The sequence below is a fragment of the Cynocephalus volans genome, chromosome 2 (genome assembly GCF_027409185.1).
Source record: "Cynocephalus volans isolate mCynVol1 chromosome 2, mCynVol1.pri, whole genome shotgun sequence".
Taxonomy (NCBI): Eukaryota; Metazoa; Chordata; class Mammalia; order Dermoptera; family Cynocephalidae; genus Cynocephalus; species Cynocephalus volans.
Genome location: NC_084461.1, coordinates 196,543,506 through 196,652,783, shown reverse-complemented (window position 1 = coordinate 196,652,783; position 109,278 = coordinate 196,543,506). Strand labels below are relative to the sequence as shown.

The 109,278-nt window shown below is 44.9% G+C and overlaps 3 protein-coding genes, 1 long non-coding RNA gene and 2 other non-coding genes across 12 annotated transcripts; 5 read left to right on the top strand and 1 right to left on the bottom strand.

The window, feature by feature from the left end:
- The first annotated feature begins 31,733 nt into the window (after window positions 1–31,733).
- On the top strand, window positions 31,734–51,296 carry MSI1 (musashi RNA binding protein 1). 6 transcript variants are annotated; one of them, XM_063086147.1, is made up of 14 exons: window positions 31,734–31,792; window positions 31,962–32,002; window positions 32,568–32,646; window positions 32,744–32,828; window positions 35,747–35,788; window positions 37,349–37,441; window positions 41,006–41,054; window positions 42,261–42,343; window positions 42,764–42,881; window positions 45,594–45,674; window positions 46,865–46,921; window positions 49,753–49,821; window positions 50,587–50,774; window positions 51,255–51,296. In XM_063086147.1, exons 1-14 carry the CDS (start codon window positions 31,734–31,736, stop codon window positions 51,294–51,296), a joined length of 1,086 nt encoding a protein of 361 aa, XP_062942217.1. The 6 variants fall into 6 exon arrangements, with proteins under 6 accessions (XP_062942217.1, XP_062942218.1, XP_062942216.1 ...); XM_063086148.1 differs by having other exon boundaries at window positions 32,565–32,646; window positions 50,620–50,774; XM_063086146.1 differs by having other exon boundaries at window positions 32,565–32,646.
- Window positions 51,297–59,858: 8,562 nt separating this feature from the next.
- PLA2G1B (phospholipase A2 group IB) lies at window positions 59,859–68,375 on the top strand. The gene is made up of 4 exons (XM_063088091.1): window positions 59,859–59,892; window positions 64,243–64,393; window positions 65,176–65,303; window positions 68,257–68,375. Exons 1-4 carry the CDS (start codon window positions 59,859–59,861, stop codon window positions 68,373–68,375), a joined length of 432 nt encoding a protein of 143 aa, XP_062944161.1.
- An 8,798-nt stretch (window positions 68,376–77,173) lies between these two features.
- Window positions 77,174–79,261, top strand: LOC134367470 (uncharacterized). The gene is made up of 3 exons (XR_010022416.1): window positions 77,174–77,392; window positions 78,084–78,152; window positions 79,155–79,261. It is a non-coding gene; the product is annotated as an uncharacterized LOC134367470 (long non-coding RNA).
- A 4,317-nt stretch (window positions 79,262–83,578) lies between these two features.
- On the bottom strand, window positions 83,579–93,169 carry SIRT4 (sirtuin 4). Of its 2 annotated transcripts, XR_010022645.1 has the most exons (5): window positions 93,130–93,169; window positions 88,108–88,605; window positions 85,151–85,445; window positions 84,825–85,037; window positions 83,579–83,903 (listed from the first exon to the last, which is right to left on the bottom strand). XR_010022645.1 is itself a non-coding variant. In XM_063087111.1 (4 exons), the coding sequence occupies exons 2-4, from the start codon at window positions 88,602–88,604 to the stop codon at window positions 84,885–84,887; spliced, it is 945 nt and encodes a 314-aa protein (XP_062943181.1). In that variant the 5' UTR covers window position 88,605; window positions 93,130–93,169; the 3' UTR covers window positions 84,235–84,884. The 2 variants fall into 2 exon arrangements, 1 of the variants encoding a protein (XP_062943181.1); XM_063087111.1 differs by lacking the exon at window positions 83,579–83,903 and having other exon boundaries at window positions 84,235–85,037.
- Window positions 93,170–96,162: 2,993 nt separating this feature from the next.
- LOC134371268 (U4 spliceosomal RNA) lies at window positions 96,163–96,303 on the top strand. Its single transcript, XR_010022714.1, has one exon. It is a non-coding gene; the product is annotated as a U4 spliceosomal RNA (small nuclear RNA).
- A 902-nt stretch (window positions 96,304–97,205) lies between these two features.
- On the top strand, window positions 97,206–97,346 carry LOC134371267 (U4 spliceosomal RNA). Its single transcript, XR_010022713.1, has one exon. It is a non-coding gene; the product is annotated as a U4 spliceosomal RNA (small nuclear RNA).
- The last annotated feature ends 11,932 nt before the right edge of the window (window positions 97,347–109,278 follow it).

Genomic DNA, 109,278 nt, shown 5'->3' with positions numbered 1-109,278 from the left:
CAGTTCATCTCCGCACAGAGATTTTTCTGGTTCTGTCCCCTGGCCTGTTTCTGCTGCCTGGGACCCTCACCCAGCTACAGCCAACACCAGCATGATTCACTTTTGCACCTGAAACCAGAACTCATAAACGCATTAATTCATTAATTTATCAGACATTCCACCTGCTATGTGCCAGGTACTGCGGGTACAGAGATGAGCAAAACAGACACTGGCCCGACCGAGGAGAACTTGAATATTCACATAGAGAATACACAGCATTGGACAAATACTGTACAATATGATCAGTGCAGAGATGGGAACAGAGCCTGGCTCTGTGAGAGCCTGTAAGAGGCCCCTAACCCAGTTCAGGAGTGGGAGGAGATCCAGGAAGGCTTCCTGGAGAAAGTGACCTCTAAGCTGATTGGAAGCCTTTCACCTTAGTGTTTCTTTCTTTTTTTTTTTTCCCCAAAGATGACTGGTAAGAGGATCTTAACCCTTGACATGGTGTTGTCAGCACCACACTCACCCAGTGAGCAAACCAGCCATCCCTATGTGGGATCCGAACCCGTGGCCTTGGTGTTATCAGCACCATGCTCTCCTGAGTGAACCACGGGCAGGCCCACACCTTAGTGTTTCATCAATTTCTTATTTTATAGATGGAGAAATGAATCCAGAGGAATTATTTAGTCCATTTATTCATCTAAATAAGCAAACATTTCCCTCATATTTACATTCCCCAGTAACAGGCCCTGAACCTGAGGATACAGAGGCAAATAAGGTAACAGCTCTGCTAGAAGGGCCCCAAGCACCTGAGAAACTTACCACTTACTGCCCATTGGCATCTTTGTTTTTTGTGTGTATTTTGTTTTGTTTTATTTCACCTTTTTAAAAGTCAGGGTTATTGCCGTATACTTTACATGGAGAAAAATTCTCCCTTTGCGTTTGACACACATAAGGTCTTGCAAACACTATCATAATCAAGACATAGAACATCATTTGCATCTTACGTTCATCCCATTTCCTGAGTTCAGACTTTCCTCCTAATTGAATGTGTTATCTTGGGCAAATCTTCCCTCCCTGAACCTCAGTTTCTCCATCTGTGAGATAGGAACCATAAATGCCTCTCTAACAGGTTCGCTTTCAGGATGCCTGGCACACAGTAAGCACTCAATAAACACCAGCTATTATTAGGATGGTGTTTCTTTCACACTCCTTCCTTCTTCGAGCTCCTTCAAGCTCTCCTTCTCCTTCTGGGTCTCTGTCTCTCTCTCTCTCTCTCTCCCTCCTCCCTCCCCCTCCCTCTCTCTCTCTCTTACACACACACACACACACACACACACACACACACACACACACACACACACACACACACACACACACAAAGACATTTTTGAAGCCTCTTGTTTCTCAGAGAGGTTTTATTTATAGGCCGTGCCTCATTGTGAATGTGAAAAGGGGAAAGCCCAGGCCCTCCATAGACCTTTCATGTGTAAATCAGGCTGGGCCAGGAGCATGGGGTCACCAGGAGGAGGGTTTCACTCTTAATTACTCCTAGAGAAAGCGGGCGGGTGGGAGGCCTCGCTGGGCCCCTCATGTCCCCAGGCAGGAGGGCTGGCTCTCCTGGGCCTGGGTCAGGCAGGAGCTGGGGCTGCCGCTTCCTAGGCCTGGCCTTGATTTCTGCTGAACCTGGGCACAGGTGCCTCCAGGGAGCAGGGCCCCAAGTGGGTTTCTTTGAGGCAAGATGTGTGGATGTGGAAAGAGGGCAAACAGCTTGGCAGAATGGGAGGTAGAAGAGATGATCTACTAAAGGGCCAGGGAAAGGGGGATAATTAAAAAAAATTTTTTTTAAAGGTGTTTTACTCATTCTTTCTTTTCTGATATAAAATAACATGCTCTAGAAAGAAATGTGGAAAGATTCCCACCAGATCTTTAACATTGTTTATCTCGGGGTAAGTTTGGAGGTGAAGAGAGGGACATTATCAACATTTTCTTTATACATTTCTTTATTTCTGACTTATTACAATGATTGTGTATTGCCTTTTGTAATTTAAAAAATCAGGGTTGCTTTTCATAATATCTGTAGTATTTTTTTCTGATTAAAATAGGAATTCATTTTCAATGTAAAACAATGAGAAAATAAAAAGCACCCATAGTCCCACACCCAAAGAAAAATCACTTTTAATATTTAGGTATATGGCTTTTGATAATTTATTTCTATGCAAAGATTTTTTTGTTTTTATTTTTGTTTGTTTATTTTGCGTACTTATACTTCACAAACACTTTTGGTACCACTTAACGTATTGAGATTTTCTTCCATCCATCTTTATTCTTCATGTACTTTATATATATATTTATGTTACTGGAGGCCAATATCTTGAAATTTAAACTATAAAAACCCTGGGGCACCAGCAATTCCACATCTAAAATGCTATTCTACAGCTGTATTCAATGAGTAGGAAAAGGCAAATAGTAGAAACATTTGTTTGTTGCAGCAGTGTTTATAAAGGCAAAAGCTAGCAACAACCTTGATGGTCATTAGTAGGGGATTAATTAAATAAATTATCATGTAACATTACAGAAGAATGTTTTGTAGTCATTATTAGAGTATATCATACATGCAACAATACCCAAGAATCTATACTACATTGAGGAACAAAGCAAGTTCCAAAATCATTTATTTAAAAAAAATGGTTTTGGCAGCTGGCCAGTACAGGGATTGAACTCTGGACCTTGGTGTTATCTGCACCATGCTCCCCAAATCATTTATATTATATGACTCTATATTTCTTTTAATGAAAAATTATATCTAAATGTATACATACAAGAAATTTCTGGAAGAACACATATAACACTGATTAACAGTTACATATAAGGAAGGAGTCTAACGGATAAAGAGCCATCAAGTATTTTTATTTTTTCACCTTATACCTTTGTGTACTAATTGAATTTTTCTTTTAATGTGAGCATATGTTATATTTGTAATTTTTCAGAAAACTAGCTTATAAAAATGTGACTTAGCTATATATAATTCTAATATATTCATTAAAGGATATACAATGCTCATTAAATAAACACAAAGCTCATTAAAGAAATACTTTGTGGATTAAAGAAAATGTAATCCCCCTATACCATCCAGACAACCTCTATTAACATTTTGGTTTAGTCTCTTCTAGTTTTATCTCTAAATACATTTTTTTTTAAAGATGACCGGTAAGGGGATCTTAACCTTGACTTGGTGTTGTCAGCACCACACTCTCCCAAGTGAGCTAACCAGCCATCCCTATATAGGGATCCGAACTCATGGCCTTGGTGTTATCAGCACCACACTCTCCCGAGTGAGCCACGGCCGGCCCTTCTAAATACATTTTTTAACTTTAAAAAATATACCAATGAAAACATGCAACTGATACATTTGTAGAAAAATTAGAAAATAAATACCACTCAAACCCTACTATTCAAAAATAACCACCGTGTACATTTTAGTGTAGAAACTGAATCCTTCTCTGCAGAGTTTTCTTTGAAGAGTTGATTTTGGTCTTTTCTTTACCATTTCCCCTATATATGTAAATTTGTGTTTTACTTTTATTCATTCGATATTTTGTTTGTTTGTTTTTTGGCACCTGGCCAGTATGGGGGGATCTGAACCTATGATCTTAGTGTTATAAGGCGGTGCTCTAAACATTTGATATTTTTATATGCTTTTATCTTGTTTTTGTAAACAATTTGAAAATATATATTTTATTTTATTTTATTTTGATGGCTGGCCGGTACAGGGATCGCGATATGAATTCTTGACTTGGAGTTACAAGGCTGTGCTCCAACCAACTGAACTATCTGGCCAGCCCCTCCCCCCCAAATGATTTTAATAGTTACAAAATATCCCAGCAATAAACAAACAATCCTGGACTGGCCGGTTAGCTAAGTTGGTTAGAGCACAGCCTTGTAGCACCAAGGTCAGGGGTTTAGATCCCCATACTGGCTAGCTGCTCCTAAACAAAACAAAAACAAAAACAATCCTTTCCTTAAACATTCCCCTGTTAATAAACTGCTAAGCTGTTTCCAAATTTTCTGATTATAAACAACTCGGATGAACTTACATATTTTTCTTTATATGAAATAACGTCCTTATTTTCTCAGCAGTAAACTTATTAAGCTAAAGGGTATACCCATTTTCCAGGGTCTTAAAAAGCACTTTCTCAAAAGCCTTAACACCTTTTACATCTCCACGCACAATCTGTGAGATGTCCTGTCCATTTCTCTATGTATGCAGGGCACAGGCATTCTGGAGGGGGAGAAAAGATAGAAGGGGAGGAGGTTTAGCTTGGCAAGATGGGGTGGGAACACCTGGAATTTAAATATACATTTCTGCCTGTCTGCGGCCACCCCTTCCTTCATCTTCTCTAACATTGCAACAACTACCACCAATTACTGAGCGTTTACTTTGTGCCTGACACTGTGCTTTACATTTTAAGTGCACTGTCTTATTTATTTCTCACAGGTACCCTATGAGGTTGATGATCTTATCATCCTCATTTTACAGATAAGGAAACTGAGGCTTAGAAAGGTGTCTTTCCCAAGGTTACGTAGCTGGTAAAGGGTGCAATTGAGATTACAGCCGGGCAATCCAACTCCCTTTGCATGAATGTGCATGACCAAACTCTCATTTTACAGGTGGAAAAAGTGAAGCCCAGAAAAGGTATACGACTTGCTCAAAGTCAGGGAAACAGCCCAGCCCAGATCTCTGGACTTTTCCTACTACACTTCATTGTCTAGTCCCAGGGTACTGATCTAGGTAGTTGGGACTGTAGGAACTCCAGAACGCTGCCTTAGAAAATCTTCCCGTGGGGCTTTTGGGTTACAACAAGACTCAGCCTCTCTGAACCACAGCCCCAGCTGTGCGTCTCCCCTCCAGGGCTGGGTGCTGCCTGTCCATCATAAAAAAGGAAATAGCAGTTAAGCACCCACATGCCCAGACAGGGAGGAAATCGGGCAGCCCCAGTGCATGTTCAGCCACGGCCATTCCGTGGTTAGGACTATGGAACATTAAGACAAATAGAAAAGAGGTGACAGAAGGAAAATGCCTGAGGAAGGAGAGAATTTGGAGGGTAGGCTGCAAAAATAAGCAGCAGAGAAGGAGATGGTGCCTAGAAAAAGTGAACTGAGGATCAGCTAGTTCTTACAAGTGAATGAGGACTAAATGTCCTGGCCTGAGTTCCCACTTGTTGTATATCTGGCCTAGAAGCTCCAGGCACTACGTTTTACATATGAGCCCTCTGCAACATAGAGAAGAAGGCTCTCCCCGGACCACAGAGCTGGCAAGTCTGGGATTCTGCCATTGCCTCTGAGGTGTCCTTCAGTTATGCTGGCTTGTCATCTCTTGGCTGAAGGCTGGAGCCCCAGAAGGTGAAGATCTAGATCTGTTTTTCTTGCTAGGGGCTGAGCCCTGCTCTGAGCAGGTGTGGACCCAGATGATCTTATACCAAGGATGGAGGGGCAAGTAGTAGGGTGGAAAATTCTAAGAAGGCCAGGACACTAGGTATCCATCCATCCATCCATCCATCCATCTATCTGTCCATGCATTGATTCATGGATATTCATCATCTATGTTAACACTAACCACTAATCATAGGGGCATACTGGTTAAGACTGTGAGTTCTGAAACCGGATTCTCCAAGTTAGAATCCTGGCTCCACCACATACAAACTGTGTGGCCGTAGGCAAATTACCTAGCCTCTCTGTGCTTTAATCTCCTCATCTGAAAAGTGCAGATAACAACATTATATCCACCTTATAAAGTTGTTTTAAGCATTAAATGAGTTAATCCATTTAAGGTACTCAGAACTGGTTCATATCTATAGAGCAAATGCTCGTTAATGTTAGCATAATTTATTATTATTCAAGGATATGCTCAATGGGATCCTGAGCTTGGACAAGGTGCCCTGGAATACAGAGGCAAGAGCAAACAGCTTGGTCTGAGGCCCAAGACAGAGAAAGTTGAGGTTCCTGTTTCTTGATCACTGTTTTTAGGGGTCTTTGTTTGGAGTCCAGAGATGAGAGGAGTAGAGGTGGACCTCCCCTCCCAGCTGTGGTCTGTGGGGTCCAGCCCTGACCCTCTTTAGAACCGAGGCATGTATTTCCCCAGCTATAGAAGGTGTTGGTTGCTGACAGCTCACAGCTGAGTCCCCCTCTATGGCTTGCCCACAACTGAAGGGAACCATCGCACTAAGGTCATGCCCCCTTCTCAGTGCAGCTCAGACCCCAGGATTGGTCAACACAGGTATTCATACTCAGCCTCTCTTCTCAGCTTAGGACAACTTTGATGGGCTGCTTCAGCTTCAGATGTCTCCACGGGGCTGGCTGAGACCTCCACTGAGACTGCATCACAGACCACCTCTTCCCTCTACCCAGTCCTGCTTCCTTCCCTTCCTTCCCACAGATATTGATTCCCAAAGCACTTCCTCATGAAGTTCTGCATGCCAGTCTCCATCCCTGAGTCTGCTTGCAGAGAAGTTGACCTGTTTGATAAAGGATATGGCATCACTTAAAGGCTGTTTAGCATATTCTATATAGATGTGTATAACTCCTGACAAAAACCCAAGGTAGCAGATATTGTTATTACTCCCATTTGCAGATGGGGAAATCTGCAAAAAGAGAAGATTTGCCCAAAGACATAGCTGGTATGCAGCAGAGCTAGAATTCAAACCCAGCCGTCTAGAGCAGAGTCTGTGCACTTGACCACTACACTGACATTTCCTAATGGGATTCTGGTCAAGTCCAGGAATTCAGTGCAGGGTGGGTGGATGTGTGAGTGTTTGAGGGGGGATGCATGTATTTGTGGGGTCACATATATGCACACACGTACTCGTGTGTTCACTGTGAGCCTGACTGCATGGGTGCATGCACATGTTAGCCTGTGCTCTGCAGGCATGATGGTGACCAAGCAAGGCACATGGGCATGTATGTACACATGCATTCCCTTGTTCAGATTCCCACAGGACCATCTCCCTGGTTTCTCCTCCTTCCCCTTAGCACGCAGGAAGCATGGGACTACAAGAAGTGCCACAATTTGGATTCCAAAGCCAAACTGCCATTTCCTAATTTCACCATGTCTCCCAAGAGTAGGTAGGATTTGGACTCTTGGAACATCAAGCTCTCTGTTGTCAGAAGTAGAGTCATCTTGGGGGGGCAGGAAAGTCAGAGAACAATGTGGTTTTCCCCAGGAGGCAGCAACCCCAGCCTTTGGCTCTTTCTGGCCTCCAATGAGGGTGGCTAATATTTGCCACCACAGTGGAGAGCATATGCTTATGGTTAAGAAAAAGCTGTGGGGTGAAACTGTTGGTTTCAAATCCCAGCTTTGCCTCTTGGCTGTGTGATTTCAGCAACTTACTTGCCCTCTCTGATTCTCTACTTCCTCCCATGTAAAGTGAGAGTACTATAATAGCAAAAACTTTGAAGGGTTTGTTGAAAGGCTGCATACCACTTGAAATAATGCTGAGCCCATAGTAAGTACTCAATAAATGTTAGTTTTATTATTATTTTGAACCCATACCAGACAGGTAAAGGGCAGAGAAACATGCTCTTCCAGAGGAAATTGCTTTTATCAAGTAGTTACATTATCCAACCTTCTGAAGCAGGTGCTATCATGGCCATTTTATTGATGAGGAAACTGAGGCTCAGCAGGGTAAAGTAACTTGTTCCAGGTCACACAGCAAGTGAGTGACAAAACCAGATTTCAGACGTTAGCTGACTCCAATTCCAGTGTTCTTCCTGCCACCCCACAGCTGCCTTGTTTGGCCTAGAAGCTTCTGGGTTGTGACAACTTGTCCTGTAAACTCGGTTCTATGCAGGCATTTGCTGCCTACATCTTTTTCTCTCATGTTGCTTGCTCACAGGAGAATATGTAGGGATTTGCAGGTGGTCAGATTTTATAGAAAAAAATAGACATTTCTCTTTGCGCAGAAAGAAACAGAAGTGAGACAGTTGAGCAGGGAGCTCTTGGAAGAAAATGGGAGGTTCAAAAGGCAATTAATGCTTCTGTCTGAAACTGTAAACAGATAGTTACCAGCTCTGACACCACCAGCACGCAGACAAAAGGCAGACAGAAACAGCACACCACAAGGAAGCTGGGGATAGACTACGCCCAGGGTGGAAATTAAATGTTTTCCTGAAAGCAGAAAGGAAAACCATGGTTAAAACCAAGCCATGACTCTAAGTCTGTGACTCCATGACAGTATAAGTTTAGTGAGTAAAGGCCCTTAATTTGTACCTAGGTGTTGTGAATCTTAAAGTCTTACTCGACATTCTCTCTTGACCTAAGTTTGTAAAACAAAAGTAATAATTAGAAGTGTCTTCAACATGCACTGTCATTTTAATCAAAGATATATATATGTGTGTGTGTGTATATACATACACACACACACATATATTTATATCCAGAAAGAGAAAGAGAGAGTGTGTGCACATCATGGGCATGTTTAGTCAGAACTCTTGGGTGTAAGTGACAGAAAACTCAAACTGATGCAAACAAAAAGATTAATAGTAATAATGACTATTACTTATAGACCCATGACTGGATCAAGGAGTTAAAAGATTTCAATTATTATGTTACATGATAAAGGAGTAAATAAATTTTTAACGAAGACTTCAATTAGTGTCCTTGTCATGTCTTGGCTCTTCTTTCTTCTGTGGCTTCAATCTCAGACAGACAGTCTCCTCCCCACGGTGACAAAATAGCTTTCAGAAGCTCCATGCTTTTTCCTTCCAGTGAACAAGAGTGTCTTTCTCCAGAAAAAATCTCAGGGTTCCAATTGGCTCTCACTGGGTCATGTGCTCATCTGTCAACCAATCATGTGGCCAGACTGGATCACAGGTCCAGCCCTGAAGCCAAAAGGTGGAGTAAGCTCCAGCCAAGGTACAGGGACTGATGCTGGGGGAGGGAGAGTTCCCCAGGGAAAACTGGGGTGCTGTTTCCAGAAGAAGATACATGTTCACCAGATAGTTCCTGCTTCTCTGTTAACCATGCTTAAGGAGAGGCTGTCATCAGGAATAATAATAATATTTAATAATAACAATAATAACAACACGTACCACGCAATCACTATGCGCTAGGCATTATGTTAAATGCTTTATAGGCATTATCATTTACTCCTCACAACAGCGCATATTTATTCCTTATAATCATCTCATTCCATTGATGGGCAAACTGAAACTTAGAGAGTTTGAGGAACTGGCCCAAGTTCATACGGATTGTAAGAAATGGAACCAGCCAGTCCTTATCCAATTCTCTAGGAATGACACTTAGAGCTGGTCTGTCTCTCAGAATTGCTGGCTTCCTGCCAAAAAGGAAGCCCTGGGCCTCCTAAAGGGCTACCTTGCAAGGCTAAATGGTGTGGGATGGCAGACATCATCCGGATGCTCATGATTCTCAGAGGGCTTGTCCTAGAGCAGTGCCTGGACACTGAGAAGTTTGACAACAAGGGAAATCCAATCCAGGGATCACTGTGGATACAGGAGACTGGATATCCTGGTGCTCCTGCCTCCCCATGCACCAGGAGTGGTGGAGAAAGAGTGTGCTCTGGAGAGATGTGCTAGGATTGAGCCTCTGTTCTGCTACTAACCAGCTGTATGTGTCCTCAGATAAACTTCCTTAATGTCTCTGAGCCTCAGTTTGTGCATCCATAAAATGGGCATAATAACACCTTCCTCAGAGGTTTGTGAGGATTCTATTAAACACTGCAAGCAAAATAGTGCCTGCTTGTCATCTGGTTGCTAGTGCTGCATGAAGTGAGTTCTCTTCTTTCCACGTTATCCCCCTTCTCCCCTCCCCAGAGACTCAGCAAGGGCAAGGCGAGGAGAGACAGGAAAGTGCCTTTGCCTTTTCTCAGCCGTCCTGCCGGGCTCTCCTCCCTTTCTCCTGCTCTGTCCAGCACCAACAGCTGCACTAGCACAAATTGCACGCTGAATGTTGTGACCCTGGGTTCGAATCCCAGCTCAGCCGTCCTCTTCTTAGCCTTGTGACTTTGGGTAAGTCCCTGGTAACCCTCCTCAGCTGAAGAACACACCTCCTTCACAAGGTCTGATGAAAACCCCCTCTGTAAACATGCCTGGCTCATGGCTCACTTATTCTCTGGGCCTGAAACAGTGACAGAGACAGAGTTGGGTGAGTCGGACTGTTTAGGCAGAGGCTGAGACAGTCCGGGCAGCAGAGAGGCCGCTCCACTCCACTTCCCATCTCCTGAATAATTCATGACAAACAAAATGGCTGGGCCAGACCCGGGCCCTCCCTCCTCCTGTTGGGGAAGGGAGAAAAGTTTCTAATTACAGATCAGCCAGCCAGGCTCCCCGGGGCCCCTGGGCGCTACACACAGGGGGTATTTATGGGGAGACAGGGAGGGGAGGGGCTTGGTCCCAGCCCTTTTCCAGAAGGAACTCAACTCCTTTTGAAATTGTAGGCTTGGCTTGCTAGGTCCTGGAGAGAGAAACTTAGAACAGCAGGAAGTGAAAACCCTGCCGAGGGGTCAGAGAGAAGTGAAGTGCCAAGAAAAATGCCAGGTCAGGGAGGGGCTCTGGAGAAGGCCTGGTGAGCAGAACACAGGCCATGGAGGGAAGAGATGTGCCAAAGTCCCATGGAGAGCATGGCAAAGCTGGGCTTCAAAAGGAGGCTGTTCTGACTCTGAGGACCACGGCTTGTCAGCTACATTACAACTTCTTCATCTGTAAACTGGGGAGAAGCCAGTGCCTAACCTTACAGCATCCTGTGAGTTAATATATGTCAAGTGCTTAGAATACTGCCTGGCACATCCACTACTAATATATATATTAGTAGTAGTATGGTTGTTATTCTTTGCATTATGCTGCCTCCATGGAGTGGTGATGAGGGTGATGAGAACAGACGGTTCAGGGAGATTGTTGGAGAGGAGAAAAATGACTTGTTCTTAGTCATTTTAGTTTAGTATAGTGATTAAGAGTAAGGGTCTATTGGTAGTTCTCAAAAGAAAAAAAAGAGTGAAGACCCCATATATTATACCATACTACTGCTACTAATAACAGTAATAAAAGTGAGGACTCCAGGACTAGGCTGCCCAGGTTCAAATCCCAACTCTGCCTCTTACCAGCTGTGTGATCTTGGGCAAGTTGCTGTACCTCTCTGAGCCTCTGATTCACCACTCATAATAAACAGTAGCCATGGCAATCAGTGGAGAGTGGTGAACAAAATGGACAAAGTCCCTGTCCTCATGGACCTCATGGTCTAGCAGAAAAGTTATACTAATGAATAGCATTTATTGTGTGCTTCTTGTGTGAGGGTCCTGTGCATCCTGCAGACATTCCCTCAACTTAATCTCACAGCACCCACCTCCATTTTATAGATAAAAAGGCTGAAGCTCAAAGAGGTCAGGGGCAGAGAAAAGATTTGAAACTAAGAGGTTGCTCAACAGCACAGATGAACCTCCCAACTAGCATGCTAAGCGAAAAGAGCCAGACACAAATGAGTACACATTGTATGATTTCATTTATATGAAATTCTAGAAAATGCAAACTAACCTAAAATGACAGAAAGCAGATCAGGAGTTGCCTGGGAACAAGGGTGGGAGGGACATTGACTGCAAAGGGGCATGAGGGACCTTTTTGGGGAGATAAAAATGTTTTCATACTAATCACATGAGAATATGCATTTATCAATGCTCATCAAACTGGACACTTAAGATAGGTGCATTTTCTTGCATATAAATTATACCTCAATGTAGTTGATCTTTTTTTGCGGGAGGGGGGGACTGTGTTCCATACTCCAGAGCCCTGCAGCCCTTCTTATATTATTTGGGTGTCTGGTTTCAAGCTCATTTGTGGGCAGAAACTGTATCAGATTCTTCCTTAGGTCCTCCCCTTACTTCCAACCCCCAGGGCCTAGCAAAATTCTTAAGCCCAATAGTTCAGAAAAAATATATACCTTGGTCACCTTCTTTGTGCTGGGTGCTGAGGTCACAGAGCAATTATCCTGCTGGGTAAAACAGAGCAAAATAGCTAAGTAGACACAGTACAGTGTGGTAAATGTTCTGATGGGGTAAGTGATTCGTTACTTGAAATCCTGCACAGAACCTGGAAGTTGGGGTGGTGAAGATTCCAGGCTCTGAAATCTACTGCCTGGGTTCAAATCCCCACTCTGCCACTTGCTAGCTGTGTGACTTTGGGTGATCACTTTAGTATACCAATCCTCAGTTTCCACTTCTGGAAAATGGAGATCACAGTAGCCCCAACCTAGAGGGCTGTTGTGAGAATTAAAAGAGACAGCGAATGTCAAATGCTTGGCAGGGTAGACTTAGTAAGTGCTCAATAATCATTAGCTGTTTCTATCATGATTGAAGAGCAGGGAGCTGGGGAGGAACACGGGGGTCAGGGTGTGCTTCCCTGTCCAACCTGAGGTGGGAGAGGGGTCAGGGATGCTTTCCCAGAGAGGCGATACTTGGAGGAGGACTTGGCCAGTTTAAGTGGCCATGGGGGCAGGAGGGAATGGGAACAGCTTGGAGCAAAGGCTCAATAAATATTTGCTCAATAAATTAAAAAATAGGGACTGTGCAAGGCCTGCCTGTAACCAGGGGGACAAAGAAAGCCTGCTACGGCAGACCGGGGCGGGGGGGGGGGGGGGGGTCCTCAGGAGGTCGGGTCTGGGTGGCTGGTCCCCCTGGCAGGCTCCGGACCATCCGGGCCTGACCGCACCCTGTGCCCCGCCCAGTTCTCCTGATGGATTGTGGACACCCCCAGACCTGAGGCTGGAGCCCACGGGAGGTAGGGGGACCGGTGGGGAAGTCTGCCGGGACAGGGGTCCTCGCGGGCCGTCTCCCCCTAGTGAGAATGGGCCAAGTCCCTGCGAGGTGCCTCCCGCGCCCCCGTTGTCCGAGCCACAAAGGACCGGGATCAATGGGAGGCGGGAGCGGCCGAGGGGCCTCCTCTTTGTGCGGCTGTCTCGGGCCTGTTTGCGCCGCCGTCTCCGCGCCCCCATTGATCAGGCATGTGGAAAGATTCCGCCTCCCGGGCTCCCTTTGTGGCCGCGTTGCCAGGCTGCGCCCGGCGTGACTGCACCGCGCAGGGTGCTCCCGCCTGCGGTGGGCACCGGGCTGCGAGACAGGGCGGGGTCCCTGGAGAGTAGGGTTGCCAGATTTAGCAAATGAAAATACAAGATGCTAAATAACAAAAGCAAAACAAAATAAAACGTGTAAATATAACTATGTGCCAAATTGTGCATGGGACATACTTATCCTGAAAAAGCAATTGTTGTTTATCTGAAATTCAGGCTTAACTAGGAGTCCTGTATTTCATCTGGCACCCTATGAGAAAAGAAAGCAGAATAAAGCTCCACCGCCCAGCACGTATGCTTCCCCCAACTTAATCATTGGAGTTTTTTTGTTCGTTTGCTTTTTGGTTTTGTTTTTGGCCATGTCTGCATACCCCCTGAACTGCTGTTTAGGGATTATTTTCCTTTAAATGAATTTATTTTTAAAAACTTAACTTATTAACTGATTTATTGATGCATACCTTACATACATTAATTAGAACAAATATTAAATATTACCTCTTGATGCACTTTTACCTGTGGAGACACCCATGTGACCACACCCACATCAAGCTATAAAATATTCCCATCACCCTAGAAGGTGCCCTTTGATCCCTTGGCAGTCTCCTCCCCGGTCGGAAGCCACTATTCTAACTTCTGTCACCATAGACTTGCTGTCGCTGTTCTTCAATTTCACATAGATGGAATCGTGTAGTAGGTACTCTCTTAAGTCTGGTTTATTTTGCTCAACATTGTGTCTGTGAGATTTGTCCACGTTGTGGGTTGGATTAGTCGTCTGTTGCCTTTTGCTGCTGCTGAGGAGTATTCCATTGCATGGTCGTACCACGGTTTGTTCATCTATTCTCTGGTTGATGGATGTCTCAGCTGTTCCTGTTTTTGGCTACTATGAATAAAGCTGCTATGACCATACTTATACTAATCATGGACTTATATTTAACCTAAGTAATATTATTTGTGAATTCATAGGCTTAACATGCTACTTTTATTTTTTTCTCCTGCACATTAAATGTGTATTAAACTATTACGCATGTTTATGTGAGCATCTTTGTACCAATCAAGCTCACCTTCTGCACCTCAATGGTCATATGCTACACCGCAGCATAAGAATTAAGAGAACAGGCTGGCTTGGGGTAGATCCTGTGCAAGCGAGTTAGTTTCCCTGGGCCTCAGTTTCTTCATCTGTAAAATGGGAGTGATGATGCTAGTCATCTCACCGCGGTGATTGAAAAGGCAAGATAGGACAATACCTTGTAAAAATACACAACACAGAGCTGGCACGTGATGGATGCTCTGCAGGAGAGCTCCTATCAAGTGCTCGATCAACAATAGTAATTGATGATTGACAGTAGCAATTAGATGCCTGCTCTCATTCCATCCTCTCTCAATCCTTTAAGGTAAGTACTGTTATTATCAACTTATTTTATAGATGAGGAAAACTGAAGCTTTGGGAGGCAAAGTCACGTTCCTAGGAAGGCATAGTGAGTAAGTGGCAAAGACACCACCCAGTGTGGTTTCCAAAGCCAGTGCAGGAGGGATCAACGAGGAGATTCCGTGCCTGGAGGTGAGAGTGGGTTAGAAGGAAGGGCTGGGTACCTTCTCCCTCCTGCCTCTGTGTCCCTCATTAGCACCCAACCCGAAAGCAAGTAGGTTTCTTTTTGGAGGGTGGGAGGTTCTGGGCTGGATGTTTCTAGGAAAGGCCAAGCCTCCTAGCCTCCTAAGTGGAAGCACAGGCAGGGGGAGTCTAATGGGGTAATGTGAGGGCAGAGGAAGCAGGAAGCAGGAGGAAAAGCCCGGCTCTCCTGCAGCCTGCAACCACAGCCACAGCCGCTGAGCAGAACCCTTCATCGCTACCTGCCATCTGAAGGGCACGGGAACTGCTGATCTCAGGCGATTAGCATAACAATCCCCGATCTAGAGTCCTCGGGGCCCAAAGCTGGGTCCGCACAATCCCATTTCAAGCCAGCTCTTTCTTTAGATGGCTAATTAGGGGGGGCGGGAGCAGAGGAGGAACACAACCTTCTTAAAGGGCCCCTGCACCCAGGGCCCAGGGTGGAGCTGGGAGCAGGAGATGGCCTAACAGTACCTTCAGCCCTAACGAAGTGTACCACAGTGACTTACTGAAGGCTGGAGCAAAAACACCTGCTCCCACCACAGATTTCACTGGGCTTCCTGTTTCCATCCTCCCCAGCCCCAATAGTGCACAACTGTAGGATAGATATGTACTGGTCCCAGTTGTATCCCAGTGCTTGGCAGAGTAGGTGCTCAAATAGAACTTTTTTTTTTTTTTTTTTTTTTGGTGGCTGGCTGGTGCAGGGATCGAATCAAAAATAATTATTTTATTTTATTCAAATGTAATTTTAAAAATAAGTAACTGAAGCACAGAGCCCATAGTCCAGAATTCAGAATTCCACAACCTACTAATATAAGGCCCACAGCTTAGTGTTAATGAAGAGCACAGAGGCAGGCTCAGGATCCTAATTCCCCTCCTTGCCCCTCCAGTTCCCAGGCACCAGAAGCCAAAGAGGGCACATGGGTGAGAGTGGGCAGAGCACAGTCTTTGGGATGAGATACAGCTCAGTTTGAATCCTGACCCTGCTGCTTATCACGTGTGTGATCTTGGGCAGGTCTCTTAAACTCTTTGTGGCTCAGTTTTCTCATCTGTGAATGGGGGCAATCAAAACCTGCTTCAAAAGTTGTTCTAGGCTGGCCTGTTAGCTCAGTTGGTTAGAGCACAGCCTTATAACACCAAGGTCATGATCTCCATACTGGTTAGCTCAGTTGGTTAGAAAATGGTGCTGATAGCACCAAGGTCCAGGGTTCAATCCCTATACTGGCCAGCCTCCCCCCCCCCCCCCAAAAAAAACAGTTGTTCTCAAGCAAATGTTAAAACACCACACGAGAGTGCCTGCCACATGGTTGGGGCTTGGCAAATGGTAGTCCTCTCTCCCATTTCTATAGAAACATCTATGGCCTTAGCATCAATGAGGCTTCTGTTTATCAGGTGCCCATTGTATGCCGGTCCCTGCCCAGTGCTTAAATTCTCTCTTCAATATTCCTAACACCCCTGCAAAGTGCGTTCTGTACTTTTTGAAGAAAAGGAAAATGAAGCTAGAGAGGCAAAGTGACTTGCCCAAGGCCACACAGCTAGAAAGTTTCAAAGGGAGACAGGAGCCCTAAAAACAATGGCTCCAGGGCCAGGCAGGGATGGGAGTTATGCAGCTGCTGCCCCTTGCCCACTCAGCCGGCCGGGCAGACTCAGGTATCTTTTGATCATCTACTGTTTGCTGAGCGCTGGGGTTAGAGCTGAGCACAAGACAGCCATAATCCTCATCCTGCTCCCCTGGCTTTGGAGTCTGACAATCATCAGGTAATTTCAGTGTGTGATAAAGGGCTTTGAAGACAGTAAAACAGGATGATGGGCTAGAGTCCTGGGGGTCCAAGAAGTCTTCTCTTGAGGAGGCGACACTTGAACTGCAGGATCATGGTGGGAAGAGGGGGTATGTGGGCATGAAGCATGCCAGCTGAAGGAAGAGCAAGTGCAAAGGCCCTGGGGTAGGACTGAAAGCGATGAGTCCGAGGAGCTAGAAGGCAGCCGGTGTGGCTGGAACCCTGGGTGAGAGAGGGCGAGTGGGGCTGGAGGGAGGAAGGGCCTTAACCACGCAGGGCCTTATGGATCATGGTAAGGACTCCTTCCTTCTCTCTTCCTCCTTCCTTCCTGCCTTCCCCCTTCCTTCCTTCCCTCCATCCCTCTCTCCCTTCTTTCCATGACAACTATTTTCCAGCCACTGGCCCAGGGCTGAGGGCCTCTGAATTTCTCCCTGCTTCTCCCTCTCTTGCCATCTCTCCTCCTCTCCCCTCCCCCTCCTCTTCTGAACAGCTGCCCCACCTCCACTGGTCCAGCTCTTCTCTCTCCCCTCACCCCACCCCCTCTCCCTGACAATGAAGACGAACCCTGAGCTCAGGTCCCTACAGTATTGTCCCTTTAAGGAATCCCTAAATCCGGACACCCCTCTCCTCCCCCACCTGAGAACCAATTAGGGTTCCCGAATTCAAGTAGAGGCTTTTGTGTGTCACGTGTTTGGGGAACAAAGCCCTCTCCCGCAGGAATAAAAGCTTCTATTCAGGAGCCAGTTTGTTCTCATTCTAATCGTTTCCACTCCAGCCTCGCCTCCTTCCCGGGTTCCCGGGCCTCCCAGCTCCGCCTCACCTTCCTACCTCAGCACCCCGCATTAGTGCCCTACCCAAAAGCAGGTGGCCACAGACTCAGGGCTCTGCCACCTTTTCTTCCCAAGAGATCATATGATGCCAACTGGCTCTGAGCAGGGCCCTGTGCTTGGGGCTCTGCTTGCATTCTTCTGTAAGACTATTAATATCCTCAATGCAACTGAAGAAACTGAGGCTCCGAGAGGTTAGGGCACTTGCCTGAGACCATGCGGTTAGTAAGAGGGAGAGTCTACACTCTTGAGCATCATTCTAAGGTATCCCAGCTGGTTCTAGAATAGCACAGGGTGCAGGAGAAGGGAGCTGCCTTTCCATAAAGCCCGTGGGGCAAGGCACCTGCTGGGTTTAGAGACTCCTCACAATGCCATGTGAAAGAGCAACAATTGAGGTCAAAGTCACAGACAAGTCCGAGGCAGCATAGGCGTTGGAACTCAGGACTTCCAGGGAGATGGTGGAACTCTTAGGTCTGAGGATGGAAAGACAGGGAGAGTCTGGGACATTCATATAATGGAGCCATTAAGAAGAATGTAACTGATATATCACCAAGAGAAATAGACAATATTCTGAGCATAATATAATCCTATTTGCATAAGAAAAAAAGGAAATAGTTACACACAAAGACACATATATACATATTGCACATTTCTCTATGTAGAGAAAAAAATTGGAGAATACATCATAAATTGTATCTGTGTTTATTTCCTTTGAAGAGTAGAAGTGGGGAGTGGCAAATGTCACTTAGTATCATTCTGTGCTGCTTGAAAAGATATTTCTTACCATCATTATGTATTTATTTTATAATAATTATTTTTGTTTTATTGACATTAACCATTGAAACGTGTACAATTCAGTTGCATTTAGGGCATTCACAGTGTCGTGCAACCATGAGTTCTATCCAGTTCTACAACATTTTCATCAGCCTAAAGGCAAACTCTGTACCCATTAAGCCGCATTCCCCTTTCTGAATCTCTTCCCCAGCCCTGGCAACCACTAACCTGCTTTCTGTCTGTATAGGTTTACCTATTTTGGATATTTCATATAAATATGTGATATTTTGTGTCTGGTTTCTTTCACTCAGCATAATGTTTTTGAGGTTCATCCATGTTGTAGCATGTGTCTGTACATTATTCCTTTTAATGGCTGGATTATATTCTATTACATGGATATACTACATTTTGTTTATCCATTCTACACTTGATGGACATTCAGGTTGTTTCAATCTTTTGGTGATTGTGAATGGTGCTGCTATGATCGTGCATATACAAGTTCTTGTCTGAATACCTGTTTTCAATTCTTTGGAGTATATACCTAGAAGCTGGGCCATAGGGTAATTCTATGTTTTACTTTTTGAGGAACCACCAAATTGTTTTTCACAGTGCCACACCATTTTACAATCTCACCAGCAATGTATAGAAGGCTCCACTTTACTCACATTCTTGCCAATATTTATTATTTTGCCTTTATTTACTTATTTATTGATTTATAGCCATGCTAGTGGATATGAAGTAGTACTTCCTAGTTTTCATTTGCATTTCCCTGATGGCTACTGATGTTGAACATCTTTTCATATGCTTATTGGCCATTTGTGTAATTTTGGAGAAATATCTATTCAAGTCCTTTGCCTATTTTTAATTGGGTTGTTTGTCTTATTATTGAGTTGTAAGAGTTCTGAATTTTTAATTTTGATGAAGTTCAATTTATCTATTTACCTATTTTTTCTTTTATTATTTGTGCTTTTAGTGACATAACCAAGAATCCATTGCCAAATTCAAGGTCATGAAGACTTACCCTAAGAGTTTTATAGTTTAAGTCTTTGATCCATTTTGAGTTAATTTTTGTATATGGTATAAGGCCTAACTTCATTCTTTTGCATGCAGATATCCTACAATCATGTTTTTTAATCCTTGCCCTTGCAGTCTTAACCAATGATTTCCAAATTTTTGTGATCATACATCCCTAAGAGGAAACAACCTTGGAGTCCATATCTCTAGTATACATAGATTTACTTATTAACAGAGTATATACGTATACGCTCCACCGTTATAATATCTACATTACAAAATATATGAGGAGTCTTCAAAAAAAGACTCATATTATCTTTTCATTCAATTCTTCCATGAACTTTTTTTTTTTTTTTTTTTTGGCGGCTGTTGCAAGGTGGCACTCTAACCAACTGACCTAACCAGCTAGCCTCCATGAACTTTTTGAAGTACCCTCATATACGCAATAGAAATTTTAAAGAGATGAAATAGAAAAAATACCTATAGAAGACCTGGGCTTTTCTTGGTGGATCATCTCGAGTGTTCCCAGGGGCTGTTTCCCCTCTCTGAAGCCTGCTGTTGCTGATAACAGAGCAAGGTCAGCACGCCTTCTAAAGGGACAGCAGGGCCTGCTGCAGTAAGGCATGGGAGTGAACCCTCCAGATTGGGTTTCCCCTTCTCGGTCACAAAGTCTGATGTTAGAAGAATGGGTGTTTGAATCCTGGTTCCATCTATTTCCTGATTGTATGTTACTATATTAAGGAGCAGGGTCCTGACAGACCTTCTGATCCTCCTCTGCTGTCTAAAGAATTCAAGGCAGGAACCCTCTCATTGGAGGATCCAAAGGAAGACATAAGGGAGAGCAACAGGGAGAGACAGTCCTGGACGTGGCCTGCCCCACCCTTTGAGAGGCAGTATGGCCTGATGCATGAGAGGAGCCTGGGGTGGAGAGGCCTGGGTTGACGCCCTGCTCTTTCTCTTAACAGCCATGTGACCTTGGCCAAGTGGTGACACTTCTCTGAACCTCAGTGTTCTCATCTGTAGCATGGAGACAATAATAATTATACCTGCATTGTAGGGGCAATAATTACTCATTATCTGATGAGTAAATAAAATAGCACATGAAAGTGCTTACGCTGCACTAGAGCTTGATAAACAACAGTGATTATTGTTATTACTTAAGGCTTAAGAAGGACAATGTGTTTACCACATTATTTACCTATTCGTTCATTCAACCGAGATGTAGAGAGTGCCTACTGTGTGCCAGCCATACAATGGAGAACAAGAAGAAAATAGTCCTTACTTTCAGGAAGCATATGACCTAGGGATACACAGGCATTAGCCAAGTGAGACACACACACACACACACACACACACGCCAAGTGAGACACACACACACACACACACACATTAGCCAAGTGAGACACACACACACACACACACACACACACACACACACACACACACACACACACACACACACACACACACACTGTGGGCAAGTGCTGCAGGGAAATGAAATGGGGCAAAGGCAAAGGAATAAAGGATCAGAGAAGTGATCACGGAAGGTTTCTGTGGGGAATTGACATTTATGCCAAAAACTGAGAAGCAGAGAGGAATTAACCAGGCACAGAAAGGAGAGAGGAGAGGAGTGCTGCAGCCTGGGGGAAGCATGCTTAGGCTGGGGAAGGACGTCCAGGCTGAGGCTAAGGTGTTCCATGTTGGGGGATGGGTGCTCTGGGTTGAGGATGAATGCTCCAGGCAGAGGGAATAGTGCTCCAGTAGAGGAGAAGGGTAAGGGATGGGTGCCCCAGATTGGGAGAAGGTTGTTCAAAGGTCCTATGTTGAGAAAGAGTTTGGTGATTTCTTTTGGAAAGAAGGGAGGTGGGGTGTGGCTGAGGTGAGGGTGGAGAGGGTGGCACGGGCCAGATCATGCAGGGCTTCATAGGCCACTGTAAGGGTTTGAATTTTGTTCTACCAGTGTGTGGGAGCCACTGGAGAGCTTTCAGCTGGGGTAGCGGGCAACAGTGGCCACCAGAAGATCCTGTGTGCTACTCCAGACATTTTACTGAAGGAAGGTGGTCCCTGGACTTGCATGAGGAGGTGGATAGAAGTGATCAGGTTCAACAAGAGAGATTTAGAGCCTGTGTTAAGCCCAATCTCCCTATTTCTTTGCTGTGTGGCCTTAGGATGTTACCCATTCTCTCTGTGTTCGGGTTTCCTCTCCTGTCAAGTGAAAATAATAAATGTACCTATCTCAGTTTTGGGGATCAGACTAAATGAGTTGACGTAAGTTGCTTAGCAAAGCACCTGGCATGGTGTAAGCTTGTGATAAATGGTCATTGTGGCTACTACTAATACTGTTATTATTTTTCTATTGTGTCAGGTAGGGAGAGGTGGGCTTGGTGACGGTTAATATATTTAACTCAAGTCCCAGGTAAAGCACTTAGCATTACGCTTGGGACATAATAGACATTTAGCAAATATTTGTTGAGTGAATGAATGAATGAATGAATGAATGCACCTTTCTCTCTCTGTTTCTTTTTTCTTTCTTTCTTTTTTTTGACTAGCTGGTACAAGGATTGAACCCTGGCCCTTGGTGTTATCAGCACCACATTCTAACCAACTCAGCTAACCAGCCAGCCTCTCTCTCCATTTCCGATAAACAAGTTCTATCCTGCATCAGTCAATCAACATTGGTTGAGCCTTAACGTAGATCCAGACACATGCTGGACACTAGAGACAATAGGTGGGCAAATGGGAAATACACGATTGAGCCAACACAGGGTCTGCTGGCTCTCCCTCTGGGAGTGCCCATTCCTCTCTCTCCACCTTTATGATCCAGCTCAAACACCAGTCTTCCCTTTTTCCCGCTCTAATCCACCATGCTCTCCTGTTCCATTGAGCCTCCAAAGCTCTCTTAAGGCCCTCCATACTTAGTTTCATATAATTTGTTTCTTTACTGGAGCATAAATTCCACAAGAACTGGCAGCAAGCCTTATTCAGGTTTGGATACCTACAAAGTACCTTACATGGCGGAAAAGGCATAATGGATTCATTCAATGACAAGTGAAGATGCAGAGATGGAATACCAGCCGTTGACCTCGAGCAAGACACTTCTTTCTTTGGTTACGTTTCTCTATTTGTAAAGCAAAAAGGGGGTATCAGAGGCTCTCCAAGGCAGACTTTCTCAACCTTTTTGAAATCCGGGCATTCCTGATGAGTGACATTTTCACGTGACACACGCTTCCATGGGCCTTCAGATAAGATAACCTGAAGTTCTACATAACCCCAGTGCTGCCTCTCCTGCTCAGGAGAGCATGTCTGAAGGCCAGGGAGTAAGAGTGACGTTATTTATAAACATAACCTTGACTCCTCATTTCCTCATTTGTTTATTACTTTTTCTTTATTCATTTACTTAAAGTGAGAAAAGCATTTTCAAGCTTCAGTAGAGGCAATAGTTAAGAATACCAGGTCAGAAGCCAGAGAGACCTGACTTTAAATTCTCTCTTCAGGGCCGGCCCGTGGCTCACTTGGGAGAGTGTGGTGCTGATAACACCAAAGCCACGGGTTCAGGTCCCTATCTATATAGGGATGGCCGGTTAGCTCACTTGGGAGAGCGTGGTGCTGACCACACCAAGTCAAGGGTTAAGATCCCCTTCCCGGTCATGTTTAAAAAAATAAAAATAAAAATAAATAAATAAATTCTCTCTTCGCCATTTCTGAATATGTGTCCTTGGGCAAGTTACTAAGCCTCAGTTTCCTCTTCTGCAAAATGGGAGGATCGTCACAGAACCAACCTCAGAGGGGAGTGGAGAGGATTAAATGAGATCGTGCAGGAAACCTCTTCGCACCATCCTGAGCGTATGGTAAGGGCTCAGTAAAGTTGTCAATATCTACTGTTATTGTTATTAGTTACAAGTTACATGTGACACACTAGAAAATTGGGGTACAGTGCTGAAGACTGAAAACTAAGCTCTCGATTAGCGTCTGCGAAATTTGATCTTTCCTGGTTTTCTGACCCAGTCTTGGGGGTCCTGAGCGCTGGTGGATTTCCCTGCTGGTGAAAATATGAATAGATTTGTGGATGTAGCTCATTCTTTCTTTGCCTTGGTGATTCTATCCTCACTCTCTCATCCTATCCCCTTTTAATCTTTTTGTTTTGTTTTGCCTTTTTAGTAAAGTATCACTCTCTTTTTTTTTAATTGAGGTATGATTTACATAAAGTAAAATACATAAATTTGAAGTGTATAGCTGGTGGATTTTTATATGTAACTACAACCCAGATTAAGATACAGACCTTTGTTATCCATGACAGTGACCACTCACCACTGAGTGGCTACTGAGTACTGAAATCTTAACTCCAGGGTCAAGGATTCAGATCCCCTTACTGGTCAGAAGCCCCCTCAAAAAAGAAATGTGGCTGTTCTGATCTGAGAAGCGCTGTAAGTGCAAAATATACATTGGATTTTGAAGAATGTGAAAAATAAATGTAAAATATATCATTGATAATTTTATATTGATTATATGTTGAAATGTAATGTTTTGAATGTATCATTAAAATAAATTTTAACTGTTTCCTTTTACGTCTTTTTAATCTGGCTCCTAGAAAATTAAGAATTACATATGTGGTCCACAACTGGGGTTTGCATCTTATTTCTGTTGGACAGTGCTGATACAGAACATTTCCTTCCTCTAGAAAATTCTCCCCTGCTTTCAAGTCAATATCTGCTCCCCTCCCCACAAAGATAAACACTATTATGGCTTCTCTTCCCATAGATTAGTTTTGCCTGTTCCAGAACATCATATAAATGGAACTTTTTGGTATGTATTTTTTGTGTGCCTGGCTTCTTTTGCCCAGCATACGGTTTTTGAAATTCATCCATATTGTTACATGTATCAGTCTTTTGTTCCTTTTTATTTTTGCATAGTATCCCATTATATGAATGTATTATAGTTATCCATTCTCCTGTTGATGGACATTTGGATTGTTTCCAGTTTCTGGATATTATGAATAATGCTGCTATCAATGTTCTTGAACAGTCTTTAAATAGTCTCTTCAAACTGTTTTTACTATGTTTTTTGGTTGTTAATATAAATCCATACTCACAGAAAAAAAATCCATAATCATACTAACACAAAGTATGTGCCTCCTCACTTCCCCACCCCATATTAATGGTTTGATGTAAATGGCTTATGATTTGATGTAAATCCTTCCAAACTTTTCCTCCACGTATAGAATCACGTATTATCATTATTGATAACATTTTCACTTTGGTGGCTCCTCCCTTGATTGCCTGACCCCTGGGGATGCTGTATAGCCCTTGATCCCTGCCCTTCTTGTTCTAAAGTCTGTAAAGACCAAAACTGCAAAAAGTGTAGGGATCATCTAGTCAGGGAAGGCAAATATATGGCACACCTTCTACTATTACCTGATTTCCTTCATTCAAGGTAGACATTACTAATCAATCACAGATTTCTATCCTTGCCCAGCCCCAGCCACTACTAATCAGTAGAAAAACTAAATCCAATTCCTATCTCTGGAATAATTTGTCCTCTTTCCATTTTCCACATGAATAAACTAGGGCTCGGAGAAGGGAAGAGCTTGCTTCAAGGTCAGAGACAGAGCCCGCAGGCTCCTGACTCCCTGTCTAATGCTTTATCCACTAGATTCACTGACTCCAAAAACTATTTCCCTGGGATCTCTAAAACTTGGTTTCTAAGGAGAAGGCATTTGGTTTCCCAGATAGGGACCCTCTGCTCTTGGCAGCCCCCCATCTTTATGATCTGGCTGAGTGTAATGGAAATCCTTGCCAACAGTGTGCATCCCCTCTCCCACGGTCATCTCTGACAGAACATCAGTTTCAGTTCTCCAGGTCTGCAGTTTCAGTTTCCCAAAATAAACATTTTAAAACATAAAAAATAAAGGACACATGGTCTTAGCATCTTTGTCTTTAGCCCCTGGATTGTGGAATTATTAATTGACCAGACTAAATCAAATAGTTAATTACAACAGAGAAGCGACTTCAGATGCTGAAACCATAAAACTCTGAAAGCATCCCCTTTTCACCAACACATCAAACCAGCTCTGCCTGTCATTGGAAGCGACAGTGAGAAAGTGAGAAAGTGGGAGAGTCAGCAGGTCTCAACAGACTGTGGGTGTTCTCAGCTGGGCAAGCAGAATAGTTTATTTAATTCCCTCCCTGTGGGGGGTGGGGGTGGGGAAGTCATGGGGGGAAAATGGAGACAAGAGATAGCATAATGAGTGAGTCAGGAAGAGCTGGGCTCTTCGACTGACTGGCTGCATGACCTTGGGCATGTCACTTCAGGAGTTTGAGTCTCAGTTTCTTCGTCTGTAAGACAGGCATATTAATAGAACCCACTACATTGGATTATTGCAGTGATTCAAATGATCTGGTTAAAAAGACGTATACAAAACTCTTGTTAGTGTTGTCTCTAGATTGTAAGCTCTGTGAGAATAGGGATAGCTGCTGTCTGTCTCCTTCACCAACCCATCCTCCAGCTCCAGCATAGTGACAGCTTCTAGGCAAGTTCTTAATACACAACTATTACGTACTTAGTGTAAGGTACGGTAATGAGGATGAGGATGGTGGTGGAGGAAAATGCAAAGAGGTTTAGCACAGGAACACTGCCTTAAGTAGCTCTCATTCCAGCATTACAGACAGTCCAGAACCATCTGTAATAATTGGTGGATTTTGTATAAACAGGTAGATAATATAATGTAGCGGTTCACGAGGGAGATTCTGCTATCATCTGGCATCAGATTTGAGTTCAAATCTCAACTCCCCACTTGCTACCAGTCTTTTTTTTTTTTTTTTTTTTGCAGCTGGCTGGGGATTCAAACCCTTGATCTGAAGGCTTGAGCTTGGTGTTACAACACCATGCTCTAACCAGCTGAGCTAACCAGCCAGCCCATACCACCCTGATCTTCGTTAGCAAGTTTACCTCTCAACGCTTCTGCTTCCTGATCTGTAAAATAGGGACCTACCTCTAGAGTTGTAAGGGTTGAATGAATGTCTTGACGCAAAGTGCTTAGTGCAATGCCTGGCACATAGTACTTGCTCAATACATCTTAGTTATTACTTTATCATTTATTATGTGACTTTAAACAAGTTACTCAACTTCTCTGAGACTTATTTTCTTGGTTGGTAAAAAAAAAAAAAAAAAAAACAATAGTTACTACCTTGTAGAATTGCTGAGAGAATGAAAACAGGGAAATCCCTGAAAAGTGCTTAGCACAGTGTCTGGTATATGAAAAGTGCTTAATAATTTCTAGATAATAATAATTATAATTATAACACCAAGGTCATGGGTTTGGATCCCCATACTGGCCAGCTTCCAAATAATAATAATAATAATAATAATAATAATAATAATAATAATAATAATAATAAAAGGTAAAAGTAAGGTGCTCTGGAAGAAAAGAGAGTAAATCCATTTTGATGGATAGGCACTGGGATCAGGGAAAGGTTCATACTAAACAAATGATTTTTTTTTTAGTAACAGCTTTATTGATATATAATTCACATACAATCTAATTTACCCACTTGAAGTATAAAAAATATATTCATAGAATTGTGTAACCATCTCTACAATCAATTTTAGGACATTTTCATCACTCCTCAAAGAAACCTACACCCGTTAGCAGTCACTCCCCATTTCTCCCTAAGTCTTCCCCCTCTACCCCCCAAAGTTCTAGGCAACCAGCAGTTTACTTTCTGTTTCTGTGGATTTGCCTATTGTGAACATCTCACGTAAATGGAATCATAAAATATGTGGCTTGTTTGTGTCTGGCTTATTTCACGTAGCATACTGTTTTCAAGGCTCATCCATGTTGTTGTATGTATCAGCACTGCGTTTGTTTTTATGGCCAAATAATATTCCATTGTTTGGAGCTGATGAACAGCTCCTTCCTTACTTTTCCATAAGTGTTTTAGAGTTTTTAAGATGGTTTTACTCATATATGATTTCACTTCACTCTTGTGACAACTCTGAGAGTAAATGGAAGCACAGAAGGCTGAGTGGTGCTTCCCGAGACCCACCCAACCAGAAGCAGTGGTGGTCCCAGGACCAATCTGTGGATCTTTTGACTCTCAGTCAAGTGCTCTCGTTACCCCAACTGATTGCCTTCTGGCTGAGTCCAGAAATTGGGAGAAGGAAAAAGTAAAGAGAAAAATTAGGGCAAAAAAAGTGTGAGATTGAAAACTTATTTCCACACAGAAACCTGCACAAAGATGTTTACAGCAGGTTTATTCATAATTGCCCAAATTTGAAAACAACCAAGAGTTTCTTTAGTAGGTGAATAGATAGGTAAACTGTGGTACATCCAGAGAATGGAATATTATTCAGGGCTAAAAAGAACTGAACTATCAAGCCATGAAAAGACACAGAAGAACCTTAAATATGTATTACTAAGTGAAAGAAGACAATACAAAAAGCCTACATACTGAATGATTCTGACTATATGACATTCTGGAAAAGGCAAAACTATGGAGACAGTAAAAAGATCAGTGGTTACTAGGGGACGAGGGGAGGAAGGGATGAATAGGTGGAGTACAGGGAATTTTTAGGGCAGTAGAACTACTCTGCACAATACTAAAATGGTGGACACATATCATTATAAATTTGTCCAAACCTATAGAAGATACAACACCAAGAATGAACCCTAATGTAAAGTATGGACTCTGGGTGATAATGATGTGTCAGTCTAGGTTTACCAATTGTAGCAAATGTGCCAGCCTGGTGGGGGATGTCCATGGCTGTGCATGTGTGGGGGCAGGGGATATATGGGAACTCTCTATACCTTCCCATCAATTTTGCTGAATTTCAAACTGCTCAAAAAAAATAAAATCTATTTTTTAAAAGTGGGCGAAGGTTGTAAAATGGACTGATTATAAATGAATGGCTCCTAATCAGCTTACAACAAATTTTCCCTTCTCTTGCATGGACAAGAAATGGGATGTTCTGGGTAATCCAGGGCTTTGCTTGGGTATTGCATTTTCAAAGAATGAGAACACAGTGAAATACTCACAACACTAAAACCACACAGACTGTAATTTAATATTTAATTTTGTTGTTGTTGTCATTCTCAAAGGCTCTTCAGTATATTTTAGAGCAGTGTTTGTCCAAGAGTGGTCCAAGGAAAACCTCAGCTATCAGCATTGTCTGATAGAGGTGCTTGTTTTAAAATGCAGTTTTCAGAGCTCCTCCATCCACTCTGAGTCTACTGAAAATCACTGAGTGATTTTTGTGCACACTTAAGTTTAATAACCACAGTTTTAGAGTAGTGAAAGTTGAAGTATGAATATCAATTATCATTGCACTCAAGAGATGCAGACATTCCACTTAAATGAGAGTTCTGGATAATATGGCAGATTCATCTCCAAGTCTTTGCTAAAACATCATCCTCCTTGTGAGAACTTTCCTGATTTAAAATTGCGTATCGGGGCTGGCGGGTTAGCTCACGTGGGAGAGTGTGGTGCTGATAAAACCAAGGTCAAAGGTTCAGATCCCTTTACTGGCCAGCCAACAAATAAATAAATAAAATTGCCTTTCAGGGGCTGGCCAGTTGGCTCAGTTGGTTACAGCATGGTGCTGAGACCACCAAGGTCCAAGGTTTGATCCCTGTGCCAGCCAGCTGCCAAATAAAATAAAATTGCCCACCACCTTCTTCCTTATACTGCCTACCCTCCCTATCCCCCATCCTATGCCATAGCACTTACAAGGTCTACCTCAACATACTGTTCATTCATTCATTCATCCATTCATCCATTCATTCATTCACCTATCTGACTCCTGTCTCTAGAAAGCAAGCTTCACAAAGGTGCTGGGAATACAGCACCTAGGACAGTGTCTGGCGTGTAGGTGTTCAATAAATGCACAAGTTGCATCTTCGTGCTTTGGCATAATGTCATTTGCCCACTGTCTTTCTCAAGAGGACTTAAAAAAAAAAACCACTATAAGACAAACTATTCTGTTATTCTCTGAGTGATGTTCTCTGTGTGTGTACTACTAGAGAGAAAAGGTGGAACGGCATCCTCTAATCTCCTAATTCTGGAGTCTGGGCCAGTTGCTTTAAAGATCACTTTTTCTTAATAACGCTGAGATCCTCAATTTACTATGAGGATCATGCATTTACAGCTGCATTGTCCTGTGAGGGCTACTCCTAGAAGGACTTCTTGCCCCTACTGTGAACAAAGTGGACTGAAGCCATAAGGCTGAGATGAACCTGCAGTGGGAAGAGACTTCTCCAAGCCTACCCCACATGTCACCGTGCTACAAACCAGGTACCAACAAAAAGAAATAGATGCTTCATCCTCTGAGGTCCTGAATGAGGATGCGAATAAGTGGATCCTATCTCAAGCTGCTCCTGACTCAGTTTTGGCTGGCTCTGAACAAATGACCCTTATACATTTCCTATCCTCCAAGCCACCTGGCTAATTGCACAAGCACACAAATCAATGCTCATGGACACTCAGAGCTCCCTACTCCCTGCACCTCTCCATTGATCCCATTTTATGTTCAAGGAACCTGAAGTTCAGACCTAGAGACTGTCAGTTTTCTAACACTGGAGGTGCTACCTGCTGACCTTCATGTATGTTTCTCCCAGGACACACCTGATGTTCCAGTTTGTGGTGAGATGGATTAGAAATGCCCCCTGTCGGATGCCCACCACCCCCAGTCCAGAGGATGCTGAGAAACTGTGGGGCAGAGTAGGAGGACGAAAACAGGAAAAAGCAAGTTTGTTTCTGGTGTTGTGTTCACAGGGTGGCAGGATATACCTGCTGAGCATTCCCCCAAGGTCCTCAAGGAAACCATTAAAGTGAGTCTCTCACGTTTTTATGTGTGGTGGTTGGGGTGGGGGGAGGGAAGGTGTGCTAAGAGGAGGGGGATGGGCAACCTTCGAGGGGTCAGGGTTGTGATGCCCAGAGCTGCTCCACACATTAATAAAAGGTGGTTAAATAGAGGATGGAGATGAAGGTGAGCAGCAACGGGCTTGTCACCAAGAGTTATACTGGATGGACTTAAGGTAGAAAGGGGCGAAGGAGTGGGAGGTGAGCTGGGAGGGAGGGGCCTGTGTGGCTCTGAGACCCCAAGCAGGGATAGGGATGGGGCGGGGGGGGTGGGGGGGGTGGGGGCGGGGAGGGTTGACTACCTTAGCTTCCTGTTTTGACCCTTTCTTGGCTGGTTTCAGCCAGGGAAGTGAGGGATCCTTTGGCTTGGATATGGAGGAGAGGTCGAGATAAAGAGAGTGGCCCCTGGTTCCCAAGGCCATCCAGAATGGACTTTCTCAGGGTTGTTCCCAGGCTGGAAGGAGGGAGTTTTGAGGGTGGGTGAGGTGGGTCCCAAGAGCCTAGAGTGAAAGTACTGGGGGATCCTAGAGACCCAGAAGATGGGGGTGGGGAGGAAGGTGTTTGCCTTCACGGAGAATAGTCTCAAAATGAGACGGACTGAGGGAAGTAACTCCGAACGCTGTTGGTAGGCAACTTAGGTTCTTCCAGTTAGATGGGGTGCAGCTTAGAACTTTGCAAAAGAAGGGGGTCGGTCGGAGGGGAAGGTGCACAGGTGAGCCACCGGGGCTCCTAAACTGGAAACATGAGGCTGTAACAGGCACTAACTTCTCCCCCAGCCTAGGTAGGGAGGGGCCGGTGAGCATCTGGAACCGGGTTTCCCGAATCCGGACAGGAGTCTGAACGAGGCTGACAAAAGTGAGCCAGGGAGTGAGAAAAGCAGGGGTTACTCCTCACACTGGGGACGAGGGTGGCGGCAAACTGGGCACCCGGGCTTGGGGCGGGGAACCTTCTCAGCAGACCCTAGGGGTCCACGAGTGGGATGGAAGGGATTTGGGAGGGTTAAGGGGGACTCTCACTCTGGACTGCAAAGGCTGAGCAGGAATTGGGGAAACATACGGCTTCTACTGGGGTGCTGATGGAAGCTCCCCATCAGGACGCGAGGCACTGAACGGGTTCCCCAAATTGGGTATGGGATACTGGGAGTGGACTGAGGGCTCTAAATTAGAGCCCTGGGTGGGGTGCGGAACTCTAAATTAGGTTCGGAGGAAACCGGGGGCTCCGAGGGCGGCTTCTCGCTCGGACTGGGGGAATGGAGGGATTCTCACCAGCTGGAACGTGTGGGGATGTGGGGGCGCTGAGGCTATCCTCCTCCCGACCCAGGGCATCTCTTAAATTCTGCATAGCGGGGACCTGAGAGGGAGGACTGGGCCCCCCCCGCCCCCGATCCGGAACCGAGCTACCTTGAAGGCACCGGGAAGCGCTTCATTCCGGGAGGGCGTTCCCGCGGCCCGGCCCCCGCGCTGGGCTGGGTGGGGGGTGCGGCCGCGCCCTGGTCCCGGCCCGCACCGGGGTTCGGGGTCTCTCTCGCCCTCGGGGACCCGGGAGCCCCGCCGGAGGGGGGTCCCAGCGCCGCTGTCTCCGCGGGCGCCCGGGCGCGCGGGCGAGCGCGGGGCTTTATGCGCGCAGGGCGGCGGGGGGAGGAGCCGGCAGGTCGGCCCCCGGCGGGCCCTCCCCTCGGCCGTCCCCGCCCGCCCGCCGGAGCGGGGTCGGGGGAGGGGGCAGCATGGCCTGTCCGTCCGGCCCCCTTCGCCGCGCTCCTCATCTGCCCCGCGCCGAGCGCCGCCGCCGCCGCCGCCGCCGCCGCTCCGCTGCCCGCGCCGCCCGCGGCTCCCGATGGAGACTGACGCGCCCCAGCCCGGCCTCGCCTCCCCGGACTCGCCGCACGACCCCTGGTACGGCCCGACCCGGCCCGGCCCGGCCTTCCCGGCCCGCGCCCGCCCCGGCCCCGCCAACATGGCCGATCCGGGTCGGGCCGGGCCTCCCCGGGGCCCGGGCCCGCGCCCCCTGCGCCCTGGCGCCCAGCGCTCACGCGGGCCCTTTGTGTCTCTCCTCCTCCCGCAGCAAGATGTTCATCGGGGGACTCAGTTGGCAGACTACGCAGGGTGAGCGAGCCCAGGAGCGCCCGCCGGCCGGGCAGGGGACCCTGGACCCCCCGGCGCCCCGGCCCCGGACACCCCAGCGCGGCCCTGCGCCCTGCTGACCCTGGGCACCCTCGCGCCCTCTTTCGCGCCCCGCCCGGGGACCCCGAGAGTGCAGGGCGGTCCGCGAGCGCGCACGGCCCGGCGGGTGGAGGGGAGCAGATGAGGGGTTCAGGGGGCATCGGGGGGTGGGCTGGGCCCCCGGGACCCGCCGGCGGCAGCGCCAACTCTGCTCGCACCTGCGGCTCAAACTTTTGTGAGGCGGCTCCCGGAGCGGCGGGAACCCGGCTGGAGCCGTCCCCTCTCCAGCCCAGCTCGGCCCTCGGCTTCCCGGGGCCCGGGTGGGCGCCAGGAGGCTCCGCGGGAACCGGGCGAGAGCGGGGCGGGGGGCGGCCGCAGTGGAGAGCGCGCGGGCAGCTTGGCGCGGGGGCGACCGGGCCGCGCCGGGGTCACCGGGGGCAAAGGACGGGGGAGGGGGGAAGGGCACGGGGCCCGGACTGGTCCGAAGGCGGGTGTGTGGTTACAGAAGGGCTGCGCGAATACTTCGGCCAGTTCGGGGAGGTGAAGGAGTGTCTGGTGATGCGGGACCCCCTGACCAAGAGATCCAGGTGAGCCTCACCCCCTCCTCCTGCTCCCGGCTCGCCCCCCTCCACCCGCCACTCACTGCCTTGTAACCATCTGCCTCTCCCTCACTACGGCGCGCAGGGGTTTCGGCTTCGTCACTTTCATGGACCAGGCGGGGGTGGATAAAGTGCTGGCGCAATCGCGGCACGAGCTCGACTCCAAAACAGTGAGTGGCCCTCGGGGCTTTGGGGGTCTTTTGGGAAAGGGAGGCTGCCGGAGGAGAGGGTCAGGTCTCTCCCCAGGAGACAGTTGGACGGGGTCCTTGAGGAAGGAGGGAGTTTTCTGAGTAAGAGGGCTGCCATGCTCTGAAACTTTGTCACCAGCGTGGGGGGCGAGGGGAGAGGAAGGAGAAAAATCTTAGGCCTGCGATGAGATGCAACATCCCCCTTCCCCCCAGTATTGGTGAGAGAGGTAACAGCTACCACCCACTGCCTATAAGTACTAATCTTGATGCCTCAGAGCAGAGCTTGGGGTGGGGCTAGGTCCCTCCCCTAGCCCAAACTGGGTGAGTCAGGGCTGCAGTGACCCACCCGGTGGCTTCTCTGAACTCTAACTAGTATTTGGCTCTGAGACGCCCCCCCACCCCTACTCCCATTCCAGACCAATGGCAAAGCATCACTGAATCCCCCTCCCTCCTTCCATCCTTCCCTTCCCTGACTTTTGGTCAATCAGCTCCTTGCTTTGTATGGAAGACGTGGACCTGCTTTGCTCAGGAAGGGGATTTATGAGAAGAGAGCTAGCTTGTCTGGAAACAACCTTCTGAAGACTAGATCTTAGGAGAAGCGGCTTGTTTGGCATTCAAACTCGTGGAACATTTTTGCTGCTGTCCTACTGCTCCTAGTGTCTTGGACCCTGCAGGGGGCGCTGGCCGAGGCTGGCTCAAGAGGAGAGGGAAAAGGAGAAAGTCAGAGGAGGGGCTACCCTGTGATGGGGGTGTCCGTCTGCCAGGTGGCTGGGACAGTGTGATCTCCTCTCTCCACACTCCCCCATTTCCCCCAGCCCTGGGCCTCCCTGCTTGGGTCAGTCACTGGCTCCTGTTTACCTGCAACAATAGCTGGTTGTGCCCAAGAATTTGTTAAATTACCGCCTGTCCCCAGCTCCTGTTATCTCTGCCCAGTGGCTCCCACTCCCGCTTGCCGTAATGAGTAAATGAGGCCAGGCCTCAACTTTGCCGGCTCTGAAAGGATCTTCTTGGCGCAGCCTGGGTGACCCAAGCTGGGAATGGAGAGACAGTGGCCTATTGTTTTTGGTGATTATCTGCCATCAAGCTGCCTGTTCCCCTACCATCCCCTGTCCTCAGAATGCACTGATGACTTCTGCAACGCTCAGGAAGCTGAGATTTAGGGGTCGGGGCTGGGGGGTGGAGGAGTAGAAGATTGATAAGGGAGAAGAGAGACAGGGAGGAAGGAGGCTGAGATGGGTATCCTTAGGAGATCGGACTAGCAAAGGGCAAGGGTTTTATCTGTGTTTGGTGCCTCTTGCCTGAGAGAGGGGGTGGGAGGGTCTATTTTGGGTTCTGACTTTCACCTTTTATTTACTTGTTGGGTTTTATTTATGTTGCCAGCTGTGAGTCAGAGTGGAGGTGGGATATGTCAGGGATTAGGTGTGTGTGGGTCTGTGGGAGCGTGGCTCGGGTACTGTCTCCCCATCAGGGTCTGTGACAGGAGATTGTCTGAGGTGTGCTGGTGGCTGGCGAGTCTGCTTCTGGGAGAAATAGAAGGATGAAAATATCAGTACAGGTACAAAATCAAAACTTCAGAAAGGGGAAATAGGCAGCTGTGACTTTCCCTAGAGCCCCATTGGACTTTGTAGGAGAGGAACATTGCCCTAGCATGGATTTTGGAGGTTCCATCTTGGTGGGCAGATTCAACCAGGGAGCTTATAGGAGGCTGGTTCCTGGTTCATACTATTCAGGCAGAGAAGCCAGAGCCAGTTGCCTAGAACGAGGCTGAGTTTTGAACAGAAGGGAAAAGATAGATCTTCCCTGCTATTGGCTGGTAAACTTCTGAATGATGTCCACCCATGGAGTGGCAAGAAACTCCGGAATGACCCAATCTCCTAGGTTCTGCATTGATTACAATGTCACATGCCCTGTCTTTTGCTGCTTTTTAGTATGGCTGTAGTCCCTAGGAGACCCCAGGTGCTTCTTGATTTTTCCCTCTGGTTGTTCACAGCCAAGGGCAAAGGTGGCCTGCTGGTAATAGCACCTTTGTTTGTGCAATGAAGGGCAGTTCACAAAGGGCCGCTTTCATCCACATTATCTCATTTGATTCCCTACAGCTGCCCCTGGGAAGAGCGGGTGTGATCGTCCCCACTTTGCTGATGAGGGAACTGAGGCTCAGAGGGGTCAAGCAAGATCATAGTCTTGGCAAGAGGCCCAAAGTTTCTAATTTCTAGTCACATGCTCTTTCATGTCACCAAAGAGTGCACTCTGCTTCACCCTAAGCCTTCCTGTATCATCAGAGAGCTGTTTGCTTGCAGCCTCAAGGAGAGCTGTTTGATGTGTATAGGACTGGGAAAGCAGAACTACTCCTGGTGATTATGAACTCTCATACTGTAGCCTATTTCAAGCAAAGAGTATTTCCATTCCCAAGGCTCTCAAAGTCTGAATTGCAGGCCTTACCTAGACGGGTATCTGTGTGAAGTCAGTTAGGCAAGGACGGCCCTTGATTTACATGATATTTGAAGGAATAAGACTTAGGTTACTTTTTTTGTTGTTCGTTCTTGCTCTGAGCCAGACACCATGCCAAGTGCTTTGTATGCCTTATCTCAAATCATCTGCAGATGACCCTTTGGTGGGTGTTATTTGCTCATTTTGCAGGTGAGGTTGGCCCTGAGGCTCAGAGAGGTGAAATAACTTGCCTATGGTCTCACAGGAGGGAAGCAGTGTAAGTGGGATTTGAACCCAGCAGCTTGATTTTAGGGCCTAAGTGCTTAACCGCTATGCTTTCCTGCCAGAGGCTGTTGTGATTGCTGTCACGTCTGTGTCCTAGGACCAGGGAAGTCCTCAGGGCTGAAGGCTGTGTGGTCACTCATCTGAAATGTGATAACCAAGACCCCTTCTACCTCTCCCTTTCCTTTCAGATTGACCCCAAGGTGGCCTTTCCTCGGCGAGCACAGCCTAAGGTAGGTGTATCTGTGTCTGGGAGGAGGGGCAACTCTAGACAGTGATTTCCCCAGAATTCCCTTTTATGGAAGATGTTTCTGGAACCTCTGGAGTGTTTCTGGAATGGGCTGGGGTGGGGGGACGGATTATTGATGTCCTTGCTCTGTGGAATAAAGACACTATGCATCTTTCCATCTGTGCTTTGGGGTGGACTGAAGAGGGGGCTGCATGTGTTGGGAGAAAGGGAAGCACTTGGAATTTGTTGTCCTTTATTTGAAGCACGTACAGTTTGGACCGTGAGTCTAATTCTGTCCTAATAGATCACAGCCTGTGTGCCCAGGGCTTGTGGGGCTCAAACACAGGACAGACTTATCCTCTGAGGCTGAACTACTTCTGACCTCCAGGTCACCATCCTACCTCTGGGGTGAGGTGTGCTGTGCTTACAGAGGGGGAAGAGACCATGGAGTCTGTCACCTGTTGTCTTTCAGTTTAGGTGTCTTTGGCTGTTCTCTCAAGTGCTGTCCTCAGTGCTCTAGCAAGTTCTTCTGGGCAAAAGGGCAGTGTGTGCAGAAAATGGATTTCTGAGCAGTTGAGCAATATGGAACTCAGAACTTTTAGTGCAGGGCAGGGGCCTGAGATTCTCTTGAAGGACTCAGGGCAACTAGCCAGTAGCCAGATCTTAGTTTTTAAGTGACTGAATACAGGGGACAGGACGAAAGACCAATTACAGTCAGGGAGTCAGGATACCTGAGTTTGCTAACTTATATGTCTTACAACTAGGTCCCTCTCCAGTTTCTCTCTTTGCAAGGGAGTTGGCGGGAACTAGGGTGCCTTAAGATTCTGAGCCAGTGAATTCCGTCAAGACCCCCAGCTCCTGCCAGGGCAAAGGGAGAGGAGCAGTTTTAGGAGACAGGAAAGGGGCATCTCTGAAAGGACTCCAGTAGGGCCTGAAAGCAATTATGGAGCAGGTATTCGAAGGAAGCCGCACCAGGGAGCACATGGTCGGAATTGGGTTAATTCCATTAAGCAGTTTGGTGACAGAAGGTGCTTTAGTGTTAGGATGGGGCTGGGAATTGCCGCGGATTAGCCATGCGCTCCTGGGGTAATTAGGACCATGTGTTCTTCCTAAAACAGGACTGGGGCCGTGGCGCTGCCAGAGGTTGGATTGGGAGGAGGTTGATGAGGAAAATGTCGGTGTTGAGTTCAGGGTGACCCTGTGATGGTCCTGGGCATCTCCCAGGAGAGCTGGTGGGGTCTTCCAGTTAGGCTGTAGGTCTGGGTCACAGACCCGCCCCCTTCCCTGTGTTAGTCCTTAGGGAAGGCATTTTCCAGACACAAACCCCAGGGAGGGAGGCAGGAGGTAGGTACACTTGAGTCAGCCAGCCAGGGTGTGGGGCGCACAGCTGCCCTTGACAGGCCTAGAGGCGGGGGTCCAAGGGGGAGCTTGGGGGGAGCCTTCCAAGAGGCTGGGGCCACAGAGAGCTTGTCAGCTGGCATCCTGGCAGGGGGGCTCAAGCCCCTGCTGGTGGCGGTAGGCCACAGGACTCAGATGCCCACTTTCTTGTTCCCTCCCCTAACAGATGGTGACTCGGACGAAGAAGATCTTTGTAGGGGGGCTGTCAGTGAACACCACGGTGGAGGACGTGAAGCAATACTTTGAGCAGTTCGGGAAGGTGGGTCTAAACTGGGGGTGCTGACTGGGGGTGCTTGCTGGGGCTGTGATGTGCTGTAGAATCAGTTAGTAGCAGGCAGGGTCCAGCCAGGACATTCCAGTTCCTGCAAAAGGTGAAAGGGGGGCTGGCTCCTCTTGTGGGTGACGCCAGGCCAACACACTGTTCAGGCTCCTGGCCCATCTATGGGCCTCAGACTCCGGACATCCCCAGGGAGAGGAAGCCACACAGTATCTGTCCCTGTTGTTGCCCTTCCCCTGTATTTTTCTCTTGCTTATCTTCATCCTCCCAAGAGAGGCTGCGCTCCCGTAGCCAGTTCAATCCAGTCACCCCTTGGCCTCCTGGGAGTTTGCACCTGTCCAGGCCATGGGCGGTTGTACCTTCCCCCACCCCTTCCTGGTGAGGATAAGGAGGCAATAAATATGACTCTCAATTGCATTCAGCACCCTTCTTGCACAGGTAGGGAGCTTGGGGCAAGAGCCAGGGGGCTACTGAACCCCTAGGTATTGGGGGGAACTGAAGAAGGCACTCTGAATTCCTAATCGAGCCCAAAGGATGGGCTCTCAGTTCTGAAATGCATCAAGCTTTAATTTCCGGACCTACAAAGAGGTAAGCTATGAAAAAGTAGGAGGTGTGGCGACATCTGACAATAAGGTGTCCCGAGAAAGGTGAGCAATATGAACTTCAAGGTCCGAAGGGGAGATGGCAAAGAGGGACCAAGTATGAAGTCGAGGGGTGAATGAGGGCAGCATTGCTTAGAGCCGGGGTCCCTGGTCTTCTTCTCTTAGGAGAGACGGGATAGAGGCTTTCCCCTCCAAGCATTTCCAGTTCCCCTAGCAGGCAAAGGAGGACGTGGCTTGGGAAATGGGCTGGGAACTGGCTGGTTGGGGGGTCCCCTAGCCAGCGGATGCTGGCGGGATGGGGACGAGAGGCCTCGGCACAGGCGCCTCGCGCAGGCGCCTCAGTGGAGACCTGGGTCCAGGACGCAGGGCAGGTCGGGCCGGGCCGGGGCCCCAGAGGGAAGGGCGCTCCTGGGAAGCAGCAGGCCCGGCTCGGCTCCGGCGGGGTGTCTTTGTGTCTGAGCGCCGAGCATTAGAGCTCGCACTAATCTGATCCAGCAGCTGTGATTGGAGGCCGCCTGCCCCCGGGGCCGGCGTTGCCATGGCAACCGGGCCCCAGGAGAAGCCGTCAGCGGCCGCGTCTTTTGTTCGGGCCTAAATCGGCGTTGGCATGTGAAACCGGCCCGGGGAGGCCAGGGGGAGCCGGAGAATAGGCTGCCAGGGAGCGAGGGGGACAGCCGGGAATGCCAAGGGCCCCGCGGCAGGGGGCCCCCCGCCCGGATCGAGGGGCCGCCGCCGAGGGGGGAACAATGGTCAGCCGCCATGGCTGCCACTCAGGCTTAGCGGCCGCCGAACTTGGCGGCTCCCACTGGTCAGCAGGCCTCGGTCGCCTCCCCTCCCCCCGCCCGATCCCCCCTGCCCCTGGGTTCCCATGGAGACCAAAGCCTATTAAGGACACTGGGCCGGGAGCCTCCCTCCCCTCAGCTGGCCCCAGGAGGGGACACCGGATGGGGGTGGTGGTGTGTGCCCTGGACCCCCAGCCACTTTCCTTGTGCCCTGTCCTGGCCTCGGCCCCACTGCCCCGTTAGGTGTCTGTCCAGCCGAGGCCCAGGTTGAAGCACGTAGGGGCCAGGGATGGTAGAGTTGGAAGGTTAGGAGGAGGAAGGTGGAAGGGCTGTGGATTTGGGCTGAATCAGTTTGCGGGTCAGGCGGGAGCTCAAAGCTGTAGGATTAGGGAGGAGGGTGTGGTAGTTTCTTCTCTTTATTCATTCATTCATTGAAAAAAATTACTGAGCATAAGTCAAGATGCACAGTAGAATGGTGGTCATGGTCATGACCAACACAGACACTGTCCTCATGGAAGCTTCAAGCTGGTGGTGTTGGGCTCGCTCTCTTGCTTTTCACTCTCCCCCATGTGACTATGGGCAAGTCTCTCCTTAATAAAGATAATAATAATAGCCGTTATTTATTAAGAACATACTGTATTCCAGGTACTGTGCATTAAGTGTTATATGCACTCCTCCCTATGAGGTAGACACCGTTATGTTCATTTCACAGATGAGGAACCAAAGTCATGGAGACATAAAGCCAGTTGGCCAGGTTACTCAACCAGCAATGCAGGATCCAGGATTCCAACTCAAGGCCTCCTTACTCAAAGCCTGTGCTTTCATCTCAAGCCTTCTTTCTGGGTTTCTGTTTTCTGTGGGTTAAGCGAGGGTGGGAAAGATGTGCCAGATCTAAAGTGTCCATCCAGTTTGGATGGTCTATGATTTAGGATTGGGACTCAGAGTGGGTCCATAGGGATGGGAATGAGGGTAGCACTCCACTGCAGGGCCCTGGGGCAGGAAACTTCTTGGGAAGGGAGATGTAATTTCCCTCTGAGATTCTCCAGGGTCCCCATGCTTTCTGGCTTAGTGGGCTCCTAGTTCTCCCAGGGGGGAGTCAGAAGCCTGGTGTAGCTTGATGCCTAAGGAGAGCTGGAGGACCACCCTAGTTTAGAGTCTGCCTCTCCACTTTAATGAGGCAGGGGAGGCCCCTTATAAGGCAGATGACGGACTGGAAATAGAGGGAAAGAGAGTGGAGGTAAGTGGAGTGTCCTGAGAAAGTTTCTGTTTCTTCTTTGGATGCCTGGCCATTTGGTGGAGGGTCAAGGGCTGGAGTGGGATATCGGGGGTTATCAGAGGCAGCTTCTGAGTTCCATCAAGTGTGAATCAGACCTTAGCTAAAAGGGTGAGGAAGAGGCACCAGATGCAGGAAAAGCAAAGGAGGTTGGACTGCAGGAGAGAAGCTAAGGCCTTTGGCTGTCCATGTCTCTAAGGGGATGCCTTGAGTAAGTAGCAAGAAGACTGGGGTCTAAAAAGAGGGTGGATTGTGTAGACCCTCCCCCTTCCTCAGACCTTTTCCCCTCCCCCAGTCAGTGGGAGGCAGGCAGCCCAGGCATTGAACTTTACTTGCTTTAATTACAGCCTCTAGCAAAAGGAAACCTCAATTAGAGGAAAAGATCTGTACCAAGAGAGGGGAGTCGAGTCTGGCTGCTATCCACCTGGCCTTTTGCAAAAAAGGGAAGAGGCTTTTGCTTCCCCATCTCATAATCTTGCTCCCACATTTCCTTCTCTAGTGCCCTCTCCGTGCCTCCTCTTCCCTGGCTTAGTCTAGGATTTGCTGTGTAACCTTGAGCAGGCAACTTTACCTCTCTGAACCCATTTCCTTATTTACCCAATGGGGATCTTCCCATGCAGGGAATGTTGGGAGGATGTGGGGCAAAGTGCCAGCTGTGTATTTGGAGCTTAATAAAGGCAGGCTAGTCCATTGAGAATCTGGTGGTTGAATAGAGGGTGCTGTAGTATCCAGTGGGGTTGCAGATGGAAAGTTGTCCCCTGCGCAGGGAGCAAGTTTAAGATAAAGCCTGCAGTGGACAAGAGGGGAGGGGTTGTGGGAGTCTCTGTTCTTGGGTTGTGGTGCAGTCCCCAGGTGTCTGGTGGGTCCTCCATGGCAGGCTCTGTTTCAGGTGGATGATGCCATGCTGATGTTTGACAAAACCACCAACCGGCATCGAGGTGAGTGTGACCCCCTCCCCCTTCCCAGGCTGGGCTGGGGGCCTGTGGTCAGCCAGGGGGCTGCAGGTCACAGCTGCCCTTTCATCTCGCCTCCTGACATCCTATCCCTGAGGATCTGCATCCTCTCCCGGGCCTCTCCCGGGCCTGGCCTTACAGAAGGCTTTTGTCCCGTCGTTTCCTGTGCTAGAAACTTGCCGAATTGCAGACACCCGAGAGCAGAGGAGCAGCCCCCACAACGCTCTACCAACTGAGCCCTCCACCCCTGCCCTAGCTGCTGTCTGCCTCTGCACTGGGGCTTACCTTGTCCTGGTAACCAGAGCTCAGGCCAGGCTCAGGCTGCCCCAGGGTCAGGCTGACTCCACAGCCCCAAGCAGTCTGCTCCTGCCACTGCCCTCCCACCCTGGGACTGAGCCCAACCCCGCCCCCCGTTGCCCCTGAACCTGTGAGCATCTGGGCCACACTGTGCACTGCCTGGTTGTTTTTCTCCCAAGGGCCTTGCTTTCTGAGAAATCCCATTCCCGCCCCTGGGACACATGCAGGAGGAGGCAGAGTTGTTTCTCCAATTGTTTAGGGCTTTGGGCCTATTAGCCTTTTTTCAGAGTGGAGTATGTGCTGTGTGTGTTTATGTGTGTGTGTGTCTTTGTATCTGTGCGTGTGAGGGTGTCCATGTGTGAATATTTGTGTATCCCTGGTATGTCAGGGTAACTGCACATGTAGGGCATCAGGGAGTGTCTGTGTAATACACAGGTACCCAGGCGTGTGTGTGTGCATTTGTGTCTGCTGGTGTGTGTGCCTCCATGTCCTGTAAGTGCGTATGTCCATGTGTTTGGGTGTGTACACCTTTGTGTAAGTTTAAGTGAGTGTTCATGTGTGTTCTTTCTTCCCTCTTTGGAAAGCATCTGAGGAAGAGAAAAGGCATGTTGAGTGTATGCTCATTGCAGCTCTGCCACTTTCTAACTTGCTGTGTGACCTTGGGCAAGTTACTTCACTTCCCCAAGGAGGCTTTGTTTTCTCATCTGTAATTCGGGGCTTAAAACGCTGTCTCCGCGAGTAGTTGAGAGGCTCCTAGGCTGTGGGCAGAACCCTTCAGGAACTCTCAGAAATTCGCCAAGGAGAGAGGAATGGTGGTATTGTTATGTCCTAGGGCTGGGCTTTGACCATGAGCCCTGGTTCTGACCTTGCCTTTGCCCCTTGTCCAATCTGTAGGGTTCGGGTTTGTCACGTTTGAGAGTGAAGACATCGTGGAGAAAGTGTGTGAAATCCATTTCCATGAAATAAACAACAAAATGGTGAGTTGGGATTGGATGGGGGCGGAAGTGCAGCGAGAGATGGGGGCTCCAGGCTGAGCCAGCCAGGGAAGCTCTGAGGTTCTGGAGGCAGGCAGGGGGCCTCACAGTGAGCAGGGCAGAGCTGGAAAATCTAGACAGGATGGCAGTGTCATATGGAGGTTAATTGGGGGAGATGACGTCCCCCTCTGAGTCTCAGTTTTCACATCTGTAAAATGGGAGTGACCCTAGCACCACCATCATAGGGTTGGTGTAAGCTTTCGATGAAGTATTGCATGCAAAGCCACAAAAACCGTGCCTAACACATAGTAAGTACCCCACAAATGGTAACTATGAAATTAATAATAAGGAGGACTGCCAGGGAACAGGAAGGACAATGACTCTATGTCTGTAGGAAGGACTAACCGCCAGGTCTCATTGCAGGTGGAATGTAAGAAAGCTCAGCCAAAGGAGGTGATGTCGCCGACGGGCTCAGCCCGGGGCAGGTCTCGAGTCATGCCCTACGGAATGGACGCCTTCATGCTCGGTATTGGCATGCTGGGTATGTGCTAGGCCTACACCAGCTGCTTTTGGCCCAGAACTGCTTCAGGTCTAGGAGGGGCTGCTTGGGTGTTGCATCTTCTCTGTGGTCTGCCCTCCTGTCTGAGTCATTAGGAGGGAGAACTAGGGATCTGTCCCTCTGGCAGTCCTACCCAAGGTGGGGTGGTTTGGTTGTGGCATGCTGCCCTCTGGTGGTGGCCAAAAAAATTGTCCAACTGCTCCATATTAATTGATCCTTCTGTCAATCTGTCCATTCACTGGCCCATCCAACCATCCCTCCATCCATTCATTCATCCATCCATCCATCCATCCATCCATCCAACAAATAGTTATTGATCAACTGTATATGCCAGGCAGCATGCTGGGAATTACAACAATGACTTTCCTTGGAGTTTTATGGTCTGGAGGAAAGACAAATAAGTAAGAAGATAAATAGATTTAGGATGGAGAGGTGTAGGTTGCCAAGGAAGTGTGATCATAGGGAACTTGGCCAAGACTTGGAGAAGCAGAAAAGAAGTTATATTTAAGTTGAGTCTGTGGGTTGAGAAGGACTGAGTTATAGGAGAGTAGGGCAAAAGGGAAGGGAAAAAGTTCCAGGCAGAGGGAACGGCATTTGAAAAGGCACAAAGGCCTTTGGGAAGGACAAAGAGAAGGCTACCTCTTCTTAGTTGTTCAACTAATACTTATCAAGCAGCTTCTGATGGGCAGGACCTGCCTTCCTGGAGGTCCCCTTCAAGTGAGAGATAGGAGTTAATGGGCACTGTCACCACAGAGTGATTGGAGGCTGGGGGAGGCCCAAGGAGGCACCTAAACCCATCTGGAGGCTGGGGAGACTCCCTGGAGGAAGCGAAGGCTGCGATGAGCTGAGCGGGAGTCAGCAGCACTTTGGGCACAAGACAGAGGGTGGTAAGTTTGAGCTCAGTCCCCAGGAAGACCACAGTCTTCCTGGAGAGACAAGACGTGTACTCACAGAAAGAGAATGGAACGAGGGGGTCTTTTTGCCAGGTACAGGGGAGGGGCACATAGAGAGGTGCTCTGGGAATTCAGAGGAGGGGAGCGTGGTGTGGGCTTGCAGGTCAGAATTGGGGTCACAGAGGGCCGGCCATGGCTCACCTGGTGCTGACAACACCAAGTCAAGGGTTAAGATCCCCTTACCAGTCATCTTTTTTTTTTTTTTAAGAAAAAGGGGGGGTTACAGAAGAGGTGGGGCAGAAGAGCATCCTCCAAATGGGGCACAGTCTTCTCTTGAAGTTTTTTTGGGGGAGGGGCTGGCCGGTTAGCTCAGTTATTTAGAGTGCAGCCTTATAACACTAAGGTCATGGGTTCGGATCCCAGTACTGGCCAGCCAACAAAAAAAAAAAAAAAAGGAAAAGTGTGGTTTTGGGTTTTTTTAACTTTTGATTTGGAGGTAATTCCAAACTCTCAAAGACCTGGAGAAATAAAATAATACAAAGAACATCAATATACCCTTTTATCAGATTCATCTTCTGTTAACATTTTACCCCATTTGCTTTATTATTTCACTCCCTCTATGTGTATGTGTGTGAGTGTATATACATATGCATGTACATACACACACACGTGATTTTTCTCTGAATCATTTGAGGGTAAGTTACATACATCATGGCCCTTTACCTTTAAATACTGCATTTCCTAAGATTAGGGATATTCTTTCATTTAATCACAGTTTAGTTATCAATTCCATAAATTTATATTGATACAATGTTTGTATCTAATCTACCTTCTATTTTCTGATTTTATCAGTTGACCCGATAGTGCTTTTTATAGCCTATGTTTGTCCTCCAGAACAAGATTCAGGATAAAATCAGATGTTGCATTTAGTTGTCCTGTCTCTTTAGCCTCTTTTGATCTAGAACATTAAGAAAGTTTTCTTAAAGGTGATTTATGAGCTGGTTTCACTTTAATTTAAAAGGTAAAAAAAGAAAGAAAAACCTCTAACTAACGGTGAAATTGGTGGTTAAGAGGATTGGAGCCAGTCAGATCTGAATTTGAATCTCAGTTGTACTGTTATTACTAACTATATGATTTTTCTTTAGGAAGATAGAATATCAGCACTTACAAAAATCATGAGATAAGTTCAGATAATGATCATCAGGGCTATGAAAGGGGAAAACCAGGGTGACATGATAGAGACTGTAACTGATGGGGAGGACTCCTGTGGAAAGATGTCTCTGGGTCTCACACAATGAGAGGGACTCAGTCACACAATAATCTGGGGAAGAGTGCCCCAGGCAAAGGAAACAGCATGTGCAAAGGCCCTGAGGTGGGAATGGGTTTGGCACATTTGAGAAATAGCAAGGTAGCCGGTGTAGCTGGAGTGGAAGGAAGGAGGGGCAGAGCATAGGTGGTGAGGACAGGAGGGAAGCAGGAACCAGAGCACGAAGGGCTTCTGTAAGGGGTTTGGATTATTCTCAGCCAATAAATGTCACCCCCTGATCCTCAGTTTCCTTGTCTGTAAAATGGGGCTCTTAATAGTGCCTACCTCTTAGGGTGCTTGTGAGGTTCAATGGGATAATAAAGTGTTCAGCATGCTTAGTACAGGACTCGGGCATGCAGGAAGTATGTGGAAAGTGGGACTGACTGCTTCATGATACAGGGTCAGGGAGAGTGAACCGTGTGGCTCAGATCCTTTCTCACTGAGCTGGAGTGAGCTGTGGCTGAGACATCTGACACTGCCCCCTTCCCCCATCAGGTTACCCAGGTTTCCAAGCCACGACCTATGCCAGCCGGAGTTATACAGGCCTCGCCCCTGGTTACACCTACCAGTTCCCTGGTAAGTCCTGCTCAGTGTCCCTCTGCCATCAGCATGTCCCCGGTTCCTGGGACGTCTGACTCCTCTGGGTGGTGTCTGGGGGTGCATGGCTGGGGGTCTGCCTGCTGGAGGCTTGGAAGGAAGGGCACGCCTGAGGAAGGAGGGCCTCTCCCCAACCGTTCCCTCCTCCCCCGCTCCCCAGAAGCTGGGGGTGTGGCTCTGCATGGCACCGTTCTCTACCAGGCCATTTATTCTCTGCCTGTCTCCTGCCTTTCTCTCCTCCCCACCTTACTCCAGAGTTGCCACTTCCACCAAAGAGGGCATCAGGCTTGTGGTGGGGGCCCTCCCCAAGGGCCAATGTTGGTTGTGTCTTTATGGATACACTTATAATGACCAGGGGCTATGTTGAGCCCTTTCAAGGCCAGGCAAGACCTTTTGAGACCCTGAATGCTGAAAAACAATTTAAAACCATTATAATCACCACCCTTGTTTGTAATTCAACATTAAAAATAACACTAGACCTTAAAATAAGTGGGAGGAAACCCAACAAAGTTCTGGACTTTCCCATGATGACTCTTCAATGTTGTTTTCTTTGAAGTATCAAATATCAAACTTTTGCAAGGCTTCTTGTTTGTTTGTTTGGAGGGGTCCCTAAGCACTTGTATCTTTCGCCCTGGGGCTGTTCAGCTTGGGATCCTTTGTAAACATTTTGTTGTCTAATCCTCATAATAATCTCATGGGGAGGAGTGATCCCCATTTTGTAGATGAGCAAATGCACTCAAAAGGGAAAGATGATTCAACTAGGAAGTGGCAAGGCTGGGAACCGAACCCCAGCCTGACCTATTCCAGGGCCATTGCTTTTCATCAAGCTGCCTTCCCAGTTCCTCCCATCCCTCCCCCAAAAAAAGAAAGAAGAGGAGGAGGCTTCTAGGAGATGTTTTTGGTGCAAGCTTAAGCCTTTTAAGAAACACCTGGAATTGCAGCTCTAGCATTGCCCTGTGCCCAGGGTATAGGTGGCAACTCTGCCTGCTCTTTCTCTCTCTTTCTGTCTCTCTTCTCTGTATCTGTTTCCTTCTCTCCCCTGCCAGCTCTTGGGTCCTGTGCATGGCCTGTCCCCCACCCAGTGTCCCTGTGGGTGTATTTGTCCTCTCTGGGCCATGCCCAAGGGGCCTCCCCTGCTTTTTCCTAAGCTGTTTTACGTTTCATTTTAGAATTCCGTGTAGAGCGGACCCCTCTCCCGAGCGCCCCAGTCCTCCCCGAGCTTACAGGTCAGTCGCTCGGATTTCATACACCTCATAGGCCACATGGGGAGAAAGACAGGGGGCTCAGGAACCTTCCTGGTGAAAGCTAGCGGGACCGTTTTCTTCTGCCCACCAGCCCTCTGGCTGTGGGGACACAACAGACGGTGCCTGGGCACTGGCCAGTCTGGGTAGCTACAAGGCCCTTAAGGGTGGGGCATAGGGCCAAGCCAAGCAGATGGAGGCAAAGTCACTCATTCATCCATTTGGCAAATATTTATCTAGCACCTCCCATGTGCCAGGCACCATGGAGGCTCTGGGACCTAGTGGTGAACAAGCCAGGGTCTCAAACTTAGAGCAAAGTAGGCCGAGTGGGGACTTCTGCAAACTGGATCTGGCATGCCTGCACTCAGTGCCAACTGACCCTTGCCAGGAGGGCAGGCACCCTCAGTACTCTGAGATCTCATTTTTCTAGAGAAGCCAGAAGCCCAGCTTTTGCTTTCATATGAATTTTCCATTTATTCTTAAATGTTGGCAACAAATTCCAAATTTTTAAAACACTGCGAGCCAAATGAAACCTATCTGAGGGCTGAATCTGGCCCTACGGCTGCCCATTAATGGCTTCTGGGCAAGTGTAATGAAGGTGCTTGGCCACTGGGCCGCTTCTCCAGCTGGAACTTTCACGTAGGCCAACCAGCTTGGCTGTGGAGCCAGGCTGAGGCTGAGGGGGCCATGAGCACATGGGGTGGGCTGCAAGGGGTTTCTCTGTCCAACCTGCTTCTCTCCCCACCCCCAGACTCTCCCCCCAACCTGGCCATATGTGGAGGATGTGAGCGTGGAATCTGCTTTAGATGAGACCTTCCTTCCAAAGGGTGCTCAGGGGTCCCTCAAAATGGGGTGGGGGAGGGGAGTCCTAAAGGTAGAGGTAACAGAGGCTCTTCCCTGAACAGAGGGAGAGTTTGACCAGCAATCAATGGGCTGGTGAGGGGGTAGCCAGAGAAGGGGGGCTCAAAGGGGGTCCTTTTTACTCATGTAAGAACTATGTGTTGAGGACCTACTGTGCGCAAGACACTCTACCAAGCCCTGGGAGCAGAGCAGGGGCAAGACAGAGGCAGGCCTTGCTCTCATAGAGCTTGTGACCTAGAGAGGGAAACAAATACTTATTATACAAATAAGTGATTCTTTACAATTTGGTAAGCACTTGCTGGGGTCGGCTGCTCTGACTTTGCTCTGTGGAAATGCCTGCATGGGCCAAAAAACAGACTTGGCCGTAAAGAACTGAGAGAAGAAATGTCTCCTTTATAGATTGTCTTGGCAGGGGAGGAAGTGGGTTCAAGGTTCAGCAATTCTTAGGGGTCCGGGTCTGAACTTTTCCCTTGCCTCAGAGAAAAGGAGACTTGGGTGTTTCCTTCATGCATTCAATAAATATTTATTGTGCCAAATGCCATCCCCGGTACTGGGGATACAACAGAAAATGAAACAGACAAGGCCCCTACCTTACTGGAGTTGATATTCTAGAGAAGGGAGACAGCAAACAAACAAGTAAATAAGATACTTTCAGAGGGTGAGAAGTTCCAGGAGGAAAATAAAGCGGGGAGATATGCTGAGGCGTGACGGTTGGGGGCAAAGGGCTGCCTTGGCAAGGGTAGTCAGGGAAGGCTTCTTAGAGGAGGTGACTTCAGAGTGAGATGGAGCCAGCTGTATGAAGATCGCAGGAGATTCCTCCAGGGTGCGGGAACTGCACAGTCCTGGATTTTAATCCCCAGCCCAGTGGCCTTGCCAAGGATTTTCATGGGCCTTGTCTGGGGTCCCTAGCCCCAGGTCTAACTCCAGTTCAGGGCCAGGGTCACCAAAACAGCCCTAAGGGCCGCTTCTTGGGATGGGAGCCTGGTGCTCCTGTAGGTTTGCCAAATGCAGATCCTGAAGACCCTTGCTCTGTGCCGGGTTGTAACCCTCAGAGGCTGTGGTAGCAGAACCAAGCAGTAGGGGGCGTTCACCTCTCAGCCCCAGGGGGCTCCAGGCTCAAGCCAAGGGGTTGTTGAAGGAGAGGCCTCTTTTACTCCCACAGCATACATTTATTAAATGCCTGCTATATACAAAGCAAGGTGCTAGGCACTGTGGGGGTTGGGGTGGAGGTAGACAACAAGCAAGGAAATAGCAAGGTCCCTGTGTCTGAAGAGGAGAAGATAGAACAAGGGTTGAGGGAATTTGGGGGAGGAAGTGGTCCCTTCTGGCTTGGTGGTCAGGGATGCCCTGAGGGCTGCTCTCAGGGGACAGGCAGCAGAAGGAGCGCAGCAAAGCTGCCACCTCTACTGGAGTCTAGCCTCAGCCTGACTCAGGGAGACTCTGATCTGCACCAGAGTCCACCCCACCTTGAGCAAGGGGCCTGGCTTTCTGTGCCTGTGTCAGTCAGGCACTGACTGCAGTGGGCTGGGGCTGGGAAGAGGGACATAACCTCCAGGTACCTCTGGGCAGGGTGGCCACTGTTCTGTCAAGGGCACTCTCTGGAGAAAGGGACAGCTGTGAGCAACACTCAACAGCAGCTTAGGTTGGGTGCCCTGCCCCCACCCTCTGTCTATGGGTGTTGGGCAGTTCACATGTGTCCCTTGAGCCCAGGAGAGAAACTGAGGCTGAGCTGCTCGCTGGGAGACCGTCCTCTCTCCTTCCTCTTTGTCCACCCATCCTGCGGGTCAGGCACAGATGGCGACCCAACGTAGCTCTTTCTGCCTTGACCCTGGGGCTGCACTGACCCCTGTGAGTGAGGTCAGGTTGGAGAGATTCTGCCCAGAAGGCAGGGGCCTTCTTTCTCCACCTCTACCCCCTCACTGGCCATGCTCAAGTGCCCATGCCTTTCCTTTCAGCCATCCCTCTCACTGCTTATGGACCAATGGCGGCAGCAGCAGCGGCAGCAGCTGTGGTTCGAGGGACAGGTGAGGCCTTCCGGGGTGCAGGAAGTGAGGGAAGGAGGGGCAAAGAAGTCTGGCGGGAGGGGAGGTGGCCATTGCTGCCCCTTGGCAGAGTGACTCATTCATTCATTCACTCAACCAGTATTAACTGAGCACCTACTCTGTGCTGGCCATTGTGCACGCACCAGTGAGCCAGCGCGGAACAAGACTCACAGGGTCTCTGCTCTCTAGAGCTTACGGGCTGCTGTGAACATCAGTATTAAAAAGGCAATAATACTGAAGGAGGATGCTGTCCCTATGGGGGGAGTCACGTACCAGGAGAGCTCCCAGCAGGGGCCTCTAGGGAAGGCCAGGGAGGACCTCCAGGAAGAATGGCCTCTTAACTTTGGATTTAAAGGCAAAGAGGAGGAAAAGTGTTTCTGGCTAAGGGAATAGCATGTGTAAAGGCTTGGAGGCCAGTTAGTGTGGGTAGAGTGCAGGAGAGGAGAGAAGGAGGCAGGAGGAGCCAGGTCTCGGGGAGATAGTGGACATTTCAAGCAGCAGATGATATAGATCAGGATTTAGAAAATGCACTCAGCTGCAAGATGGGGAAAGGCTGGAAGGGGCTCAAGAAGGGAAGCTGCTGAGCGGTCAGGCAGGAGGTGATGGGGGCCTGGGCTGGGGATGGTGGGTGGATGGACTTGCTGGGATACAGGGGTCAAAGTCAGGATGGGTGGAACAGGTTTGAGGGGGTGCCGTGGGGCGGCAGAGAGCGCCGGGGCTATCACCGTCTTCTTTCTGGGTTGCCAGGCTCTCACCCCTGGACGATGGCTCCCCCTCCAGGTTCGACTCCCAGCCGCACAGGGGGCTTCCTGGGGACCACCAGCCCTGGCCCCATGGCTGAGCTCTATGGGGCGGCCAACCAGGACTCGGGGGTCAGCAGTTACATCAGTGCCGCCAGCCCCGCCCCCAGCACCGGCTTTGGCCACAGTCTTGGGGTGAGTGGCCAGGCCTGGTGGCCTCCACCTCACCTGCCTCCCTAGGAGACCCTAAAGTTGGGGGAGGGAGAGGCCTGGTCTGTCTGTATTTGGGGGCAAAAGGAGGGGTGAGTGATGATGGAGAAAGAAAGTGTCACTAAAGGGGGGATGATGGGGGTTATCATTCATTTAGTGGGCATTTAATCATCATCCTCTGTATGCCGCATTGTGCAAATGAGACAAACTGCATCTCTGCCTGCATAGAGGTTAGATTCCAGTTCAGGTGTACCCTGGTTTTAATCAGGGTACTGGTTATATGCATATTCCCAGGCCTTACCCCAGAGAATCTTTTAGCAGCTCTGCAGTGGCGGCAACGTGGGCAGGGTAGATGGAGGAGCAGGGTCTGTGCCTCATCCCAGGTTTCCTGCAGGAGAGAGAAGGAGCCCATGGGTTTTCTCTACTTTCCCCAGGAATCTAGGAGTCAAATTCTTTTCTTTCCAGGGCCCCTTGATTGCCACAGCCTTCACCAATGGGTACCACTGAAGCAGGGGACAGGTGGCAGGTGAGGTGGTGTGGAGGGGTGTGGGGGAAGCACTGGGGAAGCTGATCCTGGGGGATCTGATCTGGGACACAGTCCCCATCCTTGCCCTCGAAGAACCCACAGGGCACTGGGGGAGACTTACCTTTATACCGGCAATGGTCAATAAACACAAAAAACTGCTTAACCTGCTACATTTTAAAATATAAATTAAAGCAACAATAAGACATTACATACCCCAGTATGGCAAAGATATTTTAAGAATGATAACGCCCAGTGTTGGAAACAGTACATAGATTGGGTCAGGCTTCCAAGGGGCAGTCTGGTAACGTTTATCCAGATTTTAAATGTTCATGCTTTCTGACCCAACAATTCCACTCCAGGTATTTATTTATTTATTTTATTTTATTTTATTTTCGGCAGCTGGCCCATATGGGGATCTGAGCCCTTGACCTTTGTGTCACAACACTGTGCTCTAATCGACTGAGCTAAGGGGCCAGCCCCTGGTATTTATTTTTAGAACTGCAAATAACTGATATGTCCATCAAAAGGAGAGTGGTTAAATAAATTAGAGTGTATGCACACAATGGAATATTACACAGCTATTAAAACAGGATTCTGTTGACACACGGGCCGTACACACAGTTATCACAGCGTTCCCGTGACATTTCGTTTATTCACTCGTGCGTGCAAACACATATTTATCGAGCCCTATTCCAGGAGAGTGAGGGAAGAACAAGACGGACAAGGCCCTCTGTCATTCTACAGACGAAAATCAAATCAAGTGAACCAATGAGATCATTGCCAGTAGTGCGTGAGGGGCTATTCCAGATTAGGGACGCAGGGAAGGCAGCCCTGAGAGAGTGATATTTGAATAAATCCAGCCATTTAAAATCCGGGGAAAGAGCGACGCAAGCAAGAAACAGAAAGTGCGAAGTCTGAAAACAAATCTTCCGGGAGGGGATTAGGACAGGATACTGGGGGTCCCAGGGAGAGGCGGGGCGTGTCATCTGCCCCCCGTAACCGCCCGCTGTGTCCCCAGCGTCCCGGCCTGCAGCTGACTGAGGACCACGAGTGAGCCAGCGAGGGGGCGGGGACACCTCAGCCGCAGCCGCCGCCTCCTCCCCCCGCAGCGACTCGGACCGCTACTGCCTGCCCCCCACTCCCGGCCCCAACATCGTCTGGCTCCCTACTAACCTCCCCCTATTCTGCCCTTGCCCCGCATCCCCACCCGCCCCGCTCCCTGCCCGCTTTTATTTATTTTGGATTAGCCGGTTGCCCCCCACCCCTGTTCTGCCCTCTTGGGACTGCACCCCTCCCTCCCTGCCGCGCCCCCATAGGACTGTCCCCCAACCCCCAGAAGGCTTTTGTATTTGTGCATAGCTAGAGTGAGGGTGGAGGGAGCCTGCTACAGGCCGCAGCCCCAACCCCTGTTTTTTATTCTGATTGTCCCTCCTTTATGCTTTCCTTTTTTTTTTTTTTTTTTTTTTAAAAGAAACCGTTTTTAAACTATTTCTAGGTTTGTGAATGTGAAGCCCCAGGCCGCAGGGGGCAAGGGGCCAGGTGCCCCCCACAGCTGAGAACAAAGTGTCTATGTGGGTGTGGGCCCCTGGCCACCTCCCTCCAGCCCTGGAGAGGAGGGCAGGGCTGCGGGTAGGCCAGGCCGAGCCCCTGGAACATCCCGTCCTGTATCATATGTAAATACTGTGAGGTGAAGCCCCCACCCCTCTCTCAGATCCCTTGGGTGAGGGCATTGCCTCAATGTCCTGCCAGGCAAAGGTCTCCCCCCCTCGCCTGTCTGTCCCTTCCTCCGACACCGTTACTGTAAGCTTGCAGGCCTCAGCTGTGGCCACGGTAGGCTCGCTCTCTCAAGCCCTCGGGGTCCAGGCCTTGGGCCTGCTCACCCCAAAAACCCAGTGTTGGACCAGGGGCGAGGGAAGAGAAGGGCTTGCCCAGAGCCACTGCTGGAAAGGAATTAACTCTCCAAAGGTCTCCTCTGCCCCCTGCCTAGGTTGGACTTCCATGGTTTCTGCTCTGAGCCCTCCCCACAATGAGTGGGCATCAGGGGGCACTTTGGTAGGGGGCAGATGCCAGGGGAAAGTGAAGGGCTTCTCAGGGAACCCCCACATTCTCTCACTGAAGTTTCCCACCAGATGGTCCCATGGCCAGAGCCCCTTGGCAGCCCCTTACCCCAGGGTCCCCATCAAAGGAAAAAGAGGCTCAGAGTGAGAATCACCGTGAACAGTGACCTGGCTTGCGTGGCAGGGCTGAGGCCCACCCATTGTCACTCCCCCGCTCTGTGACCCTCTCCCCAGGTGTGAGGCTGAGGGCCTAGCTCCCTTCCCCATCAGAGCCCATGTCCCTTAAAACCCCCCTTTGGAGAGTTAATTGTCTGTGTGAGGTGCTTAACCTATTAGCCCTGAGAACACAAAGCAATAATCTTTGTTACTGAGATGCGCGGCTGTTCGTGTTTTTGGTTGTTTTTTTTTTTTTTTTTTTTTTAATGTTTCCTAATAAAAGAGAAGCTGCATTTTATTGGTTTTTATTTTTAATTTTCTACACGTTTGAGCTGAGTCCTGAGGGACTTAGCTTCCCTCTTCTCCTGTCCCCTGATCCTCCCACCCTGCTGGGCCCACCCATGAGCTCAGGGCCCTAGAATTCCGTTTTCTGATTTGTTTCGGGAATTTTTCTTTTTTTTAAAGATGTTACATGGTGTTTCGAAGCCAGCAAGTTACCAACCTCCGGTGTCTCTTCTCTCTACATCTGTAACTTCTTTTCCCAGGTTTTATTTTCAGTTTTAAATTCCTAATAAATTATTTGAAAACGGTGCTGGGCTTTGAGTGTCTTGTGTCTCTGTGTGCATTCAGGTCAAGGTCCCTGGGGGATACCTCATTTTCCTGCTGTAGGGATGGCAAAACTCCACCTGCATCCTCTTAGGGTCCCAGCTGGGCCTGAGTTAAATTGACATAAGATAGATTAACAGGCGAAAACCATACAAATATATTTAATACAAGTTTTACATTGATTAAAATGTACGGAGCCTTCACAAAGAAGAGCCAGGAAGCTGTCAGTTACTTATATCCTCAGAGGGACAAGTAAGCTGTGAAAAAGCAACTAAATTGTGTGGGAGGCTTAAAAGATAAGAGTTATTTTAACGAAGTGTGTATGGAATTCTCTTGGTCTCAACTTCTCATCCTTCAAGATAAGGTTGTTGGTTTTCCTTATAGTATAGGGAAAGTGTCTTGCACATGGGAATTTCATCTCCTGCTTTTAAGAAACAGTGCGGTGGAGGTCAGAGTGATCTTGCTCCTGCTGTTCTTCAAATGCCTCTAACTTACAGAATCAATATGTCTGAGTGGTGTGTTTTTAACTCCTTCACTGCCCTTACCCCTCTCCTATTTTTCCCTTGGAAATGGTCCTTACTTTCTACTTGTCCAAGCTTCCATCTCCAACTTGTTGACCAGCCTCAGACCTTAGCGTTGAGATATCACTTCATACCCATTAGAAAGTCTATTATTATTATTATTATTTTTTAAAGGAAAATAACGAATGTGGGTAAGGATATGGAGAAATTGGAACCCTTGTGCATTACTGGTGGGAATGTAAAATGGTGTAGCTGCTGTGGAAAACATGTTGGCAATTCCACAAAAAGTTAAACAGAATTACCATAAAATCCAGCAATTCCACTCATAGGTATCTACCCAAAGGATTTGAAAGCAGGGATTCAAACATATTTGTACACCAATGTTCATAGCAGCATTATTCACAAGAGCCAAAAGGTAGAAACAACCCCAAAGTCCATTGAGGGATGAATTGATAAATGGATAAACAAAATATGTACATATATAAATGGAATATTATCCAGTCTTAAAAAGAAGAAAATCCTGTCACATGCTACCACATGGATGTATCTTGAGGACATTGGGTTACAGGAAATAAGCCTATGAATGAAGTAATGTATGACTCTACTTATGTGAGGTATCTAAAGCAGTCAAAGTCATAGAAACAAAGTAGAATGGTGATTACTAGAGGCTGGGGGAAGGGAGAGAAGGAGAGTTTAACAGGTATAGAGTTTCAGATTACCAAATTAAAAAGTTCAGTGTTGTGAATATACTTAATACTAGGGAACTGTCCACTTAAAAATGGTTAAGATGGTAAGTCTTCTGTTGTTTTTACCACAACAGAAACAAAATCCTTATACATTAGAAATGCATACAAAAGTGCTCATGGATGAAATGACTTGATATCTAAGACATGCTTTAAAATATTCAATAAAAAAGAAGTATGGGGGTGTAGATGAAAGAAGATTGGGAAATGTTGATAAGAATTGAAACTGGGTTTCATTGCATGGGTTAATTATACTATTCTCTACTTTTATATATTTGAAATTTTCATTAATAAAAAAAAGAAAAATGGAAAGAAAAAATATATGTAGCATTTATGAATTTTAAAGCTTAATACCCATGAATCCTTACCCAACCCAATAGTCATTTTTTAAAAAACCAAATCAATAGTTTTTAAGCTGCATAACCATCAAAATCACCAAGGAAATAAGGAAAAAAGAAAAAAAAAAACATTTTATTTTCTTATCCCCAACTTGCATCGTGTATTCCAAGAATCTGTATTACTCTTTAAGTTTCCCAGGAGTCACTTGGGTTTGGGAACCACTGGCTACACATCACACACCTTCTCTGGATAGATGGGGAGGTAGGGAGTTGTATTAGTCTGTTTCTGTTGCTTATAACAAAATACCTGAACCTGGGTAATTTATAAGAAAACAAAATTTATTGCTTATAGTGTCGGAGGCTGGGAAGTCCAAAGCCCAGACCCTCACATCTGGGGAGGGTCTTCTTTGCTGGTGGCTTTACAGCAATGTAGGGGTCTCATGTGGCAGAAAATGGTGGAGCTGAGAGAGAGAGAGAGAGGAACGGCTCCTCATGTGCTCTCTTTTTAAAGCCCTCAGAACCACACCCATGACCTTATTAAACCATCAACTTCATCACTTCTTCAAGGCCCCTCCTTTTCATTACCATAATAGGATTTCCCACCCTGAACAGTTACAGTGGGGATTAAGTTTTGGGGGATATTCAATCCAAGGCATTCTGCCCCTGACCCCCAAAACTTATGTGTCCTTTGCAAATACAAATACATTCATTTCATCTCCAAATTCTTAACTTGTTTCATTTCAAAGGACCGAAGTCTCATCTATGAAATCAAAACAAGTTATCTACTTCCAATATACAAAGGTAGGACAAGTATAGGGTACATATTCCCGTTCAAAAAGGGAGAGACAGGCTAAAAGAAAGGGGTAACAGATCCTAAGCAAGTCTGAAACCCAGCAGGGAAGGCATCAAATCTTAAAGCTGAAGAACCATGTAACTTGACTCCACGTTCTATGTCTTCTGCGTGCTAGTGCAGGGGTTGGGTCCCCAAATCCTCGGGCAGCTCTGCTCTTATGGCTTTCCTGGTCTTAGGCCATGCTTCAGCTCTCGCAGGCTGGTGTTGCACTTTGGTAGCTCCACAACTCTGGGGTCTCCATGGCGGTCCCACTCTCATTGCTCCACTAGGCATGGCCTTGGTGGAGTTTTCCTGCTGCAACTCTGACCCCACATTTCCGTCCTGCATTGCTATAGCAAAGGCTGTCTGCAGTGACTTCGTCCCTGTGACAGATCTCTTCCTGGGTCCCCAGTATTTCTATACATCCTTTGAAATCAGAATGGAGGCTCCCAAGCCTCCACAGCTCTGGCATTCTGGGAGCCTGCAGACCTAACACCACGTGGACTCTGACAAGGCTTCTGGCTTATAGCTTCCAAAGCTGCAAGTCCAGCCATACCTGGATACAATTTAGCCACAGCTGGAGCAGCCAAAGCAGCTGGGGTGCTGCTGTGCGGAGCAGCATCCTGAGGTGGCCCTGGGCCGTGAGCTTATGGAGAATGCCTTGGGCCTGTTCCCCAAGAACATTATGTCTCTCTAGGCCTCTGGGCCTGTAATGGAATATGCAGCCTCCAAGATCTCTGAAATGCCTTCACGGTCTTTTCCCCCTTCCCTTGATAATCTCTTTCTTCTGTACTAATCTCTTTAGCAAATGATCACTGGGCTGCACCATTGTGTTTTTCTCCTGAAAATGCTCTCTGCTTCTCTGCCACATGGCCAGTCTGCAAATTTTCCAAATCCTTACACTCTGCTTCCCTTTTAGTTGTACATTCTGGCTTTACATCATGCCCTTTCTGCCATAACTCAGTGTTATGCAAGTAGCTATGCAGTTTCTTGAATGCTTTGCTGCTTAGAAATTTCTTCCACCAAACACTCTGTGTCAACACCTTTAAGTTTCACATTCCATAAAGCTTTTGGGCATAAACAGAATGCAGCCAAGTTCCTTGCAAGTTCATAGCAAGGGTGATCTTTGCCCCATTTTCCAACAAACTCCTTCTTATTTCTACCTGAGACCTCCTTAGAATGGTCTTTATATAGTCCACATTTTCATAAGAATTCTGATCACCACCATTTAACCAGTCTCTAAGAAGTTCCAAACTTTCCCTGGTTTTCTTGTCTTCTAAACTCCCACCAGCAGCTATGCTTTATCTAGCCTGCTCCTTCAAATTCTTCCAGCCTCTCCTCAACACTTAATTCCAAAGCCACTTCCACATTTTCAAGTATTTGTTATAAGCAAAACTCTACTTCTGGTACCAATTTTCTGTATCAGTCTGTTTCTGTTGTTTATAACAAAGTACCTGAAACTGGGTAATTTATAAGAAAATGAAATTTATTGCTTACAGACAGTTTCAGAGGCTGGGAAGTCCAAAGTCCAGGCAACACATCTGGGGAGGGTCTTCTTTGGTGGTGGTTTTACAGCAATGCAGGGGTCTCACGTGGCAGAAAATGGTGGAGCTGAGAGAGGGACGGCTCCTCATGTGCTCTCTTTTTAAAGCCCTCAGAACCATGCCATGGCCACCATTAAACCATCAACCAAATCACCTCTTCAAGGCCCCACCTTTTAATTACCATAATAGGATTTCCCACCCTCAACAGTAAGTTTTGGGGCGGACATTCAATCCAAGGCAGAAGTGGATGCTATTAGAGCAGTTAGGAGCCTGTCATGAAGACCCAGATGCGAGGATGGTGGATTTTTGTGTTGAAAAAAGATTGAGATTCTTTGGCGTACTGCCTTAACTTACTCATCTGTAGTAGCCCTTGACTGTAGGCTAGCCTGTGTAAAGCTCTTAGTATCGTTGCTGGCACAGCACTCAAGGCATGTCAGCTGCCGCTATTACTGCTGCTGCTGCTGCTATTATTGAAGAGAGCCCTGGACTAAAAGGCAGGTAGATACAGGTTCAAACCTTATCTCCACTACTTTCTGGCTGTGTGACTTTGAGCAAGTTACTTAAGCTCTCTGATCCTGTTTCATCATCTGTGAAATAGGGAGATGATGACAACAATGACAATGATAATTACTATGTCAGAAGACTGTTAGGCTGAAAGACACATATGTAGAGCATAGTCTTTGCACAATGCCAAGCATATAGAAGCACCCATCAAATGGTAGCAGGTAGCTGCTTTTAAGTATGTCCTTGAAGCAGGAGCCTTATCCTTCAGGCCCAAGCAGAGGTGACCTTGCTGGAGTGTGGGTACGCCGTCACCTGAGAGAGTCAAGAAGCTATCCTTAGCTGTTCTTTCCACTGGGTAGTGTGTTTTTCCCAGGCTGAGAGAAGCTGTGCTTCACACACCTGTGCACGGATCTGGGGCAGCAGAAGGTCAAGGTACAAAGATTGTAAGAGTTTCAGCTACCCAGTGACCTGCCAGGTCCATTCTTCTGCTACCTCTGTGGCAGGGGATACAAAAGTTTGAGCTGTCACAGTTAACATGCCTGTTTCCACGGGGTGAAAGTTTGTAGCAGCAGCCTCAACCCTCCCTGACAGATGCTTGGCACATGGGAATTTGTCCAGAGTGCCCTTGTGGAAGGCTCCCAGCAGCTGAGGGAGGGGTGAAGGAGGGAAGTAGTAGGCGGGACTAAATCTCCTCCTGGCCTCAAGGGACTCTGGGCAATCCCTGTCCCGAGGTGGTGTCATACACATCAGATCCAATTCACATTTTGGTCCTGAAGTGTGACATTAGCGCAGTCATTTAACTTCTCTCAACCCCAATTGTCTTCTCCATAAAATAGAGTTTGTAACTAGACCAATCTTGAAGGTTTGTACCAGGTTCTTAGCATGTGACCTGGTACAGAGTTAGTGCTTTTTAGCTTTTTTTAAAAAGATGACCAGTAAGGGGATCTTAACCCTTGACTTGGTGTTGTCAGCAGCACACTCTCCCAAGTGAGCCACGGGCTGGCCCTTCTTTTTAGCTTTTTAGTTAAAAGATGTTAAAATAAATACATAACATGTTTCCAGTGAACTTGTGCTGGCAAATCGGTCAGTTCTATTTCTGCAACAGACAGATGCAAGGCCAACCCAGAGTCAGGAGAGCAAAGCAAACACTACAGCCTTATCTTGGGGGTGTGGGATGTGTCTATAAGAAGGGAGGCTGCTGGCCACATTAGCCCTTTCCTCACTCACCTCCTCGACCTCAAGATGAAACTCCTTGTGCTGGCTGCACTGCTCACAGGTAGGCGAGTCACCCCAGCCCCCAGTGACCCGACTCTCTTCCTCAGAGGCAATTGTGATGACCAGTTTCTATATTTCTCTTCAGAAGTACTCCCTGTATTTCTTAACATATCTATTTATGTACTATATGTGACCTCCATGCAGAGGGGCACATGGTACACATTGTTCTAAGCTTGCCTGTTCTACTTTGCCTTGAAGATCATTCCCTATCAATACATGGACGGGGTTCAGATCCCTGTACCCACCAGCCACCAAAATAAATAAATAAATAAATAAAAGATACATGGATGGACACTTGCTTCATTTATTATAATGGCTGCAGAGTGCAGAGTATTCCATGTCCACTGTAGGCTGTACCCTGATTTATTTAATTAGTCCTCTACTGATGGACAGTTAGTTATTGCAAGCAATGCTGTAGATGCTTTAGCCTTGTGTATTTGTTATCTACAGCTAGTAACAAATTACTCCAAAGTTTAGTAGCATAAAACAAACAATGATTATCTCAGAGTTTCTGTAGGTCAGGAATTAGGGTGCAGTTTGGCTGGGTCTGCTCCTCTGACTCAGGGTCTTTCACAAAGCTGTGATCAAGGTGTTGGCTGAGGTTGGGGTCTCATCTGAGGCTTGATCAGGGAAGGAGCTGCTTCCAAGCCATTCAAGTAGTTGTTGACAGGATTCAGTACCTTGTAGGCTACAGAATCACTTTCCACAGCTGCCACACTGTTTTATATTCCCTCCAACAGTGCACAAGGGTTCCAGTTTCTCCACATCCTCATTGATATGTGTTATTAGTATTATTTTTTTAACAGTAGGCATTCTAATAGGTGTGAGGTGGGTCATCCCATTACTTTTGCTGCATTCTATTCATTATAAGAGAGTCACTAGGTCCAGACCACAGTCCAGGGGACAGAGTTACCAAGGGCATAAATACCAGGAGCTGGGAATCATGGTGGGCATCTAAGAAGCTGCCCACCATGCCTTGTGTTCATGCTTCTTGGTGCACGTGGCAGGGTGTATCAGTAGGAAACTAGGAAGGAGTGAAACTGCTGTCTGCTTATCCTTTCACTGTTGATTCCTCAGGGTCTGCTCTTGACCCTCTTTATCTCAGGCCCACCTCATCCACTCCCTTGGATTCAGTCCCATGATGACAGTTATGCTGTCCACTCCAAGTCTCTTACCTCCGGCCCCGATCCCTCTCCAAAACCTCACTCTTCTCTACCCAGTTGCCTAAGGGACAGCTCCACTGAGTGTCCCTCAGTGTCAACCGATAGGAACAGCCACACCACCAAGCTCTCTGTTTTTCCAAGCCGGAAACCTGGGAGTTATCCTCAGCTCCTCTCTTTCCAACGACCCCTAAGTCCCCAAGTCCTCCAGTTTCTTTTCCTAAATTGTTCTTGAAACCAACCCCTTGCCCCCACTGCCATTCCCAGATGTCATCACTGTACTGGACAACTGCAACCACCTCCTCATTCCTCTCCCAGCCTTCAGACTTGCCTCCCTCCAATCCAATCACATGGTGGCCAGGGTGACCTTTCTCAAGCTTAAAGCTTGAGAATATCCCTCCCTCATTGCCTTCAGGATGAAATCCTAACTTCTCAATGAAGAGTGCAAACCGTTCTCCTTCTGGATTCAGCACAGACATTACCTCCTCCAGGAAGCCTTCCTTGATCATCCCCAAGTCAGGACTAGGTGCTCATAATATTACCTCCTCGGTAATAATAATAATACCAGCCAACAATTACTAAGGTGATGTACTATGTGCCAGTACTAAACCCTTCATGTAAGGATTTACATGTAATCCACATAAGGTAAGTATATTATTATTATTATTATTATTCCCATTTTGTGGATGAGAAAAGTGAGGCACAGAGTGGTCAAGTAACTTGTCCAAGGTCACACTAATCCTCACGTATTATAACGGCTTGTTTGCTTCTCTCTCTCTCTCTAACTAAATTGAAAGTCCCTTAAGGATGGTGACTGTGTTGTGTTCACTGCGTTCTCTCCAACCCTGACAGTGAGCCTGGAACAGTGTATTCTCATGCTCAGAGAACATTTGATGACTGAATGACTGAAAACCCAACAAGAGAAATTGTGCCTGCAGCGGGGGCTGTGCACACTTCAAGGACACTTGGGTGTATAGCCTAGTCCTTGAGGACTAACCGCAGGGGTGGGAGGTGGGGGGTCAGCTCTCTGTTGATGTGGAAAGTCAGGTGGGCTGATGGGGGCAGCTAGTTACCCTAAGGGGTCCTCTCATTGCTCTTCCTGCTTCAGCCCTGTCCCCATGTGGCAGCCATGGAGCCACACCTTCATGAGAGAGAACCGACTGCGGGGAGTGTACTTAGTGACAACCTCCAGCTGCCACACACGTGGGACCCACTCAGCATCCACACCACAGCCCCCCTCTCCTGGGCTACTCCCAGCCAATAACTGAGCATGGCAGCATCTAGAGCTGGACCAGTCCTGCCCAACGTGGGCGCCCTTCTCTAACAGGCATCCTTGCTTGGGGGCTCCCCATGGGCCTGGCCGAGCTTCCACAGAACCATGCTGCAGTCTGAGGCTCATCCTCCCCAATCTTTCCTTCCCCCTCTCTTTTCCCAGACGTCAGACCTGCATAGAGTCCAAGGCTCTCCCAGCCTAGTCCTTTATCCTTCACAGGGGTTTCCCCCAATAAAACTCTTCTATTGTAATTCTATTTTGGGGTCTGCTTCCCAGGGGACTCAAATTGACAGATCTTCCTTCAGTCTGTTCTCCACACAGCATCCAGTGGGATCCTTTAAAAAGCTAAGCTGGATCATGCCCCTCTGCTGCCCAGAACCCTCCAATGGCTCCTTGTTTCCTAGAGGGGCCCCCAAGGCCCATGGGATTTGGTTCCCTATCGCCCTACTATTCTTGCCTCTCTCACCTGGTCCAGCCACGCAGGCCTCCTCAGTCTTCCTTACACTCCTGCTGCTCCTCAACCCTGCCATCCCCCACCTGTCCCCCCATTTATTTATTTATTTATTTTGAATTTAATTTATTTGTTTTTTGGCATTTGGCCAGTATGGGGATCCGAACCCGTGACATTGGTGTTACAAGGCTGTGCTCTGACCACTGAGCTAACTGCTGAGCCCCCCATTTTAGATTCCCCTTGCCCTGCTCTATTTTTTCCATTCTCTAACACATTATCCAAGTTCCTTATTTATTACATTTATTACTTATTGTTTTTGTTTCCCACTAGGATGTAAGCTCTATGAGATTAGAGATTTTTGGTTTGTTCACTACTGTATCTCCAGCTCCTAGGACAGAGCCTGGCACATAGTAGGTGCTCAAAAAATATTTGCTGGGTAAATAATGGGGATAGTTTAAAACCATCCCCATTGAAAACATATGCTCATACAAAACCTAGTACAGAAACGTTCCTAGCAGCACTGCTCATAATAGCCAAAACTTAGAAACCACCCAAATGTTCATCACCTGATGAATGGATAGACAAAATATGATACATAATATAAAAGAATATTATTCTGCCAAAAAATAAGTAAGTACTGATACATGCTACAGTGTGAATGAACCTGAAAAACATTATGCTGAGTGAAAGAAACCAGATACGAAAGGCCACATATTGTATGACTGATTCCATTTACAGTCCGCCCTCCATATGCACAGTCCTGCGTGCATGGATTCAACCAATCGCAGGTGGAAAATATTTGAAAAAAAAATAAAAATAAATGCATGATAACAACTATTTATGTAGCATTTACATTGTATTAGGTATTATAAGTAATCTAGAGATGAGTCAAAGTATGCGGGAGGATTTTCATAGGTTCTATGCAAATACTATGACGTTTTATATAAGGGACTTGAGCATCCACCAAGTTTGCTATCTGCGGGGACAGGAGATGGGGAGGATCCTAGAACCAATCCTACTTGGATACTGAGGTACAACTGCATGTGAAGTATCCAGCATAGACAAATTTAGAGAGAGAAAGCCAATTAGGGGTTGCCAGGGGCTGGGAGGAGGCGGGGAAAGGGGGCCACAGCTAATGTGTACAGGGTTTTCTTTTAGGAATCAGTGGAGATGGTTGCACAACTCGTGAATATACTAAAAACCACCGAATTGTACATTTTAAATAGTTAAAATGGTAAATTTTATGTCACATAAATTTATCTCTATAAAAAAAAAATTGTTTAAAACGTTTTCATAACAAAAATCCCTACTCACTTAAGCAGGATCCTGGGTCCAAAGCTCCTCTGAGGAGGCAGCTGGCGGGGCTGGAGGCAGCGTGGGGCCCGGGAGAGCAGGCAGGCAGCGGGCCGCTGGGCGCCGGCGGAGCCAGCCCGGACCCACTTGAGCTCTGGCTGTGTCTTCTTGCAGTGGGAGCTGCCAAGGACCTGCGGGCCGTGTGGCAGCTGAGGAGCATGATCAAGTGCGCCATCCCCGGCAGTAAGCCCTACTTAGAGTTCAACGACTACGGCTGTTACTGCGGCTTGGGCGGCTCAGGCACTCCTGTGGACGATGTGGACAAGTGAGTGATCCGTCTGGAGGGAGACTGGACTGCCTGTCGGGCTGGGGGGCAGGGCACAAGCCAAGGATCTCACGAGGCTGAGGATAACATATGTTCACCTCTTGTCATATAAAGAAATATGTTCCCAGAGGAACCTGTATCCATAGCTTCCTATTAGGGATAGAAAGCAGAAAGTCCGAGACGTAAAACAGTGGGTGATGCTGCCCTCTAGGGGCCCAATATGGCAACACAAAGCATCACCACAATCCATCAAGTGTCTATGTCGAGCTGTGGTTAAACGTGTCACTGCGTGTTCAGAATATATGAGTTTACTGTATTCCTGCAACCATGTTAAGATCGCTTTCAAGAAACGTATGATAAGGGGCCGGCCCGTGGCTCACTCGGGAGAGTGAGGTGCTGATAACACCAAGGCCACGGGTTCGGATCCCATATAGGGATGGATGGCCGGTTTGCTCACTGGGAGAGCGTGGTGCTGACACCACCAAGTCAAGGGCTAAGATCCCCTTACCGGTCATCTTTATAGAAAAAAAAAAAAAAAGAAAAGAAACATATGATAAAAGGATGTATGGGCTGGTCTGTTAGCTTAGTTGGTTACAGCATAGTGTTATAACACCAAGATCAAGGGTTCAGATCCAAAGGACTTACATTTTTTCAAGCCAGAAAACTATTTCTCCTGGAGCATCTCAGCTAAGTCATCCCCATTGTTCCTGAGAGAGTGCATGTGAGGGTTGACCTGCAACCCTACTCTTGCTCCTGCCTCAGCAGTCCCTTCCCTTCTCCAGGTGCTGCTACACACACGACAACTGCTACGACCAGGCCATGAAGCTGAAGAGCTGTAAAACCCTCCTGGACAACCCCTACACCAACAGTTACTCGTTCTCATGCTCTGGCACTGAGATCACCTGCAGCAGTAAGTTTACCCCCTTTTTGACCTACTGAATCTAGGAGGCCCTCAGTAGGCATGGGAGAAATAATAGTGATAACAGCCACCATTTATTGCTCATTTTCTTGGTGCTGAGCAGTGTCTCCTTTAATCCTCACAACAACCCAATGGGATTGGTACTATTATTATCCCCATTTTATAGATGAGGAAACTGAGGCTCAGAAGGCCGAGCCATTTGCCCAAGATCACACAGCTTATATGTGGTGGTGTTTGTTTTTTGAACACAGCTTTATATGACTCCAAAGTCTCTACTCTTAACTGGCATGGTATACTGCTTCCTTATTTACTAAAAAAGAGCTCTAATCTAGCATTTATTAGACTCTTATTACATGCCAGGTTCTGGGCTAAGCACACATAGAAGACAGGTTTCATTATTCCCATTTTACAGGTTAGGCAGCTGAAGCTCAAAGACAGTCATTTGCCCAAAATCATATAGTTTAAGTGGTAGGTTGAAATCAGTTTCATCTGATTTCAAAGACTCCTGTCTTAACGACTAAGTTATGTAGCACATATGGTGAAACATGTCCCTCCTTGAAGGTGGTTCTTGAAGAGCAAACAATTCAGAGAGGTGAAGTGTATTGTGTGCTGGGCCATCACTGTGGATTTTCATTGCTCTCCACTATGCACTCATAGACATGCCTTATTTTTCAAAGCTGTACAAACAACAATGGAATAAACATAATTCAAATCCAGAAGTGCCAAGAAAAAAGTTACCCAGTATCTCATAATTCTAGCAAATAAACTACTACATGCTTCTATGCTCCCTTTTGTCCTTATCCTTGGAATAATGTTCACATGACTTAAAAAAATTTTTTTGTCTTTTCACATCTCATTTTAAGTCAAAATCACATCATTTTAATCACACCTAAGCATGCCCCCACCTTATGCATGAGCCCCCTCAAGTCCTTGGTTCCTTCTGCCTGAAACACTTCCCACCACCTGTTTTCTTGTAAACTTCCTCATCTGAGGTCTCTCTTCAAATGCCACTTTCTCAGTGAGGTCTTCCTTCACCACATTTTTTTAAATCACATACACATTCCCTCCATCCCTCCAGCATTCTCTATCTTCCTTCTCTGCTTTATATTCTTCACAGAATTTCATCACCATCTGATATATTTACCTTATTTATCTTCTCTCTCTCCAGGAGAGTGTAGGATCTATAAGAAAAGGGGTTGTTTTCTTCACTGCTATATCCCCAGAATCTAGAGCAGCACCTGGTATACATACAGTAGGTGCTCAATAAAGATTTGATGACTGCATAGGCTAGATATGGTCCTAGATTCTGCCTTTTCTGTCATGACCATTTTTTCATATTGACTTCATTGTTACTATTTTAATAGGTGCAGAACTTGGTTTAAATTGCTTACACTCTCCCTGGTAACAGGTATTTAGGTTGTGCTCCAATTTAGAAAGCCAAATACATGAGAAATCATATTTTTGAATAACAGCTTGATCAACAAGGATTCCTTTCTGTGGATTCCAGATTTCTTTACAAACCTGATGAAAGCCATGGACCCTCTTCCCAGCACACACATTTGCAAACAATTTCTTCCTAAGGCAGCTGACACCCCCCCCCCCAAGCTAGGCCAAGAAGCCTCATTAGAGAGTGTTTGTTCATATTAATTAACAATAATTCACTTGTTGCTTTGCCCCCCACGGATTTATCACCCCACTTCCCCTGGGTGATGGAGATGCAAAGGATTACTCAGAGCCCATCTCTTCTGAGCAGTGAGAAGCCCCGAAGTGGTTAACTTCCCCGGAACCCTCAAGCAAGAGGCATCGCTTCCTTGGAAAATTAACCCTGAATTGGGGTTCTCTTTTGGCTTTTATTTTCCAGACCAGGAAGTTACAGGAAGAGAACATAGGTGGGGTTATAGTTTAACAATATAGGCTGGTAACTTTCAGTGAAATAAGTCAGATGGCATTCCCTTAAATTAAGTGTTCCTATCAACAAAAGCTTGATCTTAGCAAACATTCCTTCTCCCTCCAGCAATTTTCCAGTATCTACACATATGAGTCAGTAACTAGTCTGTCCTTGAGCCAGCAACCTTGCTGTGTTACAAACCTTTATCTTACACCAGAGACTTTATAGCCTGAGGAAAATTTCCAGTCTTCCGCCAGGTCAATATTTGAAGCTGCAAGGCTTTGGAAAACCAGGCCCTGTGAAGTACATTTGCTTTAAGAATCCTCTACACTCACTAAAGAATTATCTCATTGTGAATACTTTATAGTCGAATTAACTGCTAATTAAAATGTAATGGAAGTTTACTGGGCAAGGAAAACATTTGTGATTTTAAAAAGAAAGGATCAGAGGGAAACAAAACGAATAAGATTATTGAAGGTAAGCAGAGATATATAAATCATAGATAATAAAGTTCAAATGCATTTTAAATGTTATCTTTACTGTTTCTTTTTCTTCTTTAAGTAAACAAACCCAAAGTAATGCAATTTTAAACTCCACAATAATACATATCATGGAAAGTGGGGGCCTGCCCGTGGCTCACTTGGGAGAGTGTGGTGCTGACAACACCAAGTCAAGGGTTAAGATCCTCTTACCAGTCATCTTAAAAAAAAAAAAAAATCTGTGAGCTCATTTAGGGGTGTGAAAGAGACAAGACTTTCCCAAAGGCAGCAAAATCAAAAAGGAGTGCCATATAAAACACAGGATGCCCAGTTAAATTCTACTTCTAGATAAACAATGAATAATTTTTTTGGCATATGTCCCAAATATTGCATTCATTGTTTACCTGAAAGTCAAATTTAACTGGGCATCTGATTTTTTTTTTTTGCTTAATGTTTCAACCCTAAATTTTCACTAATGGAATGGCCACCAGGTTATTCCAATTAATCTGTTCTGCCCCCTGAATCAAACAAAGCAGTGTCCATCTTGACTCAGTCCTCTCTTCTTGTCCTTCTCCAGGTGACAACAGTGACTGTGATGCCTTCATCTGCAACTGCGACCGCCAAGCCGCCATCTGCTTTTCAGAGGCTCCATACAACAAGGAGAACAAGGACCTGGACCGTGATAAGTATTGTTAGAACTGAGTATCACCTCTGAAAAATATCATCCCTCCCTGCCTCATTGCCTTCACCTTACACAGTGCCCTCCAATAAAGCACCTTGTTGAAAGACGTCACTTTTCAAGATTGTTTTATTCTCTGACTACTGAACATAACTAGGTCTCTACCTCGTCTTTTTGGTTTTTTTGGTTTTTTTTTTTTTTGGTCTGGCCAGTACAGGGATCTGATCCCTTGACCTTGGGCTTATCAGCACCATGCTCTAGCCAAGTGAGCTATCCATCCAGCCCTGCCTCATCTTTTATGAACATCATTCCTTCCAGCCTTGAAAGTTGAAGTTGAATTAAAAGAATATTTCCAGGAAGCAAGCACCTTGAAACCAGAATAATGATTATCAATCCCCTTCTACTGATTATTTACTCTGTGCCAGGATTGTGGGTCCCTAAATCCTCTAAACAGCCCTATGAGGTACTGGCGCTATTAGAAAGTCTTATTTTTCTAAGCTGAGGCTCAATATGAGTGGTCACTTGCTCAACACTATCATCTAGTAAGCAGCAGAGAAGGAATTTGAGCCCAGTGAGTCTGACAACGGAACACACACTCTGAACCAGTACCCTGCCCTGCCTGACATGGTGGGCTCTTGTTTAGTTTGACACAGATCTCACCCCTTCTCATTCCTCTGCCTCTATTTCCTACTGTGTTAAACCATTTTTTTCTACAACTCTTTTCTTTTCTATACCCTTCAAAGACTTCACCACACTCTACAAGCTGATTTTTTACATTGTAGTCATCAAATATAATTGACTTCCACTTCTTGAGCACTTACTGCATACCACCCTGTGCTAAAAGCTTTCCACATCTTATCTCATTAAAAGATCAAACCAGCTTTGTGAGATCGGTATTATTGTCCCCCATTTTACAGATAAGGAACTGAAAACTCAGAGAAGCTAAGTCATGTGCCCGAGATCATACAAACGGCAGTCAGGTTTTGACCAGGTCTGTCTGATGGCAGTGCCTGAGCTCTTACCCACTAAGTCACTCAGCCAAGTCTCCCTCTGAGTATCTACCACTACACTGGTATTGAAATTCACCAGAGGTGATTCGGGGAAGAACAGAGAAGGGAACTGGATTACAAAAGCAAAGATAAGAAAGGATCATAGGGACTATGTGAAGCCAGCACTGAGCAGTTTCAAACCACTGGGGACTGACAGAACTGTCACCACTTCTGGGTGTGTGGTGGGAAGCAAAGGACCTTCCATCTGAGGAAAGGAGTACATGTGAACTTATCTTTGGGCCCAATTTCTCCCTCATTTTATTCTTCCATTTAATGACTATTTATTGAACACTTACTCTGGGCCAGGTACTGTACATAATGCTGATGATACAATGTATTTAGGACTGGCTTCAAGACAGTGATTATTGTTACTAGCCCTCTGCAATTTAGTCTGCTCTTAATCCTGCTCTTCCTGCTCTTCAAACTGGCATCCTTACACATAGCCATAGAGCATAGCTATGCTCTATGCTCCAGACTGTGCCAAGCTTTTGGCACAATTATCTCAACATCCTTGAAGCTCTATAGTGTAGGTACTATTATGTCAGCATTTTACAGATGAGGAAACTGGCTCGAGGAGGCAAGTGATTTGCCAAAGGTCACTCATTCCTGCATGGCATAATGAAGTTTGGAACCCAAATCTGCATAATTTAGAAAAGTGCCATCAGACGGTGGACTTGTTGAAGGCAGAGTGTGATATTCCTATCTGCCTAGTACCATACTTGACACATAGGGGGCACTCAATAAATGATTGCTTAATGCTAAATTAAGTGTTGGTCCTCAGTGTTCAGGGTTTTTTTATTCTTTTTTCTTAAGTCATCTGCTCTATATTGACATATCACCTACAGCACATTTCCTGCTGTACAGTTTTCAGTGTTGCTTTTATTTTTTTAAATTTATTTTTATTTATATTTTTTATTTTGTCGATATACAATGTGATTGATTATTGTGGCCCACCACCGAAACCTCCCTTCCTTCTCCCTCTACCCCCTCCCACCCAACATTGTCCTTTCTGTTTGCTTGTCGTATCAACCTCAAGGAATTGTAGTTGTTATGTCTTCTTCCCCACCCCACCCCCAGGTTTTTGTGTGTGTGTGTGTGAATTTCTTTATTTATTTTTAGCTCCCACCAATAAGTGAGAACATGTGGTATTTCTCTTTCTGTGCCTGACTTGTTTCACTTAATATAATTCTCTCAAGGTCCATCCATGTTGTTGCAAATGGCAGTATTTCATTCGTTTTTATAGCTGAGTAGTATTCCATTGTGTAGATATACCACATTTTCCGTATCCACTCATCCGATGATGGACATTTGGGCTGGTTCCAACTCTTGGTTATTGTAAAGAGTGCTGCGATGAACACTGGGGAACAGGTATACCTTCGACTTGATGATTTCCATTCCTCTGGGTATATTCCCAGCAGTGGGATAGCTGGGTCATATGGCAGATCTATCTGCAACTGTTTGAGGAACCTCCATACTATTTTCCATAGAGGCTGCACCATTTTGCAGTCCCACCAACAATGTATGAGAGTTCCTTTTTCTCCGCAACCTTGCCAGCATTTATCGTTCAGGGTCTTTTGGATTTTAGCCATCCTAACTGGGGTTAGATGGTATCTCAGTGTGGTTTTGATTTGCATTTCCCGGATGCTGAGTGATGTTGAGCATTTTTTCATATGTCTGTTGGCCATTTGTATATCTTCCTTAGAGAAATGCCTACTTAGCTCTTTTGCCCATTTTTTAATTGGGTTGCTTGTTTTTTTCTTGTAAAGTTGTTTGAGTTCCTTGTATATTCTGGATATTAATCCTTTGTCAGATGTATATTTTGCAAATATTTTCTCCCACTCTGTTGGTTGCCTTTTAACTCTGTTAATTGTTTCTTTTGCTGTGCAGAAGCTTTTTAGTTTGATATAATCCCATTTGTTTATTTTTCCTTTGGTTGCCCGTGCTTTTGGGGTCGTATTCATGAAGTCTGTGTCCAGTCCTATTTCCTGAAGTGTCTCTCCTATGTTTTCTTTAAGAAGTTTTATTGTTTCAGGGTGTATGTTTAATTCTTTAATCCATTTTGAGTTGACTTTAGTGTATGGTGAAAGGTATGTGTCTAGTTTCATTCTCCTGCATATTGATATCCAGTTCTCCCAGCACCATTTGCTAAAGAGGCAGTCTCTTCCCCAGTGTATAGGCTTGGTGCCTTTGTCAAAGATCAGATGGCTGTAGGTGTGTGGGTTGACTTCTGGATTCTCTATTCTATTCCATTGGTCAGTGTGTCTGTTTTTATGCCAGTACCATACTGTTTTGGTTATTATAGCTTTGTAGTATAGTTTAAAGTCAGGTAGTGTTATGCCTCCAGCTTTATTTTTTTTGCTCAGTGTTGCTTTGGCCATGCGTGGTCTTTTGTTACTCCATATACATGTCTGGATAGTTCTTTCCATTTCTGAGAAAACTGTCATTGGAATTTTGATGGGGATTGCATTGAATTTGTATATCACTTTGGGTAGTATGGACATTTTCACTATGTTGATTCCTCCAATCCAAGAGCATGGGATATCTTTCCATCTTCTTGTATCCTCTCTAATTTCTCTCAGCAGTGGTTTGTAGTTCTCATCATAGAGATTTTTCACATCCTTGGTTAACTCAATTCCTAAGTATTTTATTTTTTTGGTGGCTATTGTAAATGGGCAGGCTTTCTTGATTTCTCTTTCTGCATGTTCACTATTGGAGAATAGAAATGCTACTGATTTTTGTGTGTTGATTTTGTATCCTGCTACTGTGCTGAAATCATTTATCACCTCCAAGAGTTTTTTTGTAGAGGCTTTAGGCTGTTCGATATATAGGATCATGTCATCTGCAAACAGGGACAGTTTGATTTCATCTTTTCCGATCTGGATGCCCTTTATTTCCTTCTCTTCTCTGATTGCTCTGGCTAGTACTTCCAACACTATGTTGAATAGGAGTGGTGAGAGTGGGCATCCTTGTCTAGTTCCTGTTCTTTAAGGAAAAGCTTTCAGCTTTTCCCCATTCAGGATGATATTGGCAGTGGGTTTATCATATATGGCTTTAATTATGTTGAGATACTTTCCGTCTATACCTAACTTATGGAGGGTCTTTGTCATGAATGAGTGTTGAATTTTATCAAATGCTTTTTCAGCATCTATAGAGATGATCATATGGTCCTTGTGTTTGAGATTATTAATATGGTGTATCACATTTATTGATTTGCGTATGTTGAACCAACCTTGCATCCCTGGGATGAATCCCACTTGATCATGGTGAATAATTTTACGTATGTGTTGCTGTATTCTGTCTGCTAGTATTTTAGTGAGGATTTTTGCATCTATATTCATCAAGGATATCGGCCTGTAGTTTTCTTTTTTGGTTATATCTTTACCTGGTTTTGGTATCAGGATGATGTTTGCTTCATAGAATGAGTTTGGGAGATTTGCGTCTGTTTCAATCTTTTGGAATAGTTTGTAAAGAATTGGTGTCAATTCCTTTTTGAATGTTTGGTAAAATTCTGCTGTGAATCCATCTGGTCCTGGGCTTTTCTTTGTTGGGAGCTTTCTGATAACCGCTTCAATCTCCTTTGTTGTTATTGGTCTGTTCAGATTTTCTACATCTTCATGGCTCAGTTTTGGGAGCTTGTGTGTGTCCAGAAATTTATCCATTTCCTCCAGATTTTCAAATTTGTTGGTGTATAGTTGTTTATAGTAGTCTCAAATGATTCCTTGTATTTCAGATGAATCAGCTGTAATATCACCTTTTTCATTTCTAATTTTTGTTATTTGCATCTTCTCTCTTCTTTTTTTTTTTTTGTTAGCCATGCTAATGGTTTGTCAATTTTATTTATCTTTTCAAAAAACCAACTTTTTGATTCACTGATCTTTTGTATTGTTTTTTGGGTTTCAATTTCATTAAGTTCTGCTCTGATCTTAATGATTTCTTTCCGTCTGCTAACTTTAGGTTTGGATTGTTCTTGTTTTTCTAGATCTTTAAGGTGAAGTGTTAGGTTGTTCACTTGCCATCTTTCCATTCTTCTGAGGTGAGCATTGAATGCAATAAATTTCCCCCTTAATACTGCTTTTGCAGTATCTCACAGGTTTTGGTATTATGTGTCATTATTTTCATTAGTTTCAATAAATTTTTTGATTTCCTGCTTGATTTCTTCTTGGACCCCTATGTCATTAAGTAGAATGCTGTTTAATTTCCATGTGTTTGTATAGTTTCCAGAATTTTGTTTGTTATTGATTTCTAGTTTTAATCCATTATGGTGTGAGAAAATACATGGGATAATTCCAATTTTTTTGAATTTGTTGAGACTTGATTTGTGACCTAATATGTGATCTATCCTGGAGAATGATCCATGTGCTGATGAGAAGAATGAATATTCCGAGGTTGTTGGATGGAATGTTCTGTAGATTTCTGCCAAGTTCAATTGGTCTAGAGTATTGTTTAGATCTTGTGTTTCTCTGCTGATTCTTTGCCTAGATGATCTGTCCAATATTGACAGTGGGGTGTTCAGGTCCCCTGCTATTATGGTATTAGTGTCTATTTCCTTCTTTAGGTCTAATAGAGTTTGCTTTATAAACCTGGCTGCTCCAACATTGGGTGCATACATGTTTATGATTGTTATGTCTTCTTTTTTTTTTTTTGATTGTTATGTCTTCTTGATGGATCAGTCCTTTTATCATTATGTAGTGTCCCTCATTGTCTCTTTTTATGGTTTTTAGTTTAAAGTCTACTTTGTCAGATATAAGAATAGCTACTCCAGCTCGTTTTTCTTTTCTGTTTGCATGGTAAATCTTTTTCCATCCTTTCACTCTTCGTCTATGTGAGTCTTTATGGGGGAGGTGGGTCTCTTGAAGGCAGCATATAGTTGGGTCCTCCTTTTTAATCCAGTCAGCCAGTCTGTGTCTTTTGATTGGGGAATTTAAGCCTGTTACATTAAGAGTTGTTATTGAAAAGTGTTGATTTATTCCTAGCATTTTATTGATTGTTGTTTGGTTGTCTTAGGTATCTTTTGTTCCTTGCTTTCTGATTTACTGTTTGTTTTCTGTGTTTGTTGGTTCCTTAGGTTGTAGATAGCCTTTTTGTTTGTTTGTTTTCTCTTCATGAATGCCATTTTTATTATACTAGTGGGTTTAGATTTTTCTTGGGTTTTTATGGCAGTGGTACTTATTTTTCAGGACCCAAACCCAGTACTCCCTTGAGAATTTCTTGTAAAGGTGGTCGTGTGGTAGTGAACTCCCGCAGTTTTTGTTTGTCTGAGAAATATACTATTTGCTCTTCATTTCGGAAAGATAGCCTTGCAGGGTAGAGTATTCTTGGCTTACAATCTCTGTCTTTTAGTATTTTGAATATATCCTCCCATTCCTTTCTGGCTTTTAGGGTTTGTGATGAAAAGTCTGATGTTAGCCTGATTGGGGCTCCCTTATAGGTGATTTGACGCTTCTCTCTTGCAGTTTTTAAGATTCTCTCTTTGTCTTTGAGTTTTGCCAATTTGACTATAACATGTCTTGGAGAAGGTCTTTTTGGGTTGAATACATTTGGAGATCGTTGAGCTTCCTGGATCTGAAGATCTGTGATTTTTCCTATACCTGGGAAGTTTTCTGCCACTATTTTGTTGAATATGTTTTCAATGCAATCTCCTTTTTCCTCCCCTTCTGGAATACCCATGACTCGGATATTTGAGTGCTTAAGGTTGTCTGATATCTCTCTCAGATTTTCTTCAATGCCTTTGATTCTTTTTTCTTTTTTCTTTTCTTTTTTTTTGTCTGCTTGTGTTATTTCAAACAGCCCACCTTCAAGTTCAGAGGTTCTCTCTTCAACTTCCACAAGCCTGCTGGTTAAACTCTCCGTTGTGTTTTTTATTTCGCTGAATAACTTCTTCAGTTCGGCAAGTTCTGCTACATTTTTTTTCAGGGTATTGATTTCCTTGTACATTTCCTCTTTCGGGTCCTGTATACTTTTCCTCGTTTCATCATGATGTCTAGCTGAGTTTTCTTGTATCTCATTCAGTTTCCTTAGAATTATCACTCGAAATTCTTTGTCAGTCATTTCAAGGGCTTTTTGTTCTATAGGACCTAGAGCTTGAGATTTATTATCTTTTGGTGGCGTACTTTCTTGATTTTTCGTATTTCTGGTATCTTTTCTTTGATGTTTATTCATTGTGGCAGGGGGTTTCACAGTCCACAGATCAGATGAAATGAGCAGAGTATCTTCTGTTCCACTGGGCAGTCTGATGAACACAGCAGGCAGACCGGCTCTCTTAGGGCGAGTTGTTGGGGGCAGCTGGCTGGTAAATGTCTGTCAGTCAGGTCAGGTCCCAAGGTGGAGTTGGGTGGGAGGGTGTGCAAATGCACTCCTTGGGGTCCTGGGGCTTTGGCTTGAGGAGATATTGTTGGGGCGCCTGGGTCTGGAGGGCCCTGATGTTCGGGTGAGAAGGGCCTGCCGCTGCCGCCGCCGCCAACACCGCCGCCTCTCCGGTGCCGGTCCGGTTCCTGCTGCAGCCACTGAGCCCTTCACGGCAATATCCTCATGGGCCGGCGGTGGGGGGGGGTCTTTGTCCCCCTCCCCAGGGGAAGCGGCACCCTTTTCGGGAGCGGGGCTCAGGTGATGCCAGCAGATTTTCTTCACTCAACGAGCAGGGCATCCAACTGGGTTTTTTGATTCTTTGGCAGAGAAGAATGGGACTATTTTCAGATTTAACGAGCATAGATGGCATGGCCATTCTTTGCATAGTATGCTTTGGTAGGACTGCAAGGGATACAAAATTAAGTTAGATCCGGCCTCAGCCTTCAACGAACTGTAAAGGCCATAAACGTCTTTCTTAATGGAAAGAAAGCCCCCGTTTGGATAGAAGAGAGATGGGTTGTTAGATTAGTGCTTATTGCCATTTTCTAAATTTTGGATGACAAAACAAACAAGAGCGAGAACAGAGTCACAGCAATAGCTGGGCTGTAAAATATCCTCTGACATAAAAATCTACCTCTTTTTAGGGCCGGCCCGTGTCTCACTTGGGAGAGTGTGGTGCTGATAACACCAAGGCCACGGGTTCGGATCCCCTTACCGGTCATCTTTATTAAAAAAATAAATAAATAAACTACCTCTTTTTCATTATCCCAAGGGTTGAGGGGAGAGAATAAATTTCTTAACAATCTTTTAGCGAGCATCTGCTGGGTGTTCATTGTAGTAGAAGTGGGATACGGGAAACTCTAGTACAGCGGCTGGGATGATTTGGTTACAAGGTTTATTTGTTTATTTATTTTTGGCGGCTGGCCGGTACGGGGATCCGAACCCTCGACCTTGGTGTTATAACACCACGCTGGATGGGATGATTTGGATGAATAAATAACTAAATAAACTGGACTGAGAATAATTTGAAGGCGGGATTACATTCTGGCAGCCGGAGGATCTTCACAGTGTCTAGCACATCACACATACTCATTAAACAACTGCTTCATGAAGGTACAGTGCTGCGTAAAGGTTAAGTCAAGCGGGGAAAACACGTGACCGTATTTACCTTTTCGAGTCACGTGACCCTTCGCGCCCAACACGGTGGATCTCTCATCTCCTCTCCAAGGCGGCGAGGGTGCGGATTTTGGAGTAGGATGTGTGATTGGGTGGTTTATGAGCACGTGGCTCTCGGTCTCTCTTTCCTATTGGCGAGCAGCGGCCCAGCCCCGGCCAACCTCCTCCCCTCCCGGGCGCAGACCCCGCCCCTCTAGCTCTCCTAGGGCCCAACTCTGCGCAGGCGTAGTTGCTGCTGACGGGGCTTCAGGTGGCGGCTTCCTGAGGTGGCGGTGATAGTGGCTCTGTGTGCAGTTTCCCGGAGCCCTGGTGGCGCTCTCCCGAGCAGAGTCCGACAGGAATGACAGAATGGGCGCTCGAGTGTGAAAAGAGGGTGAACTCACGTGTGTGCAACATTGAGCCAACTTCCGCGCTGTGCTCGTCCCTCTCGGCATGACTCACCGCTCTTCCCCCTCCAGTTTCCGGTTGGCGGTCCCTCCGTTGCTTTTTTCCCGGGGAGGGGTGAGGAGGTTGAGAAAGTGGGGTGCAGGGAAGCAGAGGGGGGCAAAGAGAAGGGGTGGTCAAGCAGAGAGAGTGGATGTTGGGTGAGACAAGGGCCTCTGAGGCGCCCCAAGTTCACACTTAAATCCCCACGCCCACCTAGAAGAGAGAAGTAATGGGATTTGCGGGTCTAATGTCCTTACTTTTGCGTTGGTTTCCTTCCTTTGAAATGCACTCCCTTTTCCCAGCTGGTGGAAGGAAGCATGTGCATCTTTCAGGACCCCGCCTTGGTCAGGAAGTTTCTTGATCTTTGCCTTCCTCCTTCCCCAGGTTCAGTTGCTCAGTTACCCCACCGAGAGCGAGAGCGAGCTCAGAATTGGACAGACGGTTTGATTACTGATCTAGTTACATGAGAGTTACCTCAGGTCTCCGAGCTTCAGGAGCCTCATCTTTCAAAAGAAACGATAGAGCCCATATCAGATATCACAGCGTTGAGGGTCTTCCGTGAGCGAATGCGTTGTTTACAATGCTTTCTACAGTGCTTGTTGTATCCTAAGTGTTCAATAAATATTATTTCCTAAGGGGAAGGAGAGGGAAGGATACTCATTTTTTATTTTCTTCAGGTTTTATTACATCAAGACGTGCTTTTGTAATTTTTTACAAATGACAAAACAGGTGCACAGAAAGGAAGTGAGGTCCTGGAGAAAATCGTCGTGAAGTCGAGTTGTTAAAGTGCTCAATAAGGTATGAAGGAGGGGCCGGCCGTTAGCTCATAGGTTACAAAGGTTAGGCAGATAGGATGGCTTCCACTCCCACCATCCTGCCCTCCTCCCATATCCTAATGATAATAGCGACATTTGCTTATTGTATGCCAGGCACTGTGCTATGAACTTAACACTCGTTCTCTTTTTAAAAATCTTCACAATAACTCAGTGAGGTAGCTAGCTACTATTATCCTCACCTATAGAGAAGGCCTGAAGATTAGATAAAATAATTTGCCCAAGTTCATCTAACTAGTAAGTAGCAAGACAGGGACTAAATTCCACATCTGTCTATACCTTAAGTGTTTCAATTTCATGCTGTATTTCTTTTCTAATAAGATGAGGGGAAAATACTCTTTCTTGGATTAGTTTAATTTTTTTACTTCATGAAGTGGAATTTTGTTTTTATGACAAAATTTAGGAAAAAAAAAATCTGGCTCTCAAAGCACTGTCTTGAATCTCAGCAAGGATAATGTATCTGGAATCATTACATCTCAGCAACCTCTATTGGATGAGTTCGATGATGGTCAGGGTGACTGTAGTGGATTGACTTATGTCCCCCCAAAACTCCCTGAACTTGAATTGTGTTCCCCAAGTTTTATGTGTTAGAAACTTAGTCACCATTGTGACTGTTAAGAGGGTGGGAAATCCTGTTATTGTAATTGAAAGGTGGAGCCTTGAAGAGATGATTGAATTGTAGGATCGTGCAGTAGTGAATGGTTTAAAAGTAGTGGTCAGGGGCATGGTTCTGAGGGCTTTAAAAGTAGGGGAGAGTCTATCTCTCTGCTCTCTCTGCTTGCACCATTTTGCAATGTGAGACACCTGGGTCACTTTCGCCACCATCAGATGGACTTGGGACTTCCAAGCCTCAGAAACTCTAAGCGATAAATATCGTTTTTCTTGATAAATCACCCAGTTTCATCAGGTATTTTGTTATAAGCAACATAAACGAACTAATACAGTGACCAACTCATTCTGTTTTTAGCACTGAAAGTCCTGCATCCTGGGAAACCCCCTCACTACTGGGCAATCTGTGACAGTTGGACATCCTACCTAGGAGTGTAGAATTTCCTATTGGTCTTCCCTTTGATCCTCTCAGGTAAAGTTCACTGAAGACCGACCTTTATGCATGCCCAAGCATCTCTTGTGGGGTTAACTTTTATTAGTGAGCTAATATATTGAAAAATGCTTTACACAGTGCTTGGGATATAGAATGTGCTCAAAAAATGCTTTTATTTAAGAGACAGGTGAGAGGATATTCAATATATGAGAGCATAAAAGGAGGACTATGAGTTAGTGGGGAGGAAGCTTCCAGTCTTATGTACCTGTTTGCCTTTGTGACTTCTACTTGCTAAAACTGTGATAGCAGAGCATAGCTGCAGAAACTGGAGTGAGGACACAACAAAAGGTCATGCCCAAGGCTGGGATTATGCAGTTAAAACCACATAACCAGGGCTGTGGCAACTGATAGCACCCACTAGTTGATATTTTTTACTTCAACTGAGGCCATGTACAGTGGGGTAGGAACTACCACAGTGGCAGAAAGCAAAAGATGTAAAACAAGGAGGCAGAGCTGAAGAGCATCAGCTTCAGAAAATACCAAGTTACTCTTGGGCCAAATTTTTTGGAAATAATTCCATCTCAGGAGGAAATATGAATAAAGTGAACATTCCTAAGGCCCTTAAGATTTGATTTCGTGACTCCTACCAGCAGTGAGGTGCTGAAAGAGTCTCCCTTCCCTGCCCAGCAACCTAACCTGCTTTCCACTGCCCACATTTCAGCCATGCCTGGTCTCGTTGGCCAGGCTTTTACTTCAATTTTAGGCTGACCATAATCTGCCATAATCACAATGTGCAGACAACTGAGAAGCATTGTTTAAAAAGATAAGAACTGGAAGGAAAGTCTACTTGGATTCTAGTCCTGGCTCTGAAACTAATATAGCGTGGCTTTAGGTAAGGCTGGATCTTAGTTTCTTCAAAAATAAAATGAGGGGGATTGGCTAAATTTTTCTCTATCATTCTGTGCACTACTCCATGACATTTTCTGGTAGAGAATAAGGGTGGTAGTAGGGGGGAAAAAACATATTCTCTGTGAGCCACTTGAGGGTAAGAAGTTGTATCTTTGTATTGTTAATACTTTAATACAGTGTCTGTCAATAACTGTTGATACAATTTGTTGATGAGTATGGTTTGAAATTCAAAAGACCCAAAGTTTGGGCCGGCCCGTGGCTCACTCGTGAGAGTGTGGTGCTGATAACACCAAGGCCACAGGTTTGGATCCCATATAGGGATGGCCAGTTAGCTCACTGGGTGAGCGTGGTGCTGACAACACCAAGTCAAGGGTTAAGATCCCCTTACCGGTCACCTTTAAAAAAAAAAAAAAAGACCCAAAGTTTAATATAATTGTGGTACTGACTGGGTAACTGAGGAAATCTGGTTCAAAGCACCTTAGGATCTCCATCTGCAAAAAACTGGAATGAGAATTACAACCTTACATCTCTTCAGAATTAATGACTATGAGCAAACCTGTAGCTGTGTAGGTGAAAAGAATTCTGTGTTTTCAAGTTCTTGGATTATCCCAGTTAACTGAAATTTGCTTCCTAGGCAGGTGCAAGATGAACATGTATTGCCTGCCCTAATGTTAGACAAAAGCTGTCCTGAATAGGCTGTGATTCTTTCATCTACCTCACTTTTTAATGAGATTGTGCAGAAAGTTTTAGCCTGGTACACTGATTCTTTCTGACTAATGCAGTAATCAAACAAGTCTTGCGGCTTTCCTGGCAGAACAAATCAACTTAAGAGCCCACTTGAGAATTCACCATTTCCTCTCTGCTGTCTGGGCTCAAGGCAGGTGTCTCATTCTGACAGCTGAAATCAAGTAGAAATCCTTAGAGAACTGCGTCATAATGCCCCATTCTCTTTTTGACTGATTAAAAAATATATAAATGTACAGCCCACACACCTGGAATGCTATTAAGAAATAATTTCCTGCTAGCCGGTTAGCTCAGTTGGTTAGAGTGTGGTGTTGTAACACCACGGTCAAGGGTTTGGATCCCCATACCAGCCAGCTGTCAAAAAAAAAAAGAAAGAAAGAAAAGAAAAAATCTTTGGTTAATAAAAAATTCATTGATGCCATTGCTCATTTAAAAAAAAAAAAATCAATATTTTCAGTTAGCACTCCAGAGACCATTCTGGTCTACATATTTTCCAGGCCATTGCTTCTGCCAGGTGAGGTGAAAGGAAATGAATGTAGTTTTCCTATCAAGAGCAGCTGCTCCTTTGAAAAAGTCTTTCTTCAGGGGCAAATCTCAGCCTGAAAACCTGAAACCTGCCCAATTCAGATGGGCTGGCAGAGAGATTTTTGGTTTGCTGCCCTCTGCAGGCTGCACTCATTGAGCTTTGATTAGCTTGAGGAAAAAGGGATTAATCCTTAGGGATCTGAAAAGAAATGAAACAAATTAATGCCGAGATAAACTGGGAGTGGGGTGGAGGGAATAGCTAAACATCAGCCTTCCATTCAAAAAACCACAGCACTTAGGACATGGAAAGATGGCCACAGTATATTGTTATAAGTGAAAACAGGATGTAATAAAACACACAGGATGTAATAAAGCACAGCTTGATTCAATTTTAGAAAAAACAGATTTAATTATACCACAATGTTAAACTTGGGTATCTTAGTGGTGAGATTATGGGTAATTTGTCTCTTTTTTTTTTCCCCACTTCTCTGTATCATCCAAACTTTCTACAATAAATATGTATTATCCTATTAATATGAAACTAGTTTAAAACTATATTAAAAAGTGGTTGTGCCATGGGGACTTCTTGTGTGCTAGTAACATCCTTTTCCTTGATCTGGATGCTGCACGTCTTTATAAGCTGTCCACTTAAGATATGTGCACTTCTCTGTATGTATAGTATACTTCAATTAAAACAGTTTTTAGACTGGCCAGTTAGCTTAGTTGGCTAGAGCATGGTGCTGATAACACTAAGGGTCAGGGTCAGGTTTCAATCCCTGTACTGGCCAGCCACCAAAATTTTTTTTAAAAAAGGTTTTTAAAAAGTTGTTGTACTAGAACTCTCATTCACTGCTGGTGGGGATGCAAAATGGTACAGCCAGTTTCGAAGACAGTTTGGCAGTTTGTTACAAAACTAAACATACTTTTACCATATGATTGAGCAATTACACTCCTGGTGTTTACCCACAAGTTGAAAACATGTCCACACAAAAACCTGTACATGGATGTTTATAGCACCCTTATTCGTAATTGCCAAAACTTTGAAGCAAACAAGATGTCCTTCAGTAGGTGAATAGTTATATACTGTGCGAAAGGTGGGGCGGGGGGGGCAGGGGATATATGGGATCTCTCTTTTTTTTCTTTTTAACTTATCAATATACAATGTAGTTGATTTTCATGTCCCATTACCAATGGAACTCTCTTTAATTTCTGCTCAATTTTGCTGTGAACCTAAAATTGCTCTAAAAGATAACATCTATTTTTTTCAAAAAAGTGGTTCTACTCCTTGGGCCGGCCTGTGGCTCACTTGGGGGAGTCTGGTGCTGATAACATCAAGGCCTCGAGTTCGGATCCCATATAGGGATGGCCGGTTGGCTCACTGGCTGAGCGTGGTGCTGACAACACCAACTCAAGGGTTAAGATCCCCTTACCGGTCATCTTTTATTTATTTATTTATTTATTTATTTATTTATTTATTTTTTTAAAGATGACCGGTAAGGGGATCTCAACCCTTGGCTTGGTGTAGTCAGCACCACGCTCAGCCAGTGAGCCAACCGGCCATCCCTATATAGGATCTGAACCCGTGGCCTTGCTGTTATCAGCACCACACTCTCCCGAGTGAGCCACGGGCTGGCTCCCGGTCATCTTTAAAAAAAAAAAAAGTGGTTCTACTCTTCTGGAAATATACTAAAAACTACTGAATTGTATACATTAAATGAGTGAATTGTATAATATGTGAATTACATCCCAATAAAACTTATCTTTTAAAAACATGTTTGTACTCATAGATTTAAGATACATTATTTACCAAATGCAATTTCTGGACCCTGTTTGGATTCAAACAAACCAACTCTAAAAAAATAATGAGATAATCCAGGGAAATCTGACAACTGAGGGGATAGTTGATGATGTTATGGAATTATTGTTAATTTTTTAGGTGTGATTATGATGTTGTAATTATATAAAAAAGATTTAGAGATACATATTTAAGTATTTACAAATGAAATAAAATAATGTTTGGTATTATTTAACCAACTGAGCAGGTTAGCTCAGTTGGATAGAGCATGGTGCTGATAACACCATGGTCAAGGGTTCAGATCCCCGTACCAGCCAGTCACCAAAAAAAAAGATTGGCCATGTGTTGATTATTACTGAAAGCTCGTGATGGGTACATAAGGGTTCATTACACTATTCTCTCAAATTTTGTATATATTTAAAATTTGCTATAATTTGAATAGTGGAACTGTTTCCTCCCAGTTTTTCTTTATTTTTAAAATTTCCTGACACTTCAACCTATTTTATACTGATGTTGTATTTCTGCTAAAAATATTTATCTAGAATCTAATAATGGGAAAACAGTCAAACAAATACAAACACATTTTGCAAAACAACTGGCCTGGACTGTTAAAAAATGTCTCAGCTGGCTGGTCAGTTCAGTTGGTTAGAGCATGGTGTTGATAACACCAAGGTCAAGGTTCGGATTCCCTTCCCAGCCAGCTGCCAAAAAAAATAAAACTATGAGATACCACTTCACACCCACAAGGATGGCTGTAATCAAAAAGATATATTAACAAGTGTTAGCAAGTATGTGGAGAAACTGGAATCCTTGTGCATTGCCAGTGGGGATGTAAAATGGTGTAGCCACTTTGGAAAACAGCCTGGAAGAGTCTCAAAAAGTTAAACAAGAATTACCATTTGACCCAACAATTCTACTCCTAGGTATATTCTCAAGACAGATGAAAACATTTTCACACAAAAACTTATGCACATGTTCAGAGCAGAATTATTCATAATAGCCAGAAAGTGGAAACAACCCAAATGTCCATTAACTGATAAATGTATTATATTGATACAATGGAATTTTATTCAACCATAAAAAGGAATAAAGTACTGAAACATGCTACTATATGGATGAAACTTGGATACATTATGCTAATTAGAGAACCCAGAAAAAAGGCCAAATACTGTTTGAAATGAATTGTTGCCAGGGGCTAGGGGTGGTGATGATAGTGGTGGGGAATAGGGAATTATTGCTAACGGATGTAAGATTTCTTCTTGGGATGGTGAAAATGTTCTGGAACTAGATAGTAGTAATAAATGCACAACTTTGTGAGTGAACTAAAAACCAGTCAATTTACACTTTAAAGGGTAAACTTTATGGTATGTGAGTTTTATCTCAATAAAGCTGTTATTTCAAATAATGGGGCATTGCTTTTTAAAAGCAGTGGCAGATTTTGGAACATTTACTGTCTTAAATAGCTTTGTGCCTAGAACTTGAAAATCATAGCCTTTCAAACACTGTAGTTTTATGTATTTAAAAAATTAGTTTTAATTAAGAATGGCCATACATACAGTGCACCCTACTACTCTCAGTGGAATGGGAACTGGAATCTGTCTGTCATCTGAGATGGCATTTACCTTTAGCAGCAGAATTCAAGTGAAAATCCCTGTTTCTGGTTCAGAAACATCACGCTGTGGTCAGCGTGGGTCTATTAAAGGCAGCAACTCTCCACAACGAGAATCCAGTTTCAGACAGGCCAAGTCATCTGACCGTGTGGGCCCAATGTTCAATATTGCAATTGGTAGCTGCTTCTCCCGGGCAGTGAGGATAAACCTGTAACCAGAGTACACCTGCAAGAGGAGAAGACATATGTAAGAGCTCTCTAGATACAAGAAAAGATAAACCAAATAAGGAGCCTCTCCAAGACTCCCTATCCCACAAAAGGGCCAATTACTGCAGATACCTGCAAGGACGATCCCACCACCAAGAGCGAGTCGGCTTCTTTTACACGCTGGTGCACAAAATCAACCTTGTCAGGGTTTACTGTGTCCCCGAAGAAAACCACATCTGGTTTCAGAGGGCCTCCGCATCGAATGCAGGATGGGACCTGAAAGCTCTGTACCTGCTCCTCTGAGAGAAAGACATCACCATCGGGAGCCAGGCCATGGGCTTCAGCGCTCCAGGTGGGGTTCAGGACCTCAAAGCGCTCCTGCAGCATCCCCCGGGGAGTCTGCTCACCACAACCCAAGCAGAGGACCCTGTAACCAAAGAAGAGACCAGTTGAACAGTATGTCCTTGGGAGGCACAAAGCTGCTGAAGATGTTTCATCCCCAACCATTTTCAGCCCTTCCATCACTGCTTTCTTTTCCTACCACCCACAGTCCCCCTACCCCTCCCCATTTTAGGCATACTTTCTCATGACCTCTTTAGCTACCACCCTGTTTCTCACCTTCCTTCCACTGCCAACCTTCTAGAACAAGTAATGTACATCTGTTTCCTTACTACACACTCCCTGCTTAACCTTTTGCTAGCTTGCTTGTATCCTTAATACAACTGCAAATGCTCTACCAAATGACTTCCTTAGTGCCAAAACCAGTGTTTTTTCCCTCTGTCTCTTGTTCTTTCTATCTGCTGTGATTGTTGTTGTCTATCACCATCCTCTCTATAAAACACTTCTCCCCCTGGGTTTCCTTGACACACAGTCTTCTGGTTCTCTTCTCATCTGTCTAATCACCAGAACATGACTTCCGTGAGAGCGAGCACTTTGTGTCTTTTGGCCACTGTGCTTCCGCCTACCACCTAGAACAGTGCCTGCACATAGTAGGTACTCACTAAATAATTGTTGAAAGAAAAATAAAAGGTTGTTTAGCTGGTTCCTCCTCTGAATGCTCTTACTGAAGTCCTCCATCCTGTTTTCTTTCTATGTTCCCCTCCTCGGGAGCTCTCGTTTTCATTGCCTCAATGCCTCTGTGTAATGGTTTCCTTCTCTATCTCTCTCCCAAGCTCTAGTCCAATCTCCAGTCCAATCTCCAAGTCTTTTTGTGGGGGCGGGGGCCAGTACAGGGATCCAAACCCTTGACCTTGGTGTTATAACACCGAACTCTAACTAACTGAGCTAACTGGCCAGCCCCTTCCAAGTCTTCTTGTCTGTCCTGTCAAGCTTAACCTCTATCTTCAACCACCCCTCCCCAACTTCTCTATCACCATCATTCCTCCAGAAACTCCGACCGAAACCCTTGGAAAAAATTTGTTCCTCATTTTTCTCCTTTTAATTTAGTCAGCCATCAGATTATGTTGATTTTTTTAAAGGCCTCCTATGAAATGACAAAAAGTCTTGGATTTGGTTTTAAATGTATAAGAAAAGACAGGGAGAATAAACTTGATAAAATCTTAGAATCTGGGTGATGGTATATGGTAATTCATTATACTATTCTCTTTACTTTTGTGAATGTTTGAAATTTTCATCATGAGGGCTGGCTGGTTAGTTCAGTTGCGGTATTATAACACCAAGGTCAAGGTTTTGGATCCCCATACTGGTCAGCCACCAAAAAAAGAAGTTCATCATGAAAAAAATGTGATAGGCATCATTAACTCTCTAGTTCCCCCATTACCACCTTAATCTGGGTCCTTCAGGCTGACCTCCCTGACCCATTTTTTCTAATCCTGTTCAGCCTTCTTCAAGTGCTATTTTTATCATGTTGCTTTCTTGTTCTGAAAACACTAATAGTCCCCTCTGGGGTTTCACAACAGACCCAAACTGCCCTGTCTGATTTTCAAATACAACCATGATTTAGGTCTAGCCTTCCCACTGACTCATACTAGTTCCCAGCCCATACCCTCCACAGAGGCCAGGCCAGACTCCTCTGGGTTCTACAAATTTCCTTCATTTAGAAAGCCCTCTTTTTCCCCTTTGCCTAATCAAACTTGAGCCAGTCTCAAGGCCCACCTTTCCCATTAAATCCTCGATTATTCCAATCTTTAGTTAATCTGTTTCTTTGAATGTGTACAGCATACACATCAGGAATCACACAATTTAACAATCACCTGTTGAGTTGTCATTAAACATGTTATTTTTGTGTCCTCTCAAACATTACAAAGTTCCCATGTATAAAGCAGACCATGTTGTATATTTTCGTTTTGACCCCTCCACACCACCAAGTAGCGTGCCAATACACACCACATATTACAGACATCCAGTAAATATTTTATGTGGGCAGATTGATTTCAGCCCTCAGAGGAGGATCTCTGGGGTTTAAAGATAATGCAAAGATCTCCAATTAGCTACAAGTTATTGCCAAGGCTACAGGCATGATACCCTGCCCATGTATTTGTTCCATTTATGTTTACTGAGTTCTGACTATATGCCAGGCTATATTGTGTTCTATGTATCTTGGCACTGGAGACCCAGTATATGCCATTGGCATTATGCTCACATCCCCTGGAGTAGACCCTGAAGGCCACTTGCACACAGTTTTTTTATAAGCAGCTTCCTGCCTTTCTCTTGCTTAATTAAGGTGTTCTCTAGCCATGGGAGACTTCTCAGAAGGAACAGTGTCAAATTGTTGAGTTAATTCCCCAAGACTGACCCTGGATGAAGGAGGGATGGTGGATAAATACGCCAGCTTCGTCAACTTTCAGGGAAACAATTCTGAAGCATGTCCTAGATAGTCAAGGGTCCTTCACAGGATTGAGTCTCAGCTGCCCAAAGCAGTGACCCTTTCTCGGCTTTCCTCTCCAGCCTGTTTTACTTCTCCACTCCCTCACTGAATTTACTGAGATCAACTCCACACTAAACAACTTGCTCCTAAATCTTTCCTCAAGGTCTGACTAAGACAACAGTGATCAAGACAGCGGCCAAAGGCCCTGCTCTCAGGAAACAGCACACATTTTTGCTTCCAAAGCATTTAGACCTTACTGCACCTGTGCATGCATCCATGGAGTTCCGTCAGGCGCTGACTCCCTGCCTTGGTGTGCAGGGCATCCACATTTTGGGTCACCAACCAGTACAGCTTTCCGAGTTTCTCCCAGTTGCTCAAAGCCCAGTGTGCAGGGTTAGGCTGGTGGGAAGAGAACTGAGGCCAGCCTACGAAGTTCCTCGCCCAGTACCGCTGGCGGATTGGAGCACTCCGTACAAAATCAACATGCTGGATGGGCCTCCGGTCAGTGCGGGCATAAAGTCCCACCTTTTCTGACCTATAGTCTGGGATCCCCGACTCAGTGGAGATTCCTGCCCCAGTCATCACTAGGAGTCTCTTGGAAAGGGTGACAAAGCGCTGTAATTCTCTGACATTCTCAGGGTCCAAAGGAGGACTGCATGGCACAAATAACCCAATGGATCCATGTGAGCACTGCCGGCCGAGGTTCATGGTCCAATGGTCTTTTGCTGACCTGAAAGTCAACCCAAAGCTCATCCTCATTCTAGAGAAAAAGAAACCTCTTGTGAGAAACTGGGTTTTAAAAACAATGGTAACCACCAACTGATGATGGACAAGCAAAATATGGTCCATCCATAGAATGAAATATTATTTGGCTATAAAAATCAATGAAATTCTGACACATGCTACAACATGAATAAACATGGAAAACATTATGCGAAATGTAAGAAGTCGGTCACAGAAAGACAAATATTATATGGTGCTACTTACATAAAATGTCCAGAATAGGTAAATCTACAGAGACAGAAATAGATTACTAGTTGCCAGGGCTGGAGGAAGGGAGAATGTTGTAGCATATATCAGAACTTTATTTTTATTATTTATTTATTTATTTATTTTCTGACTGGTAAGGGGATCACAACCCTTGGCACGGTGTTGTCTGCACCACGCTCAGCCAGTAAGCGCACCGGCCATCCCCATATAGGATCCGAACTCGTGGCCTCAGCACTCCCAGTGCCGCACTCTCCCGAGTGAGCCATGGGGCCGGCCCAGAACTTTATTTTTATAGCTGAAAATAAGAAAAAAAAAAATAAGTAAGATCTAGACACTGAGCTGCTAACATTACAAAAATAGAGACACCCAGAATTGTGAGATTCTTGATGAAGGAGCATACCATTGCCCAAGATGTGATCCCCCCCCCCCAAAAAAAGTTTACTCTGATCAAGTCTCTAGAGCTAATTACCAATTTATAGGAAATAAAGACAGAGCAATGTGTTAGATGATATCTTTTGTCATCTGGCAAAGTCCAGACCATGGGAAACTCTACAGGACAAATAAATCAGTCTCTTCAACAAATAAATTGCATGAGGTAGAGATAGATACAAAGGGGAATTATATATTAAAGAGATTTAAAGCATATTGAGGGGCTGGCCAGTTAGCTCACTTGGTTAGAGCCTGGTGCTGATAAAACCAAGGTCAAAGGTTCAGATCCCTATACTGGCCAGCCACAAATAAAATAAAATAAAAAATAAAGACATACCAACCAATTGCAATATGGGGGACTTATTTGGATCCTGATTCAAACAAACTTAGAAAAATTAGAAAATTGGACATTAAGCAGATATTGATAATATTAAGGAATTACTGTTAATTTGTTTGTTTGTATGTATGACAAATAGTATTGTGATTTTTTTTTTAAAAGTCCTCATCCTGTAGCATTACGTGCCAAAAACTTTTTTGTTTTTTGTCTTGGAGGCTGGCCAATACAGGGATCTGAACCCTTGACTTTAGCATTTTAACAACGTGTTCTAACCAACTGAGCTAATTGGCCAGCCCCCCCATGATAAAATTTGGGATGAAATGATACATCCAAAAGGATTTCCTTCAAAATAATATTGGGAGGGGTGTGGAGTAGATAGGAATATACAAACAAAACAAGATCAGCCAAGAATTGTTAACTGTTGAAGCTGGGTGATGGTTCATTATATTATTCTATCTCCACAATAAAAAAATTTTTTAAAAAAGTAATTCCTTTGGGCCAACCCCGTGGCGCACTCGGGAGAGTGCGGCCCTGGGAGCGCTGCAGCGCTCCCGCCGCGGGTTCGGATCCTATATAAGGATGGCCGGTGCGCTCGGTGCGGCCGGTCACAAAAATAAATAAATAAATAAATAAATAATTCCTTAGGGGAACATGTGGTGTACCCAAAACAGTGGGAGTGCATAAATGCCAAACGAAACCAGGACAGTGGGAGTGCATAAAGGAGATGAAGGAAAATGCTAATATTGTTTGAATTTTAACAGTTTAACAGATATGATCAGAGATCAAATGAGAAGAGGAAAAGAGAACGGAGAAGAGAATTTGAAGAGAAGCTAAAATGTGGAATGTTTTTTCTTTTCTTTCTTTCTTTTCTCTTTTAAAAGATGACCGGTAAGGGGATCTTAACCCTTGACTTGGTGTTGTCAGCACCATGCTTTCCCAAGTGAGCTAACCGGCCATCCCTATAATAGGGATCCAAACCCGTGGCCTTGGTGTTATCAGCTGCACACTCTCCCAAGTGAGCCATGGGCCGGCCCTGGTTTTTTCTTAAAGGTAGACAAAACAGTATCTGGACCATATTAGCAGTCATATAGTATTTGAAGAAAATGTATTTGAAATTAAATGTACAAAGAGAACTGGGGCAGGTAACTTAAAAGTGTAGCTCCCTCATGTAGCCCTGGGTCTAAACAAAAATGAAAGCAAGGGCACATGATTATCAACTGTACAGTGATAAATAAGGGCTAAGGCCTCAAAAAATACAGACACCCCCCAAACTATAGGTCAGCGATAATGGAAACAAAGAAAAGAAGGAAGAGAGTGTACCCAAATTAGAAAGTGTCTCTAGCAAGAATCCACAAATAAAAGCTTGGGTAGCATCTTATTACCCCCAAATAGTCCCCCCTAAGTTGCATTTGGGAGCAGGTTACTGATGAGATTTCAAGACCTCTCCAATTTATATATGAAAGCTGCCAACCTGAAAAGTATCTAATAATCAGCAAACTTGGACCCTTAAATATTATAAGGAGGGTAGTGAGAGCCAATAAACAGCACGATATTGAGAAACAACTGGGGAGTAGGAATTTGTTGTAAATGAATACAATACTGTTTTATGGAAGATAAGGCTATCTAGTTATTAGATAAATGTATTGGAAACATGCACGGGTTTTTACATTATCTGAGAAAGCTATCCATCCAGACCGTAGTACTCCTGGTGGCAGATTCCATGCTTATTGGAACAACCTACTGATAATGAATTAATCAATGACTTCGGTACCTTGAACGGTAGCCCCAAAATGAACAAGCATATCTTTCACTGAAAAGGTACAGCTCTTCTCCAGCCCCCCTCCCCATACACACCTACAGTGTATTTATGATTTTACTTTGTAATCCAATCTTTTGTAAAATCTGTAAGGGTGTGAGCTAGCTCAGAATCTGATAACTAGGGCTGGCAGGTTAGCTCAGTTGGTTAGAGCACAGTCTTTTAACACCAAGGTTATGGGTCATTTCCCCAGAGCAGCCAGCTGCCAAAAAGTAAAAAAGAGAATCTGATAACTCAATGATGCATTGAACACTAGAGCTCCAGGTTTATAGAAAAACTGACCCATGCCAGAAGTGTAATGGTAAACAGGCTTCCCCTCATAACTGCCTCCCCACCCCCTCAAAAAGATAAAGAAAATAATCCTATCATGGCTGATTTCAGGCTAAGGATGGTTTAACAACTGTTTAGCAAATTCCTGAAAATTTAACAACTGGCCCTCACCAGTATAAACTGACTCCATATCCAGCACACTCTCCTGAGTCCTATGAGTCCAACCTGAAACAACAAGCTCACCTTTTTTATTACCTTTTTAATAATTTTTTTCTGGTCAAGAATCTCTAATACCTTCCACAAAATAAAACCTTGTCTACACACTGGACTATCTCATAACAGCCTAAGCCAATCTTATCTTTCTGACCTCTTAACCTAAACTAGAGTTATACTATGCTGCAGCCCGCAGATGCGAATTAACTTCAAATGGCTGGCAGCGAATCTGCCAAGGCTTTCTGCATTCGAGGGAAATTGTATATTTTGGTTTATTTTAAAAAGGGAGGAGAGGGAAGAGAAAAACAGTAAAGCAGGATTCTAGCATAACATAAAGCTTATTCTTTCTCTCTGAGTAGCACCTGGCTGGTCAGAATTGAATTCTTTATAAATTTCAAAAGCTTAATGGCTTAACCCAATATTTTAAAAATCCCTTAATAGTTAATTATTATTATTTAATATTTAGATGTATATCTGCATCTAAAGATGTCTCTATAAGAGGAATAAATTTATCTATATTTTAAATTAATACCATTCCTTGGGGATGTGTTCCATAAACCTACTTCTTACTTTGTTTATAGAATTATCTTATTTCTCCATGAATTAAGAGAAGCACATTTGAGTTCTAGCATGCCAAGAATTTTTTTAAACTTGTTTTAGTTTTTAGTTTTTTGCGGGATTTTTTGTTTTTTTGTTTTTTTGCATGCCAAGGTTTTGACAAAGAAGCTGTTGCTCAGACCTTTCAGGCTCTTAATTTTATCCATGCAATTAAGCACACAGACACACTTTCTATTCTTTCATTTTTCCTATATTATTTTAGTTTACCCTCCCTTGCAAACTCTGCTACTTGGACACAGCAAAAAGACAAGACCCCTGCGTGTCAGCTTTTCTAGCTGTAACAACAAGGCTTTAACTTATTATTTGATATAATGCAGAAATTCTCTAGCGATACGAACCCCGAATGTAAACATTATTTTATGCTTGGCTTTCCGGACCTGAGTTCAGGATCCTGTTTTCTCCTTGACATTCCACGGCAAAACGTGAACAGCTAAACAAATACATAGTCCGGTTTCCTGAGACCAAAGGGCCAGGGAAACCCCGCTGAAAACGTGCTCTGTGGTAAAAGCTGCTCTCTTCCAGGCCCCACCAAGGGCAAAGAGGAGAAATGGAGTCCCTTACAAGAAATCCACAACTTCTAGAAACCTGTAGCCCGCACAGAAAACACTCACCTTTCACAGATTAATGGACACTTCACACCCGACAGTGGGACTGTCTGGTTACATTTGCATTTTGGGAAATGTAGTTCATGAAGCCGAAATGATGCGAGAAAAACTACAAGTCCCACAATCCTTTGGGTCGTCCAGGAGCGCCCCCTGTCTGCCTTTCCCGGCAGAGGTTTTGAACCTTGGTTCCTGTTGTTCCTCTCTCACCCGGGACAGTGATACGTATTTGAGAGAAAAGTGGTTAGAACTTCGTACCAATGTCTTGAGTGCGAAATAGCACATCCAAACGGCGCTAAATTAGGAATTCATCCTCTCTTAGAAGCTTTCGGGGCTGGTTAGCTCAGTTGGTTAGGACGCAGCCTTATAACACCAAATAGAAACTTTTAATAATGGATTTGACTCGTCCTCAACTACAGTGTTTTTGATCTTTTCCATTCACCGCTATGGAATCAAATTCCCTACGGTGGAATTTGATTCACCACGGTATAGTGTAGTGGGTTATGAAGAAATACGTTCACACACACTCACACACAAAGACAAAAACAGAAAGACAAAAAAAGAAAACAAGAAAAACAGAAAAAAAATAGGTTCACAAACATCTAAAAAGTTGTTTTAAAAGTTAATATGAACAATTAAAGCCAAATATAATACACATGGACTAATGTGCTTATCCACTTGGCTTCTCCAATTTTATTTCTCATCTTTATATTTTATTAAATCAATCAACACAATGCCTACGTCTCACTCCCACAGATTCTGATTTAATTTTTCAGTTCTTCAGGTGGAAGGAGCATCATTAATTGAGATTGGTTGGAAATACAGAGCCATTGTGCTTTTAGGCTCCAAAGAATCTCTTGCTCTGAGGAGTAGTTAGCTGAGCTTTCAATTTTTCTTTTTTTCCCCCACCCTCCCCCAGTTTTTCTCTTAGTGCTGGGAAAGTCATGTGTGGAGTGTGAAGTCATCCAAGACAGCTGGTGAAGCACACAATTTCCCTTAATAGCTACTGACAGAGTGTAATGAGCCACCCAAGACATTCTCAAGGGCTGATACCCTTGTGAGATTAGGGCTTTCGTCTTTTTATTTCTCACAATTCGACCCCACCTAGAATTAATGACTAAGTCCTTGATTGGATCAAAGTAAAATAATCTAAATTAACCAGATTGCTAGTCTTTTCCTTTTTTGTTCTTCTGGGTTTTTTTCCCCTATCCCAGCAGTTACGGCTATGACGAAAACAAGTAAATACATAACTACACATCATCACCAAACAGACCTTGAAAAAGGTCATTTTTAGGGCCGGCCCGTGGCCCATTTGGGAGAGTGCGGTGCTGATAACACCGCACTCCCTATATAGGGTTCGGATCCCTATATAGGGATGGCCAGTTAGCTCACTTTGGAGAGAGTGGTGCTGACAACACCAAGTCAAGGGTTAAGATCCCCTTACCGGTCATCTTTAAAAAAAAAAAAAAAAATCATTTTTGTTATTTTATTATTATTTTTTGGCGGCTGGCCAGTATGGGGATCCAAACCCTAGACCTTGGTGTTATCAGCGACATGCTCTAACCAAATGAGCTAAGTGGCCAGCCCCAAAATGTCATTTTTATATCTAGATGATGAGTACATGAATGTTCACTGAACAATTGTTTGAACTTTTTGTGTTTGAAACTTTTTATAATAAAATTTTGGGGAAAATGTCACTTTCTCAGAAACTTCTACAGTATTTGCATCTTAATGAATAGTAAAAACCAAAATAAAAGTATTTTGGAGAATACAGTTCTGAGGAGAAATCAGTCCAGATATAGGTTTCTAAACAGTTTGCCATTTGCCAAAGGAAAATAGGCAGTGAGGGTGAACATTACTTCAAATTTCATATACTGTGAGGGCCGAGCCCGTGGCGCACTTGGTAGAGTGCGGCGCTGGGAGCGCTGCGACGCTCCCGCACTCACTGGCTGAGTGCCGGTCACGAAAAGGACAAAATAAATAAATAAATAAATAAAATAAAAGTACAAGTTAAAATAAAAAAACAATTTCATATACTGTGGGTATTAAGCCTCTTTTAGCCTCTCTCCTCTGAATTAGTATGTCCACAGAAAACTGTATTTTTTTCTTTTTTTCCCCTTTGGTTGCTGGCCGGTTAAGTGGATCTGAACCCTTAGACCTTGGTATTATCAGCATCAGGCTCTAACCGAGTGAGCTAACTGGCCAACCAAGAAAGCCCTTTTGGATTAAACATAGAAACCATCCATCTAAGAATGAATGGATAAACAAAATTCCATACAGTGGAATATTATTCAGCCATAAAAAGAAATGAAATCCTGATACACCCTACAACATGGATGAACCTTAAAAACATTATGCTAAGTTACAGAAGCCAGACGCAAAAGGACAAATATTACATGATTCCATTTGTGTAAGGTACCTAGAGAGAGGTCAAATTCATAGAGATAAAGTAGAATGGAGGTTGCCAGGGGCTGGAGGGAGACAGGACTGGGAAGCTGGAGTTTAGAGGGTACAGAGTTTCAGTATGGAAGATAAACAAGTCCTGGAGATGAATGGAGGGGATAGTTGCACAACTAGGTGAATGCATTCAATACCACTGAACTTACACTTAAACATGGTTAAAATGGTAAATGTTATCTTATTTATACTTTACCACAATAAAAAAAAAAACATTAAAAAGAGAAAAAAAAAAAAAAAAAAAAAAAAAAAACTTCGGAGAAAGTAGTTATATCGCGAACCCGGAGCCAAGTGAACAACAGCACCCAGACAACCTATTTCTCTTAGCTGCCCCTTGCAGTCACTGAATTAAGTCTATTAGCATGTTTCCTCCCATCATGCTTTGCTTCATTGTCTACAAAAACCTAGTCAAGTGAAATCACAAGCGAATATCCAGAAACCGCTAAGTATTTCCGAGAGATCTTCATATGGTTGTACAATTTTCAAACAAACAATAATTGAAGGTTTTTACGTGAGACTCAAACTCGCCTGTCTGAAAAAGGAAGCTGACTTACTGGGGATGATGAGCAGGGGGCGGTACTCGCCAGCTTTGCGCAGTGGCAGTATCGTAGCCAATGAGGTTTATCCGAGGCGCGATTATTGCTAATTGAAAACTTTTCCCAATACCCCGCCGTGACGACTTGAAATATAGTCGGCACTGGCAATTTTTGACAGTCTCTACGGAGACTGAACATTTCTGTTAAAAAGGTAGTGGTTTTTTTTTCAGCTATGTGAGTATTTTAACGATTTACTGTAAGCGGTGAAGTTTCTGCCGATTATTTCTCACTTCTTTCCTTTCTCGAGAAGTTCATTGCTTAACATATGTATATCCTTTCTTTCTTGGTTCTTGGGGTCTGGCCAGTTGAGGGTACCAGGGATCGAACTCCTATCCTAACCTTGGTGTTATCGGTACCACTTTTCTAACCAACTGAGCTAACTCGTCAGCCCTCCCCCCTTTTTTCTTTATTGTGGCGTCTGTCGACCTCGAACCCTTTGTCTTGGTGTTAAAACACCGCTCTCTCGCCAAGTGAGATAACTGGCCAAGCTCGTCTCTTTTCTATTTTTTTTTTTTTTCCATTAATTCTTCGAAGTACCCTAGTAGTTTGCCTACGCTGCATTTTCTCTATTCTGCTTTTGCAATAGTGACTTTTTCCCCCCTTCCTTCCTTTGTGGGATGAAACACATTTGAGATGTTAACTTCTTTCTCTGAAAATAAGCACCCCTTCCCCTTTCTGCCCGTTTTTGCACCCCAGCACCCAGCTAGTCAACCCTCTTCGCCCCTCCAGCTCACGATTGGTTTCGCGCCGCTCAGCTTCTCCTCAACGTTCAAATCTCGACCCAGTCAACTCTGTGACGTTAGGTTGCTTTGCATAAGATTCCCCAGCATCCCAAGCGAATGCGCTACAGTTTCCAAAATCTGAATATTCACACGAGATGATCCAACTACGGAAAACCTCCTACACCGAAGGGCTGTAGGTAGAAGTGCCCGAGTAGGAACGCATCACACGCGCTGATACGCTGACAGCTACCCACCCTCCCTTTAAAGGGAGTTATCATCCATGGGAGGGGCGGGACAGGGGTTATGTCTCAGCTTTGCGCAGTGGCAGTATCGTAGCCAATGAGGTTTATCCGAGGCGCGATTATTGCTAATTGAAAACTTTTCCCAATACCCCGCCGTGACGACTTGAAATATAGTCGGCACTGGCAATTTTTGACAGTCTCTACGGAGACTGAATATTACGCGTTTTCAAAAAGAGAGGATTTGAGAGTTTAGGCGTTTTTCAGTTTTTTGTTGCGATCAATTTCATGTGTATGTACATGGTTTTTCACTCCTTGGTTTTTTACAGCTTTGGGAGGAGAACTGTGGTGGTCGAAGTTCCGGGTTGTTGCCGGGAAGTGTGTGGGATTTTTTCTTTTCAAAGAGGGTATGGATATTGCTAATGCTGACTTTCTTTTGTGTGTGGCTGGCTGATGTGACCCACAGCTTTGGTGTTGTCAGCACCAGGCTCTACCGATTTAGCTAACCGGCCAGCCTCGTTGCTGGTAATAAAGTCAAGGGTTCTGATTCCCGTACCAGCCGGTAGCCAAAGGGGGAAAAAAAGGTACAGTCTGTTAGATTACAGTATGCATATCCAAGGCGTCCCGCCACGGGAGTTTGGTGTGATATCGTTGCTGTTCTTTGTCCAAATGCTCACAGCTAACAAATGGCCTTGTCCCCTTCCATTGCCACATAAGTGGACAGACTCATCCTATAGATAGTGATTTACAGAAGTGGAAGTGAACTCTGAAATCATCTCATCCAAATTCTTCCTTTATAAAGGGGCCGGGAAGGTAAACAAGCACAGGAGAAAACTTGCTCAGGTCACATTGTGGAGTCCCTGGCAGAGCTAGGGCTGGAACCACGTCCTCTTACCCCTAGTATTTTGCATGTTTTCACTAACAGCCTCCTTTAGTCTTGTCCTGTTAGGAAGTTCCAGGCTGACCACATACCCCTGGGCATGGTAGATCCAGCTGGACCTGCTTACACCACCACCCATCAGACACTCCTTTGGTGTGTAGCAAAAGGGTGTGGTCAGCAAGGTCAAAGGTGGTGGCAACAACATCTATAGGTTCAAAAGCTGCACTAGGAGTAACAGCCCTGTCTGTATATTAGACCCAATCCATGTTTCTGGGAGCCCACAATCTGGATACAGACCACAAACAAGTTAAACAGATAAACTACATAATTACAGATTATTTCAGTGCTATGAAGATAACAAACAGGGACATATGATGGAGCCATCCATGAGACCAGCTAAGTTCCAACAACATCATCAACTACTGAGCACTTACTGTGTGCCAGACTTCACACAAAGTGCTTAATATGCCTTATTTTATTTAATTCTCACAGAAACCATTCCTTTAAAAAAAACAACTTAGGGCCAGCCCATGGCTCAATCGGGAGAGTGTGGTGCTGATAACACCAAGGCCGCAGGTTTGGATCCCTATATAGGGATGGCTGGTTGGCTCACTTAGGAGAGCCTGGTGCTGACAACACCAAGTCAAGGGTTAAGATCCCCTTACTGGTCATCTTTTATTAAAAAAAAAAAAAACCCACAAAACTTTATTGAGGTGTAATTGACATACAATAAACTGATATATTTAAAGTATACAATTTGATAAATTTTGAAATGCGTATACCTTTGAAACCATTACCACTATCCAGATAGTGAAATCCATTACTGCTAAATGTTTCCTGGTGTTCCTTTGTAATTTCTCCCTCCCTCCTTTCCCTATGCCCCCAATCCAAAATTATCATTGCTCTGTGTTCTGTCACTATAGATTAGTTTGCGTTTTCTACAGTTTTATATAAATGGAATCATACCACATGTGACTTTTTGAGACTGACTTTTTCCACTAGATATGATGTCCTTGAAGTCCATTCAGGTTGTTGATGTAGCGATAGTTCGTTCTTTTTTATTGCCAAGTAATATTCCATTATATGGAAATACCAGAGTTTATTCAACTATTCACCCATTGAAGGACATTTGGGTTGTTTATACAATCTTGCTATTATGAATAAAGTTTCTAAGAATATTCCTGTACAAGTTTTTGTATGAGCCTAAGTTTTTAATTATCTAGCATAAAAGCCCAAATGTATGATTGCTGGGTTATATTATAAACGCATGTTCAGTTTTCTAAGAAAGTGCCAAATTATTTTCCAGAGTGGCTATAACATTTTGTATTCCATGTGCAATCATTTTAAGTCTATATCAGTCCCCCTGCCTTTTTCTTTCCTTCACGATATTGATTTTTTTGGAGAGTCCAAGTAAATCATCTTGTAGGATGTCCCACATTCTGGCTTCATCTGATTCTGTCCCTGTGATGTTATTTAGCATGTTCCTCTGTCCTCTGTATTACCTGTAAAGTGGAAGTTAGACCTCGTCGTTTGATTAGATTCATGTTAAATATTTTGGCAAGAGAACATCAGAGGTGGTGGTGTGAACTTTGTACTACATCTTCCACTATTAGTGATGCTGAGTTTGAACACCTGGTTAAGGCAGTAACTATTCTCTTTCTCTCTACTATAATATGCATGTTTCCCTGTGTAATTTGTGAATGAACAACCTTTGACATAGGAACCATTTGATACTAAAAGCCCTTTGCTTTCCACAACCACTCCCCTAAACTACTTTCTTGATCAGATATCAAGATATCATGGCTGAGTAAGATAAATTAATATCACTTCTTCTCTGGAACCTAGGGTAGGTTTCCTAGGGCCAGGCTGTGTTCAGGGCCTGGTGGTCCGAGGAAGTCAGGAAGAATCCCTTGAAAAGCCAATGTGTCAGAACTGAGCAAAAGTGATGGAAAGAGGGAGTTAGTGATAACTATTTAAGGAGGCATCCCAGATACCCCAAATTGATTATGGGAACTGCAGCTGAAGCCAGTGTGTGCTGTCCAAAAGCTGAAATTCCAAGGAGCTGTAAATATCCATGGCAGTGGTCTGAAAATGCACTCCAATCGTTTTTCAGTCTCAGCTGGTTGCTGAGATGGCCAGTCTGGGTGCCAAATCAAGCCTGGAGGAAATAGAAGATGTGTACGCCTTCCCATGGCAAATTTTATATTGATCAGGAAGCCAGATGATGCCCTGGTCATCCAAACATCAAAATTCTCTTTGTAAGATTGGAATTCAATAAAGCTAGGTTTTTCACCCCCCCCCCTTTTTTTAAATTAGAAAAGCAATGCAGTACAGGAACTCTTATACTCTGCTTGCGGAAATATATGTTTGCAAAACCACTTTGGGGAGGAATTTACCAAATGCCCTGGCAGTTGAAGGACCTGGGTGAGAACTAAGGTGAGATGAGTGAGGTACTCACCCTGGGCACAAAATTTAAGGGGGCACCAAAAACTCAGTAATCAAGATAGATAAAATTTCCATGCAAAATGAGGCAAATGAGGGCTAGATATGCAAGGACAGACTCAGGTCCTGTCTTTATATAAAATTTCGATATTTTGTTCATCATGGATATTTTTGCATTAATTTTGATTTTTAAAAATACTACATTAAAGGGCTGGCCCCGTGGCGCACTCGGGAGAGTGCCACGGGTTCGGATCCTATATAGGAATGGCCGGTGCGCTCACTGGCTGAGCGCGGTGTGGGCGACACCAAACCAAGGGTTGCAATCCCCTTACCGGTCACAAAAAGACAAAAAAAAAAAAAAAGAAAAAAAAAAATTACATTAAAGTATTATTTATGTTGGGCTGGCCAGTTAGCTTACTCCATAGAGCATGGTGCTGAAGACACCAAGGTTGAGGGTTCGGATCCCCACACTGGCCAGCCACCAAAATATATATATATATAATTTAGGTTAATCACTGAGTTTTTATGATGCCCCCTTGAAATTTGCATAGAAGTGACTACCTTGCCTGCCTCACCCTAATCTCAGTCCTGTTAATGAACCAGCAATCAGAGAAACTCACACAAATGTGCCAATGTGACACCTACCCGAATGCTGTAACAAAGATTATCCAAAACTTGGAAATAACATAAAAATAGTAGTGCGTGCCCTTTCAAAATCAAACTATAACAGTGTTTTTTTTTAAAAAAACTTTGGCATGCATAAAAAACACTTGGAGAATTTGTTAAGACACAGATTGCTGGTCCCTATTCCCAGAGATTGAGTTTCAGGAGGTCTGGGGTGGAGCCTAAGATTCTGCATTTCTAACAAGCTCCTTGGTCGTGCTGTTGCTGCTGCTGCGATCCAGGGTCCACAACTTGAACAGCCAGGGAGGATCTATAGCAATGGCTAATAAGGGCCATTGATACTCTAGGGGAAAATTTGACTTACCATTTATATTGATTAGGACCCAGACTCTGTAAAGTTGGAGTGGAAGTTATACTCTGTAAAGTTATACTGTAGAAGATTGAGAAGTAGGGAATGATTTTTTTGTCTGGGACAAATGCAAATTATTTCTGTCCGGGAGTCTAGAAAGCTTCAAAGGATATGATTTTATTGCCCTATAGGATATTAACCAGTTTTCGTCCTGTATCTACCTTTGCAAGCTTATCCCAGCATACTTTTACACTAATATATATATTTCTTATATCCTCTTTTGAACCAGGTTTGTCATCATGCCACTTCGCCCATTAATGAGCTCTCCGTATTTGTTTTTGACACATATGTACTGTACATTATTACTAGTCATGTTTTTAGCTTTAAAAATTATGTGTGTGTGTGTGTGTGTGTGTGTGTGTGTGTGTGTGTGTGTGTGTTTGTTTGGTGGCTAGCCAGTTTGGGGATCTGAATCCATGACCTCGGTGTTACCAGTACTATGTTCTTCCAAGTGAGATAACCAGCCAGCCCCCCAAATTGAACTTTGACAATGTTTACTGTAGCACTGTTTGTAATGGTATGAAAGTGGAAATAATCTGTTATTTGTTTAATTTCTACAGCAGCTAAAATGAATGAAAGTGCATTTGCATATATTAATATGGATAAATTATCAAAAAAGCAAGTGTACATTCATAAAAGATTTAAAAGTTTACATATAGATTTATTATATAAGTTTATATATACAAACTTTTAAAATACATATGGCTAGTAGATACATACACATGGAGTATAAGTTAAAAATACCAACTTCAGGGCCGGCCTGTGGCTCACTCGAGAGAGTGCAGTGCTGATAACACCAAGGCCCCAGGTTGAGATCCCGTATAGGGATGGCCGGTTTGCTCACTGGCTGAGCGTGGTGCTGACAACAGCAAGCCAAGGGTTGAGATCCCCTTACTGGTCATCTTTAAAAAAAAAAAAAAAAAAAATACCAACTTCAGAATAGCTATTACCTCTGGACAGAGAAAGAGAAAGAGAAAGAAAAGGTGGGAGGAAGTCAGGCTTTAACTGTATCTGTAACATTTAATTCATTTAAAAAAGAGAAAGAGAATTCTAAAGCAAATATAGTAAGTTGACATCTGTTTAATTTCAGTGACATCTGTTTTATTATGGGAGGCTTCAAAAAGTTCATGAAAAGATTTTTTTTTTTTTTTTTTTGTCATCTGGCCTGTATGGGGATCTGAACCCTTGACTGTGGTGTTATCAGTACCATGCTCCAACCAATCTTATTATCTTTTAATTCCATTTTCCCATGAACTTTTTGAAGTACTCTTGTATTTTCTGCACCTTTCTGAAATAATTGATAGTTTTTAAAAAACTGTAAAAAGAAAAGTAATAGAAGCTAGTTGTAGACAATTCAAAACTTAGGGAAGTATATAAAATAAATACTCAAATTCCCTTTTTAACACCTCATCCTCAAACCCATCCCATATCCCAGAGGGGACCATAGTTAGCAGTGAAGGGGCTCACAGATACTTGCCTATGCACATAGAAACCTGTGTACAGACAGTATGTGGTTATGTTGATACAAAATATGGTGCCAAATTATACATAGTGTTCTGCAACATGTGTTTTCCCTTGCTATAAGCATGAGACAGCTTAATTTATCAGCACATAGAAATTACCTCATTCTTTTTAATGGTTACAAAGTAATCAATAGGATGAGTGTACCATGAAAGTCAGTTTTATGAGTTTTGACGAAAGCACAGAATCTTGTATCCACTACCCTAATACCATACAGAACAGTTCCATCACCCCAAAATTTCCCCTGTGGGGCCTAGACAACCTCTTCCCCTTCCCCAACCCCTGACAACAACTGGCACATGTGATGTGTGTGTGTGTGTGTGTGTGTGATTTTCCTAAATTTTTAATAGTAAGTTAGTAAAATAATCACTCATTTGTAAGCAGACTAGCTGGTTATCTCAGTGGTTAGAGCATGGTGATAATAACACCAAGGTCTGGGGTTCTATCCCTGTACTGGCCAGCAAAAAAAAAAAAAAAGAAAAAAGAAAAAGAAAAACAGAGGCAAAATTCACAAAACATAATATTAACCATTTTAAAGTAGATCCATGTGACTTTTACATGTTATTGTTTTCTGTTTCACAACCTAATTTTTTTCTAGTTACAAAATTACTCTCTGTTTGTATATAAAATTCAAATATTATATGTGCAAAGAAGTAACAGTCAAAGATCCCCACTGTAATCCTACCTTCTCCCATAGGAGATGGTCACAGGTAGATGAGACTATTCCTCCAAAATGTTCTGTTCACATGTCAACATAATTATTAATAAAAATTGGATTATACTCTATATATAGTTCTATTACTTCCTCCTTCTTTGTGTTAAGCAACATCTCATGGACATATTTTCCATGTCAGCTCCTAGCTCCCTTCCTTCCCGTATGGATGTATCCTACCAAGGTTAATCAATCCCGGTTGATGGACATTTGAGTTGTTTCCAGTTTTATTCAATTTTAAGTAATGCTACAACCAACCTCCCTTGAGGCTACTGGTGGGGTATTTCTAGGGGAAATTTCTACAGGTGGAATTGCCTGCTCAAAGGCCATGCACATTTTGCATTTTAAGGGCACCCCCAAATTGCTGCACCCCTAAGTCTGTTTCAATGTATTTGCCTGAAAAGCCACGTAGGAGAACATCTGGAGAATGTTTGATGTGTACATTTGAAAGTGTTCTGCAGCTTTCAAGCGTCTCTCATGACTAGGGGGAAGAAGAGGGAGCAGGGTGAACTTGGACCCATGTTCCTGAGGCCCTGGCTGTGCAACGCAGCTCCAACTCGTTGGTCCTCCGGCTTTTTTCCAGGCAGAGAGCAGGGAGAAGGTGCTGGGTTGGGCGAGGTGATCCTTGTCTTGGAGGGAGGAGGAATCTGGGCCCATCCCAAACTGACCCTCTCCCTCTCCCCATGTCTGGAAATATCCTTAGAAACATTAGCCCCCAGTGGAGCCAATCCCCCCAACTCCCCCCTCTGTCTCTGAGCCTGCCTGGACCCACTGGCTCCAGGGGATGAAAAAGGCAGACTCTGAGGGCAATCTCAGCAGGGAAAGGGCTCATCCGCCCCCAAACAATGTGCTCAGTGTTCAAGTCACTGCAGGATGTTTGCAAGAATCACCAGCTTCTAGGTTAAAAATACCCCATGCCCAAGGGGCCCTCAGTGTCTGCCTCAGAACAGAGCTGGCTCGCAGCTCTCTAGTCTCTCCATCGCTGGGGAAATTAATTGATTTTTTTTTTCCTGTGAAACTTTGAAGCCAGACTTCTGGGTTCAAATCCTCATTCCACTATTCACTAGCTGTGTAACTCTAGGCCATTCACTTAGCCTCGGTGTCCCTGGCTGTAAAAGGAGAGTCACAAGCATATCTATCTTATAGACCACTCAGTGGGTCTCCCCCTGGCTGCTCATGAGAATTTCTCGGGGAGCTTTAAAAAATCCTGATACCCAGGCTGCATTCCAGACTAATTAAATCAGAACTACTGGGGATTGGGTCTGCGCAAAAAATATATTTTAAAGCTTCCCAGGTGATACCGGTGTTCCTCCAAGGATGAGACCCACTGCCAGAGAGATTTTTATGGGTATTAAGTGAGATAACATAGGAAAAGTGCTTCCATCAGTGCCTGGCACAGAGTTAATTAAGTGCTTGGGTGGGGGATTGTGGAACCAACTATCCAAGCCGGCTGGGTCGTGGTCAGGGAAGGCTTCCAGGAGGAGGGGGTGGCTGAGCTTTGAACCGAAGGAGGAGAGGCATTAACCAGGACAAAGAGGGCAGGATGCATTTTAATAGTGTAACAGTGCCTGCAGGGGTCTGGAGCCAGGAGAATGTAACTTCCTGGGGGAACTGAGTCATCGCCTGTGACCAGAGCAGGGAAGGGAGGAAGTAGGGAGAGTTGGGGAGGAGGCACATTGCACTGGGTGCTCTCATAAGGTCAGAGGTCATGAAAAATCACTGGGCTATATTCTGGTGTCATGAAGATTTTAAGCAGGACAGTGACCTAGACTGTGCCTTCCCCCCAAATTCACAGGCAGACAGGGCCTTCCCAGGGATTTGTGTCCAAGCCTGCTGGGGATCCTGGACTTGCCAAGGGGCTGCAGCACCACCCCACGCTCCCCTTCTAGATAGTTCCGGGTTCAAATCCCATCTCTTCCACTTCATAACTGTGTGGCCGTGGAAAGGTGACTTTGTTTATGAGCCTCAGTTTCCTGGCCTATAAGATAGACATAAAATCCCCAGTGGATTTTTGCAAAGATTAAATGAGATAATAATGTAAAAGACTTAACATGGTTCTTTCCACATGTTAAACAATAAATCTTCCCAACAATAATAATTATTATTATATATGATAATTTAAAAAAATATATTTATTTTATTCATTTATCTTTTTTGACAGCTGGCAAGTACATAGATCAAACCCTGGACCTTGGTGTTATCAGCACCACACTCTAACCAGCTGAGCTAACCAGCCAGCCCCCTATTTTAATTTTTAAAGGACTTTTTTTTTAAATTTTGTAAAGTTTTTTGAGAGCCACATGTGAGAATCAACCTGGGAAACACCATCAGACAGAGTCAGAGAGGTGCTCCAAAATCTATTACAAATAACAACCTTTTTATAGACAGAAAATGCTGAAGAAAGCAGAAACAAAGAACAAGAAACAGGGCTGGCCAGTTAGCTCAGTTGATTAGAGCACAGCCTTGTAACACCAAGGTCAAGGATTCGGTTTCCCCATACCAACCAGCCACCAAAAAAAGAAGAAAAAGCAGACTGGTCACTTCGAAGTTACTGTCCTTGTAAGGTGGGGACAGGGAGACAGAACAATAGGAAAGTAACTGATTAGTTAACAGAAGGTTACTTCAGGCTGTGTTTTTTGTGTAAGTAGTAAAGCAGAGGGAACATCATTGTTATATCTATTGAAGATTTAAACTGGCCCGCCTGGGAAATAGGCTGTTATCTCTTTTTCCTGATTTCTGGAAAGGTCAGACCACAGTCTAAGTGACACTTAGCAGGGGTGATTCCATTTTGATTTTTAGATATTTTGGAGCCTAGTGCAGGAGCTTAGTCCAAAACAATAGCCTCTGATAATTTTTTTCTAACAATTCCCCCTTTTGGTCAGTCTCTCACCTAAGTTAGAGCGTGACCAAAATTTAGGGCATTAGCTCTCTTCTCAGCTACCATCATTCTGAGTTCCTGGTCCAGCATGCCTTTCATAAGTTAAGGTGTCCTCACTGTCATTCATTTCTTTGAGTTTTTCTTGTTCCAGCCTGTTTGGCCATTTGCCATTGGACGGTTGGCTGTATAAAAACATTTAAAACTTTTGAGAGAATACAGTGCACCAGGGAGGCTACTTTATTTTTTGGTGGCTGGCCAGTAAGGGGATCCTAACCCTTGACCTTGGTATTATAACACTGCATTCTAACCAACTGTGCTAACTGGCCAGATCTTGGAATTTATTTCTTTTTAAATTGATATGTATTGATCATACATATTTATGAGGTACAGAGTTATATTTAAATACATATACAAAGCAAAGCAAAACAAATCAATAAAATAAATATATGTGTACAATGTGTGATGATCAAGTCAGTGTAATTAGCATATTCATCATCATAAAACATCATTTGTGATAAGAATATTTAAAGTCCTCTCTTCTAGCCATTTGAGAAAATACAATAAATTATTATTAGTCATAGATGCCTAGCACTACTGTATACCACCAGAACTTATTTTACCTATCTAGGTATATAATAATAATAATTATTATAATTATTATTAATTAGTGGCTGGATAAATCCCTAAACCTTTCCTTTTCTCTCCTAGCCCTAAAGTCCCACCTGGGTTCTTCAATGATAATTATAGCTACAATTTCTCAGCACTTTTAGTGTATTTTTGTTGTTGAATCCACATAACAACCATGGAAGGTATATGTTTTATTTTCCAGATTTTATAATTCAGGCAACTGAGGCTCAGAGTGGTTAAGTCATTAGCCCCAAGCTACACAGCTACTAAGTTTCAGACCTGCAGAACCTCACACCCATTTTACTGATGAGAAAACTGAGGCTCAGAAAGGTGAGGTATCATGCTCAAAGCTGTACAGTTGGCAGGTGGCAGAGCTGAGATTTGAACCCTTGCCTGCCTTGGGATTCCTGTACGCTAGAGGTTTCCCCCCATAGGGCTGAAGTCCCTGCTAAGACCCACCCTCTGAGCCACATGGCTCCTCTTTGAAATAAGCCAGGGGAGGTTGGAAACTTTCAGTCTTGCTGCTCCTATCTGGGGCTCTCAGTATACCTTTCTGCATATCAGCCTCTCCTTCTGGAATGCTTTTCCTACAGCCTCCCATTCTTCAAAAATCAGGTCAGGATTAGCTGTTCCAGGAAATATTTTCCAAGTCTCATTGAATCACTCTTGAGCAGTTGATTCCCCCTGGGTTAATGTTTATAGTGTCATTTTTTAAAATGTAGTTTTATTTTATCTTTAAAAAATTAGTTCATTTTGAGAATAAGTAAAATCACATATGTGGTTCAAAATTCAAAAGATTCAAAAGGATATTTAGTGAAATCTCCTTCCTACTCCTGATGCCGGCCACCCCATTCCCCCACCCCTATCCCGTGCCAGGTGACATTGGTGTTAATGTATTCTTCCAGAGGTGTTCCAGCATATATAATCATCTCATAAATGAGTATATTGTTTCCCATTTTTTTCACAAATGATACACACGTTACATACACTGTTCACTTTTCTTTTTTTTAGATATTGAAGATTGTTTCATATCGGTATGTAATGAGCTTCCTGGATCTTTTCTGTGGCTACATAGTTTTCCAGTGTGAAATGATAAGTAATTTATTTAACTAATCCCCTATTGATGGGCATTTAGATAGTGTCCAACCTTTGCTCATAAAAACAGCACTGCAGATAAGACCCCTGTACTGTCAATCCTGGGAAGCTCTGGGAATGGCCAGAGAGAGAGGAGAGAAGCTTGGGCTGGGGGCCAGGACACTGGGGTTCTCATCCTGATCCTACAAGCAACTCCACAGCCCGGTCAATTCATCTGTTTGTACCTACATCTCCCCAGCCTTTCATTGTTTCAAACAATATTTACTGAACAGCCACCATTCTAGACACTGGGGAACAAGCAGCAAATAATGTAGACACAGTCACTGTTCTTGCAGCCCTGACATTTTAATGGGGACGGGAGAGACAAATGATGAACAGGTAAACAAATAAATATAGAACATAACACTAGAAGGTGAAAGTAGGGGCTGGCCAGTTAGCCCAGTTGGTTAGAGCACAGCCTTATAACACCAAGGTCACAGGTTCAGATCCCTGTAAACAAAATAAACCAGGATAAGGAGATAGGGTCTGATTGGCAATGTGGAGACTTAAGACAAAATGCCCAGGACCCACAGAGGTGACACATGAGCAGCCATGCCAAGATCTTCAAAGAACATTCCAGAAAGAGGGGCTTTGAAGGCCCCAAAGTCAGAACTAATCTGCTGTGTTTGAGGAGCATAAGAGAAGCCAGCGTGGCTGAAGCATAATGAACCAAGGAGACTGGAAGAAGACAAGACTTAAGGTGCAGACTTGGAGACCCTTGTGAAGAGTGGATTTGATTCCAAGTGCAACAGGAAACCGTTGGAGCAGTTAAGCAAGAGAATGAGACTTCATCATCATCAGCTGGCTGGTACAGGGATCCGAACCCTTGACCTTGGTATTATAACACTATGCTCTAACCAACTGATAGCTAACCAGCCAACCAATTTATATTTTTTAAACATTATTTTGCAACCCAG

What these genes read in the sequence shown, in the direction of transcription:
- MSI1 (XM_063086146.1), top strand. Translation starts at nt 31,734, where the DNA reads ATGGAGACTGACGCGCCCCAGCCCGGCCTCGCCTCCCCGGACTCGCCG. An exon ending in GACTCGCCGCACGACCCCTG is followed by an intron (nt 31,793 to 31,961) that starts GTACGGCCCGAC and finishes CTCCTCCCGCAG; the next exon opens with CAAGATGTTCATCGGGGGAC. An exon ending in GCTTTGGCCACAGTCTTGGG is followed by an intron (nt 50,775 to 51,254) that starts GTGAGTGGCCAG and finishes TTTTCTTTCCAG; the next exon opens with GGCCCCTTGATTGCCACAGC.
- PLA2G1B (XM_063088091.1), top strand. Translation starts at nt 59,859, where the DNA reads ATGAAACTCCTTGTGCTGGCTGCACTGCTCACAG. An exon ending in GCTGGCTGCACTGCTCACAG is followed by an intron (nt 59,893 to 64,242) that starts GTAGGCGAGTCA and finishes GTCTTCTTGCAG; the next exon opens with TGGGAGCTGCCAAGGACCTG. An exon ending in CCTGTGGACGATGTGGACAA is followed by an intron (nt 64,394 to 65,175) that starts GTGAGTGATCCG and finishes TCCCTTCTCCAG; the next exon opens with GTGCTGCTACACACACGACA.
- SIRT4 (XM_063087111.1), bottom strand. Translation starts at nt 88,604, where the DNA reads ATGAGGATGAGCTTTGGGTTGACTTTCAGGTCAGCAAAAGACCATTGG. An exon ending in CTCCATGGATGCATGCACAG is followed by an intron (nt 85,446 to 88,107) that starts GTGCAGTAAGGT and finishes CTTTGGTTACAG; the next exon opens with GGTCCTCTGCTTGGGTTGTG. An exon ending in TGGTGGGATCGTCCTTGCAG is followed by an intron (nt 85,038 to 85,150) that starts GTATCTGCAGTA and finishes CTCCTCTTGCAG; the next exon opens with GTGTACTCTGGTTACAGGTT.